The 135,670-nt window shown below is 32.5% G+C and overlaps 12 protein-coding genes across 29 annotated transcripts; 6 read left to right on the forward strand and 6 right to left on the reverse strand.

The window, feature by feature from the left end:
* The first annotated feature begins 6,986 nt into the window (after positions 1-6,986).
* Positions 6,987-12,713, forward strand: LOC105249462 (tafazzin homolog). Of its 2 annotated transcripts, XM_011254959.2 has the most exons (6): positions 6,987-7,248; positions 8,918-8,926; positions 9,044-9,172; positions 11,058-11,301; positions 11,686-11,940; positions 12,038-12,713. In XM_011254959.2, the coding sequence occupies exons 1-6, from the start codon at positions 7,134-7,136 to the stop codon at positions 12,075-12,077; spliced, it is 792 nt and encodes a 263-aa protein (XP_011253261.1). In that variant the 5' UTR covers positions 6,987-7,133; the 3' UTR covers positions 12,078-12,713. The 2 variants fall into 2 exon arrangements, with proteins under 2 accessions (XP_011253261.1, XP_011253271.1); XM_011254969.2 differs by lacking the exon at positions 8,918-8,926.
* Positions 12,714-13,981: 1,268 nt separating this feature from the next.
* Positions 13,982-19,502, reverse strand: LOC105249470 (PX domain-containing protein kinase-like protein). 2 transcript variants are annotated; one of them, XM_011254987.3, is made up of 10 exons: positions 19,316-19,502; positions 18,781-19,191; positions 18,320-18,508; positions 18,130-18,226; positions 17,492-17,916; positions 17,228-17,404; positions 16,560-16,970; positions 16,314-16,470; positions 16,192-16,236; positions 15,665-15,844 (listed from the first exon to the last, which is right to left on the reverse strand). In XM_011254987.3, the coding sequence occupies exons 2-9, from the start codon at positions 18,880-18,882 to the stop codon at positions 16,220-16,222; spliced, it is 1,575 nt and encodes a 524-aa protein (XP_011253289.1). In that variant the 5' UTR covers positions 18,883-19,191; positions 19,316-19,502; the 3' UTR covers positions 15,665-15,844; positions 16,192-16,219. The 2 variants fall into 2 exon arrangements, with proteins under 2 accessions (XP_011253283.1, XP_011253289.1); XM_011254981.3 differs by lacking the exon at positions 16,192-16,236 and having other exon boundaries at positions 13,982-15,844; positions 19,316-19,501.
* Positions 19,503-20,123: 621 nt separating this feature from the next.
* Positions 20,124-21,908, forward strand: LOC105249484 (nuclear transcription factor Y subunit B-4). Its single transcript, XM_011254997.2, has 2 exons — positions 20,124-20,448; positions 21,065-21,908. The coding sequence occupies exons 1-2, from the start codon at positions 20,343-20,345 to the stop codon at positions 21,607-21,609; spliced, it is 651 nt and encodes a 216-aa protein (XP_011253299.1). The 5' UTR covers positions 20,124-20,342; the 3' UTR covers positions 21,610-21,908.
* A 49-nt stretch (positions 21,909-21,957) lies between these two features.
* Positions 21,958-26,427, reverse strand: LOC105249614 (voltage-dependent T-type calcium channel subunit alpha-1H). The gene is made up of 3 exons (XM_011255205.2): positions 25,339-26,427; positions 23,207-23,359; positions 21,958-22,655 (listed from the first exon to the last, which is right to left on the reverse strand). Exons 1-3 carry the CDS (start codon positions 25,888-25,890, stop codon positions 22,173-22,175), a joined length of 1,188 nt encoding a protein of 395 aa, XP_011253507.1. The 5' UTR covers positions 25,891-26,427; the 3' UTR covers positions 21,958-22,172.
* Positions 26,428-28,654: 2,227 nt separating this feature from the next.
* Positions 28,655-34,365, reverse strand: LOC105249600 (RCC1 and BTB domain-containing protein 1-like). Of its 3 annotated transcripts, none has more exons than XM_020027008.2 (9): positions 33,595-33,795; positions 33,012-33,161; positions 32,672-32,936; positions 32,308-32,435; positions 31,937-32,215; positions 31,582-31,703; positions 31,387-31,502; positions 31,185-31,315; positions 28,655-28,907 (listed from the first exon to the last, which is right to left on the reverse strand). In XM_020027008.2, the coding sequence occupies exons 4-9, from the start codon at positions 32,308-32,310 to the stop codon at positions 28,857-28,859; spliced, it is 702 nt and encodes a 233-aa protein (XP_019882567.1). In that variant the 5' UTR covers positions 32,311-32,435; positions 32,672-32,936; positions 33,012-33,161; positions 33,595-33,795; the 3' UTR covers positions 28,655-28,856. The 3 variants fall into 3 exon arrangements, with proteins under 3 accessions (XP_019882567.1, XP_011253497.1, XP_011253489.1); XM_011255195.3 differs by lacking the exons at positions 28,655-28,907; positions 33,595-33,795 and adding exons at positions 30,844-31,083; positions 33,820-34,365; XM_011255187.3 differs by lacking the exon at positions 28,655-28,907 and adding an exon at positions 30,844-31,083 and having other exon boundaries at positions 33,595-33,794.
* A 576-nt stretch (positions 34,366-34,941) lies between these two features.
* Positions 34,942-38,009, forward strand: LOC105249592 (negative elongation factor B). Its single transcript, XM_011255174.3, has 8 exons — positions 34,942-35,370; positions 35,550-36,029; positions 36,098-36,265; positions 36,376-36,501; positions 36,575-36,844; positions 36,959-37,243; positions 37,386-37,586; positions 37,700-38,009. Exons 1-8 carry the CDS (start codon positions 35,242-35,244, stop codon positions 37,868-37,870), a joined length of 1,830 nt encoding a protein of 609 aa, XP_011253476.1. The 5' UTR covers positions 34,942-35,241; the 3' UTR covers positions 37,871-38,009.
* Positions 37,914-41,066, reverse strand: LOC105249579 (putative RNA polymerase II subunit B1 CTD phosphatase RPAP2). 2 transcript variants are annotated; one of them, XM_011255162.2, is made up of 7 exons: positions 40,669-41,066; positions 40,477-40,587; positions 39,029-40,399; positions 38,803-38,960; positions 38,489-38,671; positions 38,238-38,425; positions 37,914-38,025 (listed from the first exon to the last, which is right to left on the reverse strand). In XM_011255162.2, exons 2-6 carry the CDS (start codon positions 40,579-40,581, stop codon positions 38,272-38,274), a joined length of 1,971 nt encoding a protein of 656 aa, XP_011253464.1. In that variant the 5' UTR covers positions 40,582-40,587; positions 40,669-41,066; the 3' UTR covers positions 37,914-38,025; positions 38,238-38,271. The 2 variants fall into 2 exon arrangements, with proteins under 2 accessions (XP_011253464.1, XP_011253448.1); XM_011255146.2 differs by having other exon boundaries at positions 40,477-40,591.
* Positions 41,067-44,487: 3,421 nt separating this feature from the next.
* On the reverse strand, positions 44,488-69,954 carry LOC105249558 (patched domain-containing protein 3). Of its 3 annotated transcripts, none has more exons than XM_011255129.3 (10): positions 69,597-69,954; positions 56,464-56,585; positions 54,543-54,816; positions 53,892-54,102; positions 53,574-53,759; positions 52,309-52,652; positions 50,389-50,589; positions 49,973-50,104; positions 49,092-49,405; positions 44,488-46,373 (listed from the first exon to the last, which is right to left on the reverse strand). In XM_011255129.3, the coding sequence occupies exons 3-10, from the start codon at positions 54,814-54,816 to the stop codon at positions 44,883-44,885; spliced, it is 3,153 nt and encodes a 1,050-aa protein (XP_011253431.1). In that variant the 5' UTR covers positions 56,464-56,585; positions 69,597-69,954; the 3' UTR covers positions 44,488-44,882. The 3 variants fall into 3 exon arrangements, with proteins under 3 accessions (XP_011253431.1, XP_011253440.1, XP_011253422.1); XM_011255138.3 differs by lacking the exon at positions 56,464-56,585 and adding an exon at positions 69,119-69,182; XM_011255120.3 differs by lacking the exon at positions 56,464-56,585 and having other exon boundaries at positions 69,597-69,953.
* A 6,657-nt stretch (positions 69,955-76,611) lies between these two features.
* On the forward strand, positions 76,612-82,909 carry LOC105249549 (2-phosphoxylose phosphatase 1). Its single transcript, XM_011255110.3, has 4 exons — positions 76,612-77,034; positions 78,190-78,357; positions 78,687-79,258; positions 81,090-82,909. Exons 1-4 carry the CDS (start codon positions 76,944-76,946, stop codon positions 81,840-81,842), a joined length of 1,584 nt encoding a protein of 527 aa, XP_011253412.1. The 5' UTR covers positions 76,612-76,943; the 3' UTR covers positions 81,843-82,909.
* A 1,284-nt stretch (positions 82,910-84,193) lies between these two features.
* On the reverse strand, positions 84,194-100,732 carry LOC105249828 (pericentrin). Of its 7 annotated transcripts, none has more exons than XM_025411136.1 (19): positions 100,387-100,732; positions 100,013-100,129; positions 99,183-99,440; positions 98,933-99,094; positions 98,508-98,843; positions 96,742-98,406; positions 96,123-96,614; positions 95,209-95,343; positions 94,703-94,980; positions 93,816-94,477; positions 93,426-93,553; positions 92,525-92,578; positions 91,622-91,789; positions 90,233-90,298; positions 89,369-89,683; positions 86,379-89,224; positions 85,418-86,219; positions 84,797-85,173; positions 84,194-84,429 (listed from the first exon to the last, which is right to left on the reverse strand). In XM_025411136.1, exons 1-19 carry the CDS (start codon positions 100,447-100,449, stop codon positions 84,315-84,317), a joined length of 9,039 nt encoding a protein of 3,012 aa, XP_025266921.1. In that variant the 5' UTR covers positions 100,450-100,732; the 3' UTR covers positions 84,194-84,314. The 7 variants fall into 7 exon arrangements, with proteins under 7 accessions (XP_025266921.1, XP_025266920.1, XP_025266919.1 ...); XM_025411135.1 differs by having other exon boundaries at positions 90,233-90,295; positions 92,525-92,581; XM_025411134.1 differs by having other exon boundaries at positions 92,525-92,581.
* Positions 100,733-104,347: 3,615 nt separating this feature from the next.
* LOC105249534 (chondroitin sulfate synthase 1) lies at positions 104,348-121,042 on the forward strand. Of its 5 annotated transcripts, XM_025411177.1 has the most exons (9): positions 104,348-104,413; positions 104,512-105,183; positions 105,637-105,833; positions 110,476-110,568; positions 111,354-112,329; positions 115,825-115,965; positions 116,308-116,488; positions 118,716-119,072; positions 119,570-121,042. In XM_025411177.1, exons 5-9 carry the CDS (start codon positions 111,517-111,519, stop codon positions 120,526-120,528), a joined length of 2,451 nt encoding a protein of 816 aa, XP_025266962.1. In that variant the 5' UTR covers positions 104,348-104,413; positions 104,512-105,183; positions 105,637-105,833; positions 110,476-110,568; positions 111,354-111,516; the 3' UTR covers positions 120,529-121,042. The 5 variants fall into 5 exon arrangements, with proteins under 5 accessions (XP_025266962.1, XP_019882609.2, XP_019882615.2 ...); XM_020027050.2 differs by lacking the exon at positions 105,637-105,833; XM_020027056.2 differs by lacking the exons at positions 105,637-105,833; positions 110,476-110,568.
* A 2,422-nt stretch (positions 121,043-123,464) lies between these two features.
* Positions 123,465-125,098, forward strand: LOC105249528 (lysozyme). The gene is made up of 2 exons (XM_020027077.2): positions 123,465-124,494; positions 124,588-125,098. Exon 1 carries the CDS (start codon positions 123,942-123,944, stop codon positions 124,428-124,430), a length of 489 nt encoding a protein of 162 aa, XP_019882636.2. The 5' UTR covers positions 123,465-123,941; the 3' UTR covers positions 124,431-124,494; positions 124,588-125,098.
* The last annotated feature ends 10,572 nt before the right edge of the window (positions 125,099-135,670 follow it).

Raw genomic sequence — 135,670 nt, forward strand, 5'->3', positions numbered from 1 at the left:
AATTTTGAGCAACATGAAAAAACGAAGAAAGGGAAGGGAGATTATATAAATTAATGCTTTTTAATTTTGTAAAAAATCTAATGCTGAATCACACGTTGCCTGGATATGAATAAAGATAGTTTAAATGTAAATGCGTTTCTATTTTTCAAGCAGCAACATATGCAATCTGTTTGATAAGAGTATAAGAGAAATAAAAAATATCGACCTACTGAAATGTGGCTCTACACGAAAACAACGAAAAAAAAGAAGATAAATTGATCATATGGTTCGCGAACAACACTCGTGGCGAGATGGACAAGCGATATTGTGTGCTAAAAAAATACAAATATATCACGTGACACGATAAAAAAACATCTATCTGTCCATAATGTGAAATATCGAAGCACAATGAAGAAACTATTGCCCGAAAAGAAATAGCTTGGCCGCAAGAAAATAAGAACCGCGATTGGAACAGTAATTTTTTCTGACGAAACTTTCGAGCAAATAATCCATCACTCGAACCTAATGTAATTAGTTTGACAAACTCGATTAATCTGGAAATGTTTATCTGAAGAATATGCTATAAAATTCATGAAAAATGTGCCTCGGAAATGCCAGAAGATGATTGATAACGAAGGCGACTGGACTTTATTAATTAATAATATAGCAGTTTTAGTATTTTTTTCCAATTTATTACAATAAATTGTTTTATTAGTTATGCCAGACACGCTCTTATCAAACGGAATGTATATACAACTCGAAAAAAATTTTCGTCAAGAAAATAAATGTTCTCTTGCCGAGAGAGAGATAAAATATTTTATAATATTAAATTTTAATATTAAACTTTAATAATTTGAAAAATGTTAAAAACTTTATTAATAATCATTTACATTTCTACTAGGCTAAAGTGATTAAAAATATTTATGAAAATTGGTACCAACTGAAGACTATAAAAATTTACCCGAAAACAAGTTAAAAATAATGTCATATTGAGAAGATAAAGAATGTGTTTTAGAGTTCATAAATAAAATGAGAAACTGTCGGCGCAATTTTACTATAATTTACTATTCATAAAAGAAATAAAATATACATATACAAATACATCTAAAAGATATATTTTCAATCCAAAGAATTTCAATAGCGACGCGTTTCAATCGTATATAAATAAAAAATGAAAAATCCAGACGGCGGACAATAAAGTTGTTTGTTGCGGGATACACTGTCAAGTTTAGAGTTAAAGATCCCTGACAGGGGGCCATTAAAATCCCCGGCTCGGCCTCGCATGACTCGCATCGGCGTCCCCAGCGTTCCCCAGGAGTCGGCAAACTATGACTCGCGCCTTTTCCCGGCACAAAGACTCCGTTCCGCGAGAGAACCGCATCCCATCTCGTCCCATCGCATTCGCCTACAAAACGCTCGGCTCGCCGATCGCGACGCGAGATGCGTCCGTCTTATCTCCCCTGCGCCGGGTCTCTTCCGCGAGGAAAGAGGCGAGCGCGCCGTCGACGCCGCCACCGAGCCAAGTCGAGTCAAGCCTCGCGCGATATCTGCGATCGAGAGCATGCGCGCGCGAGCGCGCAGCTTCGAGGAATCTCACGCGGAACTACGTGCATGCATATGTGTACGTATTACCTGTTGCTTTCCCGATGCGGCGGCGCGACGCCGGGCGTCGCGTGGTCCAAGAACGTGGTCCGAGATCACCGGCGAAGTCGGTCCCGCGACGTGCTCCGATTCAAGCACGACGGACGGGAACCGGACTCGCTCTCGTATCCGCTCTCCGAAAGGGCAGGGAGAGCGGTGAGCGACGTGGATTCCCGCCGGGAATCTGGAGAGGCCGAGCACCTGCACTTGCACTTGCCGCTGCACCACCGTAATCTTCGCGCCGCGAATTCACCACCGGCCACAACCGTAGCGTCGCGCGATACCGTGGGATAGGCGAGCGCATCGTCGCCGCATCGCCGTAAACACACGTCGAACGCGAATCGAGCCAACGTCCCGGCTGGCCGGCTCTCGCCACCTTTTTCCTTGTAACTATCTTCGCGTTGGTTACGCGGCGCGCTCGTAATCGCCGACAACTTCACGACGCGGCGCGCTCGTAATCGCCGACAACTTCGCGGCGCGACGCGAGCCGGCGAATCCGACCGGAGGATTTCGACTCCGAAACGATCTCGACTCCGACGAGCGCGCTTCGTCGCGCTAATTGAAACGAAAAAGGAGGAGCTTAAGCCTCGTACATTCGATCGCGAATTTTTTTTCGACGAAACAAACCGCGCGAGCGGAAGCCAGAGAAAGAGAGAGAGAGAGAGAGAGAGAGAGAGACAGACAGGTAATGCACTTGGCGATCGGTCGGACGATCGCCACCGATGCGCGCACACGCAGTGTGCGTTCGCCGACGTGATCGCGCACCGACTTGTGTACTTGCCAAGGGTGCCTTGTTCGACGGCGCGCCAACACGCAGAGACCGACCGACCCGAGATGAGGCCCAACTCCCCACTCCGTCAAGCGCGCCTCGACTGGTTGCCGCTTCTCTCCTCGCGTCGATCTCCTCTCCGCTCCGCTCCCCCTTCCCTTCACCCCCTCCCGCTCCTCCTAACGTCCCGAATGCCACTGGACGTTCTCCTTCTCCCCCCTCCTCCCCCTCCCCCTTCCCCCAGTCTCTCTTTCCGACTCACGCTCTCGCATCATTGTGCGTCTTCTCTCGCGCGCGCGAGAAGCCCTTCTTTCTTTCTTTTTTTCTTTCTTTCTTTCTTTCTTTCTTTCCTTCCTTGCTTCCCCTCTCTATCCTACGCGCGCGCGTAGATTTTCACTCGCGATCGTAAATGACCGTGCGATCGAACCGAGTCGATATAGCTCGCGTGTCGATTCCACGCGCGGTTAACTGCCCTCTTGCCTCTGCCGCGCGTTTCGCGGAAAGTTATCGAGAGATGGGGGAGAAAGAGAGAAAGAGCGCCTTTGAGGACCGACTCTCGGATGACTCGATTCCGAGAACGTCGATTAATCCTCTCGTCGAGGAAGAAAGAGTGGAGTCTCCGTTTCTAGATCGATGACGGACAATCAACGATGCGATCAATTGCGATTGATAATTAATAATAATGAATTTATCTCTAAAATTTAGCTCTAATAAATCTCAATTATCCGCGCGATTCTTTGTATTTTTATTCCTATTCTTTTTTTATTTCTTATTGTATTTTTTTATTTCTTATTGTATTTTTTTATTTCTTATTGTATTATCCTTATTCTTACGCGATTGAGTGTTAAACAAATAGAGTTTTTCTATTGCAAATTTTTCCACATTTGACAGCTAATTATATGTTTATGTGTATTTTTTGTTAAAAAGGCTTCATTGACTATACATCTACACATCACCTTTAATCGTGTTTAATAGCATGTCTAGTTTTAAAATTGGCTAATTATAGTTATTTTTTTGAAGAATAGAATAAATGTAATTGGCCAATTTTTAAAACTACTACATGTTATTAAATCCGAAAAGGGTGATGCGTAAACGTAATCATTATTAGGCACATTACGTGAAAATAGTATGTAAATAGTCACTGTTTACAAAACGCGTACGGAGATCTTTGAAGAGTTCCATTCACTTGTGTGTGTTAAGAGGTTTCGAAGAATCACTAACGTTTTATATTATTCAGAGAGACTGCGAAAAAGCTCTATACTCTTTTTCTCTGCACAGAGAAAAATGTATACTGTATTCAAGTAAATATTATTTATTTTAAGTATATCATAAGTTTGTATATCCGCAAATATATCATAAATTTACCACAAGCATTGAATTTAATTGAATATATTCTGAATTTTAGTAAGTGCAGTATTTTAGTCAAGAATATTAAATTAAAACAAAAATTTGATTTGTTTACTACAAGAGTTGACGTTTGATTTTTCTTTGATACAACTTTACAATATTCTTGAAGAGAAAATAAATTCTTCTTTTGAGTACATGATAATGAGATTTTCTAACACTTGTGATGAGTATATTTTAAGATTATTATCAACAATATATTCTTTGTTGAAAATTATTACTTGAAAAAAGAAATATAAACTGAGTAATCGCTTTTCTTGGCAGTAGAATGATATTTTTCTCTGTGTGGAATGTGAATGAAAATATAAAGTGAACGTACTTTTATATCCACATTTTTCCTTCGCCTAGTTCCCCTTTAATACAAAACATTTGATACACAGAAAAAAGGACATTCTTGTTTTGAAAATATATTTAGTTTTAACATGAAAATCTTGAAATGAGATTATATCGCGTTAATTAAAGAAAAATATAATTGCTTGAATAATTGCTTACTTAAATGAAGCCATTTTATAAAGTTCCATCAAGAAAAATATATTCTTATGATTTAAGATTTAATTTTCTTGAATGGAAAAGAAACAATGTTGGATAGAAAATAACATTTTTAAATCAAAGATTATAATTTTCTTAAAGTAGAATTAAATAATTATATATTCTTGAGATGATAATTACAATATTAAAATAAGACTATAATATTGTTGAAATTTAAAATTATTAAATTCTTCTAAGAAGATTATAAATTGTTGCCTATATACAAAACAGTGAACGCGTTAGTTTAAATATAAAAATTTTGATTTGACATTTTTTTCTGTATACACATTTTTTTCTTTTTTTCTTTTCCTCGCACCTTCCAGTCTTTTTGCCTTCCCCTCGTTTCTTCTTTCCTGCTCCCATTTTATTTTTTCTCCCACGTTTAATATTCCGCATTTGTCTTTCCCTTTTCTCCGCCTCGTTTCCACTTTCTGGTATTTCGTTTTTACCCGTGTATATTTGCTTCGTTGCACATCGCCATCTCTCGTTACGCGCGATTCAATCTCTTCTAGAATGTAATTAAACATTAAATGAAACTAGGACAATAGAGCCGCCGCGATGTCGATTTAATTAAATCATTCAAATAATTACCGTGACTAGTAGCATCACTAAACAATGCAAATTTATGAGTAATAATTCCGTCGTTAAAGTTATTTCAACGGAAAGATTAAAAGATAGAGAATAAGCTGCTTGCGTATCGATTCTTAAAACCTTTTCAAAAGTTCTCTTTAATCTCGTTTATCAAGCTAACAAATTTAAATAACATTGGGTCTACTTTATAAGAGAATACTTTTTACTCTTTCGCAATTATATTACTGCAATCAAAGACACGTGCAATCAAAGAATTAAAGATGATTTGTATGTACAATCCCAGCAAAAAGTAGCTGAAAATCAATATTGACGAATATATCCACTTTTGGTGTATTTTGATTATGAGAAATTGCGTGGAATATTACAATTTGATCTTGGTTACAGTGCAGAGACGTATTTTTTAATATTTATTGCGTTTTTACTGAAATATTCCGAATTTTGTGAATCGAAATGATTAACTTTTGGCAAAGAATTTCACCTTGTGACAGATACATGGCTGACTTCATTAAATTATACTTAATATCTTTTTAATCAGTTAATACTTGTATAATATTATTTGACCAAATATTTCCTCTGTATCTAAACTTTTGCAAATTTTAAACAAATTCTGAATATTATTTCCATGTGTTTTTATTATTTGAATCGACGTGATTATATGTTTCCCATAAGAACACATGTTAATTCGGTGCAAATTAAAATCCTTATAACTTGTGAACGCTTTAAGTGAATCGATTTAAAAATTGTACTGAAAATTCTAAACATATATAAGGACATTCTGTACAATTTTCATTAAATTCTCAATGTTTTGAAAATAGGTACAAAACATCCTTAAGATAAAACGGCGTATCTCTTTTCGAATCGATTTGAAATATATTCTTCGAATTCTCGTCAAGCAAATTTCTTTCCTCAATGTTTTAATAATACTGATAACTGATGAAACCCAGCTGATTAAAGTGGATAAGCATTCAAAGGCGAATTTGCAGAAATCCAAGGACGCAATGAAACATGACTAAGCACGTCGCGTCAAAAACTGCGCATTAAATATACATTACCCAGGTGATAAGAGACATGCCGGTGAGAAGAAGGGAGGGGGAGAAGTAGGAGCCCTAAATTCTAAATTTAATTATTTAATTCTTTAATTAACGCGATATAATCTCATTTCAAGATTTCCATGTTAAAACTAAATATATTTTCAAAACAAGAATGTCCTTTTTTTTCTGTGTATCAAATGTTTTGTATTAAATGGGAACTAGGCGAAGGAAAAATGTGGATATAAAAGTACGTTCACTTTATATTTTCATTCACACAGAGAAAAATATCATTCTACTACTAAGAAAAGCGATTACTCAGTTTATTTTTCTTTTTTCAAGTAATAACTTTCTTCAACAAAGAATATATTCCTCTGATAATAATCTTAAAATATACTCATCACAAGTGTTAGAAAATCTCACTATCATGTACTTAAAAGAAGAATTTATTTTCTCTTCAAGAATATTGTAAAGTTGTATCAAAGAAAAATCAAACGTCAAACTCTTGTAGTAAGCAAATCAAATTTTTATTTTAATTTAATATTCTTGACTAAAATACTGCACTTACTAAAATTCAGAATATATTCAATTAAATTCGGTACTTGTGGTAAATTTAATATATATTCGCGGATATACAAACTTATGATATACTTAAAATAAATAATATTTACTTGAATACAGTATACATTTTTCTCTGTGTACTGATATCGATATTTAATGATTTCGTAATACTAAGATACTAAGATATACTACTCGAATACTAAGATATTTTCAATTCAATCGAGCTTGTCAAATCAATATTTGTATATTTTGTACTCAAAATAACTCGACTCGAATCAAGGACTCGATTCTTTTCTAAAATGAGTTACTCGATTCTTTCGCAAAATAACATACTCGTTATCTAAATCTCGCATCGTTCTAAATCGAAATTCGATTTCGCGCGGATCAGGTGGTGACGTTCGGCCGGGATCGGCCGAGATTGGCGACGCTCGGCGACGCTCGGGGACGCTCGGGGACGCTCGGCCACGTGACCGCGTCGCGAAACATGGCGCTGACTCGCGCACGAAGATGGCTGCCGCGCGTTACGAAAGACCGGACGATCTCTCGCGGGGAAGCCGTTTCCCGTTGCTTCAGACAAGCGTCGTACCGCCGTTCGCTCTAGATAGTCACGCACGGTGGTGGCCGTCGACGCGATGCCATACAACATCGAGTGGATCATCCCGCGGCTACGGAACCCGTCCCGACTGTGGAACATCGCGAGCAGCATAACCTTCGCGGCGGTGGGCATCGTCTCGAAAATCATCATAGGTAAGGGCCGTCCGCGCGCCGGTTGTCGCGCGGAATTCGACTCGCGAGTCTCGCGACAGTCGCGATGACAGGTGCCATGTGATCGAGCGGTGACGATGGTGCGCGCGAGCGAACGATCGTTTCCCGTGCATTCGTTTATAGAGTGGCGTAGGTTCGCGTAGGGCAACGTAGGTGACGAAGGTTAAATGAAAATATATAGCACGAGCTATGGCATGTCGTTAGATTGGCTGGCATTGACGGTGGCAGTTTCCTCCGCGCGAAAATGCACGGGCGCGAACGTTCAGCGACAGGTACCATCGTCGAGGCTCGAAAACGTAATGTGTTGTTTGTAAAAAATAATGAAATTAGAAAACACATCCTAGAGCGTGACACACGAGTTATGATTGAAGCAAGTCTTATCTGTCAACATCAATCGCTAGAGAAAGATCATAGTCATTGTGTCGTCATCGATCATTATGCTTAATTGAGGTACAGACTCGCCGCTCGTCCAAGATCAGGTTTTGCACGTATGTGTCTCTACCAGCAATATTATTCTCTTTCACGCGTAATATTAGTATTAGTAATACATGTGGTCGATGTGTTATGTACGTAATATATCGTAAACATAGACATTATGCACTCTTGATAATCTTTGTATATAAAATCTATTATATAATGTGATCTAAATGTATTTCGCAGAGTTTTAGCAGAATGCAGAATGTTTCTTTATCTCCTTTTTTTTAAATTTATTTATTGAAATATTCGTTACAAAGTCAGAAAGAGTTTGTATATTTTTCAATAAATTAACATGTCATTTTAATACAATTTGTAATAAATAAAAGTACATGTAGAATTTAATAAAAGTAAGCGCATTAAATATAAACAAAATAATTTTTGCACGTAAACATCAATTGCGCTAAACGTGATCGACTGAACTTTTTTTAAACATAAGTATAAACCATTTTATATTTAATAATATTTTTTTGCACATTTTGCATTTTTTCAGGTATCAATATTTGCATAATAACATAACATTTATTAACGCATTTCACCGTGAAATATAATAACATTGACTATAAAATTTATGTTTATTGCTTTTTTTCTGCGTGACACTCATTCGCGTTATAACACATAATTTGAAGTGAATGCAAAATTATGTTAATTCATGCGAAAAAAAATTGTTAATTCATGCGAAAAAAATTTGTTAATTCATCGTACGCAGAGATACAAAGGTCAGATACAAAGTTCGTATGTTTTCTGATTTACGACGATTTTAAAGAACTGTCATGCTAACTCGGTATGTAATTTAATAATGCGATATCGATTTCCAACCATTATTACATTATGCTTTTCAGAGTATCTTGCGCGTCACTTATTATTTACTAACAAAATATTCATTAACAGGGCTATTATTAACTTGAATCTGTAATAAAGCATTAATTTATCGTTATATAATTACGTTCGCTCTCCCGTAAACGTATAATTATAGATAATTGACCTAAAGCAACGTAAAGCAAACGTTTTTAAAGGAAGTTTGCGATTATCATTCTCGCGTGAAGGGTGTTCGATTAACGTGCGTGTAGAAGAGAGGCAATCTCTCGAATTAACATATCGAAGCTCTCGATTTTGAAGATTAAAACGCGACGATCCGACCCTGATTTTTTGACGAATCTCTGATTTTTTGTGTCAGGAAACTCAGGTCGAGAGCCAAGGCGAGTCCGTTTCGCGGACTCTGGGCCGTAAATGACTACGACTACGTGTGTGAGTATCCTCCGTGGTGTGTAATCTAACAAAGAATTTATCTTGTGCATTTAAGAATGGCTGAACAAAACGACGGTGTACAACAAGCACATTATCGTGCGCGCCTTAGACCTCCGGCCGAAAAACGTTCCGCTCATTACCGTGTCGAATCATCACAGTTGTTTCGACGATCCGGGCCTATGGGGTAAGCTTTTTCCTCTTCACGTCGTTCGTTTAAATGCCTTTCGGCATCCGCGTAATAACGTATCATCAGTCCCTCTCTCGGTCAGCCGGACTCGCGTTGCGCGCGGTTGATTTATTGTCTCGAGAAGAGAGAGAAAAAAATGTAAATAAAATATGCGCTCGCGTACGAATCGTTCGAGGTGTAAAACGACGCGACGACGGGACCCTACATTTTAATAAAACAGCATGCTTTCCGCAGACGCAGTTAAGCGCCGAGAAACGAAATAACGATATCTCAATGTGTGAAATTCGTTAACTACAGAGCCAGCCTAGTTCTTGAGGAAAAAAATTAAAAATCGAATTGTCTGTCATTCGCGTACACACACAGAGAAAAATATATACTGTATTCAAGTAAATATTATTTATTTTAAGTATATCATAAGTTTGTATATCCGCAAATATATCATAAATTTACCACAAGCATTAAATTTAATTGAATATATTCTGAATTTTAGTAAGTGCAGTATTTATTTTAGTCAAGAATATTAAATTAAAACAAAAATTTGATTTGCTTACTACAAGAGTTGACGTTTGATTTTTCTTTGATACAACTTTACAATGTTCTCCGTGCAGAGAAAAATATCATTCTACTGCCAAGAAAAGCGATTACTCAGTTTATTTTTCTTTTTTTAAGTTATAATTTTCTTCAACAAAGAATATATTCTTGATAAGTCTTAAACTATACTCATCACAAGTATTAGAAAATCTCATTATCATGTATTCGAAAGAAGAATTAATTTTCTCTTGAAAAATATGATAAAGTTGTATCAAAGAAAAATCAAACTTACTTTACGTCAATTCTATGTAGTAAGCAAACCAAATTTTTGTTTTAATATTCTTGACTAAAATATTGCACTTACTAAAATTCAGAATATATTAAATTAAATTTAATGCTTGTGGTGAACTTGTGATATATTTGCGGATATATAAACTTATAATATACTTAAACTAAATAATATTTACTTGAATAGAATACATTTTTCTCTGTGTACAGAACCAGCTAGTTCTTGGAAAAAAATTAAAAATCGAATTGTCTGTCCGAGTACACAGCGAAAAATATCTATAATCATTCTACTGTCAAGAAAAGAGATTACTCAGTTTATTTTTCTTTTTTTAAATAATAATTTTCTTCAACAAAGAATATATTCTTGATAATAATCTTAAAATATACTCATCACAAGTGTTAGAAAATCTCATGTATCATGTAAACATTATCATGTCAAAAGAAGAATTTATTTTCTTTTCAAGAATATTGTAAAGTTGTATCAAAGAAAAATCAAACTTACTTCACGTCAATTGTATGTAGTAAGCAAACCAAATTTTTGTTTTAATTTATAATATTCTTGACTAAAATACTGCACTTACTAAAATTCAGCATATATTCAATTAAATTTAATGCTTGTAGTAAATTTAATATATATTTGCGGATATATAAACTTATGTTATATTTAAAATAAATAATTTACTTAAATACAGTGTACATTTTTCTCTGTGTATTTTTCGTATTCGAATTAGTTTAATGACTTGTAAATGCGAAATTACTAATGATAAGATAATAGCTAGTCATATTAGTAGTTACACGTGAAAACAAGACAAGGGTATTTTTATCGTTAGTTCCGTGTGTCTCCGGCGCTTAATTGTTCTCGTAATTAATATAATACGTTTCCTTGGACTTTTCCGCTCGTGTTTTTTTTCTCTTTCTTTAAAAACGAGTAACACAGTGTCTCGACATCTTTAAATGTTCGCTCATGTCCCCTCTTTTGAGACGTATTTTTCTTTCTCAGAACGACGCCGATACGCGATCGAATGAAAGAATTTAAGACAGAAAAATCTCTGAACTCATTTAGCGACCCTGGACATCCGGCACGGGTTTAATCGACGTAAGATACGATGGTCGCTCGCCGCCCAGGACATTTGTTTCACGAATGTCTGGCATTCCTACTTTTTCATGCTCGGCAAGTGCATACCCATCGTCAGAGGTAACGGCGTGTATCAGGAAGCCATGGACTTCTGCATCGAAAGGTTGGCTTGTGGCGAGTGGGTGCATGTCTTCCCCGAAGGAAAAGTCAATATGTATAAGGAAGATATAAGGTTCGTACTCGAGTTACTTTCGTAATCTTTCGCTCTGAAACCTGAGAGCGCAAATCTGCATACGCTACTACGAATTAATGCTATCGTATTATGATGCAAGTGAAAAAAAAAATACAAAAAAATGTTTACAATTTGCAATTAAAATTTTTGAAACGTTTATCGCATGCTAGAGATAAAGATCGATTCAATTGAAATAAGCCTAATGTACAATGATTGGATTATTAAAATATTAAAAATTTAAATGTATATATTTGCTTAATTCTTGAAAAATATCTTTGACTCTACAAAAACTATTTCTTAAAACTCTATACATATAAAATAAGAAGATTGTAGATGAGCATATCGCATTCAACGTGAGTTAAATTAATCGATAATATTCTTTAGGTTGAAATGGGGCGTGGGTAGATTAATATTAGAATCGCCCATTACGCCTATCGTAATTCCTATTTACCATTTCGGTATGGATGATGTACTTCCCAACGAGCCGCCCTACATATTTAGAACAGGAAAGAAAGTTACTATGAATTACGGTGAGCCCATAGACTTTAGTGGATTGCTGGCCGATTTGCGGGCGTCAAAAACGGGTGAGATGGAAGCACGAAAGGCGATAACCGATCGCATTCAAGAGGAACTTTCAAGGTAAAGCTATGCTAAAATCTTCATATTTCGCGAGCATTATGAAGTAAAGAAGAAACAATAGTAAAGAACGCAAAAAAAAATATTTAAACACTTTCAGATTGAAGGCAGCAACGGAAAAGCTCCACGCAAAGTTATGACGAAGACGATTTTTTTTCCGTCATCCCACTATCTAGCCTTCATTTGCCAAAAATATAAAGAGATGATTGTTTGCGTGATCAAAAGAAGTGAGATTTGTATGTGCACGATCTATACGGAATCGGTTTCCTTTTTTTTAAAGCATTGTATTCATATTGTAAGTAGTATTTTTTTGACAATATTGATTATCAGTTAACGTAAGCATCGATTGTATGTAATTGTAATGAGTCATTCTGCGACGTTTTCGTCGTTATTCTTCTCGTAACTCTCCGAAAGCCTACTTGAGATACATGTAGAGAATGTATCAAAAATTATATACTTGCTTCCAATTGTATACATCTCATAAATATAGAATTAACTATTCTTTAATAGAAAAGTTTGTAAAATTTAGCTTCTCTTCTTTAAGGACACTTATTAATAAGGATGAATTTTATTTATAATTTTTATTGATTTCGCGGACGACACGTTCAATTTTAAAATCACATATGATAGAGAGATAATTAAATAAGTATTAGTAGCAAACTGACTGCAACTTTGTCAGAAGTTTATAACTAAGAAAATGTGCACAAATGATACATGCTGCACATATAATTCTTTGGAGAGTTGCATATTCTCGAACAATGTATCGTCTTTTATGATACATATAAATTATTATAAAATTAAATATATAATTATGTATATATATGTATATTGTATTATACGTATAAATATATTACATATATATATTTATATATATATATACTTATACATATAAAATATATGTACATAGTACGAATAATCGTAATATTATCACGATTTTACGATAATTCTCAATAAAAGTTTTGATAGTACAAGCAAAGATTGCGTAATATAACCAATTTAATAACATAACTGCAAAAACCGTGCCAGTACCTCATTCATTATTGTATTTTCAAAGACGGTTTAAGGTATCACTATTAGTGGGAAATAAAACGCATATCTGGCCATTATTGATTATATGCTTCTCGCTCTCAAGCACCGTGCCAATTAATCGATTTATATTTGTTTTATTAGAAATGCGTATTAATGCTCGCATTCGCAGTTAAGAAAAACAAACATTATAATATATGGCGTATCTTGTACATTAGAAGAGGTTCATACCACTTTTGTTATGGTAAATCTGCATAAAGCCTAATTATACAGATGCAATATAGACGGGAAATGATTTTATATTATGTCGTTTAATAATTCGTGAAAAAGACAATGTATTCGTTGATGGATGGTTGTTTTTTTCTTTTTTTAGATATTTATTGTGATATATTTAAGTCGTTACAATAGCTCTGTTATCATGACAATCGCATATCTATACCACGTTCCCGTGGGGGTGTGTGTGTGTGTGTGTATGTATGTGTATATATATATATATATATATATATATATATATATATATATATATATACACACAAAGTTATACACATACTTTTATACTATACACATGGACTGCTATCAAAATTTTGGGATTATTTAAACATAATAAATTTACACATGTATATATACTTGTTGAATATATATATATATATATATATATATATATATATATATATATATATGTTACCAATTATTAAAATACTTGCCTCTTTCGTCTGAAATAAAATTGTCTTGTTTGTTTCATCATTTGACTCGACATTTCTCTTATTTTAGTAAAATTAAAATTTTGTTCCCTTCCCTAGGTAAGGTTTCTATATAGTTTCTCTGCTATGTACATTACCTGTTTACAAATGTAAGGCATATAACAATTCTGCAAAGGGAAGTCTAAAGTAACGCTTAAAATGCTCATGCCTTTTACAAGAAACTCTTAAAGAGCCTTTGTTATTCACTAGTTTTGTAGATTTTATAGATTTTTAGTGCTATATATATATATGTATATATGTATAAATAAAATGTATTATCATAAAAGAATATTTCTTTTTTGTCTATCATCCATTGTTTTAATATATCTGTTTTTGAAAGATACAGTCAAATAACAGACTGATAACAGACTGGTCATAATATTTTGTTGAATGTAAAATTTCATGGACAAAAGTTTATCCTTTTATACTCTCGAATATATAAGCAACCTTTCTCTCTCAGAACTAGATATAATATAATAAATTTTAAAGAGCAAATATAAATATTTCATTATACGTTCTTATTATTATAATCATCTGTACTAGAGATCATATTTGATCATAATTACACAGTTGCCATATACATCTAAAACAGTGATAAGTGTATTAAAAGATGTGATTATATATGTTACAATTTTTTGTTATATCCACAGATATATGGATTTATACGAGATACATACTTGTTCACAACATACAGAAATAGATTACATTCTATATAGTCTACTATTGATATCGCATTATTCGCATCAAAAATACGAAGATCATATATCCCTTGGCACGTTTTTAATTCGTAAAACTAGACGTTCCAATTTCACGAGCGATACAAAAGCGGCGTATGATCCTCGCATTTTACCGTGTAAACACAAACGAAAAGTATGTGTATATATGTATTTATATATATTATATATATCATAAACTCTCTTTGAATAGTTAAAACAGTAGATGAGTATAACCAGAGGAAATTTATTTAATATATGCATGTATTATCACACCCCATTGTATCACTATCTTTTCTTATTTGCATTTAAACAAATTTGATATATACATCCGAAAAGAGAAAGACGAGCCATAATAAAATGTAAATCGATCGCGAAACTTGGCCCACAATGATAAATAATATGTATTCAAAGTTCTATGATGTTATTAATTGTTATATAAATGGAAGAGAGAAAGAGAGAGAGAAAGAAGAGAGAGAGATGTTGGACTAGAAAGTGCAATTTCTCATATGGTCATATTCTTCTTAATTCAAGTATAAACATAATATTATCAATCAAAATAATTTTAAAAATGTTTCAAATTGCTCCCAGCATAATTACTATACATTCTGTACTAACTAGATAATATATAATTACATGTTCCTGTTATTATATTCTATTAATATTTCTAAGAAGAGAAAGCTTGAGTAGCTCTTATACAAATTTGGGAGGAATATAAGATTCGTATAGATGGCAATTTTTCAAAGCATTTGTTATTTTGATTAGTTGTTCTGTATATGTTTAGGCTCGTTCTTGGACGGCAAGTCTATAGACGAAGCAAGCGTTGTATCAGATTTCATAAAAAAACATAGGCCAAATATCGATTATATCACAAATTTAATACGTTTTACTCTTTAATATAACACTGCTTTAAGCTAGAGTCTTATTATATATCAAGAGCACACTAAAATAATATTAAAAAATTTATAAAATACAAGTATCGCGATCGAAACAAAACAATTATTCCAATTTTATTAAGAGTCACGAGGAGCATGACACAGCTATATCATTCAGGCAATTTTTGAATTCAATGTAATAATATAATCTACAGGTGCATTGTCTGTTCTAATCAAGCACAAGCAAAGTTTTTTATCTGACGTTGCATGGCAGTCATACTAGATTTGAAATAAATTTGCCTTTTCTCTCTTCGTTTATTTAATCTTAATCTAATTACCTTTTGTCTATTTATCTAACGATGACCATTTGCGATCCTCCGCAGCCTATTCTTGTCGAAATTGCAAATACTACCGAGTAAAGCAGCACGGTTGTTTGATGATTTTGGTACATTATTTGATACACCACTAGACGCTTCAGACGGCGGCGGTAACGAAGGTGGTGGCGGAACGCTTTTGCCAGGAACTGCATCCCCTTGCGGAATATCTACAGAGCCTTGAGTAAAAAAAATGAAAAACGATATAGTAGATTTCACAGCATAAACATACATTTTGTTCTAGGAAATTCAAGAAAGATTTGTCTAATTCATCTCTTCAAGAAAATGGAGATATGCAACTAACCATACATATGTATATGACAATTATACATTACAAACAACATTGAAAAATCTGAAAATAACACACAAGATAAGCTACGAGTAATTCTCAAATTGCAAGAATACATCTTAGATCGGAGAAAACCTGCAAAGCAACAATGAGGAAAAATTCTACAAAATAAAGATGAGAGAATAATTATGAAAAGTTGTTAGACATTAAGGAGACCTGAATGCTCGAATGACCTACGTGAAAGGAATGACCTCAGTACGCGCCATCAACTTTTGTGCCCAGCTAATCAAGAGATGTAGAAACGTAAATGTCAATTAGCATCAATGACGGTAGCAATGAGAAGCGTTATAAAGACTTACGAAGCGATGGAGGAGTCAACGTTCCAACGCTGGTAGCTGTAGATGTACTTGTCGGACTGTCCGAGCGTTCTGGACTCTTACCATTTATTTGTTTTGTCCCATTTGTTCCCAGCTGTGATGCAGAGCGTTGTTCCTGCGCCAATTTCTGTTCTTTCTTCTGCAATATATAGTAATCGAAATGAGATGCTATCTCGATCGTTATTTTTTATTCTATAAACTTCCTTTTTTCCTTTATTATATACTCACCAATTTGTGCTTTCGTTTTTTCATCTCTTCTTCAGAGCTCATCATTTCTTGAACTTTGACGAGCCTCTTCTGGTGCCGGGCGACTTTCTGTTCATCACGCAATCGCTGTTCAGCTTTGTTTACAGCTTCTTGCAAGGCTTCCTTCAAATGGTTGCTCAATTTGAAATATGGTTTTTCCACAGCGCCAATAGCCAAAGTAGCGCGTCTTGTCGATTCGAAAAATGGATGTTCCAATAATCGAGTCACTGTTGGCAAATCTTGTTTTAGAGCTTCTGGTGATAATATAACTTCTAACAAATTTTTCAGGTTTGCTTCGCAATGTGGCAGTTCAGAACATGTCGCTTCCAAAAGCGGTCGTCCAAATGCCATCTCATACAAAACATGTCCAAATGAGTATACATCAACCTGAGTCTGTTAAGAAAATATATCAAAACATGTAAATTTTCTAAATGCGAGAAAACGTTTATATAGAAAATATAACCTTGTATAGAAGAAGGGCTAATAATTTTGGGTGACAAACTTAAGATGATTTAAACAAAATTTTTTTATCCATAACTTTTTGAGATATAAATGACTTTAAAAATTAAAAAATTATATCTTTATTTTTTTTAACTTAGTTGTACCATCAATTACAAAATATTTTATATATTGATCACTATTAATATTACCGTAGCATGTAATTTACGCCTTTGCACTACATAAGGCCGGTAAAATGCTGGTAATCCTAAAAGTCCATTTTCTATATCTAATAATTTAGCACATCTTGGGGTTAAAAGGACATTGCCGGTATGTAAATGTCCATAAGGTAATCCCTTCTCATGAAGAAATCCTAGAGCCTCCAATATCTACAAATTCAATATTATTATGCAAAGAATGATCGTTTTAAATGTCATATTACAATGTGATTCTTACGTAATAATTTTTAACCATACCTGATAACCATACGTCGCGACTTCTTGAGTAGTCAATGATTTTATTTGTTTTGGATTTCCATATTTCTTTATAAATGGCTGTTTAGGTTTAGTGACACACAGAATATCACGTAATGTGCCCATTGGATAGAAATTTCTTATCGTTAGTGCCCCATTGTCTGTAACATGTTGATGTACCATTGGTTCGATGTAAGTGTGTCGTAGAGAGCCCAAAGTCTTGAAAACTCCTTGTATATCTTTATCTTGCAAATGTTTATCAGGACCAAATTCCACCCAAGCTAACAAGAGTTCTTGTTTTGGATTCTGACGATTTTTTACTGTATAATAATGTTTTCTCAATCGCCAACCCATATCAGGGATAGGTTTGCATACTTCAAAATTGGCGTCGCTCCTTAATGCTAATGACACTTGTTGTAACGCGATTTCTGTAAAACATGTAAATATTTTTTACATATAAACATATAAATATTTTGCACATGCAAACATGTATTTAATATATCTCTAGAACTGAATATATATAAAACTGTATAATATTTAGAAAGAAAAAGTTTATAATATAATCATTAAGACATTAATTATTATGTCTAAATATAATGTTTAAAATATTTCATGATCATCTTTATGAGAAATAAGCTTACCATGTAATGGTGCTGTATAATTCTCAGGGTCTAAAAACTTTTTCATAGGAAGTGAAGATGCCAGTATAGGATTCATTAGTACTATGTTTAGATAATTCTAGAAAAAAAGAGATAAGAAATAAATCTTTTATTTATTGCATTGCACAAGTATAGTATATTAAAAAGTGTATGTTATATTATGATGATAAACCTGCAGTGCTATTTGTCTCTGAGCTATAAAGTCTGGCTCCATATTACCAATAATTCTTTTTGGTGGTAGTGGCAAATCGAAGCCAGATATAGATAAAGTTGCATTGAGCTGTACAAAGTCATTGTAACGTCTGCTCACTCTCCAAGATCTTTCAGGAAGCGGACCTCTCTGTGTTTTGATTACGTATTCCTAAATATGCATCAGAATTTTCATTATACATCTCAGGTCAATAATAAATATGGTTATATCCAAAAACAAAGTCAGAAGATATATGATTGTGACAGATAGAGTATTTCAACTTGATTTGCGCATACAAAACGAATGCAACGTTAAAATGACAAAGTACGACCACTATAAGGAAAAAGTAATAACAAGGATTCTTATATCCGTATCACGTTGATTAAATAAAACTTTCTGTAATCAGACTTGATTACAGAGGAGAGAGAGAGGAGATCTAGTACCGTATGCCCGTCGATGGTCCTCGCATTTTCGATGACGCTAGTCAGCTGCTCCGTATCATCTAACAACACTTTATTCGTGTATCTCTTCTCGAATAAAGCCATTGAGCGTTAGTCTGACGCGAGGCAGGGCCCGTACGGGGCCAATTGCGTTTGTCTCTCGCACAGTTTCCGCGCGTCGCCATACATGACGCGCTTCTGCATCATTGCAACATTGGTGAACGCACGGCGGCACTTATCGCGGAATATTTTCAATGTCAGTTGAACGCGCGAGACACACGACCGGGAGAGAAAGGATTACGCGATAACTCGCTGATGCGTATAATCAAATTCTATACACACAGCAAAACTTGACAACACTCGCCGATCAGGTTGTCATTCTGTGACGTCACGTCGGCGCAGATTGGTGGATTCCTAGAAAAGTCGTATGTACACGTTAGAAATCCGTCTATCCTTTTATTCTGGCTCTCCCTCGATTCTGTCAAACTGCAAAATGAAATTCTTCTCTTATTCACAAAAAAATATGTACACATTATACCTTGTTCGAAAGTGCGATATGATAGTCAGATTCGTTATCATTTTATCTGCGGGAGCCTTTGGACACGAAATCAGAGATAAATCTTACTTGACATTTCAAATAAATCTGTTTGTTTTGTTTGCACTTCCTACACTCAAATTCTGCGCTTCAATTCCAATCTTTAATCTTTACTGCGCAATCTGATACGAGATTATCTAGACAAATTTGCAAGCATAAGCTAATGAGGCATCATGTGTATACCAAGAAAAATGCAGGAAAAATCAATCATTATCTGATAGTAATAGTGTACGGTGTTCCATACAGTAGACACTTGATTGATTAATTTCTTTGCATCTGTGCATATTTATCTGGATAGTTCCAACGCTTCGAATTTGCATTTAAAAGATTTCTTGATTCTAATTGGTCCAATTCCTATCCTTTTTTCCGTCCTACAAGAATGCGTTCGAAAATCTCACCCGTGGAATCAAGTATTTTTTTGACCAATCAGGATAAAGAAAATTTTTATTTCTTTTGTCCTGATTGATTAATTTCTTTATGCATCTGTGCAAATTTATCTGGATAGTTCCAACGCTTCGAATTTGCATTTAATAGATTTCTTGATTCTAATTGGTCCAATTCCTTTTTTCCGTCCTACAAGAATGCATTCGAAAATCTCACCCGTGGGATCAAGTATTTTTTCGACCAATCAGAATAAAGAAAATTTTTATTTCTTTTGTCCTGATTGGTCGATTAAAGTCTCCACAAGCAGGGAATAACGCTAGGGAATAACGCATCGCCATCTCTTCCGGAAATAATGGATACAAAACGGAAGTCTACCATATTATTCGCTTCTTGCTGCATTCGTGTATTCTCTTTTCTCTGACCGTCATATATACATATACATATATTTATATACACGTTAAGTGATTCTTTGCAGCTTACGGCGGCAAGAAAAACAAAGATAAGAAAAGGTTAAAGGAGCAGAAAAATCACGCCAAGTGTTCGAATCAGCTTGAGCACGTATTATCACCGGGAACTGTATCGCGAAATGGAGAATAGTGGTGAGAGCGGAGACGACCCCTTGGGATCAACGGCGTTTCTGGGAGGAGGTACCGTCGCGGCGTCTTACATAGGCGGACAATCGGATATGGAAGGTAGGCTAACGTATCTTGTCGTCGCAATATTTGCAAAATTCTGAAGCACGTTGTCGAGTATTTGAATTCTGCCATTATTTTTTTAACCTGTACGTTGCGTCTTTCCCTCGAAATACACGTCGTTCCTCAGCCTACGCAAGATGTGTTTATATATTTTAATTTAATTTTATTTCATTTTATTATATTTTAATTTTATTTTATTTCATTTTACTATATTTTAATTTAATTTTATTTCATTTTATTATATTTTAATTTAATTTTAATTTTATTTTATTTCATTATATTCTAATTTCAATCACATATGTAATTGTGTTTCGTATCTTTATCTTTCGTTTGCCAAAGTTTTGCGACAATTTCTATTTCGTCTGTTGATAAACTTGTCAATATACTAGCCGTGTTGAACTTTTGTCAATTATATTTGAATTATTAATATTATTGCTATAGAAGTGGGAGAGTAAAAATGTACTAACCATGTATAATTTATTAAAAGTTTGATATTCTTGTAATATTTATACATATATTGTTGCACCTTTGCAAATCATTGCGAGTCAAATTGGAAATTAAATGTTTTGAATTGTAAAATGATGTATGAGTATTAACGAATGCTTTTACACAGATGACCCTGAGAATACGGATGATTCCAACCATGGTACTGGAGATCCCTTGCAAAGTCCTGGGGTTTCCACTGGGGGTGGGCCACTTCGTGAGCAGGATCGCTTCTTGCCGATAGCAAATGTCGCCAAAATTATGAAAAGAGCGATTCCAGAAGCTGGAAAAATAGCTAAAGATGCGCGTGAATGTGTTCAAGAGTGCGTGTCAGAGTTCATCTCATTTATCACGTCGGAAGCGAGTGACAGGTGTCACATGGAAAAACGTAAAACTATAAATGGTGAAGACATTTTATTTGCCATGACTACTCTTGGTTTTGATAATTATGTCGAGCCTTTGAAAATGTATCTGCAAAAATATCGTGAGGCAACAAAAGGTGACAATCCTCCCAATACTGGAGCTACAACTGGCAATGGAAAGTCAGAGCCGCAAGGCATGTATGAAGATCAATTATTTGCCATTACCGCGACAGCATCGAGCGTAACCAGCGCTGACACCTCTGTCATTTATAGTTACTCGTCCAATGAGCAGATGCAATTTCAACTTTCCTGATCATTGGGAATTAAAGTGATTTCGATATAATGTATTTGTTCTAAGACACACTGTGTGATTTGTGAAACAGATCGTAAAAACGAATGCGCACAGATTAATTTTGTGGGAAAAACAAACGTTCTTTGCCTAGCGATATGTAGGCAACAAAGTATATTTTAAGTTTTAACGTTAAGTATGATTATAAGATTCGGTCGAGAAACCGAAATTAGTAATCGCGAATTAAAATAACTTTATGTACCTTTGTAAAAAAGCAACTTGTAAGTATGAGCGTAAATAAACCAGGAGACTGAAGAAAGATATCCGGGCGACAGTGATGGCTTCTTTACTTACTCGACAATACGACAAGGATAGAAAAACGTAGCCGATTTCTTTATTTAGCTATTGTTTAAGATCTAAAGACGCATGTTTAGACTACTCGTATGTTTAGGCTGCGAGAATTTGCGGTTCAAGCCGCAACGGAAACTAGAGTCGAATAATTGGGCAAGAACCGGCAGTAAATCGGCGTATATAGTATATAGAATTCATTCGTAAAAAACGTTCGTGGCGCGCGTTGCGTTGTCCTTTCACTCTGGCAATTGGGCAGGTGAGAGGAGGAGCTCGTGTCCCTTCGTCGCCGGTGACACGGAGCGGCTGGTGGGCGCGATCGGTCGTTCCTGCTGCGTCGGCGGCAACAGCGAAGCGGTCGATAACGTTCCCGGTCTCATGTCCGCTTTCCTCGCCTTCTCCTTCTTGTGCGAGGCGACCTGGCAGAACTGCCAGCGGCACTGGCCGCAGCGACACAGGCAGAGGCACAGCAGCACGCGAAATAGGCAGCACAGCAATCCGGCGCACAAGAGCGACGGGCCGACCAGTCTCAGCTGTGGGCTTAGGAAACCCTTCTCACCGGTGCCGACGAACGAGATAACTAAACCGAGCGCAGTGGTCCCTAAACCCACGTAGAGCACGGTGTTGACCGCCGCGCTGACCTCTCCCCTCTGTCGTATGGCGTTACTGCTGTCATCTTCCTCGTCGTCGCTGCTCCCATAACAATAACTGGCGTCTCTTATCTAAAGCACACGCGATCCCGCGATAGACTTAATTTTCTATTAGCAGATGTATTATTATGTATTTCGTTTAAAATGACATATGTATTGATTATGATTTTGCAAAATCCTACATCTTGAAGAATATTTTATTTTTGTTTCTTAATTAATGTTTAATATTATGTAATATTTAACAAATACTAAAAAATATTAAAAAGTATGATGAAATTATAATTTTATTTTAAAAAGAAATGAAGAAATACATATGTGATATTTTCTTTAAATAATCAAAGAAATTACAATTTATCAATTTCATTGATATTTTGTGTACAAAAAATACCAATATGCATAATTATAATATTAGAATAAAACACATACAAGTATAAATATATTAATATATGTTTTTTTTTTTTTACTAAATAAAAATAATTCTCTCTTTGTTTTAGAATCTGAAGACCCTTTAGAACCTGAAGACCTTTTAGAACCTGAAGACCCTTTAGAACCTACTGCTCTAATGTACCTAATATAGAAAGATGCTATAAACTGCATAATCTAGAAACCATTGACGAAATTACCCTGTTTCTTTTCATCCATCGCCGATGTGCTTCGCATTGCTTTGTTTTGTTGTAACCATCTCGATATTCGGGTGACGTAGGAGATAAGGGAAGAGGCGAAGGTCTGTTGCATCCCTGCCATGCTGCCTTACCGCCAGGTCCTTGACCGCCGCACTGAAATATGTAATTCTCAGGCATATCGTTACACGTTACAAACCAATTTATTAAGACCAATGTGAATGGCATGATCTTGATGCTTAATGTGATTAATCAATGAAATCGAATTGCTACATATTTTTTTATAACAGTTCAATTTATTATGTACCATAAGTAATTTTAAATTGGACGATAAAAAAAATTCCATTTAAATTCTTTTTAAAAAAATTGAATATTCGATATTCTAGATTTGACAATCGATATTTAAAATCCTTTATCATTTATAGTTTCTTTGAAAATTGACAATATACCTTGAGATATTGTATGAATACAAAATGAACATGTAATAAATAATATGAATAAATATTAAATTATTTCAGTTAGAAATGATAGTCTGATAGAAATGATAGAATGTTTTCTAAGATCGATTGATAATGCATATTCATTGGATCCTCGAAATCGCTCGATTGATTTCACCGTTTATCGGCAGAAAGAAATATTGATCGATGAAATATGTATGCATATATACGATCGATAGAATTCGTAGGATTCATAGCGACAGATTCTAATCTATAACTGGTTCCGTTGTAGATGCTGATCCACGGAAGGAATGCGTGACTATTAATTTACAACGTGACTGTTAATTTACGCTCACGCGAAGGGATCACGATTGCTTTTCGACGCGGCCGTGACTCTTGATACTTACCCCATACACGTAAGATCGTGGGGGATATCGTGGTAGCGGCGGAATGAGTCTGGTGGCGAAGTTGGAAGGTAATTCTCTAAAATTCACCACCTTACCACCCCGTATTCGGTGTTTCTCTCGCTGTGTTCGTCTAATCAATAGAGCAGCCTGCATTCCGCTTATTCAGTTGTACCGAAATTTTGTCAACCCCCTTAATAATTGCCGATTTTTTTTTCTCTTTCTCTCTTTTTCTCTCTCTCTCTCTTTTATCCTCGATACAGGATAAGGAGAAGCTATCTTTTTGGAGTCCACCTCAGAGATTATCCATCATCGATCCCGGACGGTATCGAACGCAACGATATACATCTAACGTCGTGCTACCCGACGTCGGCATCGATCGTTGCTCATGCTCGCCCAAGACGATAATTACGAGGGGCATGTTTCACGCTATACTGAAATTACATTGCGGAGCCTTTAGCCGACCTAGGACCCTGAAGAGATATTTGGACTTGTAGAATCTGTCATGCCTTTCTTACACCATTCGACAGATTTACTCGCGTGTTGTACGCCACCAGACAGCCGATCGATGCTATTTGCTATATACGTTGCAAGAGGTGGCAAGAGAGATGTGTGGTGCAACCAGAAGAAATATACGCTTCGAGCGAGGTGTGAATCGCGCTAAAGCGATAGAATGAGTTCATAATCTTCGTTTATCTAATTCGTCAATGCGATCGTGCACTTGGCAGAGATAACGGCTGCCAGGTTTCTAATCGAATTTTCAATCAATGTACATGTATAAAACTGAAGGGAAGATTAAAATGGACTTTTCTATTGAAATTTTGGATGATAAAAAAAAGACACTGTTTAAAAAAGTAAATCTTTATTAAATAAATTTCAGCCAATTTCAGGAACTGATATAATATATGCTAGAGACTTTGCAAGTTTAACAAAAACAATGAAATTTGATATGAAAAACGAGGTTCGCCGACTGCGCACAATAAAAACAATTAACACAAATAACGTAAGTATTTAAAGAAATTATAAAGATTCTTTAAATATATCATAATTTTGTATACTTGCTGAACTTAAGTCATGTTACAAATTCAACAGTTTTCTCTACCTAATGCGCGCACTGTGTGGCGTTTACTTCACTTTGCGTGATTCCTAGGCGCGTATGTAAATACGCGTAAACTATATGTAAGATATGAAAGGTGATAAAGAATCGGGCGATAGAGAGCGACTAAGAGAAACAGCGTGAGCTGGCCGGAAGAGGCTGAGATTATGAGGAGAGAGTGCTCAACGATATACCCACCTGTAGCTCCGAAGTAGGAGGCGATACTCGGAGATCGAGGACCGAGGACGGCGGAAAGGGAAACTTGCTGGACTTGTTGTTGGCCGGATAGGTGGTGGCGGACGTCGAGGACTCGAGGGAAAGCGGGGGTGGCGAGATCGGGAACTGGATCGGCGAGACCGGCGGGACCTGCTGCTGCTGGCGGGACTTGTGGTGATCGGTGGCGTGACGACGTCGATCATCGATGCCCGGGTGAAACGCGGCGGACGACGAAGACGTCGACGTCAGCGCTTGTTGCGTTCGCGGGACTTGCTGACGGGTGGCGGCGAGCTTGCTCGGGGGGTGGTGATGGTGATGGTGATGATGATGATGGTACGGATGGTGGTGCTGGTGCTGGTGCTGATGCTGATGCTGGTGGTGCTGATAATGCTGCTGCTGTTGGTGATGACGCGAGCCAGGGGGTACGCTCTTCAGTCTTGGCGGAACGACATGGGCCGGCGTTTGCTTGTTAAGCTGCAGCTTCTTCTGCTTCCTCCGGTTGGCGATGCTGGCACCTCCTGCCGCGGCATACATCGCTCCGCGAGTTGCCCAGTCGCTTCTTCTCTTCCCGTCTCAAAACAGCCCCGTTCCTGTTACGAGTTACATTCGCATGGTCGCATGATGCGCCGACGATGGGTCCGTGTCATGTCAGGCATGCCCACACGCTCCTTATTCCCGGGAGAATTTCTCTTTGCCACCTTCTTTCTCCTTTTTTTCTCCCTCTCTCTTTCTCTGTCTCTCTTTCTCTCACTTTTTCCTTTGCCTCTCTGGAAAGGCAAGAAACGTGACGGAGCTCCGCCCGTTCTGGCGCCCGTCGTTAACGGTCTACGTCTCTAAATCGCTATGCGACAAGCACATTAAAAGCGATTCATTTTACGTTGAATAGAATCGCCGCTAATCAGCGAACGCGTAACGCATTATTTTCTCGGCTACTCGCCACAGACAGTAAGTTGTCACGTTTGTCTTCAATATACATAGCTCGTTCCGATATACGATAATTTTCAAAGAATCCGAATCACGCAAACTACGTGTCAATTTTTTACAATATATCAATTTCCATTCTTTTTTTTTCAAATATATTTATTTATGCGCATTTTGCATTTAAAACGCAATAAACGTATATTTAAATATTGGAAAAATGGAGAAAGAAAAATTGGGAAAAAGAAAATATTTACTTGAAAAGCAATATTTACGTGAATTGAAATATTAACGAGTTATAAAATTCAAACATTCTATATTATACAGTAGATATATTGCAATGATTTCCAATCACTGTTTATCATGTAAATTTTGAAGATTCTCTGGGAATAGATTTTAATGCCATTTAATTCAATCTCAAAATGTGATTAAAAATTTTTAATCTACATAATTTTTGTTATATAAACACTTCGCTTATGCGTTCGCTGTTATTGATATTAAAAAAGTAAGTATACATATGAATACTATGATGCATGTAGCAAGCAATTGCATGTTGCCAGAGAAAACATATTTAAAAATGAAGATCCTAGCAAGATATATATCAATAAAGTATGTTTCAATAATAAATGAAAAATAGCAACAAGTTCAGAATAATGATTTTTCCTTAACATAATTTCTTTATATAGAATATATAGAATAGTCACGAATATGTATTGCTCTGGCTTTTTATTTGTTTTGAATTCCTTAAAGCAAAGCAAGGAAAGTTGCATTTAATTTACATCTAATTTGCTATATTTATAATTCTAACATAAGAAAATTCTCTACGCGCGTATAATTGATATATGTCTGTGTGTATAGAAAAGAATTTTTCATAAAATTATGAATTTCTTTTAATGTTGTATAAAATAATAATCCTTTCATTTAATTAAATTTAAGAAAATAATTATAAATATTTCATAAAATTGATTTGAAATATTTTAAAATTTCATTTGGAATGGTAATGATTTAATAAGATTCACTGCAGTATCACATTATCGAGAGAAAGCGATCTTGAGATAACTTAATGCATCAATAATATCATATATGTCTATTGATAAAATCTCATAACGCGAAGCAACTGCAGTTTTTTTAAACAAAGATTATAATAATTGAATTATTATACATATGCAATATTATTAATGTTCATAACATCTTGAAAAAGCGGAAAGCAATTTCTGTTTGTTCATATTTATACATTTATGTTAAAAGTGCTCGACTACACACTGCAAGCTTCCATTGCATTGAAAAAAGGCATCGAGAACAGAATCACGGGAAAATGAAGTTTGTATATATAGTGTCCGTGCAAAATATGATTTTTCTTCACGATTACTTGAATCCAGAAATTATTTACATTATTTACATTGAAAGTCAGTTGTCAGACGAGAATTGAAAGAGAATTTGAAAATATTCAGAAAAAGGGACTACGATATACGGTGATTAAAAATGTATGACAGATGAGTCGGATGATAAGCATTAATCGTGTCTAAGCGAATAAGCATAGACATGCATAGACGTGCGTGCATCAAGATATATAGACAGGAGCGCATTTAACGCGATAGTCTGCGATGCGGACATTCGTGGGACCAAGAAAGTCCGGTACAACACGCAAGAGATATCAGAAGACGAGTGACCTACTCTGATATATCATCTACTCGTGATAAAAAACAAAGTTACAAAGGCTGACTGGTGGCCCCCGAGAGATGTAATTTTTTTTTCTTTCTCGCATCATTCTCTTACGACAGAGATGAAAATTTCTTTTCTTTTTTTTTTTACAGGGTGGCGGAGTCTAAGGGCAACGAAAATCAAACAACGACGAGACAATGAAAAGGCTTCAACGTATATCTTTTCTCTCTTTTTTTTTTTTTAATTCGCTAGCGACCGCTGCAGCAGCAGACGGCGGCTTCAACGGCGGCAGCAACAGCAATATATATAGCAAACAAAAAAAAGAAACAGGCATCAAGCCAGCCAACAACATCAAAAAACGACTGCGCGTACCGACAACTCGAGAAAAAGAGAGAGGTACCGCCACTGTGTTCAACCCCCTTTTTCTCTCTCTTCCTCCTTCCTCCTCTCTCTCTCTCTCTCTCTCCCTTGTTTCCTCGATTCGTTCACAATAAACAGTGGTATGTCATTTCTCGAGTCCCTCTTTCTCGTGCTGCTCTCTGTTTCGTCCGTGTCACTCTCACGAGGGACGATACGGAGCAACGTTGGGATTCATCGAATGGCGTGTCTCACTCGATCGCCAAGGAGGCGCACGAAGCCTCCATTGCCCTCCTCGCGTATATAGACGCACCTGTCACCCCCGAACGAACGTGCGATCACCGACTGACGGCTGCTGAGCTAGCCGTAGACAGCCGCTCCGCACGCGCGTCTCTGCTCACCCCGTCTCCTTTTCACCCTTTCTCTCCGTCTCTTTCTCCTTCATCCTTCCTACCGTCGGTGGAGGCGCGCGCACCCCTACGCGCAGGGCCGAGTCTAGGAATCGAGATGCGAACACAATAGCAGCTGACCCGTCACTTTCACCGCACTCTTTAAGGTATCGTCTATGCATTCGCCGAAACGTGTCGCATCAACGGAAAGGAGATATTTGTGGGCTGCAGAAAAAAATAAACATATATATTAGAAAAAGAATTATTTATACATATTGTTAACGAATATTATTATATCAATATTTTATCATTTTGTTTGAAATATGTATGTATATATATATATATATATATATATATATATATATATATATACATATTTCAAACAAAATGATAAAATATTAATATAATAATATTTGTTAACAATATGTATAAATAATTTTTTTTCTAATATATATATATATATATATATATATATATATATATATATATAAAATGCACATTTATAACAACTTGTGTGATAATTTCATTTTTTTACACAATTTTTTCACATAATACAAATATTTGAAAGATGTCATGAAGGAATTTAAAAAAAAGGGCATTTTTCAAAGATATGTTTGAAATTTACATAGTATTTCTATTATCGTTTCTCTTTCATCATATTTTCTTTCAAGATTCTGTTAATTTGTATTCGGACCTATCGTGAAAACTCGCTTATTATATTATTATACTGGCAAATGCATATATGCGATTATATCTATCGATATGCATATTTATCAGACTATTATACAATGTCTATATATTCTTAATAATTCCAGGTACTTAGGGCGAATTTAGGATCGACGGAAACCGCCTCTTGAGAAACGAGGTGGGGGAAAGGGTTCGGCTTGTTTAGGCAGAGTCCTTTTAGGGGTGAGTGTTTTGTTAAACAGCGCGCGTGTGCGGAAACGCCAAAGTCGAATTCTAGGACAACCTGCTTTCGCGCCTATTCGCTACCCCGACTGTAACCGGGTTACCTCGCCTTCTCGATCTCACCCGGGTCGATATCCGCGCTAGCCCGTTGCCTTTGACCTTTCACCTTTATTACCTTAGCCTGATTTCACGACGCAGGTAACGACCTGTCTCATTACGATTCTTGAATGCATTGGACGAAGTCCAAACATTTTTTGCTTGGTTTTATATTATACGTAAATGCCACATGAATAAATAAGTTGTTATAAATGTCACATAAATATATAATAATAATATTAAATATACATATATTTTTTTTTAATAAAAAAATATGTATTTATTCTATAAAAATTATTCTTTATTTTTTCCTGTTGTAGAATTAAATTTCGTGTAATATTAATTTGATTGAATTATTATTACATAACATTAAAATAGTTGAATTATTATATATCATGTAATAAAACATATATAAAAGAAATGTACATTTCTCTATGTTTATGCTCACACAAACATATTTTATATTATGTAATGAATGTCAAAAATAATTCTGTGAATGAAATAAGCTGTCATATAGATAATTCTGTCTTGAGACATGTGAGAAATGCACGACCACTTATACAAAACATTTATATATATATATATATATATATATATATATATATATATATATGTCACAAATGCATCTAACCTCACCTGACTCAGGTGTGTATGAAAACATAAATAATTTAGAGGGCGTTACATGTACTTAAGGTGAATTTACATTGCAAACAATGATTCTTCTCCATAGATGCAATGTCTAATAAAAGAATTTGTTTCCTAGAAACTGTAATAGTAATATATTTCTCGCTATAAAACATAGCTTGCTATTGGATAGCGATAATTTTTAATTATAAAAAAATACCGATAATAACTTGTATAACATATGACACCGGTCTGAAATGATATAAACTGCCAGACTGGCTCCGGAAACATGACAATTGATGTAAACATTTTTCTGTTTCCTTGTTAAGTAAGAAAACGAAGATTTTTAATGTGATTCTTTCTCATGATAATATTAAAACGATATCTTTTGATAATATCAATATTTATTATTTAAGAGTTGAATGAATTATATAAATATCTCCATTGATAAATAAAATTATTAGATAAAATTACTATTTAAAATACTGTTTAAAATTAATATTTATATATTATGTAATATTACACTATAGAATGATAACTGGAACAAGGTTTACTTTATTATTGGATGCAATCGGTGATTTAATTCAAAATTTATATCAAAAGAATTACGCCTTTTAAAGTTTAAGCTTTGAAAGCATTTTCTGCTGTGCGCATAAAATTATCCTTCGTATTTATATCTAACTTAATATGATCTTCTGAATATAATATTAATATAACCTTCTGGTACTACTCTGTGACGCAAAGCGAATTGGAAACAAAATTCCTCAAGTTCCTAAAAGTCACATTATATATTCGACATGATATACATATAATAAGATAAATACATTGTAATTAATGAATTCCAATATTAATACCGATTAATCTCAAACTTACCTTAGCATTGCATTCGATCGCTTTATTGTAGAAGAAAGTTACATTTGACACAGTGATAGCTTTTTTTATTATTTGACTGCAATCTTTTATAAGATTTGTTTCACAATACATGTTGGCTAATTCCAGAAGTTCTGTAAAAAAAGTGTCATTGCAGTATTTGAATTGTAAATTCGTAATAGTTTACGTTTACAGCTTCAATTACCTAATACGATTTCCGAAGGTAAATCGATTGTGCCGGTATATAAATATTGTAAGAAGGCTTTATAAACGATGTAAGAAAATTTATCCGGTACAGTGAACATTGATGAAGCAGATTTACTGTCAAGAAACAATGTGACATTATGTAATAACTAAAATTGAAAAATTCTCAAGTACCAGTTTTTTTTTCTAAATTTACCTTTGAATATTTTCAGACCAATCATGAAACATCTTTTTGAAATATTTGCAACGAATCCTAAGTATAAACTTGTGAACATAAATAGATTGTCCTTTAACTTGTATGATAAAATCGCTCGTTAACTGAAAAATAAAAATTATTAAATAATAGTTTAATAATATCAGATTAATATAAAAATTATCATATAAAATACGTAATTTTTCACTTTTTAAATTTTTTTTTTACAAAATCTACAAATCTCTTATATAAATCTCTATATTCTTTTATACCAACCAAATATAAGAAAATATTATATATATTTAGTTTTTCTATATAATGCAAAAAAGTACATGTAGAACAATAATAGGAAACGTACCGGATCATTAAATGCTATTCCTACAGACTCCAATATATTCAATACTTCTTCAATATTCGTAAACACAATCAATGGCTTGTGCATGATTTTCAAGTCACTGTACGCAAACACGTCGTGAATTGTCGAAAACTTCGTAGGAAACGGGATATTAATTTGATTGAAAACACGCTCGAAGTAAAAGTTACCCCATATATAAATAATCCTATCATAGCCAACGGCAACGCTCAAATCACCAAAAGCAGCGATATCCAAAACCTTTCCCATCTCGGGCACGTTCACCTGTCGATCGTATCTTTCCTTATTATTTTGTTTCTCATCCCACTCATCATGGCAATTATTAAAAAGTTTTTCATCAATAATTCATAAGTTACCATAATCGGACCAGAACGTTTCAATTTTTTATTAACGCCGATTTGTCCGTAAATGTTATCGCCCCAGGCATAGATCTCTCCTTTATTTGTCAGCGCTAACGTATGATCATATCCGCAGGTCACCTTAACTGAAACATCGATTTCCATCTCATCCTGAGGACGTTTGATAATGCAATAATCTTAGGCCCGGTTGCACCAACATTTTAGTTTTAAGTTAAACTTAAATATAATTTAATATATATGTCTGTTTTTATTTATTTAGAGAGAAAGATAAAAGTAGACATATATTTAAGTCTCGCTGAAAGTTAAAATAACGTTGATACAACCGGGCAGTAGAGATAAAATCTTAGACAAAAAAAATTACCTATTTTATCTGATATTGTGATAATTTCTTGCGGGTAAGCGTAATATTTTTCAGACTGTACGATTGAAATCTGGCCCTTATCATTCTTGCCCCAACCATATATTTTGTTTTCGTCAGTTATAACCACGTTGAATTTTGAACCACACGCGATATGGACAACATTCTTCTTTTCCAATTCATGATGCACCTGCCTTGGCACGCTATCAAAAGTATCTATGTTTCCGTCCTCAATCTGCCCACAATAATTTTCTCCCCAAGTATACACCTAAATTACAAACAATTATTTAGTTTATAAGAATGCCTGTTATGTGTCGTTGTAGTAGTTTAATCTTTTACTTACCTTTCCATCACTAGTTAGAGCGAGACAATGACAATGTCCGCATGCGATGTCCAGGATATATTTTTTCTCTAAGCTGGGAACTTTAGTAAACGTGGATTCTTTAGGTATATGCAGTCCATGAGGCCAATCGCCCACTTTGCAGGAATAAACCTTTCAAATATAGCATAGCAGTAATAAATTTCTTTTTCTGATTTTTTAAATCTTATTTAGAATATTAATGATTAATAATAAAAGAGAATAATTAATGATGAAGATTGATACTTTTGCATCTTAAGTGCTTTTTTCAATTCGATAAATTTATATAAATTCACTATCTATGTAATGATAAATTTATCTATGTATGATAAATTTATATAAATTCACTATCTATGTTGATCTAGATGTAAAAGAACATGGACATTTTCTCATATTTTTAAAATATTACGAAACTAAGCATGTATGTGTATAATGTTTTAATTTTTACAAATCCATATGGAATGTACAATGAATTAAAAATGATACAATCTCTGTTTTTCCTTATTTATCAGGGATATTTTCAAAAATTTTTTTATATTTTTCCTCTAATTAAGAAAATAAAAATTACCTCATTGCAGTTTGTCACATCCTATATAGTCTTAATTTTAAAAATATTTGCATGATGAAATAAATATTATGGTCAAATATCCGTACTTCTACTAATCAAAACAATTTATTTATTTAATATATATATTCTTAATTTGATTGAAAACACGACACATAGACGATACAGATCTGTTTCATTAATTTATCTACTCATATTTTATTATAATTTCACATAATACACATATACTCAGTAAGCAAAATGTCAGCAGATTCCATCAGAATCTCACACCAGAACCATAGCCATCTGTTCGCTTGTGTTCTGGCGATAGAGTCTGTAAAACATAATGGGTGCTTTCCAGCTATGGTAACACAGTGATACACTGTGTGACACAGTGTTACACAGTGTCGACTTGTAGCTGGAACGCTTTTTAGCTTTCTTATTTTGCCACTAGAGTGCAGGGCAGTCACTTTTAATAGTTGTCACTAGGTCTAAATTTTCAGAACGTTCCCACACAACATTATGTCGTCTTAAAGACGTCTAGATGTCTTTAAGTCGTCTTTTTAGCGAATATAAAAGTTTGGTTATCTTCTATCACGCAATACCATTCTTAAAAAAATTAATGATACCAAATATGAAATGTTATGTTGGCACTCACTGGGGTGCTACAAAACGACGACACAGGCGAACACAGCATTTTTGCTGTGTACGATTGTGTCGACTTGTGTCGTAGTTGGAAAGCACTTGTATCGACACTGTAGCGACACAGTGTCGCCTGTGTTGCTTGCTGGAAAGCACCCAAAATCTGACAACAGATTGTCGGTAGAAACCGAACAGGATCTGCGCAATGCAATTCGATGTCAGATTGTCGACATCGGACAATCCTGATCGGTTTCTGCTAGTGTCCTGCTATCAAATTATGTCAGCACATTTGGCCAATTGGCCAATTCAAAATAGGACTCTCTGATTGGTTAATCGTTGCTGATTACCCTAGGCACAGGTCGATATAATTGGCTGTGGTCAATCGCAACGTGGTCAAACGGGACGCTCTAGAGAACCTCTAGGAGAGAGAATGGACAACTGATCAAGCTTTTTCATGATTGGCTGGCAGAAAATGTATCAATTTTAGCTATTGCGACGCCAATGCAAAATATGATGCACACAAATAGGTTAATATATGTGTGTCCTATTTGTGTGTCATCATATTTTGCATTGGCATCGCAATAGCTAAAATTGATACATTTTCTGCCAGCCAATCATGAAAAAGCTTGATCACATGTCACATGATCAGTTGTCCATTCTCTCTCCTAGAGGTTCTCTAGGACGCTCCCTTTGCTACGGCCATTGTAGAATGGCCTTTAAAATCTCATTGTAAATGCCGCTTTACAAGTGTATCAGCTGTTGTATAATTGATATTGCCAAGTAAATGCATAAACAGGACTATAACTTACAAATAATTAACATCGTATAATTTACAAATAATTAATTTTGATTTAATGATGAAAGTATCAAGTAATTTGTGTAAATATGTCGTCGACACGTAGATCATGAAATTTGCATCGTGTGTACACGTGCGTGTAAAGAGTCAATTTATAATACAATATAAACAACTGGAGGCAAATATAAATATGTCGTATTTTGCATAGTGTAATAAAAAAATAAAATAAAACGATGAATTCGATGAAGAGTAACGGTGAAAGTGGCAATGGACTGGAGGATCTTGGTATACCAGGACCAGTGTTTTTAAGAGATGCTTTAACAAGTTGTACAGATCCATTGAAAGCCATCGAGGAATTTCAAGTAAATAATCAAAAATTTTCTAATCTAATATAGTACAATATAAATTTTATAAAAATTGTATAATCTAATATAATACAATATAAATTTGATAAAAATTTTATAATCAAATATAGTACAATATAAATTATTTCAAATATAATAAATATGCATATAGTGGTAACAACTATATCATATTTCAGTTAGAAAATGGCATATTATTACCATCTTTGAGACCTATGTTACCTCTACTTGATCTACATGGAGTTAGAAGATTAGATTTTCATGCTTCGGTTCTCGAAGAATTACGGGAAAAATTGATTAAACAAATTAATGAAATCGGAGTTGAAAGAGCCGATAAAGGTTCTTCTGGCGATAGAAGACTGAAGGAATTACTATCTAAAAGTTTTCCTGCTGTGAAAGTCACTGGCTTACGACCTGTTGTTATGTGTATCTTAAGAAATACCCCACTCATTGAAGAAAAATATCTGCGTGTGTTAATTGGAGAAAAGGAGCTATATAATGATGCCGATACAGAAGTAAAACGCCAAATATGGAAAGATAATCAGAGTCTTTTTGGAGACGAAGTATCTCCATTATTTAGTCGTTATATCATTGAAAAAGAACAGATTTTATTTGATCATCGTAACTTGAATAGTCTATTTTTTACACCATCTCCCAAGGTAAGTCATAATTAATTATAAATTTACAATTAGTACATTTATCAACGATTTTTTCTTGTTTTATATAGGTGAGGAGGCAGGGTGAAGTGGTACAAAAGTTAGCTCATATGATTGGGCATAGTGTGAAATTGTATGATATGGTACTGCAATTTTTAAGGACTTTGTTCCTACGTACAAAAAATATTCATTATTGTACTTTAAGAGCAGAATTGCTCATGGCATTACATGATTTAGAGGTAAATATATGTAGTATAAATTATTGTTAATTAATTCTCTTATTGTCAGTAAACTAGTGATATATGACAAATTTACTGTATCTTTAATTTTGTTGAACATTATTTGTTAGGTGCAAGATATTATTTCTGTAGATCCTTGTCACAAGTTTACTTGGTGTTTGGATGCATGTATAAGAGAAAAGAATGTGGATGTTAAAAGATCTCGTGAGTTGCAAGGCTTTTTAGATAGTATTAAGGTAAAAAATTAAAATATAAACTTGTTTTAATATCATTTGTTAGATTAAGAAAATGATCTATAGGTTTTTATAGAGAGGACAAGAGCAGGTGTTGGGGGATCTAAGTATGACTTTATGTGATCCTTATGCAGTAAACTTTCTCGCTAGCAGTGCAATCAAAATAGCTCTTCATTTGATAAATAGCGAAGCGTTACCCAGGGAAAATGCAGTGCTTGTATTATTATTGAGAATGCTTGCATTGGGATTGTCTGCTTGGCAGATGATTGATTCACAAGACTTTAAAGAACCAAAATTGGACATTCAAGTTGTTACAAAGTTCTTGCCAGCACTTATGTCACTTATGGTAATTCTATGATGTATTTAATTTAAAAATTTCTATAAAGGATTAATTTTCAAACTTTTATAATATAAAGAAAAAGAAAGAAGTATTGATACATTTTATATAAATTATTTTTAGGTTGATGATCAAATAAGACAATTGAATTGTAAACTTCCACCTGACGAGAGAGAAAGTGCAATTGCTATTATCGAACATTCTGGACCACCTCCTGATGCGTGCCAAGCATATGCTCAGCTGTCTGGAGTAGCAGCAGTTTTATCAATGTACTATGCGTTACATGTCGGAGGTGGTGGTGGAGTTGGAAGAGGCAGAGGGGATGCTAGAGGTTTAATGAGAGTGCTGGCAACACTTCCAAATTGTCAAGCACAACGAGCTTTTGAAGATCCATTTTTACATACATTGGTAACGTATTCATTTTAATATACCTACATTTTATGGAAATTATTATGGAAACAAAGCATTTTTTATCACAGTTTATCATTTGAATCCAAAATGACAAATTTTATTTGCAAGCTGTTATATCAAATTTAATTTTTAATTGTAGGTTTCATTATTAATACTAAACATGGCTGATGAGTTCTCAAATGAGTCATTCTGTACAGTAATTTTCGACGAATTTTTTCTGGCTGGTTTAGGTAGAGATAATGTTACACGACACTTGTTGAAGTTACTTTGGTATATACATCCGAAATTGCCATCTGCACGGTTACATTCATTATTGAAAGCTTTGCAACCAACAAGTCAGGTAATGTATTGGAATATTTAAAAATAATTTATGTTAATTGTTATATGCACATATATACAATAATATATAATGGATCTTCTATAACATTAATTAAATATCTCATATTTTTATAGCATAACGAAGCAGTTCATAGTCTTTATGAATCTTTACGTGATAAAGTTGGAAGTCATTCTACAGAAGATCAATTAGCATCTACAGTTCAAATGGACACATTAGGTCTTGATTGTTCTTCTCCTGCTCTTACTGGAATACCAACACCAACATCAAGTACATGTCCACTTTAGGAATGTCTAATTAAAAAATAAAAATATAAAAAAAGGAAAATTGAGCTACCTTGATTTATGAATACAAAGTATACATCGCTGTGAAATGTGCTATCACATTTGTATATACATATATCTTTTGTCTTTAATCTTTTATTTTGTAAGTATATCAGATTCTGGAAAAATTTTTTATTTTTATTAGTAATTTTATAATGATAAGAAACTTACTCCATATCATTATAATTATTCTAATATTGTAATAAGCAATATATTATTACATACAATAACTAATTGAACTTTTTGAAATGTATTTTATATCAGTTTAAAAATGTAAGGAGATAGATAACAAAATTAAAATATTATAAAACTGATTTATAAGAATTTATACCTTGCATAGTTTTTAATTAACACTGTTTATTATTTTATTTGGATGTATTTACAGTGTTCGTCACTTCCATTATAAATCTGTCCAAATAGCTGGAATCCAGTTTGTATGTTGTAAGAATCATTGATATATACATTGAAGTTTGTTTAGATTGGAGCAATGATTGCAATTGTACATCAATTAGACTTAACCTGAAATTATATGCATTTTTTTAAATTTTGCAATCTAGTTAAGCTTTGTAATTAAATTCTTACATTTTAATCATGATAAGTCCTACAAGTGTCCATTCGGCAGTTTTAAAAATAATGTTTGTAGCAGATAAATTAAAAGTGCTACTCAAGATTTTGATTAACAAATATCTCTCGTGATCATAAGTACATTGTGCCATTGAAGAACTGTCCACGTTGAGAGTTAAAGCACGCATCAAATCTGGCAATCTGTAATCAATACAAAATTATGTATAAATACAAAATTATTCGCTAAATAACGCTAATATAGATAAAGCACAGATATTAAACTTTTTTAACATATGGACAATTTCTAATTATATTGAAATGGAAGCTATTACATTTTATTAAGCTTATCCAAGAAAATTCGGCGACGAAGTGCATTAGGAGCGTGAGCATCCGTTAATGGTAATACAGAATCATTACTGTCTTTATTTTTTGATTCCTTATCATCATCTTCAGGCGATATTGTTATTTGTCCTTTGTAAAATGCACGCACCTATGTATATATTAAAATCAATTATTTATGGTACATTCTGTTCAATTGAAATTAAGAAAATTGATTACCTTCAAGTCGATCTTTTTTCCCTCTTCTTCAAGTACAGAGAAGTGAGGCAGAGGTTTGAGCTCATCTCTTTCTAAATTGGCACGCTCTTCCTTTTCATCTTCTAGCTGCAATCGGTTTAATTTTTTGCACAACTGTTGATACCTATCCTGCTGCGTAAGATTTTGTAACAATTGGTGTTTCTCATCCATTTCACCCATTAGAAGACAAAGTGTATTTTCTGTAATCCATTCTTTAACACTTTGTTCAACATGTATTACAAGTTTATGGTAAATATTAGTTTGTACTTCTGTATTGTCAGATTCTTTCTGCTTATACTTTTTATTTTTATTAATTCTATCTGTATTTCCCTTTTTTCTATGTTCATTGTAAGATTTCGATGAAATTGTAGTATTAGTATTACATATTTCATCCAATTGAGGATGTATAGTTTTTCTATTATCATTATTACTATTATTTGTTTTATCTGATTGAGGTTGTAGCTTTTCATTATTTTCATTACTTTTTTTATTTACATCTTTCGTGTCATTACTTATTTCATTCAAAGGTAACATTTTATTACAATTGTTTTCGTTAATTATTTCATCTAATTCAGACTGTAATGTTTTGCTATCATTATTAGCGCATGTAACATGTACATTTTTATTTTGTGCATCTCTGCTATTATATTCATGCAAGTGTAGAATATTTGCAGATTGCTCAGCAACTTTTATTTCTAAATTCTCTGAATCTAAATTTATTTTATGAACATTAGTATAGCTGCTCTTACAATCTATAGATTCTTCAGAATGATTATCATCTCTCTTCTCTTGATTCATATATAAGTGTGATAAAGTTTCAAACTTTTGTGAATTAATATTTACAGGAATCTCTTCTAGTTTATTGTCATCATTAATTATATTATTTGATAAATAAGAACTATATATATTTTTTTCCTCGAGACTTAATAATACATCTTTTGCTTGCTGGCCAGTGTTATGTTCTGTAGATTCTTTATTATCACTATTGTCGGTATTTATATTTTGTGATTTCAGATTAATCTCACTAATATTGATTTCATCTCCAGGAGTACATTGTTTAGACTTAGGATCAATAGGCAATATTTGAAATATTGGTATATCATCTATTTCTCTCAACCATAGTGGACTCTCCAGCATTTGTTCAAGAAGATAATTGGCAGCACCATAGCATGATGAACTACAAAAATTTTTCCGTCTGCTAATATCATATACTTTGTTTCTATGCATCGATATATGATACTGTTGTCGGATAACAACAGTCAAAGGTTTTGAACATAAAACATATCCGCATAACTTTACTATCGCTCTCTCTTCTATAACATCTTCCATGTGACTTTTACTTATAAATCTTAACTGAAATTAAAATTAATAAATAATATTATTGTTATTAAATATCCAAATACAGGGACAATATTTGTTAACGCACTTACATTTTGAAGTAGCCACTCGGAATTTACATTTGGTTCCAAAAGTTGCTCGACTATTGCAAGAGCTTTTGCGTCGCATTGCTTCTTTTTTATTATAGCTAGCTGCATCTGCGCCTTACTTAAACAAAAATTCAATCCAATTAGTTAAAGAGATTTAAAGGAAGAGATTTTTCGATAAAGAAAGAAGATTTTTACCTCATCTTCTTAATTTTCTGTCTTTCTTCTTTAAATTTTAGCTTTTTAGTCGCTGACATCGTTATAGTGTTACCCCAGAGATATTATGTATTAAATTTTATTCACTATTATATATAATATTCCTTAGAAGATTACAAACTAATTCTCGATTTATTTATTTATTTTTTTTTTATAAAAGTTTAATGTGTCTTCAACCAGTTTAGTCCTATTGTGATTATTTAGGCACTCATATCTCTTTCTTTTTTCTCTTTTCCTTCCTCTTCTCTTTCTCTTCTTATTCCTTATTCCTTATTAGACTACTCTCTCTTTGTTAAATAATTCTCGAATTATGATCAATAGAGGTTAATGTACACTTTTGTATTAAAGTGATATTACACTGGGTCTGTTCTTTTCAGCTGTATTGCTGCACTAGTGCAATAAGTTAGAAAGAGACAAACATACTTTCTTTCACTCTAACTAATTGCACTAGTGCAGCAGTGCAGCTGAAAAGAACAGACCCACTGTTGTATGACGATAGATATTTTGTTTGTTAGATAGGGAGTTGCTTAGACGAATTGATTGGCTATTAGATAGGGAATTCCTAAAATTCCCAAATTTTTTTTGGCACAGGAGCCAATCAGTTTGTCTGACAAAGCTTGTCATTCGATAAACGAAATATTACCTTCACATCGTAGGAGGTCCAATAGGAAGAGTCCTTTGTTCTGATTGGTCGAACGACGCGTCACCGCCAAATACAGCGCACTCTACATCGAATATGAATAAACTAACGAGTATCAATTTTAATTCGCGCCAATCGTGTCATCAATTGTGTGGTGCGTGTTTATTTAATAAACGTATCAAAATATCGAAAATTCGAATCTAAAAATTTGGGAATTAATACGTTCAGTTTCTTTTACCGAATTATATTCTCTCCTTTTACGTAATTTGCACTTTGCGTAATTAGAACTCGCTCGTTTATCCCTTTCAAATTGTTTAACGTGAAACCAAATTCTCACAATATGGAGAGAAGCTTTGAAAGGTCCTGAAATTGGAATCTGCACTTTATTTTATACAGGTATGTGTTTTCTTCTGAATTATATATATTTCCTTGGACAATTCAAAACTTGAAAAACAAAATTTTAATTCTTGTCACAAGGCAATATTCCATCTCTGAAAGAAATAGCGGAAGATTGCTTATAATTATTGCTATTATTATTTCAATTAATTAAACAATTGAACAAATAATGTAATATTTTTTGTACATCTGCGCGATAAGCTTAATTTTCTTAAAAGAGGAAGAGAAAATTTCGAAATAAGTAAAAGACGCCGGAAATAAGAAACAAATTTAAAAGATCGTTGCTCGAATATATTTTCTATATTAATTACTTTTTCTAATGACAACAAATTGTCATATTTGTCATTAGTTACAGTATCGCTCGACTCATATATACTATCTCTCTTTCTCGCATTCATAAATATGAAAACGCACGCACGCTGTAAATTGAAAAGTGAGGAAGATATTCGTCATGTCTGTACATCGCGAGATTGCTTCTTTAGATACATGTATTCGCCCGCACTTGTACATTATTATTGTCGTTACTTCCATTTGTAAGATATATATTGTCATATTTTTAAACTACTTTTGTGATATGATAAGTGAGAACCTCGTTCGACAAATGAGGCCTTATTTCTCGTAAAAAGGAGTTCTCTCGAATCCTTCAGGTTTTCGCAAACGTTACAATTTATGGTACGATAAGATATGCATCTACTGCCAGTCTTTTTTACACATCGCAATTATATATAAATTTCTAGATAAAGATAAAATTATTTTAGAAATATTCTGAAAATTATTTTAAAGTGCGAAGTTTTGACGTGCAAAATGTATAGACATTTTTAAAAGTTTAGAGAAATAATAGGAAGAGAAAGTTTTCATCCGAAAAATTTTTAAATTATTTTTGATTTTGTCACGATAATTATATTTTTAGATTTGTATTGTGAAATATTTTTAGATTTATTTTTAGATTTATTTTTAGATTTTTAGATTTGTATTGTATATACAAAATTTCTAATGGTTTCGCAAAGACATGATAATTTGCATTTTATCGTCGATTATGCAAATTTATTAAAAGAAATTATTAAGAGAAACGGAAATACAATAAATTCTTACGAGCCCCATTAAATTATTTATTCACATTTATATGGATATATACGAGTATTATGCGAATCACGAAGCGTAACGTTTGTTCTTGGCTTGCATTCTTGATTAATTCTACCTTTGTTTAGCACTTCTTTTGTAGATTATTTTGGCTATAATACATTCTAATTAGAAAACCATTCGAGCGCAAATTAAAAATTAAAACTTTGAAACTTTGGAAACTTTGAAATTAAATATTTATTTTAATGTAACTTTTTTTATCAAATATACATATAAAAGAGGAAACGAAACAAATCAACTTTCAAGTTTCTTCTTCCTTTCTAAAAGAAACTTTAAGAAAACTTAGAAAACTTTAGAAAAAACATTATCACTTTACGTATAATATTTCTTTTTTAGCTACTGTACAAATTACTTATGAAATTGAATTAATTCGATTTATCGTACAATAAACTGTTACGTTTGTGGATTAGTTTAAGGCCACGTATTGTTTGATATGAACAATTGATATGTTAATTAAATCTTTGTAACTCATACATTGCGGGGCAGTTTGGTTTTGATTGATATATTGAGCATACATGTTTATGTATACATATATGTATATACACATATATACATATATATATATATACACACACACGTTTAGATATTATCGCATTCGATTTGAGCTATCCTTACAGACTAACATAAACCCAAATGAGGCGTTGCCATCCCGGCATTATCCTCTTGAATATGTGCATTGTTCTTACGCAAAGAACATTGCACAATGTAAATATTACGAGATTAACCCTTTGGCTGCGAAGAGCGCAATATGCCAAAATTGTGGAATGATAGAGCGGAGAGGAAAAAGGGTGGAGGCAAATTATTGATGTAGAATCCAGCGAATTAAAATTTTGTGATTAAATGATTTACGAATCTAAAGATATCAGAGATTCGTAGATAGGATTTAAAATTTGTATAGCTCTTAAACTTGTATATTTTTTACCGTACATTTAAAATTGAATGCGATTGTAATCCTCATTTTTTACTTACGTCAAAAATATTAGATGAACAGAACACAATTTATTAAATAATTATAGATATCTGAACATCGATGAATTTCTAAAAATTTGAGGATCGATAAAAACGATGTTTTTTTTAATTATATTTAATTTCAACTAAATGCAACATTCACATATGTCTATTACTTATTCACATCTTTCTTAGGGCACTTTGTGATAGCTCGTTTCGCAAGTTATGTTCTTAAGTATTGATATACCCAAAATACTTACGAATATATTGACACATAATTTTAACGCTTCATCATTTATTCACACTTCATAGTAAGCATTATTATATAAAAATATCTCTCCAAGATCACATTAATTCTTATTCAGTACTTAGGTTTTTTCGAACAGATGTAATATATAAAATTAATTTTTTTTTTATAAAACTTTTTGTATAAATTATATTAGAGAAAAAAGGAATAATGTTCTTACATTTTAAAAAATATTTTCTCATTTTGTTCTTTTTTTTTCTTTACAATTTAAAAAATTCTATCAATTATTATTATTTATTTATTTTTACTTACACTTTCATTTACGTTTATTATTTATTTATTTTTTATGTGTATTTTTGTCATGGATAATTTAGGAAGAAAAATATTTAGGTATATATAAATATTTAGGTATAATAAAATTTGCAATAAAATCAAACTTTAACAACAAAAATTTTATTCGAGATAAAAAATATATTTTATTGTAGATCCGAATGTACTCGGGTGCTACTATTTGTGCGATTGTGTCGCTGTTTGAGAGTTAAATTTTGACTCTCGAAATTCAGCCCCTTGAAAGTAATATAAATCGTAATTCGAGCATTCTAATCTTGCAAAAAAGATTCTTCCTTCGTTCTTCTTTCTCTCGCATTGTCATGGTTTCGTAACGTCGGTCAATCTTTTCGGCAAAATTGCAAAAAACAGTTTGCCTTAATCAATTATCGCTATCATTCCGCTCGCGAAGAAGCCTAAATTCAATCGAATGATTTGTTCGTCTCGCTTATCACGCTGACAATATCTTTCTTTCGCGCTATTCATCTCAACTCTCTACTACGGATATCGGGGATCCGTTACATGTCGCGTCGACTGCAGATTGTGATAGGATCTGCTGCGTCTGTAGTCCCGCGAAAACTGATTCGGAAGACGATGTATGTACGGCGACGCGGTGTATGGTCCTAGATAAGGCATCGTTCGTGAACCGTTTTCCTCGCCGGTTTCTCGCACCTGGGCTCCAGGATAGTCCGGCGTCGGATACGCGGGTTCGGTCATGGATTGAAACTGCGACAGGCCATACAGGACGCCGATGGATCTTCTCCACATGTCGTGGCGAACCTGATTTTGTTGATCCGGCTGCTGGTCCTGCTGCTTGCATTGACGTCTTCTGCTCTGCGAGGAGCCACTCTCGGTCGAGTTGCTATCCTCGCTGGTACCCAAGCCAGGATCCCTCTCCTCGAATGCCGCCATGCTGGTCGCAGGACTGTCCTGGAGCGGTTTGACAGCGCTCGTGTAATAGACTAGATGAGGATGTGGAATCACATAGGGTTGCTGAAGCTTGCTTGCTAGTTCTTTTTCCTGCGTGCTGTTCTTCGCGTTCTCGTCCTCTCCGGGCTCGTTCTCCTGTCCGCTGCTGCAGGTGCCAGGTCCGAAGAGGGATAGCAACACAGGCAGCAGGAACATACCGTGCAAGGCGCCGATAAAGATCACTAGGAAGACCATCTTGAAGAAGACGAGGAAAAGATAGGTGCCAGCCAGCAGAAGCGCTATCAAACCGAGTATCGTCGACGCGGCGCCCTGAACGATTGGCAGACCTAGACTGTATAAGCTTTCCTTCACCCGATCCTCTGGCCGCCTTTGCTTTGAGCTCATGTAAGCGTAGCAGATGTGCGCGGTGAAGTCGACGCTGAAACCGAGGCACATGATCAGATTGATCATGGAGATGCTATCGAGATTAACATCCCACAGCGCCATGTAGCCAGTCACCCCGAGCTCGATGGACACGATGCAGAAGGCTACCCATAGGCAACAGAGAACATTGGGGATGAAGATGAAACTGACGAGCATCATAATGAGGGCGCCGAACGTCATGCACTGGATAGTGGTCGGCCGGACCAGCTCGTATTGATCAAAGTACACGAAATACGGATGAAACACGCTGGCGTTTAACGGCGACATATCACAAATGTGACGCAGCTCCTTCACCATATCCTTCTCCTGATTCGTGCCGCTCACATTCACCGCCTGTATCAGAAATCGGCTGGCCACAATGTTTTCGTCCGTCTCGTCAAACTTGACATCTAGGGAGAAGGAACTGGACGGGAACAACCAGAGCTCTTTGAGGGTTTTAGTAAAGTTATGTTTGTCCTTGATAGTCACGTTCAAATAATCATCGTTGCGTAATATGTAACCGAGGAAGCTTCGAAGCCAACTCTCCGTGTAAATCGGCGCGCTGATGTATTTGCTCGCCTCGAGGTTTCTAGTTAAATTCTCCATTTGTTCCTGAATTATTGGATCGCTGTAGTCATATTCGCCGGATATCACCACCTAAAAGATGATAAGAATACGATATATATATATATATATATATATATATATATATATAAAACAATATCCCTGGCATATTTCATATATATATATATGAAATATGCCAGGAATATTGTTTTTTTTTATTTTTTAATTGAAAATTGGAATAAAAGTAAACAAGTGCAAGAATGCAAGCGAGAATGAAAAGCCTTCGTAAAATCTAAAAATTTATGACATTTTTTTAAATTATTCAAATTATAAATCTTGAAAACGACAAAACATATTTTAATAAAAGAAGCGTCATGTTTCTGTAACTACACATATATACATATTTTGATTTTTCGAAACAAATTTGTTTGTGGCAAACATTTTAGCTGCTAATTTTATTAATTTTATTTAAATTTTTCATGCATTTTTAAATTAAATTAATTAATTATTCACGGTGATATTTAGCAAAATATTAAATAGCAAAATATTTATTTATCAAGAAAGAGTTGCATTATATGTAATGTGTTTCTAATTGTTTAATAATAGTAATCATATAATACAATTTTGTAAATATAATACATAATTACATTTATACAACTGCATTTATATTGCATTATGTGAAATTATCATATTACTCACTTTATATCTTGTTTACTGTTTATATAATTATATTATGTGTATCGTGTGTTATAGAAAACTGCATCTATTTAATAATGATATACAAATAATTATATAATAAAATTATATAAATTTATGATATACATATTTATATATAATTATATTATAATTCTATTATTGAGCAGTTTATAAATTTTGACAATTTAATTGTCTTACTAAATGTTTCTTGTAGAAGATTATAGAGTAATTGCTTATTATCTACTATAATACGCACATATTTCAATCTATTGAAATAATTTGAAAACTTTGTCAAGAATCGATTTGGACATTTGTTTTGCTTTACTTTCTTTTTTCTTTCCTTTCCTTTCATAAAATTCACAAATATAATGATCGCTACAGCGGCTAGAGAGATTGTAATATTGGAATACGAGTATCTTTTCGGGAATTCCAGCAATATCTTCGTGAAAGTAATTTCGAGAAAGCGCGCCTCTCGCGAGATGTAATGTCACGCCTTTCGGATCTTATAGAGCCGCAACTTCATATTTTGTCATGATTATGTAATTTGTTTTATGTTTTCGGCATGAGTGACGCACGTTTCAACATAAATTCATTTCACGAGTGAACCTAATTACGCCGTACGTCGTTAAGAATTCATCGTGACAGTAGTTTCTCGGTGAATGACGTTTCCGCAAAGTCACCCGACTCGGCGCCGCGATTCTCGTGGCATTATTAATATTGCGAGGAAACGCGATAGTGCCGGACCATCTTTGAGAAGCGTACTTTCACTACAATATATCGGGACTAACGCAACGGGGAAAAGGGTCCCAGTGAAATTCATAATTCGACCATATCTCTCGGCGAGTTTATAATTTTATTTCATCGAAGCGAGACTTTAACGCCACGTAAAGAAACACGCAGCGTTGAAATTGCCTTCGACACGCTGCATTATGAGATACGTAATTATCTAATTGAAACGGAAGTTGTAGGAGATCTTTTTGTCACAAATTAATTTATAAGTTGCATTTTTTCTGAAATTTATTTAACTACAAATTTCACGTAATTTCTTCGTATATCGAAGATTTGTCAATTTAGAAGGATTTTAGGCAATATTTAATTTATGTTCACGAAGATTGTAGATTAAAGACTAAGATACAGTTAATATTATTCCGAATACGAGTGAAAAAGTTTCGAAATTATTTCATTATTACAATTTATAAAAAAGTATCTTATAATTTCTTGAAACTGTATTATTATTTAAAAAAATGTTGTAATTATTATGTCAAAAATAAAAGAAAAATGTTTTCGCAAATATAAATCTCCGGAATGAAATTGAATATGAATTGCTTGCCGAGCAATTGAAACGCGGAATCTCTGTTTAGTTGGTCTTTCTTGTTGGTCGATCGAGTCGGAGGAACGTGATGTAACGGACATTGCTTTTCTTGAAGTCCAAGTTAGCCGACCGGAGAAAGTTGTTTGCACGATATCGCGTTGTATCGAGGAGAACACGTGACATAATTGCGTATACCGGATTATGCATGGCGGTTCCAGGCGTAACGCACTACGTTCCTCCGATATTAATGTTTCTTTTTTTTTTGCGCCACTTATTGTGAGGAAATATGTATTTTCCCGAGTTTGCACGAAACGGAATTCTCTAAATATTGACCAACGCGGATGGGTTTTTTTTCTGACTAAAGAATAACCGAGCTATCGCGATCATAAAAATGTATAGATCTTGCATGCGTCAATAAAGAATGGTGCTGAAAAAATACTTTCGACTATTGACAAGAAGAGTTAGAGTAGAAATTAAGATTCATCTCTTACATGTGCTTACGTAATAATATTTAAATAATATTTAAAATAAATGAATAATATTTAAAATATTAATAAATAAATTAAAAAATATTAATAAGTAATAATATTTAAATAATAATATTTAAAATAAATGAAAGCGATATATATACTATTTTCCTCGGCATTTTTCATAATATTTTCTTTTGATATTAAAGTAAATAAAATTTGCGAGTTCTGATAATTAAATATAACAGAAAAAGAGATTAGAAAAATATATATCGCCAAAGCAAATGAAAAATTCTTATCGACTGTTTTGTGATTTTTGCAATTTTTTTAACTTACTTGTATCCTATAAGGAAATTCCCGGAAATAAAAGTCCTCGCGATCATAGAAAGTGATCGAGTAGGAATCTTCTTTGGAGAGCTTGCGTCGATCGAGGCCCTCTTTAAGAGTCGTGAGTCCGTAAATGCCACCAAGAAGGTAGCACCCGAAAATGAGGATGATAATCACTTTCACGGGGCGACAGTTTAACGCGGCAGCTAAATAATCACGAAACCAAGTCATGCATCCATGTTCAGGATTGTCGATTGGATTCTGAGGGTCGTCAGGATCAATTCCGCCGGAACATAACATTCTGTACAACCACGATCGATGAGCTGAAATGTCGTATTTAAAAGTTGCACCATTAAATGCCATCAATGTTTTTCATTCAGGCTATTGCAAAATATTTTATTAATAAGTCCTTTACTTATAATTATTAATAAAATTAATGACGTAACACACACATATCTTTCTCGAGGTTTCGCAATCATCAATATGACAATATATAAAAAATGAAACAAGGAGAAAGCAAGCTCTCTTTTCTCGTTACATAATATTGTGTGATCTAATGAATTAACGGTATTCAAACGTAACGCGTGCATTTGCACGACGTAACTTCAATACGTCATGCAGACGTAACGATATTTCAAATGGCAGTCACTGAATAATGATGATTGACATAATAATAGATATAACGAGAACATACTAGTAATTTATGGAGATTAAAATTAATTAAAATTCGAAATTAATAAATTGTTAATTATTCGCTCCAGCGAAAAAGATACAAGTGTCAGTTTTGTAAAAAAATTTGAATATAAGAGAAAAGAAATGGAGATAGAGAAAGAGAGAAAAAAAGATAAATTATATTTTGCTATTATAAATAAAATAATTATAATGCTTACTCGATTTGGATAAAGGTTGCACTTTGTAGCAGAAAACACTGTGTAAATTTTTTTGTTCGCAATAACCGCTAATCGCGACGCATCCGCTGAAGAACGTTAGATGAAATAGGAAAGTGAAGACTACCGCAAAACCTGTGATTTAATGCATGCTCGATATTAAAAATATGAATTATATCATTCTAGTATGGATATTTCAAAAATTGTTGTAGAAAGAATATCTCAGAACTACTTTCTTATTATCGTTTTTTACTATTTTGCATACTCTTATGTCAAGATTTTTTCAATTTTTTTTATCTTTTTCATGTACTTTTAAACAAAAAATATCGAAATATTATCAAAACAAAATATAAGTAAAATATTTTACGTATGTGAAGAATAATAAATGAAAATCTATTTATTTGAAATGGTCTTGGTACCTGAGTAAATGCAGAAAATTTGAACCGAAGGAAAAGGCGATAAAATGCCAATAAAAAAGGATATCATATCCGTTAAAGATGTAATCGTGATGGAAACGGCAGCTTCGCTCAATGTTGCCGCCATCCTTTCTGGCACCGGTTTACTAATGCTCGTCCTTCTCCAGGCCGCTAGCATAACAAAGGTATCGTCGATTCCTATTCCTGTAACGAAAAAATACATACGTAAAAAATCTGGTATTTTACGCATTTTTTATTGTAATTCAACAATTATTCCTTGCTTATATTTATAAAATAGCAAATTATACATTTAATTATATATTTGAGTCATATAAAGAGAAAATTCTAAATTAGTCCAAATTATCTTTAAAAATATATTTATTTTTTTTATTAAATTTTTCTTTTGTTTATTTTTTAAGGGAAATATATATAGCAAATCTACCTTAATTTTTAATAAATTTTATTAAATAACTTTGTGGAAATTAAAATTTTTATAAATTTGAAGGGATTGTTAGCGGTAAATAAATTTAAAAAAAAATAATGTTGTTTGAAAGAATCCACGCGTTTCTAAACGTGCAATTGTTCCTTGAAAATTTATCACCGCCAATTCTCCGGATGTCACGTTTGTCTATACCAGTTGCGTCTGATTTTTCAAAGTATAAATGAGAAGAAAACTTGTTTTCTTCGCAATAAGTCAAAACTGAAAGAGTGCATGTCGCATATGTATTAGGTTTCTTATCGAAACAATACATAATGCGTGACTAATAAGAATGCATCATAAAGAGAAAAACGCTTTTCTTCAGATGTATAATATTATTTTATAATTTTTATTTAAAATTATAATAATATTATCAGGCTACTGTACATATAATCATTTAGTTATATTTTTATTAAAATTTTTTAATTTTGTGATAGAAATAAATGAATGTGTCTTCTGAAAAATTTAGAAATTATCTACTTCTATTCAATACAATTAAATTAAATAATATAACTGAAAAGATATCTATTAATTTGCTAATCAATTATATATTTTTGAATAAAATTTCTGAGTAAATATAATGGTTATTTTGAATTGCGACCGGTCGATTGGATCGTGAATGAAGCCGTTATTATCGATAAGAACCGATTTTACTCGGCGTTGAGTGCAGGCGAGCGCGACGTCGAAAGGGAAAAGAAGACTTCCGCTTTTCACATAAATCACAGTATATTTATTTCGCTTATACGCACCTGACGAAGCGAACTAACATATTTATCGTCGAAAATGTACGTTTCTACAGACGTGACAGGGAATTACGGCATCGTATTGCAAAAACGGCAAAGTTCTATCGTTATTTTCGTATTGCTCAATTTACACAAAGTATCAATCTGAACATTGATTGACAAACCTTCTTTTATTTCGATATAATAAAGATTGCAAAAAAAGTTATGTGCATGTGTGATGACGGGAAGAAGCGAATAAAGTATTTCAAAACTGCATAAATTACTGATGATTTTGAAATTATCAGTGAAATTAATTTAGATACAATGTATAACCTTTGCTGTCAAATAATATATTATTAATATTAATTTTAAAATTGCAAAAAATACTTGATAATTTCAAAATTATCCGTGAAATTAATATTGATAGAAACAATATGCAACTTTTGTTGTCAAATAATGTATTATTAATATTTTTCATTTTAAATAGCTTCAAATACTTGTTAAAAATTAAATTAAATATATGCTGTTAAAAAATAACTGTAAAATTAGTATTACTAAAATTAATAATATAATTTGTACGTAAAATAACGCAAATAACTAATGTATATTTATTTTGCTGTTTGCAAAATTTTATGCCTTTATTTTAATTGTTATCGGATAATTGGATAATCGGAGAATAAATTCACAGACATTCAAATTCTGACAGTTTCAGCAGTAACTTACCTATCATGAGAAACGGTGCGGCGAGATTCAGGCCGATAAAATCGACCCCCAGATACATGCATAATCCGAATGCAGCGACCGTCGCCATAGCGGCCGAGAGATTGCCCAGAAGACCGAGCCAAGGCTTGCTACGTACCCAATCGGTCATCATGCATGTCACGATCGAGAATAGGGCCATTATGATGAACGTGCTGCTGAAATACGGCACGACTGTCTTGGTGTTGGCCTCTAGTTCCAATTCGAGGGTCCTCGAAGCGAATCTTGCGATGCTAATGTGCTTAAACGCGCCTCCGTCCTCGGCCTTGCCGACGACTTCTAGGAAAGCTTCCTCCCAAGCGGCACCGCTAATTTGGGAATCAAAATCACGTAGTATTAAATTGGGATACTGAAGAGAAAATCGTGCACTTAAAATATTATTTTTAATAAAAAAAAGTTTTCATGGAGAATCATTTACACAAAACAGAAACGTACAATAAAAAAAACTTATGCAAGAAAATGTAAAATATAACATGCTCGTACATTCGTCCTTTTATATCCTGATGAAATATTGGATAGTAATATTTTGATAAAAATGATAAAATAAAATTAGAATGAAGATAGAATGAAATTGAATTTTTTTTTTATATACATCCGAATGAAGATAGAAATTAAATTTTTTTCGGTATATATCCGAAACGAATATGGCGAGAAATCTATTAATGTGCAATATTCTAATGACAACAATAGGTAATCAATACGAATAGTCACGAGTGAATCAGGCATCTATTATTTGCATGAGCATTACTGATAGCAATAGATGATTCAATTGATCGTATTCAATTGGCGATCATATGATATATTAACGAGACATTATACTTTTTCACAGATAATAATTATCCTTATATTCAAAATTTAAAGCAATTTTCTACATTAATATAGATTATATTTCTTTGCATAAATAATTTATAAAGTACAGAAATTAGAGACCATTTAAAGATCATCCATTATGTGAATTTTTAAGTTTTAATAGCCATCTCAATTATATCTAATAAAAAATTTAGTTTGACACACATTTCTTGAGAGCTTACGAAAAATTAAAACCATGGAATAAAAAATTACTACCGATTTTACTGCACGAATGCGGAAATATTCTATGAGTATCGTTCTGCAGTATTAATATATATTTTTCTTTTTATGGAACTTTAATCGTTCGTATAAATGAATTTTTTCCACGACAAGCTAAGCGAATGCTTTCGCAAACTCGATAAGCCAAAGAGTAGACTCACATCGCATTTTGCTGTGGATTATCGACTTTGATGAAGTAGCCGAGCTGTATCGAAGGCACCGATTCTACAGTGAGATCGTCATTGAGAACACTTCCACCGAAGAACACCGGCAACAAATGAGCGTCCCAGGTGGCCGGATTGATCGTTATCGGAAATGTCAGATTTAGCTTCCGCCTTTCCACTTCGCTGGAAAAGTCGAAAACTCGGTCAAAATTCGACGCAATTAATAAATTGCTTTAAACAAGCAAAAGAGCTCTATTATTTTTTTTAATACGCGATTCTTCAATTCTTTTCGTATATTTATTGCGGTATAATTACTCTATCACTTGATGTAGATTTAGAATATCGTTGGTGAAACACTCCTCGAGCCATCGTGCGCAAATCTGATTGTATGTGAATTCCTCGTCCTCATATTTTGCTTTGATATTTTTAATTATCCGATCGAGTTCCATTAGTTCCTTCCAAATCGAGCTCTTCAACATGTTATGCCCGCCATCCTTAGGAATCACGATTACATGACCAAATCGGCCTGCAACAAGCAATAAACTTAATTAATCTCTAACCAAGAAACGTCATTTTTAAATATAGCAAGAGAAAATTGAATTGTGAATTACTTTTCTACAAACATGGCGAGGAAATCTAATTATGAAAGTATTTAATAATAGGAATTGAAGAAAATGAACTTAAATTAAATTTTATTTTATGAAATTAAGAAGAGAAATTCAGATTATAAATCCAATAATTTGAATATTAAAGAAATTTTGCAATTAAAATATTGCGATATTTAATTTGTTCACTTCTCGCATACTATATCTTTTCAGGAACATTTTATACAAGGAATCTTTTTTATTTTATATATCCTATGTATCAGCTGTCGATTTAAGGGATTCTGGATTTATTAGATTTATGAAATTTTTCGTGAGAGAAGAAATCGTCAGAATAACGCAGAATGATCGATGAAAATCTCACCTGGTCGAGTAATACGACCGACGTTGAATTGATGGCTGTAATTGACTTTGAAGTATTGCTCGACTATCGCTCGTTCGGTCTTACTGGGGCCGTTGACGGGCGAGAAGAGATATTCCGGATCGATTTCGTAGTTTATCCTTTGATAGCCGGTGAAGCATATGCAAGCCATCAGTATTGGCACGATTACGAAGTAGCCGGGATGTCGACCGACAGTGAGGCCAAGTTTGTAAAACGCGCGGTTCAAGAAGTCATCGACACACGTCAAGTGCCACATCTGAAAGCGAAAGTTACGAATCCACCTGTTAATTATATATTACTTCATTTATAGTATGCCAAAGAAATTAATAAAAGAGCTATGTTATTAATGTACTGTGGAATTGAAAGCTATCTCGATTTTCGTCACTAAAAGTGAAAACTAAAAGTACGTGTGTGTAAAATGAAGAAATTGAAACATTGGTCATTTTCTGCAAACAATTCCTTGGTCAAGGATAAATGTTTGTGTAGAAAACTTTATACAGACGCAAGAAGTGTTTTGAGCTATGTAATTAGTATTTTTCGCACTTAATAATGTTTTACGCGTATGTCTACACGGTAATGCTCGGTAAATGCAAAGTAAGTTGCAGTGGTCGAATTACTATGTATAGAATGGAATCTCTTGTACGGTTCGTTAAATCCACAATGTGAAAAATGTGCTACTCGTAATCTTTTCTTCCCTCCTCTGTCTCTCTTTTCCTCTCTATTCGTCTTTGTTGTTACGTAAAATTGTTATAAAGTCGTCGACTGTTCTCGACATAACATACAACACGGCTCGTTTATTTAATGTCTTGAAGTGGAATATGCGAAAAAATCCGTCATTTGTAAGGAATCAAGTTAAAACTTTATAGAACTGAAATTTTACAAGAGCAAGCAGTGAAGTGAAACTTATGATAATCTCAATAATTAAGATGTTATAGACGTAAAATTGGATATTATGGGTCAGAATTATGAAAAATTTATAAAATTAAGAATGTATGTATGTCAAAGATGTAAGATCGAAAGAGCTTTATATCAACGATTATAGAATTTGCATTATTTATGTCTGAAATATCGAGAAGTCCATATTGTATTTCGTGATTGGTTTCAAGATAAAATATCAATTTCAATTTGAATTATTGAAAAACGACTACAACGTAAAGAATGTGTTCGAGGGAAGCATTTAGGATCATTGTCATTGAAATCATGTAGAAAAGTGTCGTCAGACTCGACCTACATCCAGAATACGTGCTTAATATATTAAAATCACTATAAAGGTATTATCAACTTTTAGAAATACATTTTATAGAAATGAATTCTATACATATATCTCAACGATATATTAAAATATCGTTCAAATTTCACACATATACATGTATACATATATGTATTAGAAATGAGTAATTTAATTTTTTTTCAAATCTTAAAAAAATAAAATTGACATACAATTTTAAATTAATTTAAAACAGAATTTTTAATTTAATTTAATTTAATTTAATAGTTTTAGGTTACAAAACTACACATACACGTGCAAGTGTGACGTAATATCGTGGTATAACCGAGAATCGATTAAACTTACTTAAACTCATTATTCATATAATACAATGTCTCATTAATAATTCAATGAAATTTCAACTGTGTGTTTTTGTGCATTATTATCACATACACATCAATGACAAGAAATGATTGGAATAATTGTCGTACAATCTATTTGTAAAATTATACGTATATAATAATCGAATCTAAATAATATAACAATAAAACAGTAGCAATATTTTGCGTCATGTTTTTTATTATCATTGAACTATCATGCAAATCTGATCGAAAAGATTTATCTTTCAATTAGCGAAGGAATATTCGCTTGAATAATTCTTTATCAAAAAAGGGCTCATCGATCGAAATTTTATACCTTTTGTTCTGACACAAAGCTTTATTTCATGGGACGATGGTACCCCCATAAGGGATTACATGACACACAGAAGGAGGATGAATCATCCCTCGTCAGATTTTCACGCACGTTCCTCTTCTCACCTTGAAGTGTTTCAAGAAAGTTTTTTAATTCATTTTGCGTATAGACAGTTCAGAGATATATGACAACTATATAGCTGATTTTAATCATTGTATCAATTGAATTAAAAGAAGACGTAAATCTCCTGTCTTACAAGAATAAATAGATCTATCGGACGGAATGTGTGAAATATGTATTGATTAAAATACACATTTTTCTTTTAATTTCGCCTACATTTTATTCAAGTCTAAAGCCCGCGGTTGTAAAATTCTGAATTCGCGCAACAAAGTTCCGTAATTTCGCCGAACTGTTGCCCATCAATATCGCAAACTTCTCCATAAATTTCCACACAAGCATAATGTGTATTTCTGGCGAAATAAAAACTTCCATAACTCTCAGTAAAGCTTGTTACCGGTACGGAGTTTTGTGACACGAAACGGCATTAAATATAGATGCAAATATAGATTCACGCAGGGGACTTCGGTGGCGAGCGACTTTCTAAAATTGTTTGCGCGATCCTGGGGTTATGGATTTTCCGCGCACATCGCGTACTTATCATTACCAAGAGACGCGGTATCGCGACGAAGTTCAAAGGCCAGTACCCCTCGGTACGCGTGTGGTGCCTCTTGGAGAAAGTCACTTGGTCGAAGCTACTTGTTGGGTAATCCCGAGTCGCCGCACACTTGCCGTTTCTGTACGTTTAGACACGATTGAATAACAATCGCATAACAATAATCGACGCTTTTGCCACACCGTTTTAGAGTCACTGGTTGCACTAGCGTTGCTAATCTTATCGGGGTCTTGATTTCCATGGTCGTGTTTGGAATGCTTGACGAGGATTTTCCCAAATCGATGACAAAGAAAAGCTTTATGCATTATTTGCACGCATCTTTTTCAGCGAAGCTATTATTTCGGGACTTTAGGAGACTTCGGCCTGATCTAAATAAGTAGCTTTGATAATCAATGATCAGATGTATTTGCGTTATATAAATTAATGTCTTTAAAATAGTGGGTGGAGATCATATAATAAAATCATATGGAATAGTTTTCACTGGATAGTTCCAGTTGTTAAAATCATATGGAGTAGTTTTCACTGGATAGTTCCAGTTGTTAGATAAGTAAAAATGAAAAAAAAAATTAAAAATGATAATATGTGACATGCATATATATATATCTTGGCCTTAATCCTAGTCAGTGGACTTGAATCATTATTTGATAACAATATTTAAAAGTATCTCTCTCTTTCTTTTTTTCTTTTCGCAAAATTATATATATCACATCATATTAATTTGATTGATCAAAGCAATAACAAGATAACAGACTTTACATAACAACAACAATAATAATAATAATAATAATAATAATAATAATAATAATAATAATAATAATAATAATGAATCATTAAGCCGTTATATGACTTTCTTGTAATTGTCATCTTGATTTTATTTATTAGCCTTACTGATTATAATTGCATCGGCCTGAAATAATGTGAAAGTCTTATCTACAGTGGCATTGGCATTATCTTATGTTCTTATAAAGAGCACTGGAGTATGGAGCGGAGGATCGAAGTGCATGCTGTTATGACAGATTATTATCGTTACTTAGGTCACTAGGACATTCCCCGCTATCTTCTTAATGCTGTGCCAATAATTATAAAGCAAGAAAAACCACATGCTTCAGTGATCAATATATTATCAAGAATAAATGCATTAAATAATTATTTTACTTGAGAAATTGTACACAGAAAAAAAATAAGCGTCCAATCACTTATATACTTAAACTAACGCATTCATTGTTTCGTATACGCAACAATTTATAATCTTCTTAGAAGAATTTAATAATTTTAAATTTCAACAATATTATCGTGAATATTATTTTAATATTGTAATTGTCACCTCAAGAATATATAATTATTTAATTCTACTTTAAGAAAATTGTAATCTTTGATTTAAAAATGTTATTTCCTATCCAACATTGTTTTTTTTTCCATTCAAGAAAATTAAATCTTAAATCATAAGAATATATTTTTCTCGATTGAACTATATAAAATGGCTTCATTCAAGTAAGCAATTATTCAAGCAATTATATTTTTCTTTAATTAACGCAATATAATCTCATTTCAAGATTTCCATGTTAAAACTAAATATATTTTCAAAACAAGAATGTCTTTTTTTCTGTGTAGAGTTGAAAATATGCGGACTTCAAGTATCAGATCTTAAAATCTGTGAATGAAAAAAGGAACAAGAAGGCGGTCTGAATAATCCAAATAGAAAGTTAAAATCGCACTTTCTTCGCATATTTGAAATTTCAAATAAGAAGATAAGTTCCATAATTCATCTAAGAAATACTTGTGATTGCTAGGGATTTATAAAATAATATAGTACCGAAAATGTACGAAGATCTATCGTGCCAAAAGAGAGTGTAGACTAGAATAAAGATAGTATCTAGATATCAGAAATCTGCGTGGTCTATTATCAAGGCATCGAGCATCTGTGAAAAGAAATTTTTGAAGATCGTAATATCATAATGTCATGAATAGAGTTAAAATTTATGTGTAATATATCTTTTGTATAGAACGGTACTTCTCTCTCTATACGGTAGAAGTCTCGTAATAAACTCTGACTCGTTAAAAATGATGATGGTTAATGATACTGAAGTTCCAAACGGCAGTTGAAAATGCAAGACACACGTCTTAACGACTCGCTCGCAGAATTTTAATTGTTCAATTTCACCGAGCAAACGTCCTCGCGGTTCGCGAAATTCGCACGTAAGAGCTTCTGCCGAGAAACAAACCGAGCAGACATTGACGTTTATAACTTCCCGCGATGACGTTAAACGCCACGTGCATCGGGAGAAAATTGTCAAAGTATGAACACGAATAAGAATGATGCGAAAATGTAAATCACGTATATTATTTTATACCAGTCTTTGAATTGAAAACGATAACAGTATTATTTATTCTCATTTTTGATTGATCATCTTCGGGCGATAAATAAAAAAATCGCTTTTCTCGTGCTTCCCTTACTATAATATTAGTCGATGAATTCAATGGGAACGAAATTATACAGATAAAAACCCGCGGCAGAGGGAAAGTATATTCAAGCGTAAGAGTGATTACTTCCTAGAGACCAGGAGAGTTAGTAGAGTATGTTCAAATGGTTGAAAGCAGTTTCAATTGAGCGACTTTTTAATTTTAGATACAATTTATTATATATTTCTATTTACTCATTGTTATTTATTCTTCTATTAAATTTTATCATTTCTTTATCTTGAATAATAAAATATATAATATTTAATAAAATAAAGATATGTGCATTTTTCCTTTTTTTCAAATATTATTATTATTAATGGAATGTGAAAAATATGGTATAGGAAGAAAGAAATGAAATATCGATTAAAATGTCACAAAACTTGCATGAACACACGTGCACAGAGGTGATTCATAAATTAATTTTATTACCATATCATTATTTATTACTATTTAATGCAATTATTTTACTTTGGCATTTATATATTTCATTATATTTATCAGCGAGAAATAACCAGTCATAACATTCATATTTGAAAGCAATACCTTAGAGTTTGCGCAAACGCGATGCAATTAACAACGTACTGCATGTACGAGACTTGTACATATTCAATACACGTCATTGATTATTGTGTCGCAATTTTTGCACTTAATTTCAATATATTATTTTACTCGCAATATATATATATATATATATATATATATATATATATATATATATACAGTAGCATAAAATATTCGTCAGTTATCGTTAAGTCTAGTCTCGCGCAAATGTTGACATGAATGTATTAGGAATTTGCTTTGAACTTCCTCTCTATTTTTTTTTACACACACACACACACACACATATACATGTGCACACATATACACGTATACTCATTATACATTTAATTTATATAAATTAATATATATATATACATTTAATTTATATAAATTAATATATAATATATATATTATATATATTAATTTATATAAATTTAAAAAGAAACATATTTTTTAATTTAATGTATATTAAGTCTACATCAAACTTTTCACAACTTTTTGCTTTCTCTTTTTTCTCTCTCTATTAAATATACATATTTTTTATTAAATATGTTTCTATTAAATATTTGTAAATATCACCATTATTTCTATTTTCTTTACCTCTTTGATATTGGAATTCATTATTTCAACAATCACATTCACATATATACTTATTAAGCGTCGCAATTATAAGTCAACAGCATTCTCGTTTGTCGCAATCAGGATTGCGATTAGCAATCTTGGTCTCCCTTGTCCTTTCGTTAAATACCTTTCACGTATGCGCGTGGCACACGCAGGTGCGTAAATGCGCGCGCGCACGTGCCCAAGCGGACGTACAATCGCGCGCGATTCCTCTACCTTAACGATAAGCAAGTGCAGCGTGTCGATGTGAAAGTATGCCGTGACTAAGGAGAGAATTTTCCATTTCGTTATTTACAAGCGCGGCACTTTCGTTCTTCTTGCTCGCCGCAACTTCGATATATGCGACCCTCTCCAAACGTCCTTAACCCTCGCGAAAACTCTCTTGCGAACCCCACGAACAGAGAAAGCGCAATAAAGGATTTTATTTCCTTTGTGCAACGATGGATTTCATTGTTACCATAGATTGTTTCGTAAACAATTTTTACTGCTCTCCGCGGTTCGATAATTCCATAGAAATCGAATCAAAGTTTATTCAATATTAATAGATATTAGATTTTCAACATTCGAATTTTTCGAAAATCGTGTGGACCATCGAGTCTTTGGAACTTTAAAAACTTTTTATGTAAAAAGGTTTATTAAGGATGTTTTGTATGTACAATCCCAGCAAAAAGTAGCTGAAAATCAATATTGACGAATATATCCACTTTTGGTGTATTTTGAGTAAGAAATTGTGTGGAATATTATAATTTAATCTTAACTTAGTGCAGCGTATTTTTAATATTGATTGCGTTTTACTGAAATATTCCGAATTTTGCGAAATGATTAACTTTTGACAGAGAATTTCGCCTTATGACAGATACATGACTAACTTCATTAAATTATATTTAATATCTTTTTAACCAGTTAGTACTTGTATAATATTATTTGACCAAATATTTCCTCTGTATCTAAACTTTTGCAAATTTTAAACAAATTCTAAATATTATTTCCATGTGTTTTTGTCATTTGAATCGACGTGATTTCCCATAAGAATACATGTTAATTCGGTACAAATTAAAATCCTTATAATTTGTGACCGCTTTAGTGAATCGATTAAAAAATTGTACTGAAGATTCTAAACTTATGTAAGGACATTCTGTACAATTTTCATTAAATTCTCAATATTTTGAAAATAGGTACAAAATATCCTTAATACGTTGACTGCCATGAGCATCATCAATGATGCTCAAAAATAGTTCACTTAGGTGCTATGAGCATGACCCGTGTTGCATAATAGTTGCACTCTATTCAATAGAAGGAGACTATGAGCATCACCCGTGACCCCACTAATTTTTTGCTAAAAAATATTTATTTACGCACCTTTTTATGTTCAAAGAATAATAAAAGTTTAGTTTCGTTACACTTGTTTGTTTATCGTTTATTTGTTTGTTTCTATCGAGGAACGCCTTGTTGAATCTTATGGTTGCAGCCAACGTGTTAAAACTTTACGTCTTCAAGAAATTCTTCTTGATATATACGCTTTGAGAACGTTAGTTGCACGTGCAAGAAGGACGTTATGAATCTTGAATGTTTCCAAATCATAAACTTTTGATCGCTCACGGCGTTTGATATATATTTTATGAAAAGATTATGTAGTTTTTTCCTTTCCAGTGGTCGGAGCAAACTCTCCAATATTTCTTCGCAGGAAACGACTTCATCTCGATCGATATTCCGGCTACATCTTACGCAAAACGAAAGTGAGAGTGACATACGCTGATCCGTATGCGAGGAAAAATTACACAGCCTGCAGCTGTGGCGTTTGACCGAGATGTAACTTCGGTTAATAAAATTACGAAGGCAACATATACGAGAGAGATACACTTCTCAGAGTAAGAAAAAACGTTAACCAGTGCGTTAACCAGTTTACGCGATCAATGTGCTTTCGAAGGCAAGCCGGTGGCTGTACCGCAATAGCAAAGCGACAATAATGCAATTTTTTTCTGATGTGTTCATAGAAAAAAAAAACATTCTTGTTTTGCAAGTATATATTTAGTTTTAACATGGAAATCTTGAAATGAGATGATTATATTAATTAAAGAAAAATTAAATTTATTTTTAATTTTTTATAATGAAATTGAGATTATATTAATTATAGAAAAATTAAATTTAATTAAAGAAAAATATAGTTGCTTGAATAATTGCTTACTTGAATAAAATCATTTTATATAGTTCAGTCAAGAAAAATATATTTTTATAATTTAAGATTTAATTTTCTTAAATGAAAAAAAACAATGTTAGATAGAAAATAACATTTTTAAATTAAAGATTATAATTTTCTTAAAGTAGAATTAAATATTTATATATTCCTGAAGTGACAATTACTATATTAAAATAAGACTATAATATTGTTGAAATTTAAAATTATTAAATTCTTCTAAGAAGATTATAAATTGTTGCATATGTACGAAACAATGAATGAATGCGTTAGTTTAAGTATATAAGTTTTGATTTGACACTTACTTTTTTTCTGTGTACTATCTCGTATATGAGTCGGCAATTTATGACAAATGCCTCTCAGGGTGGGTTGATTTTAATTTTAAATGAGACAAAGAACTTCTGCAAATGTTAAGTTCGTATGAAATGCCGTTGATCAAGGTTATATACATACGTAGGGTATGTTTTTGCGATCTTAATTTCAATGACTCAGTTTCTGATGAGAGTTGGAGTCGATGCTTCCTTAGCGAAAATGTAGAATATTGAATATTAAAGTGATATATTCATTTTGATGATGCTCAATAAAAATATTGAAGCCTCGTTTGGAGATCATTTTTATGTATTTATGCGAAAATTCGTAAAAGGAATAGCATGATTTTATAATTCAATCTTTAATGAAGCTTGAAGCGATTCTTCTTGTAGACAAAAGACATTTTTCCAAGGCAATATACATTTCGCATCATAAAATTTGTTTTTTCTAAGAAATCTTTTTTTCTTTCTTATCATTATCTTTTAGAGTCTAATCTGGATTCTTTCTCAGCATGCCTACGTATCTTCTTACAGGTAGCAGTTTAATACAGATAGGCAGGTTTCTTTGAAGCAAGAAATCATAAAAAATACACCCAAAGCTATAATTCTTTCACTATGATGTTTTTCTTAAGTATTTTTAAGAGAAATCTATTTATGTTGTTTCATATTTTTGTGAAAGTTTTTAAATGAAATTTAACTACACAAAATAGATGAAAAAGGTGTGTGTTATTTTCATTTGAGGAAAAATACGATTATTTTAAGTTTCGCGATTGTATTTTTATAAAATGCAGAATATTTATGACTACGTGAATAGTTATAAGATGCATATATTCTGCACCTTATAAAAATACAATCGCGAAATTTAAAATAATCATAATTAAACTTTTTTCTAAACCTAGATGTCAAAAAATATACACCTTTCTTGCACTTCGGAACTAGTACAAAGTTAACGTAACACCATCTTCGGATATCCACGTAATATCCGTGCTCGTTTGGACTCTTCCTTTCTTTCTCTCTCTCTCTCTCTCTCTCTCTCCCTCTCTCTCGGTTTGCAGTCCTGAGTCCTGACAGCTAAAGAGTTAATAGTTGAGTAATGTTATACGTATCGGTTCTTATTTTTTTCTTTTTTTTTTTCAAAGCCGTGAACTATTGCAAAACCGCGTAGCTCGTCTGTCTCGTTGCGAGCAATCGCTACGGAAAGGGAATCGGGACAAGGTTGGGTTACGTTCCTTAAAATGACGTACGTAAATCGAGCTTTTATAGCTCGCGTGTGTCGTGCATATTTATAAGCGCGTTGCACGGATATGCGCGAATATCGTTGCGCAGCTTCGTATCTCTTTGACATTATTTTGGCAAACATTATTTGGCAAAAAGTGCAAAATGACGTACATGCCAAATACGCGCGATTTCAAATTAAGCGAAAATATACAGATGTTAAGAACGAAAAGAGAGGAAAGAGCGCTGTGCCTCACACTTTAATGTTGACTATGTCTCAAGAGAATTTGAAGTTTACATTTTATTTCGCGAATATGTAAGTTTAATCGATGACGATATTTATAAGCGAACTTAATAAAGAGCCCAACACAATACAAATCTCTGCTTATTTCGTCGACCGTTTTCATTATTTTTATCAGTATTGCTGATTTAATTATGAAAATAATATTTAACGAGCGTAAATTCGGATTATAATACTTTTCTACCGTCTCAAGATTACAAAATATATTTTTAATTGATGAAAATTCTTTAAAAGCCACTTAAATCTCGAAAAAAGTTTATTTTTCTTTGTTTTATTTACGAGCGTAAGTTTCCCATTGCTCTCTACAGCAGAAATGAACTTTATTATTGCGACGTAAATCTATTAGCAGCGTGTAATCAACTATGATGTTGATCTACGCTTTTTTTATTGGGGAAGTTGAGAAATATTTTCCTTGCTTATATTTATAAAATGGGAAATTATACAATTATATATTTATAGTAAAAACTCTAAATTAGTCTAAGCACAAATATCTTAAAAAAACATGTATATATTTTTTTATTAAATTTTTTTTTGTTTATTTTTTAGGGGAAATATATATAGCAAATCTATCTTAATTTGTAATAAATGTTATTAAATAATTTTGTGGAAATTAAAATTTTTATATATTTAAAGGGATTGTTAGCAGTAGATAAATTAAAAAAATAATAATATTGTTTGAAAAACTCCACGCATTTTCTACACTTGCAATTGTTTATCGAAAATTTATCAATTCTTCGGATGCTACGTTTGTCTACTACCAATTGCGTCTGATTTTTCAAAGTATAAGTGGGAATACGATTGCGAAATTGTAATGTAAATTTATTAGCAGCGTATAATCAATTGTGTAAAATTAAATAGATTCTAAGTCATATTTTAAAATAAATGTTTTATTAAAGACGCGTGTTTTGAAGTAAACATCGTCGTTAATTAAAATTCTGCGGAAATGATTTTTAAAGAATTAAATATTTGCAAATTTAAATATAAATAAAAGCTTGATAATTTCCTGGGGAAGTAAATATTCTGTAGAAATAAATACATTTGCAAAACCAAGCGTAAATATGAATTATAAGTCTAGATTGAATATCCGGATTATAGAATTAATTTAAATATTTAAAATTATATACCCAACTTTAAGATATGTAAACAAATAAATAAATTTTTTATTCTATAATTCACATGTATTTACATATTAAAAATGGAGACCATTAAACAGAGCATTACTATAAATAAAGTATATATACCACAAAAATACCATACAATTAATAAGTTATTATTTACTTTCTGTTTACTATACTTAATTAATAAATTATTATATAGGGCATAAGAGTTGACAGAAAAACACTAGCATTTTGGTAGAAAAAATTCAATGGATTATAAAAGCTTCGCAGAAGAGAATGAGGTATGAAATCACACCTAGCGTTTACGACTTGACTCATCGATTTGAATCATTTATTATCAAATATAGAGCAACGGGAGGCATTTTTATTCGTCGCGGATCGAAAGAGACGACGACGAAACGGTCTCTTGGATCGTTCCCTCGATTCCGTCTGATGAAACGACCGGCTACCGTCGTGCGGCCCGCTCGCGTGCTTTCAAACCGGAAGAGATATCCGAGTGTTTAATTTATCGATTGCGGAGAATCGGCGCGGCCGGCGACGTCGGCGAGCGCGATGGGCCCGAAGGAACGGACAACCGGACGGGGGGACCTCTCTCTTTCTGCGCGTGTACAGTTACTTTTCTCTAATTTAAATAGATTGCATAAGTGTTTCGCGGTCCATTCGACCCGTCTCTCTTCACACAAATATTATCCGGTCAATTCAGCTTCTTCCCCCCCCCCCCAATCCTCCTCCTCTTCTCCCTCGAAGAGATAGAAGAGATCGCGCTTTATATGCGCATAAAATCACGCGTAAATCGTCCAAGTATAGGAATTATCGCCATGATTGATATGTATATATGCCGCAATACTCAATAATAAGTTATCTTGGTTTGAATGATATTGCGAAAGGGAGTGTGTAAGTGCAGTAAAGTGAGTAAATCATAGCGTAACGAATTCTCGGAGCAAACTGGTAATATATTGAAAGATGCACGCACAACTGCGTCTCTAGCGTATCACTACGATGTAGTAGGACGTTGAAATTGTTGACTGACATCTTGATTTATTATTGTACCGTTTTACAGATAATATTCTAATATTTTCTTAGAGATTGGAATCTACGATAAGGGTCTACATTTCTTATTAATATTTCTTTTATTTTCATATATATTTTTTATATCTCTAAGCAAAATAAATTAATAGTTTGAAAAATCGAAGATTAAATTAGATTCCTTTTTCATATAATAAAATTTATTAGACTAAATTCTTAGGTAAATTCATTAGATTAGATTTCTTTTTCATATAAGAGAATTTATTTTCAATCATTTTGAGATACTTTGCAACCGAAAATCAACACGCAAAAATTGTCTTTACGATAATTTGTCGATAAAATTCTTATTTTTAACCAAAAGCTTGACCCTATCTCAAGGATAATTCAAAGATAACTTTTGACCGAATTAAATAAAAAGCCACGAATACCTCGCAGCATCTCGAACATTCTCTCCCGTGATTTTCTCGATGCGACGAAATTGATCGATGGAGGCTCTTGCGAATATCAGCAGCGTCCCCTCGCTACAGATTTACCGATGCGTCAGTAATATGCAATTCCCCACCGACCCTCCGAGGTCAACAATTTGTTACGGGGACGGGGACGTTCAAGGAACATATCAACAGCGCAGTTGATTGACCTGTTGTTGTTGTATGATACATTTTGCTACTAATCCATATCTTTGCTCTATCATAAAACGTGTACTATGATCGGAATAAAAGAGTCAACTTGTAACGCAAATATTATTAAATATTCAAATAACAAACATTGTTTCTATTCTTTGGATTTTATGTTCGAATAAATATGTTTGCTTATTACGTGTTGACAATTGATATCAGTGATAAGAACCATAATTACGTATTAAACTCAAAAACATTATAATGTGATAAAATTGTGAATGAAAAGACATATCGCGAGAAAGAAAGAGAGAGAGAGATTTTACAACTTTGCAAATTTTACTGAAATATTATATTGTTTAAGAATAGCAATAAAATATTTTTATCAAATAACAAGAGTAAATTTAAAAATTTGTAGCAGATATTTAAATGTCTGTCTCAATAATCTAACTTTTGTGAGAATATTTTACTTTGTCAGTATAGTCCTTTTTATATTTTACATATCCTCGAGTCTGAGATTTTAATTTCGCGTATCCTGTTTGGTATATATTATCGTTTTCACAAAAATCTGTCCTTAATCCTCAAAGCGACAAATTCTCCCACCGTACATAATCATCATTACTTTATTATTTAGAGAAACGGTACAATGGCCTTTAATAAGATAATAAGTGGTTGTGAAGCAATGAGTTAACACGAAAGTGAGTCCGCAACAGGGCGTTATGGTACAAACGTTCGTAAATGATGACTAAGGCTTGCACCAAACTGCGTGGGCATAACATAATTGCAATAACTAAAGTGTTTCCTGTTTATAGAAAAAATGCACTTCCGTAAATACTTTTAATAAGAAAATGCAATATGCACTCGTCTATTAATTTCAATCTAATAAAATAAATGCGTTCTATAGATATAGTTTTGCTTTTTCCTTTTTTCTCCCTTTGTCTAGATTTTTTTTCTTTAAAATTCAATTAGCTTTTTGTAAATTTTAAAGTAAATTTTAAAGTAAAAGATTAATTATGATTAATTCAATATATGTATTATAATTAAATTACAATATTAATAATTCAAATATATGTATTATAATTAAATTACAATACGTAATAAATCTAAATAATTTTTTTATAAAGTATATCACATATTGTTTGTGTAATATATATTAATAAAATTTCATAAAAGGCTTAAAGGACCAGCGCAAAAGATGCGAAAATAAAAACGGTTATATTAATATAATAAACCTAATAAAACGTTTATTTGAATTAAGTGACAAACATTGCGTTTCGATCCAATTTGGATCCTTTTCAATGTCAAATCACGAAATACAATAAAAAACATGAAAATAAAATAAAAATAAGATCAAATTAACAGTCATTGGTAATAAGTAACGGAAAGACGCAAAGCAAAATAAATAATAATAAAAGAGTCAGAACTGTTAAAGTAAATTACGCTAAATAACGAGCGAATTCAAACTAACAAAGAATAATATATATTAAATGTTAGGACAGATTTAATAGTTATAGTTTTTTTTAAGCGTTATTATTTTAAAACAAGGAACAATACGAATTGTGAAATTAATTCAGGTTTTTTTAATTACCTTATAATAAATCCGTTTTCCTTGTCTTCACTTTCTACACTTATTTACATTCTGTGCTTTCTCTCTTCAAAAAGAGTATATATTTATTCTAAATTTCAACGAGTTAATATAAAAGTATTAAATTAAAAAGAGGAACGTGTAATGTAATTGAATCGATATTCAATAGAGATTTAATTGTATAAATATTTGGATCAATTAGTTTTTGCTCAAGCTCTTCCTCTTTCGATTCTTTTTATTTATTTAATGATGACATTGCCAAAAAAATAAAAAATACATAAACGTGTAAAAATATAAAACTATTTTTACAAAAAATATCTCTTACGATGTTTCTCTCTAATAAAACTAAAATATTTTAATGAATAAAGAATTCCAACACACAAGAAATTAGTAAATCATGAAAATATAAAAATCATCAAGATCTATCCCTATTCGCGATTATTAATAAATCAATTAATCGTGAACAGTAACAATAAATTACCTTGATTGAGCAGGAAACGCGCTTTAAACCTTCCACAAAATCTCTGCACAAAACTTTATCACCACCAATTAAATCCCTCGGCAAGCTCTAGGCCAATATATCGATGATTTCTCTTCCCTTTTCACGGTGGCACTTTGTCGCGCGTTTCTTCTCTGCTGGACAGTCAGGCGGGAAGCGCGGCACGTTTCACCTGCACGTCTTCGTCCGTCCGCGTGTCATGATCGGGGATCGAAATTCGAGCGTGAAGGAGCGCGCATGAAATCGAACGTCGTCGCGGGAAGCGGGATTCGAACTGCTCGACGTGCCGCTCGAGATTCCGCTCGAGACCCGCTCGCAACTCGCTCCGCTGGTCCGCTCCTCCACTCACCACGAAGCGTACGCGCGCGAGAGATCAATCAGCACCCACGAGAGAAACGTTGCAAATGTTGCAAACGGCGCAAATTTGCGAAAAGTCTTTGATAGGCTATCATTCTCTTATCTGAGTCGAAAGAAATCTCGAAGGAATCTTTCATTCATCGCAAAAGTCGTGGAGAAATTATGAAAGTTTTGTGGACTGCTGAGAACTTTTCTTTATGCTTTTTAGATTGATCTTTATAAATTTGTCGACAAACAATGTTCCATTTTTGGATAATCAAAATTTTATCAAGAACGAAATTAGCATTTTTCTTTTCAATATTTAATTTTTCTACATGCTGAAATATTTATAATTATTTACTTAAATATTAATATAATATTTTATTTATATAATTATTTATATATTTTATATAATTATTTATATATTTTATTTATATAGTTATTTATTTAAATATTAATTAATTAGCGACGTTTTAATTTCTGTACAGATTAAAATATCAATGATTCAATTATTCAGCTTTAATATCAATCCAAGATCTTTAAAAATGATTAATGATAGTGGACAACTTGATCTAGTCGCGCTTAAAAATGTGAGAATGGCGGATGATGGTCTGTATGAACCACCCTGTATAATCTCGGAGAGCTGATCTTCTCTCGGGCGATGCAACTCAAATGCATAGAGCGTGGCGCATCTGTGGTAGACGGAAGTAATGAATGTGACCGCGCGCTTATCTAGTTTGACACTTCCTTGCTAGTCGATCGCATGTGCTCGTGTATCCATATGAATCGGTCGTCGTTTTCAGAAACGTCATAAAAGCACCGCGATTAAATCCCGCTTCATTCGTCGATTAATTCATCGATTTACGTAATAGATCGTAATCAAATTCGGTCTTTGTTATGCTGGTCGCGTTGCCCGCGCTGGCAGCGCGTTCCCATTGCCTCATATCTTGGAGAATAATATCCGGTCGTAGAACCGCATCGAGATTTTTGCATTTGAATTCCATTCGAAAGAACGGAGTTACACAGGCAACTTTAATCTATCAAAGATATGGTTGTGAAAAATATATTATATCAGAGGAATTTAGCCCATATGAATTAAGCACTTGTAAAAAAGAAACATCTTTTCTCATTACATTTTCATTATTACATTTAAATTTTCGATTAATGTTTTATAATATACTTAATAATGTACATTTAATAATATAAATATATATTTATTTATAAATGTATAATAAATAATTATAAATTTCTTCCTTTCTCTAAAATGTAAGATATTCTTCTGAAAAATAAGATGCACTTTTTGTACCAATCAATAAAGATACAGCATTCAAGAGATTTGATTAGAGTATGAATTCTTTTTTATTAATATAACAGAGATTATTGTAAAATGTTTTTTTTTATTTTTAATTAATTAACATTATCACATCTATAAATCTCTAATAATCTCTAATAATATCTCTATATAACGTTATCCATAATATTATTCATAATTAAATTATTAAAATTATTATATTATTAAATTCAACTCGAAATTAAATGAAAATTAATTAAAATTAAATTATTATTAAAATCATTATTATTCATATTCTTTAATTTGTTAATTTTTTTTTCTTTAATCTTTAATTGTTAATTTGTATTCTTTTCTTCGTTAATTTGTTTTTTTTATTGACAATATCATTAATGAAATGTTTAAATCAAAACCTTATATAATACGCAGTTTTTGAACCATGAATCACCACTAGTGGTTATCGCGAATTTGCGTGCTCAGCGATGATAGTGAATGTATTAAGAGGGACAAAGAAAAGTTGACAGTAGCAAATACATTATCTTTGGAAGAGAGACATCAAAGACACTTCAGTTGACCTTCCAACCTTTGCAGATCGCAGAGGGAATGATAAAACTATCGAAGAACCAGCCATCACAGCGTTTACTGCACTCTGCGACCTGCGTTTCCTTTTACGTCACGTTCTCGCGTTCGATCGACTCGAACGATTCTCTGCAATAACGATATCTGCGGATTTTCTACTTCCGAGAAAGTTTCTCGAAATTTTATTTATTTAGCATTTGAATGTATTTTATTTAGCAAATTATACAACATGTATTTCATTTATTGAAAATTTACACAATTAATTTCGTTGAGAATTTTTTATTTGTTACAGAACTTAATAAAACTTTTTTGATAATTTTTTTATTGCACGATATATTGTAAAACTGAAATGTTTACTATTTTATTCAATTAAGATTATAACTTGTAATATAATGGAATTAAGTTTTTATATTATTTTATTAAATCTTAAAATTAAAGAAAAAGGTATTTCTTCGTAAATGGCTTTATTCTAAATAAGTCAATCAGTGATGCATTTTTAAAATTCTGTTGCTTTGAAAAGAATGAATATTTGGAGGATTAACACGATAACGACGCTATTGTGAAATGTGCATTCTACGAAAAGGGATCCATGTCTAGTTTGAGGACAATGCAAGCAAATACCTGTGTAGTATTTTATTCTTCCTGACTGATCCTCGAGCCGGTTACCTGCGCAGGTAGGTTTCTGAAAAAATCAGGTTCTCGTGAATTTTTTCGTTTTACATCGTAAAAAATCGATGATTAATAAGTAGTTTCCAAAATCTAACGTACTTGTGTCTCTACGTATTGTGTATGCGTGTATGTTATTATACCAAACTTTCTCTTCGACTTTTAAAAATACATTCTATAAAAAATTAATTATATTGTTGGAAAAAAATATTTTATATGTGAATATGCTGGTGGGATATTAGACAATATTTTTATTATAAGTTATTCAAATAAATGCGCGCAAAATTAAACATGTATTTCCTGAATAGGAAACATTTTTTAATTAATTGATAGTTAAAACTATAAAAAAACATATCTAGCAAATAAAATAAATTACATTATAGTAATATAAATAATAAGTTTAATAAATGTTAATTATTATTTAAATATTACGAAATGCGTAAAGTGCGGATATTTTCGTGATTATATATTGGGGGAAGAATAATTTGATATTTTACAATCTAATTTATGTGGTTTTTGAATATTCGTCTCTCTGCTTGAATTTTACTAATCCCAGTAAAGCATAGAAATATTTGACTACGATCAAAATTGTCGCGACCTCGAATTCAATATATTTTAATCGAGAATATCAAATAAAATATTTGAACAAGCAGTCTCAAAAATTTATATTAAATCGAAAGCGATTTTTGATGAATTAATCTATGTTTTTTTAAAAAATACACGTAGATATATTTTATATGTATATTTTTTATATAATTTTTCACTATCAAAAGAAAAGCAAGTTATAATTAAAAACAAAATACATATTTGATTCGTAAATAGTAAATTTAAAATTTCTAAAAAAGACACATCTTAAATTTTTGTAAGATCTTTACATTTCAAAATACTTAAGAATTGAATTTTTGGATTTTCTATGACATATGTTTCTTGTGTGACGTTTTCTAAAAATAATTGAAATTAAATATATCGAATCAAAAATAAATTTCTATTTCATGTGCACAATTTTCTCATGCGTAAGATTTGTCGAGTGAAACATCTTTCAGTTTCAATTACTCACCGCATTGTGGAAACGAAGCAAATGATCTGCCAAGTGCATGAGAGAGTTGTCGAGACTCTTTTCTCTATGGATTCTTTGAGTGGCTTACAAAGGATCTCTTTTCTTTGATAAAATTCTCCGTTCAAGATCGATTTTGGATAATTGATAAATATAAAGAATGTATTTAAATATATATCAAAACAATTCAATATTTTAATATATTTTATATAGTTTACATAGTTTTATATAATTTTTTAATTTGTTTTAAAATAATAAAATGTTATTCATGATTAATATTCAACAACTATAATGTTTATAGTAATGAAAATTTTTTCTTTAAAACTTGTCCATTGTAATGTAATCCAATTAGATTGAATGTCCAATTGATACTCGAGATATTATAATACTATACATTGAAGGAAATCAATTTGTTACGAGTATATTATAGATTCAAAGATCTCGATCGGTTATATATTTCATAACTCGTGGAGGTGTTCATTATTATACCGCTATTATTATCACTGTCGTGACGGTGGCAATGATCTTGCCAAGGCTAGAGATCAAGGCACGCGGTGATGATAATGATAACGAGAGGAATTACCATTCGCTTATGTGTGCAATCAGCACATCCTTGAAAATTACACCTTGAAGATTGCAGTAAAAATCTTGGAAAGATTTTAATATTAATTGAATCAAATATATAATTATTTTTATTCTATTTTTTAAATCTTTTCGAATTTCGAGAATAATGAACGATATCACGATGCGACGCACAATAATAATGATGATGATATATTTAAAAACTGGTTGGGTTGCAGACTTGTTACAATTTTTTCTTCGTGGTAATGCAGATGTACACATTACATCACCGGATGTTCCCTCAGTCGTTGACGTTAGACATTAAGGGACTTAAACTAAGAGAAATGGGAGTCGCTCGGCAACATGCTTGCTAAAGGCAGTAAAAAAGAGAGACAACAAGAGAGAACTATGGAATGATTTAATAGATAACTAAAGAATTTTAACAAATTGTACAACAAATAATATTTATAATTGTTTCTATAAATTACATTTTTGTTATATTTTATTAAAGCTTATTTTAATCAATATTAAATATAAATTATACAAAGGATTAAAAAGCTCTTTGATACCTTGAATTTATGAATATATCTACGCGATTCGAATGGAATTTTATACATCAATCTATGAATTAAATATTTTTGTAATTAATTTGTAATTAATTTGTTTTTTTATTTATATGTAATTAAATAAATTTTAATTTAAAATATGACTACCATTGTCTGTCAAACTGTTTGTCCTTCCAAGCATTATATGAACTAATTTATTTAATTTTTGAATGTTATTACATTATGTCGCGCAAATCTTTACTTTATCTTTCTGATTTAATGTTCACCGAAAGAGAGGGACTGGCCATAGCTACTTTGAAAATTAAAAGTAATACGGTTTTAAAGTAACACTGTATTCTCTTTTTTAATTATTATGTAACAGAATTACTCAATTATCGCTAAAACATCGTTATTTCTACACTATTACTCTTTTTGCATACAAAATCAATAAACAAAAACTCATCTTTAGCAGAGAGTCTAAATTACGTGACAATGTTTCTTAATCGGTTCATTGACGCGCTTTATTTTACTTTGAAATATCTCTTTACCCTGCAGCAAGGCTTCGCTTTCACCGGGAATCTTATTAATAAAGAATATCGCTCGTCTGTAGACCGTTTAAGTTTGCAGCGCCGCGGGGGCGTTCAATGACAGTTGCGTGCCCGGCGACGTAGACGGGCGCGATTACTCGCGTGTAACCGCGCGTCGAGATGTAACACGCGTCAACTGCCCTGATATGACAACTCGAGACTAACCATCAACTACGGGACAATCTAGCCATCAGTCTTAAATGGAATATATTTACGGTCGGGTCGAGTGAACGCGGCGATGCCCAACACACATGACATCAGCATCCGCTTTCCTTCGTCGGCATCAGCTCTTTGCTTTTCGTGGTCATTTACTCATCTGGGGGGAGCCTTCTTCTCGTCGAATTAAAGTCTTCAATTTGCGACTGAGACCGCGTTGCAATCGCGATGACTTTGATCGTCGGTGTAGAACGGATGTCGAGGATTCGAAATTCGATTATGCAATGAACGGCGATTGTAAGCTGATTGATTTCGAAGATTGATCATAATTGATCGCCTTGACTTATTGTATTTGATGGGCCTTGATTTATCGTATTTGACCTAACGCTTGATATGTAATAATTCTAGACTGCAATCGCTATTGCATTGTATGCAAAATACGATTTTATCGTTAAAAATACACGAGATAATCTTTTTTACAAAATGTCTCAGAATTTCAATAAGTTTCTGCTACGAATATGATTTATAATTTTGTAGAAAAAGTTGCGGCTCGAAATAAACTTTCTTATTTATTTTATTATTGTGATAAAATAACATTATGTGTATTAATATTGTTAATTATTTATGATATAATTGTATATAATATAATTGTATTGTGATATGTTAATTGATTATAATATAATTGTAGCAATTGTGTCGAAGGAAAAATTTACATTTTCTTTTCTATTAACTATATTAATTATATATTTTCTATTAATTATTCTTACATTTCTTACGTATTAAAAAGAAAAATATATACGAAATATATCTTCCTATATAAGAGATAATTATATCTAATATAAAAGTCGGGGTCAGGTGGATGCTGAATATTTTACCAATCCTGACTTTTCTCGCTTTAAATCGATCTATAATTGTCAGAGAGAGCTTATTAATATACACATATTATGTGTGTGTGTTTTTAGTATTTTGCGACGTGACGAGAAAATCCAGTTCTCGACAGAGAATGCATAACCGACTGGCTTTTGCTGATCGGGCTCTTCGTTTGATAACTGCACCAGATAAAGAAAGGTCGATAAACGTTATACGAGATGGCCACCCTGTAGAGCGACCAGGCCATCGTTGGGAAAACTAGTCGGCTTTTCAGGGTGGAAGGTAATCGGTGGTGGAGCGCTTGCGCCTGAAACGCACCCCCTCCGTGAAAATTTACCCCTCGTTGTTATCGCCATGTCAGGAACCGGCAGTTCCATCTCGGGCGGACAGTCAGCAGGGTTGGTGGATTTTTCGCGCTTTTTCTCGTCGATTGCTCGCGTCGCGATCGCCCGCGTCGATCGGACGATCGGCTGATACGTCGCAGGATCGTCGCACGACAAGACATGCGGAAAGAGCGAAGGTCGAAGGGCGTTTGAAGATGCAGTTTCGATCGACCCCTACGAGCGGAACGAAAATCCAGTCGCGTCCTCGTCGCGTCGCTCCGCGTCGTCGTCATCGTGACGGGACGTCGTTACCGCTCGTCGTTGCCCCGCGAATCGGTCCCACGGGGCCCGTAAACGTCGAGGGATGCTCGCGGAGATGGTCCGGCTGTCCTACCAACACAGGGCGTTCTACTGCTACGTGATTCTGAGCGTGTGGATCTTCCTGCTGGTCGCTGGTAAACGCAACCTCGTGATCGTTGATTTTGTGTGCACTGCGGTGGACGCGGGTCTCTTCGATATCGTAATCGAAATCAAATCACATTCCTAGGAATCGATGTAATTTTCAACGAGTTCAATTGCCGTAAATTTGCGAGAATAATTACGTATATTTATTTGCGACATTGTAAATCAATAAGATATATTTCGTCGTGCCTAAAATTGAACTCGTCTCGATTCAACATAGATATCGGATATTAAACATCATCAAATATATTTGCGTCATTTTATAAAGCTTCTAAAGCGCTTTCGTAGATTTTTAGTTTCATATTTGATTGTCGGACGCTAAGAAGCTTAAATATTTAAACTCTTTTAGCACGATTTCAGCGAACTTTTTATCTTTAAATATAGGGTAACATGTAGATATTGTTGCAGTTATACACTTGAGCGCTTCTGTTCGTTATCACTTAAGTTTTAATAATAGAGCTATAATGCAGCAGAGAACTTCAGTTTTTCAATAATGGATTATATATAGCTGAATATTGTCACGTGTTTATCGAGACAATGCGACGATTCTATTTTCTTTTTATCATCAAGTAAAGGAAATGTGCAATCATAGTTGTTGACACAAATGTCAACTGACTGTAGGAAAAATAAATCTATTGAAATCAGTCCTGAAAGAATCTCTTTCTTCATGTTAATATCAGATCTTCCATTTAAAGGATAATCGGGAAGATGATTTTTAATACAAATTTATTAAAAGTTTAATTTTTTAAATATTTATTTAGTTTTTTTAATATTAATAATTTAGTTAGTTAGATTTTTAATATTAATAATTAATTTTTTAATTTTAACATTAATAATAATAATTTACACACACGCACGTATATAATTTCATATTTAATATTAATATATTTTATAATGTGTTTAACGTTAATATTAAACAATTAAATATTAATATATTTTATAATTAATTATAATGTGTTTAATATTAATATTAAACAATTTAATATATTTTATAATTTTGTAATGTGTTTTTTATACGTGATATACATAAATATACGATACGTGATATACATAAATATTCTATTATTGTATTCATTGAATACAAATACTAGATTATAAAAGTGTAATGATATAAATCTAAGATTATAAACAGATTTTTCATCGCGCAGGCATGTATAAATATATCGGCGTGGATGAGAAAACTTCGGTGCAAACGAGAATCTTAAATAACGATTTGTCGCTCCGAGAATTCCCGAGAAATTTAAAATCGGACGCGAAGACAAAGAAGATCTTTCGTTTTTGCAATTTACCGCACGAGATAGCTGCAGAGACCGAAGGTACGTTCTACACACCTTCTATTTTAGATCTTAGATTATTCTATTTTTGCATAAAACGTGACCAATAAATCAGAGTAAATATATTCCAGTTATTATATAAGATTAATAATTCATAAGGTCAATAAATTAATAAGATCAATAAAGTCGTATTAAAAAAGATCTGCGAATAAATTAAGAGAAATGGTTGAAGGTTGAAGTACATTCTCTTTGCGCGGTAAAATCGCAATAAATAAATAAAATCGATATCTTTTATTATCTCGAGTCGCGGAAAACTACTTTCAGCACGTAATTATACGAGCGAATGTGCATTAGAAATTTATTTCAAATAGGAAAACTCGACGGCAACTTGACGTTAGGCGGCATTCTGATTTTCATTCGTCACGGTGACAGAGGTCCTTTGACGCACATACGAAATATAAGCAGCATAAATTGCGGCGGCGAGACCGGCGCCGGTGGCGTAACGGAATTGGAAACGATTTACGAGAATTATGTAAATTTCGTGCAAAATGTGTCGAGCTATTCCAAGACCGCCTGGGCCCAATTCCTGGGGCCGTTTCACGGGCTGCCCGTGTTGCCGGCGAATGCACGCGACTGCAGGATCGGTCAGCTGACCACCCTTGGCATTCTGCAGTTGCTGAAGACCGGAATCCTGTTGAGAAACGCGTACTATCACAGGCTCAATCTCGGCAACGGCACCACCTTCGGCAGGGACGTCATCGTCTACAGCACTTCCTATCGTAGGACTGTGCAAAGCGCCGTCGCGTTGCTCTACGCGCTCTTCGAAAATGACGGTTTCCAGAATCTGGCGAGGATCAACCTGCAGGAAAGCCAGAGCTATGCGTTTTGCAACAATGAATGCGCCTGTCCTGCCGCTGAGAAATTTCTGAAGCAGCATTTAAAGGTAATTGCATGAAAATAAACATAAATAAATCACATTTAGAATCTAATTTTTCGATCTAATAAAAAAAGTACTTCATCTTGTGATTCTAGTTATTATTTTATATTATTTGTAAAATTACTGTAATTTTATATATTTTATAATAATTTATAAATTCATATTTTTAAATGCATGCTCTATAAATCCGTTTAAAAAATAAGATCATGTGACATTGTTTTTTTTCTGCAAGATTCGAATGAATAGAAATCTATGAATAATTATAATGAATTTAAAGAAATATTTATAGACTCTTACACATTTTATTGAAACTTGTGATTCTAGTTATTATTTTATATTATTTATAAAATTACTGTAATTTTATAAATTTCATAATAATAATAATTTATAAATTCAGGTTTCATATTTTTAAATGTATGCTTTATAAATTCGTTTAAAAAGTAAGATTGTGTAACATTCTTTTTTTTTCCAAAATTCAAATGAATAGAAATCTATGAATAATTATAAAGAATGTAAAGAAATATTTATAGACTCTTACACATTTTATTGAAACCTGTGATTCTAGTTATTATTTTATATTATTTGTAAAATTACTGTAATTTTATAAATTTCATAATAATAATAATTTATAAATTCACATTTTTAAATGCATGCTCTATAAATCCGTTTAAAAAGTAAGATTGTGTAACATTCTTTTTTTTCCTACAAGATTCGAATGAATAGAAATCTATGGAAATTTTATGAATAATTATAATGAATTTAAAGAAATATTTACAGACTCTTACACATTTTATTGAAACTTGTGATTCTAGTTATTATTTTATATTATTTATAAAATTACTGTAATTTTATCAATTTCATAATAATAATAATAATAATAATTTATAAATTCATATTTTTAAATGCATGCTCTATAAATCCGTTTAAAAAGTAAGATTGTGTAACATTCTTTTTTTTCTACAAGATTCGAATGAATAGAAATCTATGGAAATTTTATGAATAATTATAATGAATTTAAAGAAATATATACAGATTCTTACACATTTTATTGAAACTTTCTTTGCGCGTTTCACCTTTCTAGAAATAGATATAAATCTGATATTACGCTCTTCCTTTTCATTTTTAAAAAATAAAATCTTTAATAAGACATTAATAAAGTATTACACATCTGCACTATCTTATCGAAATAAGTTTTAATGACCTGAAGTCTCATTTTATGATCTATTTTCCTGTTTTCGAAAAAGTTAAATAATCTGCAATAATCGCACTCTTCTCCCACTTCCTCAGGAAATCCGATTAACTAGGTCATTCAAGGCTGCCAGATTGCTGATTCTTCAACGTTATCTGAATAAAAAATATTTGCACGCGATAATATTTTTTCCTACAGAAATAATCTTGCGTTAACGCGTTCGCTGTCCATGCACTGCGCGTGACATGTGGAAATATATCACATGTGATGCATGTGTGATGATGTCAATTTTTTCTAAATTAAAATTTCACGAGTGAAACCACATGGTTCGTTCCAACGTGTAGTGTTAAATATTAAATACTTTGATGATTGAGTTTCATGAAGCCTCGTGTGAAAAAAAAAAAGATCCTTCTAATATAATTTAAACGATCCTTTTAATATAATTTAAACGAATGCGACAAGAAGCAGAAAAATTCAGAATCTAATTAATTCTATTAAGAAAGCGGTGTTACCTTTTTTATATATTTAGAAAAATACTTTTGCTGAAAATTAATTGAGCGCTCTTGAGAAAATAATCCCGAAGATCTCCGGGATCGCGACGAGACAATATCGCGCGAGATTCTCCGCACGTTGCTCTACTTTCCCCAGGAGACTTCCAACCATCTAAGATCTCATCCGGCGGTCGGCGAGCTGATCAAACAGGCGGCAAGTGCCGTGTTCGAGCTTCCGGATCAAGCGCAGACCTGCGACCCGAATACGCTGAGGGACGCTTTATTAACGTACGTGTGCCACGGGGCCTCCCTGCCGTGCGCCGACCTCGCGGAGGACGCGTTAAAGACGACGACGCAGAGGACGTGCGTCAAGACCGACCACGTTACCGGGTTGTTCGCCTACACGGACTGGGAGTCCAAGCAGGTCGCCAAGAGCAGCAGCCGCAACAAGTACGGGCTCCTCAAGGCGTACGGGATGCTGCGTGGCATCGTCACCTTCATGCTCCGCATCATCTCCGAGGCCAGGCCCAAGATCGTCCTCTACTCCGGCCACGACAAGACTTTGGAGTACCTTGCCACCGCTCTTGGCGTGGTCTCCGACGTGGCGACTCATTACGCCTCGAGGCTCGTCATCGAGATCTACAAGATCAATCCGAGGAACGACAATCGTCTCGCCAGCGATTTTTACTTTCGCGTCGTCGCCAACGGTCGGGATCTCACGCCGAAGATCCCGTTCTGCCGAAACGCGAACACTTATGTCAGCGACGACGGGGATCAAGGAGCGGGCAAGAAGGGCGTCGTCAAGCTGTGTCCGATAGAGAACATCGTCCGACAATTGCACGATGATTATTTCGTGCCGTTCAACGCGACGAACTTTAAGGATGCTTGTTCGAGTCACAAGATTCGCTAAAATTAATTGAACGTGATGGTCGAACGAAAAGATCCTCCATAAAAGAGTAGGCGAGTTAAAAGGAATTGAGGGAAAATTATTTGATAAAAATTAAATAATAATACAAATTATCCTTAAAATTATAGTACTCTAAGATTTTTAACACTTTTATGGGTTCTCCATTTGGTCTCTCTTTTATTCTCAATATATGGGACTTTGTAGTTACTCTATTAGTAACCACTCAGACAGCACACATGTCCAAAAGACATCTAAAAGACACTTTAAAGACGTCTTAAAGTCCTCTAGATGTCTTTTAGTGCTGTCAAGTACCAAGTATATGTGAGAAATAAAAGAAAAGTCTATTTGATATATATCTCAATTTGTAAAATAAAAAATTTATGTCTTCTCTTGTAATCCAAATAGATTAGCATCTTGAAGAATAAAAATGAATGATAAAAATTAATCGATAGAAATAAAAAAAGAGAAGAATGAAGAAACATTGGAGATGTATAAAATGCCAGTCTCCCGTTATAGAGATTAGAAGTTTGACTTTACAAAGGGAATTCTTATCAATTCTTTTTAATTCATTTACTTCTTGCATGGAGATTAGATTGGGTCGAATGAGTTTTTGATTAGCGCTATGTGTCGTAGAACATAAGCCAACGTGAAAGTAATTACCAATATTAATATTCGAAAAAGTTTAAAGAGATAATCCTTAAATTTTTCCAGTAAATTCTCATATGTGCGATGAGATATAAGTCACACTTAGAATTCAGTCTTTCCACTTGACAAGAAAGTAATCCATCTTGATTCTATTGTGAAATAGTCGTATAGAAATACTCAAAGTTCAGTTTAAATTTCTTTTACATCTCTTGATACATCAACGCATATACATTTAAGAAAATTTCAGATTGTCAAAAATTATAAGAAAACCGAAAAAACAAAAGAGTACATAAATTGTCATCTTAGCAAGGAACAGGAGCCTTATCTTCATATAGATCATTCATCTAAAACTTTAAAGTATCTTTAGATAAATCAAAGAACGATAGCACTAATGAATCGATTAGTCGATTATCACATATATTTTATCATACTCTAATGTATATATGTATATATATATATATATATATTTAGCCCTAGAAATATATATGTATACTAAAAAACACAGTCGTATTTTTTCTTCAATTAATAATATGTAATAATATATTAAACATTTATGATAAAATGAATATAATATAAAAGATACAAGATTTGTTTTAAAGAAAATATTTATATGATAAAGATTTTTCTACGACTGTGTATTCATCTAATTAATGGTACTATTTTACGCCAAAAAATTTATACATTTTAACAAAAAAAAAACACAACTACATGTATATTAAAAGATCGATTTTTATTACAAGTTTCGGGAAAAGTATTACATGCAACTCGCGATATATAAAAGGCTTAGTACAATTTGTCGATAAATAAATAATGAATGCGCTTACAGCGTAGAAGGCACACACAGGTTTACATACTTATATATTACCTACAATATATTACATAATTTCATGGAATAATAATATCATAAATACAAGCACAATGTGTTCAGCTTAACATCAACTTTCGCAGAACACGCTTTTATTTATTAACAATCAATAAAAGCCTCTCATGTGTCTTACAATGCTAAGATCTACGCTATAACATGTCCTTCTTATTAATGATGTCTTATAATTCACATTTCATACAATTCATCAGGTGACATTTAGAAATTACGTCACTGTAATCAATACGTGAAAGATACCGCGAAAATAAAAAACCTCACATGAGATAGTAATGCGAGTGAAAAATATATAAAGCCGCAGTCTCTTTCTACATTACAAAGTCCATATAAATGCCCAGTTCCGATTATTTCCGGTCAAGCTGACGAAATTTACATTTCTCTCATCAGTTGAGTTTATGATCAATTATGATCAAGTTTATTATCAATTAATGCGATGTAAATCGTGCAGTCGAACGGAAATAGAAATCCCATGCAGATCGGCCATTGACGATTGCAATTTAGTACAAAATACAGGACGTGTTTAGCAAACAAAAGAAAAAAGTATTACAATAAATGATGAAATAGGAAAAAATCAGACTTAAAAAAAAAGTGAATATATATCAACCGTAAACAATGTCTGCATAAAAATTTAAATTCTCATTGATAAAAAAATTTCAAGATTTTTTTACTCTAGTAGAGAAACAGTTAACATTTAAATTCGCGAGTCAAAATTGACAAATTGACAAATTGATATTTAAATCTAGAGATTCAAAATTGATCAAGTCTAAGAAAATTTGAGTCCAAAATTAAGAAAAAAAAACTCGAAAATTAACAAATTGTGTGAACAAATTTTAAGAAACACGACCTATATGATGCAACATTGTTTTAAATGATTACATAATATTCTTAATGCTAACTATATCTAAATTTCTCCCTTCTCTTTCCTCTCTCCTACAAGTTTTAAAAATATGTTATTCTGAGATAATATGACTAGTTCCTGTCTCTGCCCAAGCTGCGTCAAGTATCCCCTGGAAATTTTTTACTTCTTGATAATACTGTTTGATGGTATTCAATCCGCTTAATTTACTGAAACATACAATATATATATATATATATAATGTGTATAAAATAATCGTTATAATAAAAAAAATACAAATTATACGCTTTAAATTTCTCAATAATCAAATGTGAGCCAAATGCTGTTATACAATGATAAATAGAAAAATATATAGAGATGGTAAGATTTTGAGTTCAATGATAAAATTGATAATTTGATTTCAACAAGATTGCGATATTTTTTTAAAGACAGAGTCATACAGAATACACAACAAATCTATCAGTTAGAGATGTTTCTTTGCTAGATAATTGTCTTGCCATTTTAGAAAGATTTTAGATGATCATCTCTGTAAATTTAATAGAAAAATATATAATACTTTTGTCACTTTTTACTTACTTTGTCGTCCTTTCTCTCACTGGTGGAGAATAATTCGACGCAATTTTTATGGTAGGCGGCGCATCAATTACTAATTGATCTACACTACCTATAATAGCATTAGCACCCACGCGTTTTCCTATTCGCCAACGTTGAGTCAACCATTTCATCCTGTATATACTGACTATTGTTAACACGGCGATCCTGAACCGCACTTTTTTCTTATGCGACAATCGCGTGTAAATGCGTTGAGATTGAGTCAATTGCGCGAGCACACTTAATGTGTTCTCCTCGCAATATTGGTAACTGCCAACGATGCACAGCAAATATTTCTTCTGGTATGCCAATGCCTTTCGTCTACTGTCTACTCGTAAGTATGAGCCGTAAAGTTTTTGCAACTGGACATATAAAAAATAAGATTATGTTATATTTATTGCTATTTATACTCTGAAATGTATAATTGATTAATCTCTGCGTATATAAATTGTTATAAAAAAATTTTTTAAAAAAATGTAAAAATAATGCGTCATTAATCAAATCAACTGTTATCTTTTAATCTTGCAAGACGGAAAAATTGAATTCACAATATATATTTTAATTATTATAATTTTAATTATTAAAAAAATATAAAATTGGGGATACCCTTTCAATAGGAACTGTTGTTGAATTGTTGGATGTAGGAGCCTGTGCGCTTTTCAGTTTCTTTATCTCTCCTTCGAGTACCTTCGCACGATTCATCAACATTTCCTTATCTACCATCATCTTGTCGAGTTCTTGTTCAAGATTGTTCTTCTCGACAGAGTATCTCTCGACTAATTCATTTAAGTCTTTAATCCTCTGTACAGAGCTTGCAGGTGTATCTGTGTTGAAATTCACCAGCTTCCTTATATTTTCTTCTTTTTCGGCAATGACTTTTAAGTTTGGTTGCAAATTCTCGATCCAATCCTTTAGGCTCTTTTCCTTCTCTTTTGCAATCATTAGTTTCGTATTAAAATCTGTTTCTCGTTCTTTCAAGGATTCCACCATATGTGTAAGCTTCAGCTCTCGATCTGCGGATTCCTTCAGTTTTTGTCTTGCAAGATTTATGTCAGCCTCTAGATTTATCTTAGTTTCACGAGCGATGCTAATTTCTCTGCGCAATATTTTGATTTCGTCCAGTTCAGTGTCTCGTTTGTTATTTTCAGCTTCTGTCATCATTTTTAGCTGCTTCTGCAGATAATCAAGCTCTTCTTCCCGTTCTTTCAATTCTTTCATAGTTCTATTCAGATTCGCTTCCATAATTTCCTTCATTCCATTAGCTAATGTTAGGCTGCTGATCAATTTTTCTTGTTCTTCTGTTGCGATTTCCAATCGCTTTTCATATGTACTCACCTCAGTTTCTAATCTCTTTATATTTTCCCGCAACTCTGTATTGTTATCACGACTTTCCTTGGGATCGCTTGTCCTTAAATAGAAGAAATAAAAGAAAAATATTAGTGTATCATACAATAGTATATTATATAACACAAAACGTCAAAGAACATTAGACATAAAAACAATAAATATACATAATACATAAAAACAATAAAAAAAAATTAAATAAGTTAAAAATTAACGTGTATACCTCTCTGGTTTATTCTGTGCAGCTGTAGCAAAGTTTGACAGATTAATGTTTTCAGTTTCTATCAATTTCTTCATGGACGTAAATTGTGATTCTAGATTAATCTGCTGTTGCCTCATCGATGCTAGATCATTACGAAGCTTTCCCTCGTTCTCCAGAGAGATTACCAGTTTTTTCTGCAAAAATTCGATTAAATTGGTATCTTGAACTCGTCCCATTTCTGTCTTTCGACGATGTTCTTCTATCTGCATCCTTAAGAACTTTATTGTGTTTCTCTCGGACATAAGTTCCTGATCTAGTCTGACTACTTTCTTTGTCTCTTCTGTTAAATCAGTCTTCAATTGCAGAATACGATTCTCATATTGGGCGATCCGATGTTTCATTATATCACAATCGATTTCAAGATCCTCTTTCAGTTTCTTCAGCTCCATATTGTCTAAATTGATCTCGTTCAACTTCTGCTGACATTCTTTCGTCGCTCCTTCTATCTCTTCGTTGCCATCGTTTTTAATGACCTGCATAATTTGCTTATCCAATCGCGCGGAGAGATTCAGTTCCCGTTGGACCATATCTTCAATATCGCTATCATCCTGCGAGCATTGTGCAGATGCATCTTTTAATTCTAACTCCTTCTGTAATTGTTGCACTATATTTTTCAAATCCTCGTTCACCTTGCGTTCATCCTTCAATTTTCTTCTTAGTTCCACAACATTACCAGATTCCTTCATCTTGTTCTGAATAGTTTCCAACGCTTGCTGCAAGCTCTTACTATCGTCGCTCATCTGCCTAATTACTTTGTCCTTTTCTTTCAAAAACTCCTGTAGATGATGGATTTCTTGGTCTTTATTACTTATAGAAGATGAGGGTGATGATGCACCTGAGTGAACGTCGCTTGTTCGTTTTGCTATCTCCTCTAATTTACGGATAACCTGATCTCGATTATTTAAACCGTCTGTCAATCGCAAGATCTCGTCTTGCAATTCGGCAATTTCTTGTTCATGCGCATGAAACTTTGTCTTGAACTCGTACAACTGTTTGTTCTCGTTCTCGATTTCAACATTGCGTGTTTGAAGAGTCTCCAATGCGATATCTTTCTCCAGAATAAGTTCCTTGAATCTTTGTAGTTCCTGTGTCTTATCTTGCAGTAACAAGTTATTTTTTACTTGATCCGTCTCTCTAATTGTTATCTCTTTCTTCAGCTTTGAGTTCTTCATATTCAATTCCGTGATGATCCTTTCATTTACTTGCATTTTGTTCTTGTGATCTTCGAGCTCATCTGTCTTCAATTTTAAAATATTCTCAACTTCTTCCAGATCTTTCTTTATTTTACTCTCTGACGCTTGACTCAATTCATATTGACTTTTATAAAAATTTTTATCTCGTACCAAGTTTTCAACAATTTCTTTATACTCATCCTCCATCTCTTGATACTGTTTCTGCATGGAATCCAACTCGATTTCATGTTTATTTAAAGCATCAGACTTCAGTTCCAGTTCCTGCTGCAGAATTTGCAGTTGACTTGACAAGTTCTCAATTTCTTTCATCTTTTCATTAAGTAATTCATCGGTTCGTCGAGAATCTTCGCTGATATCATTGTTCTTGGGAGATGACAATTTTGATTCGCCTTCGGTATGATGCAACTCAATTTCTGAGTGACGGACGTCACTGAAGCTATGTGTGCGTGAATCTAAATCCAACGGTGGAACTTGAGCATCTATTTTATCTACATTGAGTAACGATACCTCTGCAGTATCGAAAGTATTTACAGTTAATGTATTTTTCGATGTAGGAACTTTAATGTTGGAAATATTTTGCGATGTCATGTGCGTTGCACTAATAGCTCGAATAGCTTCAGGGAATTCCTCGCATTCTGAATGTATAGAAAGGATATCGCTCAATGTTCGCGCGCTGTTCTTGGCTTCTGCTTGTTTCGTCAAATCCCTCAGTTGCGTATCGTCCAAAGCAAGCGATGAATAGGCGTTTAATTGTTTCTCCTTTCTAGATAATTGCTCCTTTAAATGATCAATTTCTTCGTTCTTATCTGCCAACATGGTGTCAATCAATTGCGGCAGTTCTGATTGAGCATGTTCTTGGGTTCCAAGCTTTACTTGCAACATTTTCTTTTCCTCCTGAACGAGTTTTAATTGATCTTTCAGTTGATCAATCTTTCGTAATGCGCTATTTTCCGATTGTAAGAAGTTTTCCATTTCTGTTTCCTTCTCCGCCAGCATTTGATTGGTTCTTTCGAGTTGAGTTTTCAATTCTTTCAATTCTATTTCTTTGTTAGTAATAGTTTGCTCCAATGAGTGATACTTTGTAGTAGCTTCGTGCAATTGTAATTCTAAACGAGATGTTGCCTGTTTCTGAGCGAATGGAGCACTTTGCCTGTGTTGTTCTAAGCGACTGCGCATCGCTTCAATCTGGAATAATTGTTCGGATATTGTCTGATGTAAAATCTCCTGCTCCGCTAGTAATTCTTCATTCTGATTCTTCATCGCTGTCAATTGCATATCTAGATCTTTGATTCTTTTAAAAGCTACTTCCTCCGCGCGTGCATGCTTCAGCATTTTATCTTTCAACTTGAGTACTTGATCCAGAGGCAACATTGGCGGTGAGGACGGATCATCTGGTGTTAAACATCTCGTTGCGTCAATTTGTTCTCTAATCGAAACGTCTTCACTCGGCTGACTCAAGCTCAAATTGGAACTGCACATATGCGCGGATTCCAATTCTCGGATCCTTTTGTCTAATTGATTTTGCATCTCGTGAAGTTCTGCTTTTATCTGCTTCAGAACGGACGAATTGACATTAAAGTGTTCTGAGCTTAATTTGTGTTTATTCAATTCCTCCTAAAAATAGAGAAATAATAATAGAGAATATTATTATCCTAATAATAGAGAATATTATTTTTTGTATAATATTATTTTCTCTTTCCTTTCCTCTTTCTCTTTTTATATATATCTGTATAATTTATGTATTTATATGATATTTACCTCTAAAAGATTAATTTGTTCATTTAAATGTTTATTTTCAGTGCCAGATTTGATAGTGTCCAGCTCTTGAACTAAATCCTGCTGATTTTTTGTTTGTGCGGTTATCACGGCTTCCAATTGACTGATTTGTAACTGCAAAGATTCTTCCCTCTCAATTTTAACTTGTAACTGTTGTTCCAAGTCAGCAATAATCTCTCGTAAGACCCATATTTTATCCACTGCAGCTTTCAATTCACTCTCCTTTTCCGACTTCTTTGCCTCCGTGTCGGACATTAACGATGACATTTCTCTCACCTGAGATTCGAGAGCCTCCACCTATAAATTATAAATCATATGTATGTAGTATATACATATATATTAGCTAGTTATTAATACATCGTTTTTTTCAGGATGTCACCTATAATTCCAGTCAAGCATGACCCAACAAGTAAAGCATAGAGATATATATTATCTTTGGTTTTACAATAATTATATGCTAACATACAGTGGGTAAAAAGAAAACTATATATGCATAATTAATTATATAAAAACAATTATATAATTACTAAGTAAAAATTATATAAAAAAAGTTGTAAAAAATAAAAGTGAAATGTATATTTTTGTCAAGTAGTCTGAACTTTTTCATTATATCATTTTTAATATTTTCACTTATTATTTATCGAATGTGTTAGGCATTTAAATACATTAAGGTGTTTAATTTTTCTCAATATATTTTTGGAGTAAAGATAAATAAGTAAACTCTGTACAGTTATGCAATTTGCTAAATAATATGTAATTTTAGCAAACGTGTTAATCTTAGCCACTGTATGTTCATGAGGAAGCAAAAACTGTGTCAAAAATCAAATTAAATACAATATCACTCACAGTTGCATCGGGCGTGGCTTGAAGCTCAGGGATGCCTGAAGTTCTTTCAGATGATAGCTCAGACTGCTTTGTGCGACAAATAGAAAACCCAAACCAGAGTGCAGAAAAATTTGTGTTAATACAATTAGTAGTGATGCGTGACATTAATTGCCAGCGATACAATTAATTTTCAAAATAATAAATCCTCTCATTTGTAGTTAAATTTAAGTTCTGTATTACATTGTATTTTTAATAGAATTGTTTCTCTTGATTGCTATTTAAATCCCTTCTTTATTAATAAAATGTAAGTTTTATATAATATTTTATCTTTAATATGTTTTTAATAAAAAAAGATACATCATGTGATTACATCCAAAATTTATAAAAATAATTAATGCATTATTAGTACATAGAATTGTGTAAAAATATCAGTAAATTTGATTGCTGAACTATAATTATAATTTACATATATATTTGCAATCTATATATTATTATACAGGGTGTTCGGAAAATCGCCCGTAGTACTTTGGGAAGTGATTCGAGACTCAAAAAGAAGGAAAAGAAGTTATGTAAACATAGTTCGAAAATAAGTTGCGAGTTGTAGACACTTTTATGTTAAAAAAAATCGTAATTTATCCACTGGGCACCCCTCTTTAAATTTTTCTCAAATTAAAAATTTTTAAATTTAAAAAAGAGGGATGCCCAGTGGACTATAAATTACGATTTTTTTTAACATAAAAGTGGTTATAACTTGAAAACGACTTATTTTCGGATATGTTTATAACTTTTTTTCCTTCTTTCTGGAATCCCGAAATCCCGAATCACTTCCCGAAGTACTGCGAGTGATTTTCCGAACATCCTGTATATATTATTTAAATAGCAATATTATAATTTAAATAAAGGAATCTTCTCTCTCTATGTTAAATTTATAAACTTGACCTCATTTTCTATAAAGGCATATATTCTATTTTTAACAGCCTTAAATCTATGTTAAATTTTACATTAAAATAACCACAGAGACCTGTAGTTAAGTTTTAGAAATGGCAGTCGTTATGCCAGTTTTTTCTGGTTAGTGCAATAACTGCTAAAGTGAATTTAGAAATATTTGGATTAATTAATCCTTAAATTAGTAATAACCAAATCATTATATTATCATTTACTTAAAATCTCTTCAGATTTCAAAATGTTTGAATTATAATATCTAATTTTGAAATGCGAAGAATAATATCTCTCTCTTTAAAAATTTTCAAACGTCACAATATCGCAATCTTTAACTAATTAAGGATTAATTAAAAAGTCAGTAAACCTTAGCTAGCCAGCGAGTGATCACAAAAGCGTATGTTTTATGTTTGTACTTAACAAAAAAATCATCACATTTAAAGGATTAAATGATTTCAAGAAGAATTTTACCTCACAACTCATTCGTATATCTCTCTCCTTTTTACGCTCGCGTTCCTTGAGCTGTTCTTGCAAGAGTTGAATTTGCTTTGCGGCTTCATCACGCTCCATCTCCCGTTCGCTCGCTTGCTCGTCCAGAAATCGGCGCGTCGCTCGCAATTGCTTGTCCGCTGCCTCAATCTGTATAAAAGTAACTACAGTTAGAAATAATAAATAGTAATCGTAGAAATGTATAGTAATAAATTTTTATCGTAGATGTGTTTTCACTTTAATTATTTTTAGAACACACAACTCATAAATTCGCAAATTTAATTTTTTTAACAACATAAACAATAAAACAGATTGTTAAAAGACTCACAAATATCTAAAAAAATTTTTCGAAATTATACAAATTCTTATTAAATAAAAAAGTTAATAAATAAAGTATGTTAAAAAATTAGAAAAATAGGTTTTAAAAAAGAATTTTGAAAAATAAATTTTTTTCTATAATTTTTACAAATAATGTTAATTGGATTACAATTATTTGATAATAGTTTTTGTCATTGTTAGTTACAATGTGTTTCACTCACAAATAATAAAATAATTAATAGCAAGATATTAGGTAATAAAAGACTCATTCTATTGCATTATAATAAAATGTGCCTACAATATAGCATGCAAAGCGATTATTATATATTGCAACACCATGTGATAAATATTTAAGCAACAGTACATTTTAATAGCACTACCACAAACGTATATATAGTTACAAATGGGCGTTAGAAATGATATAAATGACACATTTAAAAAAAAATTTATTTACACTTTCTAATTTTATGATAGAGCGTTACACGTATATTAATTTATTATAGCCGATATGGGAGAGTAACTTACGCGAAGAGCGTTTAGATTAATATTAGTAATTCTATAATTTACCTTTTTGCAGCAAACCCTGTGAATGTATGGGGTAGGAGTGGGTTCTAAAGGTACCTGCTGGCAAGACAAGAACGCCAATCAATCTCTTAAAACCTACATTGCAGACCTTTACACTTTTAATTTGGAGAATTTTCTCTATTAACTCTATGTGATTAATAAAATATTTATTTATAGAATGATATATATATAATTGCCATACGTGCACACTATTTTAAATTATGGTTGTTTTATAAATTGATGAAATGATTAATGAAAAATACTGTCATTATTTTATATACAGGGTGTACGAGAAAAAATGAATATGTAAGTTTATTCTTGAAGTAAATTGCTGAAATATTCAAAATTTAGTTCAATAAAAATAAGAATTTCAAGGTCTGAACATCATAGAATGCAAGGAAAATAAAAACTTATATATTTAATAAAAGATTACATAGAGACTTAATGATTTGTGATTTCAACTAATAATATGCAAAAGCCAAAAATCTCAAAAGATTGAAGCACTAAAATATTCAGTTTTCATAAGACACTCTGTATAATGTGTGTAATAAAAAATCATTTTTAATTCCTTCTAATATTAACTTAAAAATAAAGAAAAAAAATTAAAATAATTACATACTTTTTCACAATTGCATTGTGTAAAAAACGTGCCATATAAGAGAAAAACATATCTGTGTTAATTGTATGTGTTGCTGTATAATAAAAACAGGTACGATATAAATATAATGTAAATATGAAGCATGTGATATAGAAGTGTTTAGAATTGTAATGAATTACAAAGACAAGTCATTTTTCAATGAACAGTACACCACAATACTCATAACTGTATTGACATACCAATATCGAATAATCAGAAATCATGCAACAATGCATTTTGAAAAATAATAAAAATGAATAATTTTACCTGTTGTTGCAAATCTTCCCTTTCCCTTCTAGCGTCGTCCAATAGTTTGTCATTTTGCCTGCACAACTCTTCTATTAATTGTAATAAATAAGATGTGTCACCTCCGCCATTCGATAACACATGTCTAGCTGCAATTATATATAAAAATATATCGCTTAAACAAAATATTTAAAACATAAAAAATAAGTGTGCTAATAATATAAATATATTTGAAATAAATAAATTACTTAATTAATATAACTTATAAGTTTGATATCAAATGAAATATCCATTTCTTGTAAAACATTAGAATTATAATTGATAATAAAAATTATATAATTATATATATCAATTGATCTTATATGTTTAACAAATAAGCTACTAATTTACAAAAGTTACATAGAAATTTACCTTTTTCTAGCACTTGTGAAAAGTCTTGCAATGCAATATCAACTCCAGAGAGATAGCTTTCGCCGTATCCTTCTGTGATTACTTCTTTTTTGTTCTCCGCACTAATTAACTTTTGTTGTAATTCTAAAATATGCAATTTTAATCGTTCTGCTTCTTCTTGGTAACTTATTATCAAAGCTTCAGCATGATTCAATTTTAAAGAAAGTTCTTCATTAAGATTGTTTGCTAAGAGAGTCTCTTTTGACGACAATCCAATATTGTCTTCGCCGCTTGGTAGTGAAAGGTTGAGTATTTGTGTGCTATCCGATTTCAGACGTCTTAAACAAGCTTTTAGTTCCTTTCTTAATATCTCATCCATGTCTTCCTCAACCATTGTCTTGTTATCGCTGTTAACAATGGAATTTATTTTGCTGGATTGGGGAGCAAAATGGACTCTTTTAATGTTGGTTTGATTGAATCTTTGGTCTTTGCATTGTGTTTCGGATGTAATACTGTCGTCTTTGCTTAAATTTCCCTCATGAGTAAAGACAGATTCTGTTAATTGTCTTTTCAGAACTTCATTGATCAGAGTATTGTTGACTTCTTCTTCACAGATGGCAAAGTAATTAACTAATTCTCCAATCAAATTCTTGAGAGTCACACATGTTTTCTTTAAATTATCCCTAATAAAAATTTTACATTACATATTTAAACATGTTAAAATGTTTGTACAGTTAAATTTTTCATATCTATTGTGACCTCTAGAAATACGAGACTCAAATTACTTTAATTCTCAATTCACAAATCAATTTGAAGATTAAAAATCTTTCAAAAATATATTAAATATTTTCTATGATTCTATATTAAAATTATATTAAAATTATATAAGATAATATTTCATCAATTACCTTTCTTCCATAATATTATTTTCCAGAGATTCAACACAGCCAACTTCTTGATTATTACTTGAATTTTGAGTTTTAAGATTGGCGATTTCTTTTTGGTATTGCTCGCACATTCGTGCTACACTGCAAGCGTGTTCATCTCTCAGACGAATTAATTCAGCATTATGCATCTTTTTTATTTCCTCAATTTCTTTCTTAGCGTTGCATGTGAATTTATCTCGCAGTTCTAACAATTCGGTCGGCCAATTATCTTCTTTATCTGCTTCCACTGATAATAATGCCTGTACACAATCATAATTGCAACTTTCAATAAACATCTCCTAAATAGGTCTCTTAATAAGTCATCGAACAAATACATGAAGGCAAATCCTATAAGCAGAAGCTTATATGGCAACATACAAAGTAACACACAGAAATTATAAACTTTTGATTTAAAAAATTTGCAGCTAATTTTCATTTCGCTTATATCTCATTCTCAATCTGTCCAGTTTCATACGATCCACATCTACCTGAAATTGTTCTTGAAGAGCGTTGACAATGTCCTGTCTAGCTAGCGCGATCTGTTCTTCCAACTGATGATTATAAGCGTCACGCAGACTCGATAATTCATCATTTTCCAATGTCTCCCATTCTGTCTGACAATACTGCATGCAAACATGAAGTCGCATAGCGGCATGTTAGTCACAAATAAATTTGTATTTTGATATAAATTCATAGTGGAAAAAGATAATTTATTTTTCATTTGTACATTTTAAAAGGAAAAAATGCATTAATTACAATAAAAGAGATTGAAAAACAAGAAATTAAAGAAATTTCAAGATGAAAAATGTACTAATAATAATTAGTGCACGCTGATCATGCCATGCATCTACATTTTAACACATTTCCTGAATTTTATAATAAAAATTTTGCCATAACTTCTATAATAAATATAAATAAATAAATAAATAAGTTCTTCCTAATTATATATATATATATATATATATATATATATATATATATAAAATTTTATTTTTAATAGATAAAATATAATAAATTTTAATTGAAATCTTTCAATTAATTGTTGATATATATTTGATGAAGAAATAAGATTTATATAATATATAATATATATTTTAACAAGCTGAACTATTAGAATTCTATTTCATGAATTTATAGAGTTTTTGGAGAATTGTATGTAGAATATAAAAAAAACATTGTAGTTTAATTAAAATTCACATATATGAGAATTATATTCCATTTTCAAAAATATATATTGATACATTCAAAGTATGAACTGTTTTATAATAGAATGTTTGAATATTATTATTGTAAGCAAACGATCTTTACATACAACACACATGGCACAAAAAAAATTGCTATTATCAACAAATGTATCATTAATAAAGCAAAATCTCATAATAATTAGAAAATTTTTTCTCACCTGGTGCACGATAGATACTGCCAAGGAACGTTCTAGCTTTGCTTCAAGATCGCGAATTTGAAATTCGTACAATTCTTTTTGATCTTTGATTGCTTTCTCATAATCAGCCTTGATAATTTGAATTTTCTTTACTTTATGCTCCAATTCTTGTCGCAATGCTTGGATGCTATTTTCATATTCTGTTTCAAGACGCGCTTGGTTTTCAGCATCTAGGATCTTATCCTTCAAAGATTCCTCGTTGGCGTCAGACGTTACTGCACGAGAATTGGATGCGTTTAAACAATCGCCTGCACCACCATAATATAGATCATCCGTTAGCTCTTCAGTTTCACTATCATCAGAAATTCGTTTTGATTGCTGGCTGAAGATCTCTTCGGAATATTGTTTCTCCATCTGCAAGCATTTTTGTTCGAAGTATGTCCGAAGTTCCTCCATCTCCTTAGCATGGCGTGCATTAAGTTCAGCTTTTATATCATTAATGTCATTCCCATCCTTGAGACGAAAAAAAATACAATTAAAAAAGGAATAGTTGTAAAAACTATATAATAGCAAAAATACGGACATTACAAGAAATTCGTCAAATATAAACAAGAAAAATATTAAAGATGAAAAGACTTGCCTGAAATGACTTGAAATTCTGCACCAACAACTGCAATCTGTTGATCTCTTTGGCAGAATCCGCTTTAACAGATTCTAATTCTTCTTTATATCGGTTCATCATGTCCTGGATTTCTTGACTTAGCATTTCCTTCTCCATTTGTAAAGCGGCGTTTTCCGTCGAGGGCTGTGCTTTTTCCGCGGCTGTGATCATTTTCTCGCATAATGTATAATAACGAGATAATTTAAACTTAATCTCATCTATGCTTAATTCGCCTTCCAGAATTTGTTGTACTTCTTTTTCGCTGTTTTTCACGTTAATATTATCCATTAATGTGCTGGTATTAGTAATGTTCGATTCTGGAGTTTTTGTCTCATCTATTACATTTTGATTTGATGTACTATCATCTAAACTTTGATTTGTCTTAAAGTTCTTGGAGGCCGTACTATTCAAGGACATGTTGAGTTTACTGCTATCACTCATTGCAGTTTGATTCAATTTTTCTTCAAACTCGGCACATTGAGCCCATGCATGGACTAAGCCCTCTCTTAATTGCTCGCATTGTGCTTCCAGTTTTTCCGCTCTCTCTGTTGTTTCAGTAAAATTTTTTTTATATTTCTCATTTTCTGTTTCTTTCTGCTCCATAAGTAGTTTTAGGCTCTCGATTTCTTGCTGCTGAACCTCTACACGTCGCACCAAATCATCATTCGTCAGAATATCGTTTTCAAAATATTCCTGAACAGAATCATCATGAGATGTCACACGATTGATCTCTTTCAAGGAATTAACTTCCCGTTGCAGCTTGTCACATGTATTTTTCATATCTTTTAGTTGTTTTTCGTAGGTCTTCTTCTCGAGATCGGTCTGTTTTAGCTTGTCATTCGCTTTGTGCAAATCTTCTTCGAGAATATGAATTTTTTCGACCAATTTCGCTTCCATCTCCATTTTATCCTCAAACTTTCGTTTTATCATTTGATGCTGAAGAACCTCATCATCAAAAGTTTTGTACATGGTTTCACCTAGTTCGCTAACTGTGCTGACGCTTGTAGCGTCAAACCGCGATAAAGATCTCTCCAGTTCATATATCCTACCACTCAAATTTCTTTCATGCATCTGACTGTTCTCGATCATTGACTGCGCCGCGGAATATCTGCATGACAAATCATCCAGCTTGTATTTCAGCGAGTCATTCTCCTCCTTTAGCGTAGCGGCGTTTGATAAAGCCTGTTCTAGCGATCGCTCAATACTTTCCTTGGATTCTAGAATGCTCAGTGTTGCAATGTGCTTCGACGTAATTTCCTCCAGTTGAATTTTGTGTAGTTTAATTTGCTCGTTTAACAAATCTTTTTCTTTTTGAAACTGTAAACTTTGCATGCGTCGTTCGTTCTCTGCTTCTAATCTCAATTCATCTAGCTTTGATTTATACAACTGGGCTTCTGATTGAGCAATTTTTTGTGATTCGGAGTGATTCACCAATTCGAGCTTTAACGCTTCGACAGTTTTCTTATAATGGGCCAGCTGCGTTTGGAAGACGGATAATTCCTTGGCGTGCCTGCTTTCCAAGTTCAGCAATTCTTTGTTTAAACGATCAGTTACTATTTTATTTTCATCCTTCAATACTTTGATGTTTTCTTCATATTTGGCTTTTGTATTAACAATTTCAGCTTCATTTTTTAGAGTTAATTCCTATATAAATATATTTAAATGAAAATGTCACAATGTTATTTATGTAATTAAAATATTTAAACAAAGTTATATATATAAAAAAAATATAATAAAGTGCCTACTTTTAACTCTTGCTGGTGGCGCGTTGCATTGGCATTTGTTACAGTGGTAAATTTGTTCAAAATATGCTGCATATCCTGTTTGATTTTGTCAATACGTGCTTCATATTGTTTCTGTTGTGCCAAGGTCTCATCAATGTTTAAATTTTTCTCTGTGGCACTCAGACGAACTTGTTCAGTTAGATTATTTATCTGTATTTTGTAATCATTGATTTCGGCATTTCGCGTTTCTCTTTCCATTTCCAACGTTTGTACATGTTTACGAATGTCTGTCAAATGCGCGTTCAATCGACAAATTAACGTTTCTTTATCGTCCATTGTTGTTTCCAGCGCTTCAATCTAAAACATTTATAATTATGCATCATTTTATAAAATTATCATCATATATTAGTAATTATAAAATGCAGCATGAATTGTATGGCATTTACCTTTTGCTGCAAGTTCATGTTAGGATTGTCTAACTGCAGGGTGTTTAAGGCATTAAGTTGTCCTGTGAGAGCACTTCTGGCAGATAACGCTTGTTCTAAAGATACTGTTAACTGTTCTATTAAAGTATCACGTTCACATAGTGCATTTTCAAACTCTTGCAACTGTTTGACAAAAAAAATATTATACAGTGGCAATTATTTTCTAACAAGATATATTTATATATGTAAGTCATTTATAAAAATGACTTACTTTTATATGATACAAAGGTATAATATCTTTTCCATGTACACTGCTGCTCTGGCTTTGTGATGAATTTGGAGAGGATGTTTCAGCTCGTAGATGATCAATTTCCGCATTTAAAGCTCCAACTATAGCTTCTTTCCCTTGCAACAGTTCTTCCAATTCTGCAACACGACCTGCTAATCCTTCCAAATCAGCATCTGGTTCTCCCTCGCTTATACTAACACTGCTGTGTGTTATATCCCTCGAGGATATATCTTCATTTACCTTAACATAAGAAGAAAAATACATATTAGCATCGAACAAGCAATACTAATTATGCAAAAATATATAAATCAAATTCTCAATGTTAAAAACTCGCTAGTAAATTAATTCAAGGTATAAATAATAATATGTAGAAACGACTCAACTAGCGCAAATTAATTCTTTATTATTCAAACATATAACGTTTCGACCATTTGATTGTGGTTCTTTTCAAGTATAAATTTCAATAAAGATGGTCAATATTGTAGATAAAGAATGCAAGAAACATGTCAAAATTATTAGTTAAATTTGAAAGAGAGATACGAGAGAGAACTGAAAACATTGTACCAGAGTCAAAATATAATGTAACAAATTTTGACTCTGATACAATGTTTTCAGTTCTCTCTCGTTTCTCTCTTTCAAATTTAACTAATAATTTTGACATGTTGCTAGTTTCTTGCATTCTTTATGTACAATACTGATCATCTTTATTGAAATTTATACTTGAAAAGGACCACAACCAAATGGTCGAAACGTCGTATGTTTAAATAATCAAAAATATATATTTATGCAAAACTATTGTTTCTTATTCTTACTCCAGATTCTTTAACCAATGTAGATTTTTCGTTGTGTAATAATTCGTCGTCAGATTGTTCCATGCATTGTGTATTTGTACTTGTGTCTTTAGATCGCCTTGCCTTGTATTTTTCCAACTGTAACAAAATCGACATTATTATTAAACGTATCAAATATTAATAAATATTAATAATATATTTTTATAAGAATATTTCTTCAAGATATAGTTGATGAAACAGACAGCAAATTAACAATAAAATTAATAATGTAAGTAAACGATGGGAGAAACGAAGAAACGAGATATTGGAGTAAACAAGAAGAATTGAAGTAAACAACAAGACTGTAAAAAGGAGTGAACATCTCGATAACTAGAGGAGGAATAGAGGAGGCTTGCCATTTCTCTGCCGGCTTCCAGCGAGCGTTTTTTACGCTCGTTTTTATCTTGTACTGTGCTCATTCCGATAAATTTCGAAACGTCTCGACCCGCATAAAGGACGTTTGAACACAAAGAATGTACTCGTTCACCTGCCCATTCACTTCATCGTACGCTACATTTCAAATTTTACGCCTCGACGTCAGCTGATATACAGCTTAGTTAATCACCACGCGATCTTAACTCGTCGCAATCACGTTGCTTATCGTACGGTAAAATAATAAAAATACTGAAAAACACAAATTTCGAAAGCGGTTAATTAATAAAACGCTCAACGAAAGCGGTTGGAAACGGTTGGTCATTGGTCTAAAACGGTCGCGCGTTAGAATGCGTTCAAAAATCCTATCCGTGGAAGCGGAGCAGCATTTTTAATTGACCACTCAGGTCAAAAGGAGCAAAGAATTCTTTATTCTGATTGGTCAAGAAAGTCCTACTCTATCCCACGAGTAGGATTTTCGAACGCATTCTTAATCGTGCCAATATGACGAATGAAAACTCGAAAATTCAATTAATGTTGCCAGCTTGAGTCGATAACGTCATGTTGAAGCTCTCGTTCTTGTGCACGATTTTCGTCAGAGATACTAGAAAAAATTGTAAGTACAATAGACTTTCTTTCGTTGATGATAAAATATTAATTTATTAAGAATGTAAAATGTTTGTTTTATCTTTATATTGTATAAAAATGTATAAATATAGTATATATATATATTTCTTACACATGCGCGAAATATCTCGTTTTATCTTCTAATGTTACACGTACTTTTTTTAATTTCCATTTCGAAATATCTTTTATTTTATTCTATAATAATTATATTTAATGTATAAAGAGAAACAAGTTTCTTGCAAATAAATTGTTGTAATACATTTGCATTACATTATAAATTTTTTACATTTGCGCGCGCAATTTTTTTATTTAAATTTTTATATAATTAATCAAAATTATATATTTTTTTCACGTATAAATTCTTTATCAAAATATAACAATCGAAAAGCAAAGGTGTTAGATTACTTTTCAATTTTTAATATACATCTTGTTTTTTCTTAATTCTAATGTATTTTATTTTAAAATGTACAAGTGACATATATAAAAAATTTCTTATTAATTTCTGATCTACGAGTATTATATTTGTCAATTTACAATTTAATTAATTTGATTTTATATATTATCGAGATTTTTATTATCGAGCAAATTTTTTATTCGTTGAATTTCGTTTATCAATCCACAAATATGCAGGACATGTTTGTAAAGTCGATTTTCTCTTTGCAATATGATATATTTTATAACTGTACGCACACTTACTAAACTAGCAGTATAAAGGAGATTTAAAATATTTGTATATTTTCATAATATTTTCCTTTTCTATTTATACATCAGACTATTTTCATATCGACGTTTCGTTATATTTGACGTTACGTTTGAGCTTGACTCCAAATAATTTCTTTTCGTACACACACACACATACACACATTCATGCTTTCCGTTATAAAATATTTGCTCGTCAGATTTATTCCGATTTGTCATCATTGGCGGAACACGTGAAGATCCGGATAATAAATTTATTAAACTACATCGTCCTTTCCCATACTCGTGTACTGTTTACGCGCATTTCACGCGTGCGCTCCTACGCATCGTTCCTTCGTGTCTTAATCCGATCGTTCCGGTCTATCAAGAATCGAGCGCGGCGAATGAGAGATAATGCGAAATTCACGAAGCGTAAAGGTATATAGTTCAATTCGCCTCTATTCTATTTCGACGGAACTTCCTGCTTTACAGACACGCAGCTATAGCGGACTCATATAACGGCGGCTCCTCTAGAAGCGTTCTTGCTATACTGGGTGGGAGCGCTTAACGATGCGAGCACTCGCAATGTGATGTCACGCACATGTGCGTCCGATACAAAATTGAGCTTCGTATTTGTTCGTCATGTAGTGAATTTGTTGCTCGTTACGCGATCTTTCAAGGGAGGCTTGAAAATTGCGAAAAGATTTCGCGATTATTATCCCATTTCTTGTCAAAGCAGACGCGGATATTCTTCTTTTAAAAATGTATTTAGTTTTAACATGGAAATCTTGAAATGAGATTATATTAATTAAAGAAAAATTAAATTTATTTTTAATTTTTTATAATAAAATGAGATTATATTAATTAAAGAAAAATTTAATTTAATTGAAGAAAAATATAATTGAATGGAGCCATTTTATATAGTTCAATCAAGGAAAATATATTCTTGTGATTTAAGATTTCATTTTCTTGAATGAAAAAGAAACAATGTTAGATAGAAAATAACATTTTTAAATCAAAGATTATAATTTTCTTAACGTAGAATTAAATAATTATATATTCTTGAGGTAATAATTACAATATTAAAATAAGATTATAATATTGTTGGAATTTAATTATTAAATTTATTTAATTATTAAATTCTCCTAAGAAGATTATAAATTATTGCGTATATATGAAACAATGAACGCGGTAGTTTAAGTATATAAGTTTTAATTTAGTTTTAACATGAAAATCTTGAAATGAGATTATATTAATTAAGGAAAAATTAAATTTATTTTAAATTTTTTATAATGAAATGAGATTATATTAAAGAAAAATTAAATTTAATTAAAGAAAAATATAATTGCTTGAATGAAGCTAGTTTATATAATAAATTTGAATCAAGAAAAATATATTCTTATGATTTAATTTTCTTGAATGGAAAGAAACAATGTTGGATAAAAAATAACATTTTTAAATCAAAGATTATAATTTTCTTAAAGTAGAATTAAATAATTATATATTCTTGAGGTAATAATTACAATATTAAAATAAGACTAGAATATTGTTAAAATTTAAAATTATTATATTCTTCTAAGAAGATTATAAATTGTTGCGTATATACGAAACAATGAACGCGTTAGTTTAAGTATATAAGTTTTGATTTGATGCTTTTTTTTTTGTGTGATAAGTCAAAGTATTGTATTATCGCTTTATGACTAATGTAACAATTTTACAATTATATCTATAATTAATATCGTCAATTCAAGTACAATTAATAATCCAAAGAGACATGACATTGAGAAAATAGTTGATAAATTAGTTACACGCTCGATCGAAATTAACTTAATCGAATTATCGAATTGTTGTAGTCAATTTGTAAGGTGTCAAGGAACATCGTTATCACGCTGTTGCGATGTCAAACATGGAAGATGTCAAAGCTATTTAGAAACGTTTGGTCGATCTTTCAATTCACTATTTTCCGGTTCATTAAAGATTCAGATGCGATCGTTGCAAGATGAATCGATAGACTACTGTCGATAGAAGATTGTACGGTGATCATAGACGAGGACAGAGAGAGAATCGAATGATTGAATATTTATATAAATATTCCATGTGTTGTCGCGTGCACTTCCGTGAGGGATGGGATTAATGAATCTCTCTAATGATCCAATCAACTTGTAAACATGCCGTGTCATTCGAAAAGCGGAATGCGCTTCGTAAACTTACGATTAATGAAAATGACTCATCATACGTGTACGGTGGTCGATGACTGCTGGGTGTTTTGCAAACTGTCATTGTGTATGTAATCGTTATTGTATTAACCCCGTAGGACATCTTGCACAATCCGAGAATAAATCCAATAAGAAGGATTTTAAATAATAATTCAGCAAATACAAATTAAACCTAATGCGATGATCGTTTTTGCTACAATCATCAGCAGAGATTCAAGAAATCTGATTTGTGTCTGTTTTCAATTGTACTTATCTCGATGTTTTAATATTTTGTTCTTTTTTTTGAAGTTGAATATAATCGTAAAATTATGCAACTTTGCATAACTGAATATATAATATGATTTGAGGAAATTTCTTCAGTTAAATTTGTTTGTCAGTATCCTTTTTAATTCTTTGTACAATTCTTCCAGTTTTACATGAAATATGAATATGATGCGATTAAAATCGATTGACCAATTCTATAGGATGTCAGCAAAGACACAGAAGGCACGTAAGTATCACTTGTTTTTGTGAAATTTGAAGTTAATTTAAAATATACTTTACTAGAATCTTAACTTGAGACTTAATTGTCAAAATTACCGGATGCAGGAATTGGAAAATAAGTGAAGAATGACGATCTTCCTTTCGACAATTTGCTGAAGAAAAATAAACTCCAAATACGCGAGGATATTCTGATCTTGGGCATGAACTTTAAAGAATCGCATTCGCTCGTTCAATCATCATCTGCGAAATCTGACGTCCGGATCGCTCCATCTGTTACTCCGAAACGTACCCTGGGTGCATGATGTATCTCAAAAGCGGAATTCCGGCAATGCTCGGGTACAACCGGAAAAAGAGCCGGAGGGAGGAGATTCGACCGGCCTGTCGAAGATTGTCGAGGTCAGGTCAGGAGCGGCTCTCGCGGCGGGTTGCGAGCAATGTGTTACCATCAGGCCGACGTACAAAGTGGTCTGGAGAGGAGGGAGTCGCTTGAAGTCCCGTCGGTCGAAAAGCTCCTCGGCTTTGCCGCGTTCGACTCATCGAATCGGTTCACCCGGTCTGGGGCTCCACGCTCGCTCCGTCCGTCCGCCTTCCCGTGGCTGCCGGTTCTGGGTTCTGGTCCCTCTCAGTCGCGGCGGTGGCATCCTGCTGCTCGCAACACAAGCCTCGGCCCGATTTTAAAAGCGGTCGCCGCCACCGCCGCTCGCTTCCGCGCCGGTTTTTAATCGGATCGCGTATTTCCAGAGTGGGCGAGGGTATTTTTCGACCCACCACATCTCCGTAAGTTTCTTCAGATTGATTGAATCTACTCCAATATTGCGATCGCGTCGCATTTGTCAAGCCACGCAGGCTTCTGGAAATTTAATAATTAGGAGAAACAATGCGATGATATTATACGATGCACAGTTATTGTTTTTTTTGTAACATGTGAATAAAATGTGTTTCTTTTAGTGGCTTTTAATTTATTGGAAATTTTCATCATGCGCGGATTTTGATATAGAAAATTATTTTTCTAAAAATTATTTTTCTATTTTTCTTTATTTTTTTAAAATGAGAAAGTTGTTCTTTTTTTTTGTAAGATGGTGCAACATTTTCTTGTCTTTTCTCTTACATAATTAAAAGTTTCTTTTTCTTTTTCTTTAAATGTTTATTTACATTTTAAAGTCGCGTCGATTAAAATTAAATTATCGAATTATAAAAAAAAAAATAATCGACAGTAAATCGATTATTTAGAGGAGCTGTCGAAACTCGCGCTTACAAAGTGTCGTCTGTGAATGAATTCATGGATTCGATTTTGTGATTCGTGATGGTTTATGCTTGCTGGAGCAGACTATAATGCGCGCGCGACATTTTTTCGTCGTGAAAGCACCACGTGCGTGGACGGAAACAGTGTGGGTGGGTGGATTTAAAAAAAACATTTGTTCTAAAAAGTAAGTTTCTACAGAGAAAGATTTATTTTTGCCTCTACATATTTCACGAAAACGCGGAGATGACGTAACGAAAGAAAATATATGAACTTATTATACTCTTTTAAGAAAATTGAATTTACATAGTCGATGTATATTTGGTTTTCAATTACTTTTATAATACCAATTCTTTGTAATATAACGATTTTTCCGTTTTTATTGCTGTTAATCTATTACATTCATTTAATCGATGAATTGAATAATATATCAGATGCAGTAAATCAGAATTAATGTACCTTTTCAAGATGTAATTCTAATATTGAATTTTTTTCCAATTTTTATATACTTTCTCATTTATTATTTTTTATATAGTTTCTTAACAGGAAGAAGAAATCCAAAAATATTTATTTAATTGTGGTTGTAAATTAAAAATTTTGGAGAAAACTTTGGAGATCAGTTTTTGCATCATTTTTCGTTATTATTGAATAAATTGTTCATAAAAGTAAGATGATTTATGAATATTATTATATATATGTGATACTAAAAATATTAAATATTATTAAACTTTATATTCAATTATTGTACGATTTTTTCAATGACTGCAAGATAATATTCCATTTGCTTAAAATATCCTTCACTTAAAAATTGGAGTAGAATTAAAATTACATAAGAGAGATTACATAAAATTTCAAGTTCGAGTTAAACTCACGTATCGCACAACTCAAGTCACCGGTGGAAATATGTTCCCGATAAAACCCGGCGTCTCGAACGAGTTATTCGAGAGAACCCACTTAAACTTACACGCGTAAGATAAGATTAAATTCGGTGAGAGTATTCGGGATATTCCCACGAGGATCTGGTAGAGCATAAGAAATAAAGTTATTTGACGAATGGCGAGAGGAGAGAGATATCGTCCGTCGTGTCTCGAGCCGCGAAAGAGTCGATGACTTTCAGCTCATCAAGATCGAATCTTTCCCCTCTTCGATTCCGTGCCATGACCGCGACAATCTGGTCGTAGCCGTCATCTGCGGTCGACCGACGAACAATTCTCGCCGTCTGTGGGAACAATTAGCGAAGAAGGCTCTTCTCTTCTCTCGAACGACTGCGGCTCGAGCTGAAGGGCGTGTAATCATCACCGTCGTTAATGTAAACCGACGATTTCCGCGGCTGACTAACCGCGATGCGTCTCCAGACACTCGGTCGTTTTGTTATAAGACGCTACCAACCGTATTCGCGAGAGCTCCACATGCGTGGAACATAATCTTCCAGTAATATCACTTGACGTGCGGATTACGAACTCTTATGGATTTTTAGAAATTTTCACAAGAAGGATGATGAAAGGCAAAATTTTTTTCAAAGCCTACAGTTATTTTTTTTATGAGATATATGTATTTAAAATTAATACGATTGGAAATTTGACAGACGATGTTAATTTTATTTAATTTTTTGAAATTAATTAATATCAAGATTTTTATAAGTATTTAGATGAGTTTATAATTATATGTATATATAAAAGTAGAGCTCTAAGATATATAAATAAGAAGATTTGATATAAGGAAAGATTAATTTGTACTGTAGACTGAAAAAAAAAAATTTATTTCATCACTTTTACCAAGCAATCGACATCTATGAAAGTTGCCAATGTATCTATGATATATGACATATGATGTATGATGACCCATCTTTACATAATCACAAAAGAAATAGACGCAACTTAACAAACAGACTCACTTGAAAGAAGTTTTCACGAATACAAAGTACACAAGGATTATTCATGAGAATTACTCAATTGTTAATGGAAAATAAATTTTGATTTTTTTCTCTCATGCTTAAGATTATAATATTTTAATATAAAATATTAATTTTCTTGCAATGAAATATTAAAGTGAATTTAATTCGATCAATGTGAATTTCGGAGCAATTCTCGATCAACGGTTTCAGCGATTTCGCTTTATCCTTTCTTTATCCGCTTTCTCGTCTCTATCTCTCATCGTGGCATTTAGTATGTTTGCCATTTCCATTTTAAAGGTCCACCTTGACCTAAAATGCATACGATATACCCTCGCTTCCTCGTTTTGTAATCAGCTAGACGCCGCGCGTTCCGAACGCACGATCTAGCGGCGCTCTTCGGCTCTGACTTTTGGCTTAAACCGGTTCTCCCGCCTTTCTTACGTTCTTCTACTCGAGTTCGTTCGCGCACGTCATTCCGGAACGTATCCTTTAACGGGAAGAACACCGGGATTGTCGTCGATTTGAGGAGTCGAGCGTGTAAATCGCGATTACCGCGTCCGCGGCTACTCCGCAGCTTCTCTTCGGCGTCGACTTGAGGAGTCGACAGAGCGCGATTTTTGATCATAACGGTTCTTGCATCTGACCGATTGTTGTTTTTCTCCTTCTAATATACCGGAAGAAGCGCAGAAAGGGTAACGAGTTGTTGCAATTGATATTCTACATTTCTTCTTCCATAAATTACTTATCGATTATTTCTACCTTTGTGTATCACCTGGTGATTTTACGCGCGCAAGATTGTCGATGATATTTCTGTGCAAATTTTTTATTTTTTCTCTTGTGAAAAATATGTGATTTGTGCGATTATTATAATTTTTATAATCATAATTTTAATTATAATTTTTTATATTTATTATGACGTTATAAGACATATGAATGTGAGGATAGAGTATGAAATCTATTTTATTCTGAGCGAAATAATAATATATAATAATGTTAATGAGAAAAAAATATTTTGCGTACTTGTTTAATGAGAAATAATTGGAATATGACTTTAAATATACATATTATTCGTGAATAATGTAATAAATTATGCGAGAAAAATGAACTAATTGAGCATTAAATTAGAGCAAATTTGAATTGCGTTGTGCATAAGTTAACTGATCTTTGAAAGAATTTTTAAGAGCAAATTACGCATCTCTTTCTTTCTGTCTCTCTCTCTCTCTCTCTCTAATTATTCTTGCATAATATGTGTGAACGGAAGTAAGCGTGCGAAAGCAACGCTCATCTTAGAAACAATCGACGATAATAGTCGGACAAGATCTTATAAATAATTAATTAGCGAAGAGTACGTATTATTATATAAGTTCAATTATCCATCGGGGGGGTCCATCAGAAGAATCAATCTTGATTTTTTCGATCATTATTTTGCCTTCTTCAAGAATCGAATCTTGAAGAACCTTGGTATTTAAAATATCATCGAGAAATCAATAGTATCACGTCAGACAAATTTCCGCACGTGTTATATTAAATATTATACAAATGGACGTGACATTATGTTAATTTGACATTTTCTCTCGAGACATTTGAAAAAATTTTTCAAATTATTCTTTCGCGGTGACACGAGTGTTGAAAACATATCGATACATTTGCGTGCGACCTTTGTGGCTCGACAGAATTGCAAAAAGTCATCGAGGAGCAGTTCATTATTCACAGTTACATTGTCGATATGTATACGTACATACGTATGTATTAGTTGACCTGAAACCGGTTTCGCCAAGAATCGAGTCTTTGTCTACGCCGATTTGGAAGGAAATAAATTTGGGATAACGAGGCGAATGTGCAATTTATGATTCTAAATCAGACAGAAAATGAATGCATCGTCTCTTTTAAACTTTGCGGTAAAAATCGTTTCGAGTCTCATTACTTCTTAAATGAAACGTTCGCAAAAATGTCTACTGTGAGAAATTGCTTGCTGAAAAAATATTTTATCAGCAAATATTTGTTTTTCCACTGCAAACATTGGTACGATTATAACTAAAGCGACAGAGAGAAGGAAAGACGCATTTAAGTCTAATATTTAAATCTAATAAAAATATTTGGTAAACAAAATTTACTTCGATTACAGATATAATGCAAAATGCTTATTTTATATATATATATATATATATATATATATATATATATAAAATCTGCGGATTCGCAAACGGAATGTCGTATTCTTGGCTCGGGAAAATAACAGAACCGACGCGATTAATTCGCTGAAGAAAGTCTTGTAACGGCTTCGGGTTCTCATTTCTGGACACACCGTTTTATCCGCTGCACATTTTACGACTTTCCAGATATATGTATATGTATACAGAGCCTGCTTTGTTCTCATTTTCGTTATCGCAGGTCACGGTTAGTGCTGGGCATTAAAAATCTAATTATGCAAAAATATTTTTTTCTTCAATCTGCATCGATTTCGCGCGACACGCAGATAATTGCAGCATCCCATTAAGACTTAGAATTTTTGTTTAACTTAAGAAAATTATTATTCTATAGATAATCAGTTAATAATAAGTATTACACATGATAATTGCAATCGTCTAAAATATAGCACTTATAATAAGTGCGTTACATATATTAATATAATTGAAAACACATATGGAATCTTATCTTAAATACTAATTGGCCTTGCTTTATTAAGATCAAGCAACTATAAAAAAATAATATACTCTTCTATTGATGTCGTGATTAGCGTTATAATGAAGCGCAAACAATGCTTGATGGTGAAAAATGACTGGGTATTAATTGCTGACGTCGGTTTGAGTCTTTGTTGCTTAATATGTTTGCAATTTCGTTCTTCAAAATTACACGTAGCTGTACATATTGGATTCTTCGTAAATATTAATTTTCGATGACTCGTTTTAAGATTTATAATTTCTTGTGTTTTTAGATTATCACACGCAGATGCATTTCGATCGCACAATCTCTTCGAGATCGATTTAGCATGATATGGCGATTCTTCACGTTGAAGCAAAGATTTGATGTGAGTTTAGCTTATATATTTAACAAATATAATTATTAAAGTTACTGAATATTGATGCAACGAAAATAGATTTTGCGGTTCTTGAGTAAAAGGGGAATAACTAACCGACTAAAAGGCAGTTTCGTGAAAAGAAACGTCAAACAGTCAAAGTTTACTTTACGAATCACACGAAACGTAAATCAAGGCCTTTATTCACGGAATTCGTTGAAGGCTTTAAACACATTGCTTCTCTCTTTTCTAAGACAAAATTCCATTTATTCTGCCGAAAAATATTTTTTATTTTATTTAAAATCTGTAATGTGTATTAACATATTAATATATTTATTATAAAATATAATAAAATATTTAAATAATGTACCTTGTATATAATAATTATCATACACACGTATAATTTATAGTAATTATGCTATCTTCGATATAAAGAGTAATTTACGATAAAAAGCTTATAACATATTTTAATATTTACTTACATTGATCAATTGGTAAAAGAGTTCTAAAAATAAAATTGAAATATTTAGCAAAAAATAATAGAAACTGTATAACGATAAAAATGTAATTAAAAATGTAATCTTTGAAAGAGAGAGGGAGAAAGAGAAAGAAAATAATAGAAACTATATAACGATAAAAATGTAATTAAAAATGTAATCTTTGAAAGAGAGAGAGAGAGAAAGAGAAAGAGCGAGAGAAAATAGATCAACAAGCTAATATAAAAAATTAAGAAGAAAAAATATTTCGTTTTAAAAAATTTACTATCTAAAATAACGCAGAACGGATTTTATTCACAGATGTTCCACATCTTGAAGGCAGTCCTTCCGTTTTAGCAGCGATGGGAACGATGGGATTGCCCAAGGGATATTTTCTGGCAGGGTTAATTATTGAAACGGCAATGGCGGGTGCCATGACGAGGATGAATCCGACCGAGGATCCAGGGACTCCTGAAGAACGCAAATGGGAGAGGTGACGTACCACCCAGTGATGCGGAAACGGCGTGGAGTGGGCAGCGCCTTTCTGGGCCTCTTTGTAGGCCTGATTCTAGGTTTTCTGATCCTCAGCTACCGTTTGACTGTCTCCAATCAACAACAGCTCACCATCTGGACCTCCATGCCCGGTTTACGGTCACCGCCAAAAGCGTCGGTCCGAAACATACCAAGGTTAAAGGACGACGAACGAATCAACAGCTCCACCTCGAATCTGTTGTTCGTGGGTGTAATGACGGCTCAAAAGTACCTGGACACGCGAGCCAAGGCTGTCTACGAAACCTGGGGCAAGGAGTTACCCGGCAAGATAGCCTTCTTCTCGTCGGAATCGTCAACGGTACCTGAAAACTGCCCTGATTTGCCGTTGGTGCCTCTTCCGCGAGTGGACGATACCTATCCGCCGCAAAAGAAATCCTTCATGATGTTGGAGTACATGTGGAGCAACTTCGGCGATCGCTTCGAGTGGTTCTTGAGGGCAGACGACGATGTGTACGTAAGGACAGATCGGTTGGAGAAGCTGTTGAGATCCGTCGATTCCAGAAGGGCGATGTACATCGGACAAGCCGGTAGAGGCAATTCGGAAGAATTTGGCCTGCTATCCTTGGAATATGATGAGAATTTCTGTATGGGTGGTCCCGGAGTGGTGCTATCCAGAGAGACGCTCGCAAGGATCGTACCGCACATCAAATACTGCCTGCGCCATTTGTACACCACGCATGAGGACGTCGAGCTAGGTAGATGCGTGAAAAAATATGCCGGGATTCCCTGCACTTGGAGTTACGAGGTAATCGTTTCTCGATTCTGATGCATATAGAAAAGTAACATTGGTGTGATTGTATGCAGATAAAACGTAACTGATAAGAGAATATTTATTTACAAAGTAACGAGTACGATAAAGTGCAGCGAAGAGATAGTTTCTCATAAGAGTAATCTATCTTTTTCAAATTTTATCTTTCGAAGAGAAGATATTTTTAGAGAATATTTTCAAACCCTATGATAAAATCTATTGATAGCAAATAATGCATCTTTCAAAAATATTGTGAATCAAGAAAAATAAATAATAATATATTTATAAATAAAAATTAAATTAAATTAAAGAACATATGTATCGCAGTCTATCGATTCGTTCGTTTTATTGCTAAAAATACGATGCATTATACGATAATTATTTGAATATTTTTTATCTTATCGTAAAGTACTTACTAAATGTTATCTCGTTGATTATCATTATTGCACTTTGATTTCACACATACTCAACTGATTCACGTCGTTTATTTTTTAAGATCGACATGATAACATGAACTTCAATGAAATTTCGATTTCGGCAACTGATATATATTTAACATCCTGATAAATCGATTAGTATAGAATTTAATCTTCATATAATTAGCATAGAATTTAATCTTTGTATAATTAATTTATATTATTTTTTTATTATTATATTTATTCACTATTTTTTACAATTTCTTATATTAATTTAATTCTGCTATTATATTTATAAAAAAAGTAGAGTATATATATACTACATAAAGCATAGGTTTTTTCCACTCTTAAAATTCTACAAACCATGTGATTATTTTATCTTTTGTATTGTCCCGCGATATCGAAATTATTTTGGTCTGATTCTTTTTTCCTCGTCTCAAAGATTCTCTTGCGTGCACGAACCCGCAGAAACGCCTAACGATTTGTTGATTAATACGGATTAGACATGTGTTACAATTAGCGATCAAATCATTTTTTTAAATTTTCTGATACACGTTTCGCAATCGTTAATTGAGATCTCTTCGCGCGTTTCTTCGCGTGTAATCTTAGAATATTTATATCACATAATTAATTTTCTTTTTCACCGTTAAACTACGGATTTCGCGTAATGTGTTATATAATCAGGAATCAGAGCGCAATGTTCACATAACGGGTGTACGCCTAGTGTGTCGTATATTTACAGGTTTAAATACTCTACGCATGCATGTTGCATTATGTAGCCCGGGTATTCGCCATTAGACGAATTAGGTGCGGAAAGTACGATGCACACAAAGATGAGGATGTTTGTCGTTAAGTAAAAGTGAATCGTACCCTGCTAACCTAGTGGCCAGATGGAGACCATTCTTCTCCATCTTGATACTCGGTTGTACCGCTTAAGTAACAATTTACGCCACGAAGTGCTTGAACCTTCGACGCATGTCGCGATAATCAAATAGAATTGATGCGCGAATCTTTAAAGAGAGATCTGCAGAAAAAAAAAACATATTTCGAGATGAAACAGGAGCTTCGTGAAATTAATAAAAAAATGCGAAATTTTACAATAATATTTATAATAATTATTTATAATAATTTATTTTACAATAATAATAATTTATAATAATAATATATTTATAATAATTATTTATAATAAATTATTTTATAATAATTTATTCAATGCTCTATGGATATGTCTTAATTAAAATCGCATACAAATTGACATCGAAAGATTCGAAGGAATCTGTGCAAACACACACATATATACTTAATAATTTATTATTAATGATAATTTATTAATATGACATCCTTTATATTCAAAGGAAATACATAAAGATAGTATTGTTTTGTTACGAATGCGAGCATGGATTGTGATTGCCTATGCACTTGCGTGGGTGCATCTCGATGTGACACGCATTGTGGTGATATTACTATGCCGTACGATGCACGAATGAAAGGTAAAGTGCACGGAGATGAGGATGTTACTCGTTAAGATCCGAACAAATCGTAGCCTGCTAACCCAGTGCCTGGAGAGCTATTCGTTGCTGTCTTGACACTCGACGTAAGGTCGAAACACTTAACAATCAGTGCGTGTGTGCGACACGCGAGCTACGCCTACACTCTGCTGTGTTTGCACGCTGGCAATTTTTACGCGTTTAATGCACGCCGCGATTGATTAATCGAGGCCTGCGCGAGATTCGATAAGGGATTTACGAGCTCGGCAATGCCTTTGTTACTGCTTTTTAATTATGCGCGTCGGAAAGATCAACAACGCGCTATGACGTTAATTCCGCGAAATTAGGGGGGTCTTTAGCGGCGATAGCGAAAGTTGAATGAAATATTAAATCAGTGATCTTATCAAATCTCTTTCACGATGTTCCATGAAATGAATGAATAAAACATGGGTATTTTAAAGGGAAAACATTATTCTGGAATCACGATTCCTCAGAAATGTATACAGAAGGTTATACAACTTCAGAATAAATCTAATCTCGAGATTTGCATTTGTAATCTTTAGAATTATATTTACTGTTGAAATATATTTCAATATAAACTGTGAACTGTGAACTGTTGAAATATATTATAATATATTATAATATAAATGTGTGTAAATAAATGAAAAATATAGATACATGATTAAATTAAATAGAACTAAATTTTTGCAGAATCAAAAAAATATGAAAACATTTCAGAAATTTTCAACCATTATTTCGCGTTTTTTCAATGATTTTTTAATTTGAAGATTTAGAATTTGACGAAATTCACATTTTATTAAAAGAGGAACTAAAAAGCATAGGAATTTTTTTTTACATTGTGATAACTATTGGAGCAAGCGACGTGCTTGTCATTAACTGAAAAACCGCCGACGTAACTCTGTGAAACAAGAAGCCACCACACCCAGTATCGGGCTTAACACGCTTCGCGGGTTCGACATTTCGGGCGAGACATAGCGCACACAATAACGAACGTTCTTAACAGTAATTATAGTAGGTCGTAGTGCAATACACAGGCAGGAAATTCGTACTTTAACTCCGCTTCTGTCGGTGCTAATTGCCATTTGTCGAGGCTCGCTTGTGCGTGCATTTTAGACATTCGGAGCTCGAATACAGCTGTCTCGCGCGAAATCGACAGACGCGATACCATTGTCACGATGATTAAGCGAGAGCGCTATTCAATCGAGTAATTTGTCGTTCTTAAAGTTTCGGCCACGCGTCGATCGAGGATTATCGAATAAGAGAGACCCTGCAAGTTTCGACACGAAAGATTTCGTCTGCACTATTTTAATTATCTACTTAAGAAATTTTTTACAATTTATTTATTTAATTTCTCTGAATTTTAAAGATAGAAGAATATGATTTGCGAAGTTAAAGAATAAAATCGGAGATGATAATTTTTTTTTTAATATATTGATTCTAATCTTATCATAAAAAATAATGAAAATAATTATTCTGCATCAAAATAAATAGGTACGATCATATCTTTATCTGTTTGCTCTCGAAACTCATCATTCACGCATATATTTGTAATCTATCTATTGCCGTAGATGCAGTCCATTCTTTATCACAATAGCAGCGGGGTTCAAGCATTTACCGGAAATCTCAAGAAAAAGGAAGTTCATCGTGCCATTACTTTGCATCCTGTAAAAAGCGCGCCTCACATGTACAGGCTGCACAATTATATGAGGGTTAGTGTCAAGTATTATAATTACAATAATTACAGGAAAAGCTGGTTACATTTTATCTATAACTGTAGAATAACCTGTTGATAACCGTTATACGTGTAACCAGTAACGTTGCATGAACGATGCGAAGGAGAATCGCTTTTTTTTTTTTTTTTTTTTCAAATTGTATATTTACTGTCAGATTATTGCTATTATAAAGTTTTATTAAAATTTTATATTAAATTATCCGTTATATTAAAATTATCCGTTATATTAAATTATCCGTTATATTAAAATTATCATTACGTATACATAATATTTTCTATAATTCTCTGTTGATTGGTTTTAAATTCTAAAATTTTACAGGGACTGCGAATACAAGATCTGCAGCAAGAGAGGATTCACCTGCACAGAGACATTCATACGATGGCTCAGGAATTGGGAGTCAATCTTGAAACCTTAAGAAATTATAAAATAGCGGATGGTGTACGTCTTTTTCCGGTTGATCCTAATTCCGAAGATTACCCCGGCGACACGGACATACTAGGTGATTTCTCGCTTCCGCTATCCGACTCTACATGCATCTATATGTATATTACACAGCTTATAAAAAGAGAAAGAGGATAGAGCCTATGTTATGAGTCATTAAACAGTTAAAAATTTATTACTTTTTAGATTATAAAAATATCCACGAATTTTTTGTATCTATCTTAAATCAATATTATACAGTTTTGCAATACAACAAGCAAAGCTTTGTAACTCAACAAACACTTTCTTCTAGATACGTTTACTAATTATTTTCAAATTGTAAATAGTCAACAAGAAAAATATAAATATTAACAGACTTATAAACATATGACTAAAAAATAACAACGGTTTATTTTTTAAATTTTCTGTGTTACAATGTTTTATTTTACATAATTTTCCACACTGGTTTGCATCATTGTTTTCTGTCTATCAACATTCCTGCGATCTCTGGAAGCATGAAATATCTTCAGAATGATAATAACCCGCACTTTTTCATCGCGTATATAACTTTTACTGCATATCGCTATTAAATTAACGCTTCCGCATTTAACGTATGCATGGATAACTATACGCGACATACCATCGGGACACCGCATCAAAGAGAGAGGGAGGAAGGGATTATAAACCTATTTGAAACCGGATATGCAATCTTGCGGAGAGTCGAGAGAGAATCGCGATGCATAACTTTGTATTTATCATCACGTTGGATCTTCTTGGTGTTACATTTCACCGTGTCTCGTTCTTGGTTTTACCACAGAATCCCTACAACAAATGCATAGATTATAAATCTTAGATTGAATTTATGCGTATCTTATTATGATGTATCTTGAGAATTTCTTATCTTTGAAATCAAGAAACATGCTTAACAATCATTGAATTCCTTTTTCTACATTGTTTGTAGTTTAATTAGTAATAGATTATACATGTATTTATGCACATGCATATCTCCGTTTTCAATTTTTGCGAAAAACAATTGGAGCTTTCTAAGAAAAAAAAAGGAATGTTAAAATAACTTTTTATAATTTAATATTAAAGAAGAATTACATTGTTAATGATAATATGTTGGTAAGAGAAAGTGATAGAAGTAAAGAAATATTCAAAGATTTGAAAGATTTTAGAAAAGTAATTATTGATTTATTCATAAAAAAATTTACTTATAAAAAATTCACAAAATCAAATATTGTTTAATCTATCTTTGAAATATTTGCAAATGCGATTAAGTCAATGATCGTGAAGTAGACAATCTTTATTGATAAATCTACTCAGTTGAATTGGCTTATGCAAATTGATGACTGATGTAGTATAAAGATATGAAATGAGCATAATTTCGATTCGATTTCGACGTAAAATGATTGAAAAAGATTCATCATTATTATTTCAATCACTTTTATTTCCTATATCTTCCGCAGATTTATGCGATTACTGTATTAGAGCATTGATCTACATAATTCTGATCTATATAAGAATCTGCTATAAATCTAAATTAACCGACTGAAAATGGAGGTGAGCATAGCGATGCAATTGCATTTGAATTCTCGGTTCAAGGAACATTGAGATCTTAAAGGAAATTACCACATTTGCTTGCTTCTCCTAATTAATTCGTTGTGATTTTTTAATATTATTATATTATATTTTTAATATTATTATGTTATATTTTTAATATTATTATGTTCGTAATTTTTGATGCAAAGTAAGCTTTTAATAGCATGTAATTTAAAATAATCGATTGTTGTAAGAATAAAATTGTATGTCATCTTCTATCTTCAAAACGAAATCTTTCTTGATTAATTGGTTTATAAATTATTTTGAATTTAAATAACAGATTATAAATATATTACAAGTATATTTTTGTAAAAAATGTTAAAAGAAATTGATTATGTGAAATTAAATTTATATACTTTGAAAATTACTTTAATCTAATTTTATACTTTTAAATGAAAAAATAAGAATTCTTTAAATAATTTATTTTAAGAATTCTTTAAATAATTTACCTTAGATAACAAAATATTGTGATATATAATTAAATATCAAATATGGAGTTAAAGGGAAATTATCGTAATAAATTTTAAATAATTTTCATTAAAATATTTTTTACAAGAATTTTTTCAATTACTGACCAACTTTAAACTTCATTTTGCCATATCACGCATTTTTTTTAAAAGACGCAGTTTTTTGATAATTGATGCTAATTAAGAAAACCAGTCGTATTCATTGATTCGTTAAATAAAAAAATCTTGTTTGCACAGGTGTGCCAGCGAGTTTACGCTCATTCAAACCGACGACGAGCGACGAAGTGATTCCGTGGGACTTCCTTTCAAGGCTGGAATATAGTTTGACCGATTCTAATCCAAGGCGACGTATTCATAGCGACATCAAGGAGGGTTTGGAAGATATCACAAGAGAGGTCATGGCTTCCATTAATTCCTATTCGCGGCAGCGCGGTCGCGTTGTCGAGGAACGATCGGCTCTTTATGGATATAGAAGGGTAAACTCTTATGGAGCCGACACTATATTAGATCTTCTATTAGTTTATCGGAAGTACCGGGGCAGGAAAGTCACTCTTCCCGTCAGACGACACATTTATCTCCATCAACATTTCACTGGTATTTTCATCAATATTTTTATATTCCTCTGATTCTTTCTTGCTTCTTATTACAATTATATACATATTAGAATTTTACAATCATGAGTAAAAATATTCTTATAAAGTTTCTAATACATTTTAGAAAATTAATCAATCTATTTTATATTCACATGAGATTTTTTGCATTTCATATTAAATAAGAAAATTGTATAATATATTTAAAGATAGTAGCCAAAAAGAAACACTGTTTAAACGACTAAAAAACTTGAATTAAAATTTATATAATAAAATAAAGGATTTAAATTTTTATACTTTATGTAATCAAAAGTAATAGTAATTGAAAAGATAATAATAATTTATAATTATAAATAAATAAATTATTTTGTTTAAAATTTAGTTACACAGTCTAATACTTATGTACTGATACTTACTGTACTGATTAAATTCATGATAAATATTTTAAATAACATATTAAAATAGTAACTATTTAAGCACTTACCGTAAATATTTTTGCAGGATTAGAGATACGCGAGACAGTAAATGGCGTTGAGGTCCAATCTCGTCAGAAATCAGATGATAAGTCTATTCACAGTTTATTTCATCGTGGCTTTCTAAACCTGAATTTTAACTCGGAAGAAGAAGAAGATTCGATACGAAGCAAGACTATCAATTTTATCGTACCTCTGTCAGGTCGCTACGAAATCTTCCAAAGGTTTCTTCAGAATTACGAAGACATCTGTTTGACTAGCGGTGAAAAGACGGCTCTGCTCGTCGTACTTTATCCGCACAAAAGCGAAAACTCTTTCAACAAGACGATAGATCTGATCGAGCGGCTCAAGTACAAATATCGCACTGCCAACATAGAGATTCTGCCAATTTCCGGAGATTTTTCCAGAGCCAAAGCCTTAGATTTGGGTGTGTCGAAACTACAGGCCGATGATCTGATGTTGTTCATCGACGTGGACATAGTATTCACGAGTTCGGCATTGAATAGGATACGATTGAACACACTACCAGGTCGGAGAATGTACTTTCCGATCGTTTTCAGCCAATATGATCCCAAGGTAATTTATGGTAAGACCGCAAAGCAAGACAAGTTTATCATAAATGAGATCTCTGGACACTGGAGGCAATATGGATTCGGAATCGTCTCTCTATATAAGAGAGATTATCAAATCGTGGGCGGTCTGGATCTCTCGATTCAGGGATGGGGCAAGGAGGACGTGGAATTTTTCGAGAAGGCGGTAAAATCGGATGTCGATGTCTTCAGGGCAGCGGACAGACATCTTGTGCACGTGTATCATGAAATAGAATGCAGCAGGGAGCTTGCTAACCTGCAATTGTCCATGTGCATTGGATCCAAGACTGACACATATGCCGGGGTCGAGACTTTAGCTGGTATGATTTACGCTAATCCGAACATATTGCGCTTTGCCAAAGAGAGGAGACAAAAGAGGACTAATCCTGCTGGTTAATCTTCGAGTCTGTGAAATAAAAGTGATAAAATCTGTGAAATGGGCTATCGAAAATAATATTGTTCTGAGAAACAATTTACTTTAATTTTATTATAAATTATATAAGGGATCTGTAAATAATATGTATCCCATCAAGATAAAAAATATTTTTCTTGTTACATTTTGGTTTTAGTCGTGGGGTTCATCTTATAATGTGTCGATGAACTATCGGACGTTCTGAACTTCGGTGCCAGAATATTTCGTCATTATTTAAGTATTGTAAATATAGAGTGCGAGATTGTGTGAGACGAACAAATAAAGATTAATGCACTCTAATGATTCACTGCGTGGCAAAATGTATATAACGTATCAAAGCTTTGATTGAGAGCGCAAAGTTTTGATTATGAAGATATTATGTGTAATGATATTCGGAAAGAATAGATCTGGAAGAGTCAATGAAAATCACCAAAGTCACAAGTTACATATTAGTAGAATTTTATGAAAAATAATTTCCATTTTTCGTTGCTAATTTATATAAAACGATATTATTCTTTATAGTTAAACGATATTATTCTTTATTGTCAAACGATCTTTTTTATCGAACGGAAAAATTGTTGAAAATAAATTGACATACTTTTTCATATGTATTGATGTATTTTTACAGTTACAATTGCCAATATTTTTAGGAATTAAATGTAATCACATATACATTTTATAAAATCATCAGCTTAGAAAGTAAGTTTGAATATTATAAATAAATGTGATATTATCGTGCCTTTTATAAATTTTTTTCGTAAATTTATGTATTATTAATCTGGAAATGTAGATACTTTTAAATTATCATTCTACAGTCAGAATATAATATACGCTTTATTGAACAAAATTCTTATGTGTTAAGTAATAACATCATAAAATTAATAATATTTTCTCCTCTTTGTCACTCTTCAAAAATAAAATATGATATGTAAATATTATTGACGATATTTTCTTACATATTATTATTTGAAAAACAAAAATTTAATTATTTAAACTGTTTATATAAGTGTAATGAAATATAGATATTAATAAATTTTATTTTAAATAAATTAATATCACATATAATTAATTGTTAAAAGTTTATCGTATGTATAGTTCGAGAAGAAATACTAAGAGATTTGCTAGTATATTATCGGAATAATAACTACGATGGACTGCTGAAGTTGCATTTTTTCGCGTTCTCCATTTTTTCTTGTAATAGTATAAATATCATAAAAGCATCCAACTAATTAATATTTCAAAGGATATTCTATGATTATATTTTAAATGTCCTTTGGAGTTTTATCTCTTAACTTTTGTTTCTGAAAATTAAAATATAAAAAATTGGTATGCATATTTATTTATTAAATTGTAAAACTGTTTATCTCAAAATATCTACTAAAGATCTTTGATGTTGTAAAAGCTTTATACAACATTCTTTTAAATAAGTTAAAATCATATAGAAAAGTTCAGCTTCTGTAAATTATAGCAATTTTTTATCGTCGTTCCAAATTTGATATTAAGAAATTAATCAATCATTTATCAATCTCATTTCTGAAAAAATGTCTAGAGATTATAATTTCTAGAAAACTCTGTAATCGGAAGGAAGTCAAACTTCATTTGAAAAATGAATAATCGCAAGGAAACGAAGCTAGAAAAAAATTGATCTCGCGTTAGCTCGAAGAAGCGATAACTTATCGAGTAAACAGTTTGAGAAAACAGAGTAAAAGCAAATAGCTAGAAACACAGTAAATAGTGTAATTGGTAATATATGATTTATTTGTGACAATAGAGATAGTAACGAAATATAATTTTTCATGATGCAACGTATCACATGAAGAAAAATTGATTATTTTTCTTCGTGTGGTACGTTGCACCATGAGAATTGAAAACAGGCGGTTTGGAGCATATTTATGAATCATCAATTATCATTATAACGTCTGTGAAGGTATTGTTATATGTCTTGTCGCATAGATTGTATTGTAAGTGATAACTTACGAAGCTTTCGCGAATAGCATTTAAGGAAATAGAAAATGAATAATGAACAGTTAGAATCGCAATAGATAATAGTAACTTATGAAACATGACTTGTGAAAAATACGACTTTTTTACATTGCATATATTCAAAATTGACATTGTGATTTAGAATACGTGAGAATATAAATATTATATAATAGTGTTTTTGTATTACACACAATGTTTATATATCACAGCGCGACTAAAGCATATTGAATAATGCATATCTGATAATTCAGCGAGTAATGAATATGATTACCGGTATAGTGATGGCTCAAAATGTTTTCTCAAAGGTTCTAAAAGCTAATAAAAAAATAATCTTTCTTTTTCAATTAACAATATTAATAAAATTACAAAATTTCTTTTTTCCAAAAAATGGAGATGCAGCAGCACATCGAGATGTTTGCTTTATGTGGTTTCTATAACACTCATAAATATCTTCATCAATTTATCTTTGTTATTATTATTATCATCAGGATATTATCAAGATCCCGAAAATTTTACGTATAAAGAATTTCATATTCGATCAAATTTTCGAAAGAGATTGATAACACATCTTATGTTAATCAATGTCTCGTGTTATAAATTTGTCTTAAAAAAAAAAGACTTCGTTGGGGTGAGAATGTTTTTATTATGTATTTACCTAGAAAGGCAATAATAACTGATTTGTTTAATTTTAATATTTTCGAGTGTTTTTTTGATATTTTTGATAATTTTATATAATTTTTAATAATTTTCTATAAAGTTTTCCATGAGCGAAACTCATGGAATGTACAAAATACACGCTACACGAGACCAGATTATAAAACCAAGCGCGAAGGAAAAACAAGCTCGATCCGACATTTATTACGGCATTGGTAGATAACGGTATAAAAACGTGTCACTTAAGCTCAAGGTCATTTGCGCTAGACGACGCATTTATAAGACAATATTTCCGCGCGAATTCTCAGTGCGGTCGTCAGCTCAATCACGCGTTACACTTTGCAAAATACGCGAGGTCATCAACTTCGAACAAAGAGACGCGTCTCGAACTAACGAAATTGGAAAAATTCAGCGAAGAATTGAAAACAATCCAAATAATCACTTGCTTATTTAAGTGTATATATTATTAGTGCTCATATTCACAACAAACAAACTTCGATTCCAGAATTATTAGTGTTGCATCAGCTCAGGACAGCGAAGAATATTTTTATTTTGCTGTGCAATATTTTCCGGAGGGAAAACCACTGCCTAGAATGGAACATCAACTTTAAGTTTCTAAATTTGTGAAGAATAAAATCAAGCATAAAATTTTAGTTCCTTTCTATAAAATCGAGCAATTGTTTCATCAGTGATCTCAAAAGTCGCAGTTTGCACTAATTGCTTCGACGCAACTTTGGCTGTAAATAATCAATCGTTGAACGATGAGGAAATTTTGGATGATCCTATCCATTTTGACGGTCCTAGCTATCCGCTCGCCGGTAGAGGGAAAGAAACTCACAGAATGCGAGGTCGTAAAAGAGTTGGAGCGAGCCAAAATCAGCAAGAGCCTGTTCAGCAATTGGGTTTGTCTGATGAAAAGCGAAAGTGGGATGGATACGGCGCTAATGACTGGTCCAAAGACAGCATCCAGCTATTCCTTCGGCATCCTCCAGATCAGCAGCTCCAAATGGTGCACGAGAGGACGTAAAGGTGGCATCTGTAACAAACGCTGCGAGGATTTTCTGGACGACGATATAAAGGACGACATTGCGTGCGGGAAGAAGATTTTCGATCAGGACGGATTCAAAGCATGGAGCGGATGGATGAAAAAGTGCAAAAATAAGCCGCTCCCCAATGTGCCTTCCCCACCTTGCAAACGAAGGAGAAGAATGGTGCCTCCAATCGAAGAAATTGACGCTGCGCTTGTATGATTGGAACAATTCGTTTGATGCACTGATTGCCGATACACGAAACTCAATTTTATTTCAACGCACTGTATCCTTTGCTAAAATGTTGCATGTGTGTAGAAAATTCCATTAGATTTCAACATTATTTTCCATTAACCGATTTCTTATTTGGTCTCACCAGTAACGACACGTCTTCGTCTAATGCATTGCGCGAACAAAATACGCCGGTACGCTTTATAAATATGAATCTAATTCGATTGGAACGGTTTCAATTATGACGCAAAAGTTCGTGGTCGTTTTGAAGTCACTTTTGAACGCGACTTGGCAGAGAGTGACACGAGAAATACGAAATAGTTACGAAATTCTAGCTACTAGAATGACAAAAATATACGTGATGAGACTTTGTCAGTGTCTTCCCGATTTCATATCTTTTTATTCGTGTACGACATTTCAGAAAATTATCTCACAAGCCCGCACGTCGTAAAATTTAAAGATAAAAAAGGGCGAATTTTGTTTGAAAATCGAAATTACGTCTTTATATTTACAGAAATAAACTCTTAAGAATCTCTCTATAGAAAAGAATATTACAAACAGCAAGTAATTCTTTAACCATAAAAATGTTTTAAGTTGAATAATGTCAAGCTAGATCAAATCTTAAATGCGACGTAACATCAAATGTTTAAAAAATATTATAAAGATGTTTAAAGAAAAAGCATTTTAATTTTTAGATTTTTAGATTTTTTTGGATACTTTATATAATTATTTTTTATATATTATATTTCTGTTTTTCTGTTATTTGAGAATCTAAATTTTGATATTTTATAATATTTAACTTGTGTTAATAAAACATTTGATTAATATTATATGAAGTTAATTATATTTTAATGTACCTATAATGAAATAAGTGATAACTATTGTTGATCATTCGTTGATTGTTAACCTGTAAGCTGTTACAATAACACACAGATAAATTGCATCTTATACATATAAATATTTCGGAGATTTCAAAATTTTTTAAAAACATCTTGATGCAATGTACTATATTTTAATTAAAAATTAACTTAAAAGAAATAAATAAAGTGCTTAATTTTTTTCAAAAAAAACATTTTATTTGTTGTATAAATTTGTCCCAAATACAATTGAGCAAACATAAAACATGGTTCTGATAATTCTGATACCAATTTCGTATGACGCAATTCTCGAGCCATTAATCATTCAATTCAACAATTGTATCAATAAACGAATTCTATTGGAATACAATTGAATACAATTGGAATATAATCATGACACAGCTGCTTACAGATTTGCATTAAGGAGAAACGATATCAATTTCCAAGGCTAAGAGATTGAAAAATGTTTATATAGTTATATAATGCATTCCTCATCTGTTCCTTTAATTGATGTACTCTTTCGAATTTGATATCATAGTCAATAGCAGATTTTAATTTCTCAAAATCAATATCATACGTCCATGTTTTAGTTCATTTCAATCTGTGCGAAATAAATTCAATATTATTTATGATAATCACACATAACTACATCAATAAAAATATTTTTCTTCATAAAATAGTGAGATAAATAAAATAATGATGAAATAAATATTATAGTTGTAGCAAATAATAATTTTGATAAAAACTTGAATCATGACGCCAATAATAATTCTACCAAAAAGCACATCTAAATAAAATATATTTACTAACGCGAGAAAAATTGCGATTATTCTCAAAAGAGAATAAATTACCTATAACCAGAATCTCTCCGCGTTTCTCTTTCTGTCTTGAAAATCGATTGAATCAGCTGCCTAGATTCGTACTTATGATGCATAGGAAGCGCGAGATGGCAAGCACGTGATTAACTGCATAACGGAGTGTTTGTGCTCCGAGTGAAAGATTCCAAACTGATATCTACCATCTTAGATGCTCTATTGAATTTCAACGATTCGTAAGATTATTTTAACGCGTCGAGGATTTTTCAAAAATCCTTTCTTTCGCAATAATCGTATTGATGTCTTCTCGTCGCAGTTTTTGACGTGCTATTTACACCCGACAAGATTTCAATCGGAATGAATTTACGAGAGTCAACCGGAGTCTATCTCTCTCCAGGCTAGATCGCTGGCAGTTCGCTAACGGAACATCGGTGTACTTGGCTGGCTCGAGCGATGCGAGGATGCACGTAAGCGCACTTTATCATAGCCCCCGGCTCGAGTGCAAGCACCTTTCACTAGCGGAAGTGAACACAGCTGAGAGAGGCAGACGCGTGAGAGCAACCCAGGTCATCACTCGTTCGTTACGGACGATCGTGCTCCGTGCGAGCTAAGGCATCGCGAAACGTACGTTTAAATTGTCGATATATCACTAATTGGCGAACGATCGGCAATTGATTCATTGTCGAATCTTTCGTAACTTGTTCTAATGAAACGACGCAAGAAGGAGAATAATCTTACCGTATCATGATTTATGGTTTTAATTTTCTTAATTTGAATATTTATCGAGAGATTTGTGTTCTTCCTTTCGATGAAACAATCGATGAAATTGGCCATTATCATCTTATTAGCAATATTGTAGGTGTGATGAGGATGATGGTTATTTCTCCTTCGCTAAAAAATTCGTCAACACAGAGTGATTGAGGAAGATGCTTGCGCGAGTTTCGAATAAACGCAAACTTTCTGGTATCATCACGCAGCAATTAATCATGTCGCGTCAGCGGGATGTGTGAAGTAAACGAATAACGTATGAAGACGCATTTGCGCTTTCTCAGCGACTTATGATTGCGCAATTGCGCGAAGATGGATGCACGCATACACACGCGCATACGTACAATGTGACGAGTCTCTCAGCGGTTTCGGTGTTGGATCGATGTCCCGTCTTTGCGAAAGAAAGGCAGTTAATAGCGAAAAAAAAAAAAGACATTTACCATCGCCGATTTATACAGGGGAATAAAATTATACGGGAAGTAAATCTATAAACTCTTATCCGAAGCCAAGCCGCGCGTAACTTTGCCACGCAACCTTTTCCCCACTTTGTTATTATCTCCGACTTTCTTTCGATATCGATCTTATTAATGATTATTAACGATCTCTTTGCCATCCTTTTCATTACTTCGTGAAATTTTGATTAGATCGCTCGATAAGTTCGATTAGTTCAAATTTTGCGATCAAATGTTGCAGACACAAGAGGATGATGATAATAATCGAAGAATTAAAGATAGAAGTAATGAATCTACTTTTCAGAAAGACGATTTCAACAACTTCAATTTTCTTTATTTTAGCAATTCTGTTTAAAAGAAATTATTGCAACATTTTAATCGAGAAAGATAAATTGTTCGATTCTTTTATATTCAAGTTTATAATTTTATAGCATCTGAATTTTAAAAATTAAAATATGTCTGAGCTAGATAATGTTCAGACCTATTTTAATTTTTAAAATTCTTTATCAGAGAATTTTGAAAATAATAAGCCGCCTTTAGCAACATTGATAATGGCAAAAATAATTAAAAATTTCGCAATTCAATTGTAATAAAATTCGTGGAAATTTCCGGCAACTCGGAATCACGCAATTCGAAGTGACATGTTTACGATGATCGGATTTGTATGGTGAATGTGACCGAGACGGTGAAAGGTTCAATCTTTCATATATTCGAGGTGTAATGATATTCAAAGATGGAAATTAAGCTTCATCTACTCGCCTAATGTTCTTATCTGCGGCCAGCATCATCAAGACTCGTGATTATCCGGCGCTCGGGGATATCTAGGCAGGAATCTTTATACACGCGATATGTGTGTGAGTACATCTACTATCTTTATACACGCGATATGTGTGTGAGTACTCACACACATATCACGTGTATAAAGATCGAGATCCGCGAAGAGAACCTAGACCCGCGTTAGGATGTGATCTCCTTCTCCCGGAGGTAAAGCTACGCTTACACCGCTCATTTTAATGGCCAACATAGCTTACACGTTTACGTTGTAGCTAAATAATGCATCGCTTGCATAACGGCAAGCTACGGAGTCGATAATATGCAGAACAATGCGGATCTCTCGCGAATAAATCATCTTGTTCAATTAAGTCAAATCTACGCTTACAATCTCGCAAACACAGGGATTTACATAAATGTTAATCTTGCAAATAATTGGCAATTTAAATATATTTCATATATCCATGTTTTTCAAAATTAATAAAAAAAATATAGCAGATAGATTATTATAGATACATTTTTATATTCACATTCTTTTATTATTACATTCTTTTATTATTACATTATTTTTTATTATTATTACATTATTATTACATTCTTTTATTATTACATTATTATCACATTCTTTTATTATATTCATATTCTTTTATTCAATTTAGATAGAACTATGAATTCCAAATAAAACTTAAATGTGCAATTAAAATTTTCAGAAAATAATATTATATAATAATATAATAATAATATTATAATAATATATAAATATATTATTGTAATATTATTATAATATAATATATTATAATAATGTATATATATATATATATATATAATATATTTATAATATTATTATAACATAATATATTATAAATATATTATGTTATAATAATATTATAAATATATTATAATAATATTATTATATTAATTAAATTTTTTCAGATAATAATATCGTAATAATATAATATATAATAATTGCAAAATAATATTCTATATACTAATCATCAGGAAATCGAATTACACAGTATATCCTTCGATCAATGATATGCATTTTATACTCATCCGACGCGAACGCTGCTTAAAACGTTAATCCAGTCACAATGCGGAAAGGAGGAAGTAACAGGTTGATCGTTCGACACTGTAGAACGAGAGAATCGTCGATCGCATCTCGGTGAAACTCGAACGTGGCTCAGTCGACCTCTGCAAGGGTCGCTGTGCCTTCCATCGAGGAAAGCGAGACCCGATAAAGCGAAACAAGCGCGGAAGCGAGGACGGTCGTAATTGTGCGATCGCGCTTAGATGCAGGAATAGCTCGTCGGATGACTCGGGATGGAAGTCACGAGCGCAAGAGTCACGCAAGGGAAAATGAAGAGGGTATTTAACGGGGCCTCCTTGCGAAGAAAAATTCGACACGCGACGGATTCGCGGCTGGCAACACGATTCTGGGTCATCTCGCATAGCGTGTTTTCAATCGAAAGTAACTGGAACCGTTTGATCAGGGATCAAGGTGATCTCGCGTGAACGTATGTCGAAAGTTTCGGCTGTGGAATCTTTGGAGAAACCAGGCGCGATCCGACCTCCTCTCTCGGGTCGATTAATTTAGAAATACGCAGACGACACGACGTTGTTTCGCTATCAAGCAATTGCTCAATCGTTAAGTAAACGCGCAACTAGAATCTACAAGTTGACGTAACGAAAATCACCGGTCAGCTGATTCGATTTCACGTCGTTAAACGACGATTACGGAAAATCTCACAACACGTCCTGTTTCCACGCATAAAATGCGTGTCGCGTGAATAAAAATTTGTAAAATTTCGCATACACGAGATTCTACCTTCCGTGACTGTCTTTTCCTGTAGAAAATCAAAAATATTATGATACAAATTAATTGGCAGACAAGGATAGTAAATCTTACATGAGCGATAAAATGAATGTAAAAAGACGATAAACGCGACTAACACTCAACGTAATAAATCAAACGAATAATTAAGTGACTCGATAAGGAATTTTGAAAATATATCTTTTTTTTCCTCTTATGTAAATAAAAAATAAAATTTCACTGGAAATCAATATCCTTATATTTCATAACAAAACATTAAGGTATAATGATCGATTACGATCATCCGGTATACAACTTGCTCATCAAGTAAGACCCACGCTTATTATTATTACGACGACGATATAAGCAAACCGGAAGCGTTTCACCGCTTTTCATATACCACAGTGATAATTACTCTAATTACCTATGAAAGATATTCACGACGCTCTTCTAGAACCTATATCCTGACTGTAATATCACCAAGCATCCGCAATCGTTTGTATAGTCTGACTTGCGAATGAACGATTCATCGCGTTGAATACTCGAAGCATTCGCGCATTACGTTGCTATTTTGGATAGAATCTCCATGTTACGACGAAAGGATTCCCACATCACGTTGATTATTACTTCTTAAAGACGCTAATCGCGCGCACTTTCTCCAACGTTAGTATTAGAAGACAAGTTAAAAAGAATAAAGATGGTTTCATCAGAGAAGAATAAAGATGGTTTCATCAGAGAAGAATCATCGATAGCTCTTTTTTGGAGATTCAGAGAGAATAAATACAAAACTTCTATCAGATTAAAATTGATATTTTTTTATAGAGAACGAAATTCAAAAAATGTTTATATTTAATTCAAATAAAAATTATAATTATTTAATTCAAATATAAATATTTTATAATTATTTTTATATTAAATTTAAATTATTGTTAATAAATTCAACTTAGAGAAATTTGGAATAAATTCGAATTTTAAAATTTCAAGCATCATTATTAAGCATCATTATAAAAAAATTTCGTCAATAACAAATACATCAACTTCAAGTTTATAAGAAAGATTCTTTATTATTAGTCGAGGTAGCTCAAATATAATACAATACTTGAATGCTAACTGTTCTTTCAAAGTTTAGCTCGAACCTCTCCATGTCTACTTGTTTTTTTTTATATATTTAATGTGCCTTCAACCAGTTTTAATCCCATTATGATTATTTAGGCACTCCATGTCTACTTGTATACGTATTTATAAGACGCTTCGAATGTAAATTGTGACACAATTTTAGGAGCCTATTTCGGAAATAGAACACGTCGGCACCAAGTATAAGATACGTTGAAATTCGAAAAGTTTCACTGAATATTTATCAGTCTCAACAAGACAAGATGTTCGCGATTAAGTTGTGTCGCTATTTTTCTTGTTCACGCTGAGTTTCATGATAAATACCTCTTATGTCACCCAGCCGATTCGGCGAGTTTCTATTGAGAATCGACTACCGTATGCATTAATCTTCTCACGCGATAACCGGCTCTTTATACACCCAGGACGAGAAAATACCAAACTCTTGTTATGTATAATTTCAGATTTTATACGCAATGTTATGTTGGACGAGTTATTTAAAAAAAATTTGCGAGTAAAAGATCGCATAAAAAAAAATTCACGTTTTTAAATTGAATTTTCATTGTGCATGTAAATGATGCACTTTGCCGAGATCAAAAGAGATTTTTCGCGAACGTTAAAAAAAGAAACGGTAGGAACATGGCATGCATAATAAAGTGTCCATTGCGCATTGCTGGGTTTTGTAACGTCGCGTTGGACATTGTAATTCCTGCAATCTAGATTATCGTTACACGGAGAGGGAGCATCTTCGCTTGTGCAAGAGAGTCCAGTTAAACGCTCCAAGACCTGCTCCGTTTCCCGTGAGCAATTTTGCGTAATCACGGTGAGCCTACCTGCCGACTCGAACGCCGCTAACGACTGCTGCACTTTAACAAACGGGGTCTTGCCACAGATTCGTATTATCTCAGAGAAAGAGTATTATTCTGTAGAAATACGTTGGAGGAAATAAATTGTAAAACCTGTAGAAAGCCTGAAAACAAAAAACTTAAAAATAACGATTTAACAAAATATCGAAAGAAAAAAACGTAAAATCGTGAGACATTTAATTGGCGTCGATTTATAATAAATTATAATATTAAAATTACATTAACATTATAATAATAATCATATGCAATTAATATAAAAAATAACATAACTTTTTGAAGATTATTTTTACAAATTACGAAAGTTAGAAGAGTCTCAAAAATCGAGAAAAAAAATTCACAAGTTAACGCAATAAAGAACATGTCGGAAGAGCCATCAGTTACGTAAAATTACGTCAGAATAATTCAAAGTGGACGGTAGTTAATTTTACTAGCGACACTAATTGTCACGAAGAAAGAAGAAAAAAGAAATATTAGGCCAGGAAATTCGCTCGCGCATCTCGCGGCTGTTCAACTGAAGAAAGGGAGAAAGGTGGATGATTATCCACGGAGCTCGCGCACAAATATTTGCCTAGAGTAAACACATTCGCGTCAGAACGCTAACGTGACAAGTGTCGCGACGCCTCGTACAATCTTAATTCTAAACCTAACATTTTCAATCGTTTTAGTACTTCTCTTTATTTAATTATAATTACAAGATTCGCAATTTTAGATTTACAAACAAGAGAGCGCAATATTATAAATTAAATATGACATATTTATTAATAATTTATTAATATTTATTTATATAATAGTATAATTTAATTAATAAAATTGTATGGACTTCCTATATTACTTTTAATACAATCACACATTGCGCACATCAATATATACTCTCTTCAACAAATAAAAATGTAATAAATAAATATATATTTCTTTCTTAATCAATAAAATACACACACATGCGGAAAATTGCTCTATTATGACAGTCCGTGTTAATTTTTTTAGATATATAAGTAGCATTAAATGATAGATACATATACATATATAAAAGCTCATGTGCTGATGCAATATCTAGCACCTAATTGAAAAATTCAGATTTGCTCTTCGCGCGATTCTTATTTTATAAAATTGTTTTATGTTACATTCAAAAACACAAGATATATAATTGTACATTAAAAAATTAGAATTCTTCTGTTAAGCTAAAAGTTATTTAAATTAGAATTAAATTGCTACAATTATATGGGCTGATGCAGTACAGTTTTTTGTAGCTTATTTTGATATTTGTATCATATTGTTATTAAAAAAACTTGAACTCTGAATTTTAATTACTCAATAAACTGTATTTAATTACTCAATAAATACAAACAAAGTTAAATTTAAGCAATTTATAAAGTCAGAAACAACTTGTAATAATCAGGATTACAAAATTTTTCATTAATGTGTAACATTTTGATTTATATAAATCAAAATTATCATGTATAAAGATGTTTACCTTTGTGTATAAATATAAATATTAATACAAATTTACTTAACGTCTTTTAACTTTTACAGTTGCTAATCCAGACAATAATCATAGACAATAATCTCATCTATTAAAGAATGACAATTATAAAAATAATTACATAATTACAAATATATGTTAGAATAGCACCTTAACAACTTTCTAATTTCTGAAGATTATTTTTTTTTGCATTAGCAAAGATTAATTCATTAATGCATCAATCATCGGATCGATAAAAATGATTTAATCGAATATTATAATAAACCTTTAAGTTGTAATAATTATAAATTAAAACATAACAATATTATACTTATGTAAATATGACATTTTGTTTATGAAATTGTATCAATTTTACATTATTTTCATTACAATTAATGCATGTTAATAAATTAAATATAAAAAAAAACCTCGTTAAAATATCGTTTTAATATATTTGTCCATATAATACGTTTAAAATTCTTTTTATTTTTGCAAAATCAATATTAGATCATGCCATATAATATATAATGTTATACGTGTAATAAATTATAGATAATAAATTATAAATATAAATATAAAAAGTATATAAGCTTCAATTTTTTTGTCAATGAATTTGATGAGTAGACGATTAACAAACTCTGTTCCTAAAAAAAAAACCGATATAATTATAAATTTGTGTCATATTGATCCAGGCTTGCGGTACTTTTCAATTGATTTTATCTACTTCCTTCCTCATCTTTTTTGTTTCATAATTTCTCTAGGCTTTTCGCGGAGACGTAAGACGCTCAAGTTCAAAAATATTAGTTGTAGATCTTTTGGCACATATTTCCTTGCACTTTTCATTCTTTCTAAAGTTATTATTATAATTATTATCATATTTATAATTATTACAATTATTATAATTATTATAAAATTAAAAGTAACAATGGAACATATATTAATTGTATGTGTCTATATATGTATGGGGCAAAGCGTGGCACAGTAGACAGCGCAGACAGTCTACAAAGCCAAAGGCTCCGATTTCGATTCCCGGTAAAATATTCAATATGGAGCCTTTGAGAGATGGTTCATCACAGATTTTATTGCTTCAGATCTTAGTTTAATTACCATATTTTCATTATAAAGAGTAAGGCCCGTTAGTGGCCTTTCCAACAGTGGCCAGTTAGCTTAACTAGTAGTTAAGTAGTAATGCCAATCACTGGAACAAAATTCGGTAAGCTAGATTTTGACAAGTTGCATTTTCACAAAATATACATAAGTGAAATATTGAAAATTTATAAATTTTGTAAATAAATGTATATATATTTTCAAAAGTAAAAAAAAATTTTTTTACATATTTTTTTATATTTTTTAAATATTTTTAACTTTTTAACTGTTTTTAACTTTTTAATTTTGATTTTATTTTTGTATTTATCAATTTTAATTTTGATTTTATTTTTGTATTTATCAATTTTTTAATTTTGATTTTATTTTTGATATTATCAAAGGCTAATGAAATATATTTTATATCTTAATACATTTTGCTTTAATAAAGTGAAAGTATAATTTAAAAATTATGTTTTCTAGCCTTAGCTTTTGCAAATATTTCTATAACATCCTTATAATCGAGGTCATTGGCCACTTCTTTTTCAATCGATATCATTGCTAAATTGGATAATCATTTGCGTCATTGTACTTTTCAGATAATTTTGGATTAATTTTAATTTTGAAAAAGTTATTTTACACCCAATAGCACCGTAGTCTACCAGTTTAAACCTTGTATCATCACTTCGTCCTTGCACCCTCCAAATCTTATGCCCATTTGATCAACGAACGAAACTGAATGCAACGACATCGATGCATATCCTGCGAAGAGAGCATTCACACATTTTTCAGTCAACGAATAATTGATAGAAAACAATATTCGTGGAGAGAAAAATATGTGAAGTGCAAATGGCTGGATGGAATAGTTTACGCGTCGTATAGCTTCGACTGCGTAAACAGTTAGAACTCAAACAGGGACAAGACAGGTGTCCATCGCGATGAGACAGGTGTAGCCGCATCTCGTCTGCTCGAGACGTTATTATAGTCGAGTCCATTAGCGTTTATTTTGCGGATGATTCACGCTAATACCGCGAAGAGCAATTATTTATTCGAGCTTTGTGGATGCAAGCGTGGATTTATTTTTCCTTTCACCTTTCACTGATGCGAACCTCAACCTTTCGTCTCGCGAGAATGCGCTATGGGACTTGAATGCGTTCGTTTGGTCGAGATACGTATCCTGTAAGTTAGACATTAGAATATTCAAATACGGAATTTACGTTGGGGCTCCAACGGATTATAT

Source organism: Camponotus floridanus, unplaced genomic scaffold (assembly GCF_003227725.1).
Source record: "Camponotus floridanus strain SB8 unplaced genomic scaffold, Cflo_v7.5 scaffold38, whole genome shotgun sequence".
Taxonomy (NCBI): Eukaryota; Metazoa; Arthropoda; class Insecta; order Hymenoptera; family Formicidae; genus Camponotus; species Camponotus floridanus.

Bases quoted from the DNA above. Each gene is read 5' to 3' on its own strand.
- LOC105249462 (XM_011254959.2), top strand. From the start codon at position 7,134: ATGCCATACAACATCGAGTGGATCATCCCGCGGCTACGGAACCCGTCC. The intron at 9,173-11,057 runs GTAAGCTTTTTC...GAACTCATTTAG, and splicing joins CGACGATCCGGGCCTATGGG to CGACCCTGGACATCCGGCAC. The intron at 11,302-11,685 runs GTTCGTACTCGA...AATATTCTTTAG, and splicing joins ATGTATAAGGAAGATATAAG to GTTGAAATGGGGCGTGGGTA.
- LOC105249470 (XM_011254981.3), bottom strand. From the start codon at position 18,882: ATGGCTTTATTCGAGAAGAGATACACGAATAAAGTGTTGTTAGATGAT. The intron at 18,509-18,780 runs GTACTAGATCTC...ATGCATATTTAG, and splicing joins GGACCATCGACGGGCATACG to GAATACGTAATCAAAACACA. The intron at 17,405-17,491 runs GTATGGTTAAAA...TTGAATTTGTAG, and splicing joins TCGCGACGTATGGTTATCAG to ATATTGGAGGCTCTAGGATT.
- LOC105249484 (XM_011254997.2), top strand. From the start codon at position 20,343: ATGGAGAATAGTGGTGAGAGCGGAGACGACCCCTTGGGATCAACGGCG. The intron at 20,449-21,064 runs GTAGGCTAACGT...GCTTTTACACAG, and splicing joins CGGACAATCGGATATGGAAG to ATGACCCTGAGAATACGGAT.
- LOC105249614 (XM_011255205.2), bottom strand. From the start codon at position 25,890: ATGTATGCCGCGGCAGGAGGTGCCAGCATCGCCAACCGGAGGAAGCAG. The intron at 23,360-25,338 runs GTGGGTATATCG...TACATATTTCAG, and splicing joins CTCCTACTTCGGAGCTACAG to TGCGGCGGTCAAGGACCTGG. The intron at 22,656-23,206 runs GTAATTTCGTCA...CGTGTGCTTTAG, and splicing joins GATGGATGAAAAGAAACAGG to ATAAGAGACGCCAGTTATTG.
- LOC105249600 (XM_011255195.3), bottom strand. The intron at 31,503-31,581 runs GTAAATTTAGAA...GTTTCTTGACAG, and splicing joins TGGTCTGAAAATATTCAAAG to TAAATCTGCTTCATCAATGT. The intron at 31,316-31,386 runs GTAATTGAAGCT...CTTTTTTTACAG, and splicing joins ACCTTCGGAAATCGTATTAG to AACTTCTGGAATTAGCCAAC.
- LOC105249592 (XM_011255174.3), top strand. From the start codon at position 35,242: ATGAATTCGATGAAGAGTAACGGTGAAAGTGGCAATGGACTGGAGGAT. The intron at 35,371-35,549 runs GTAAATAATCAA...ATCATATTTCAG, and splicing joins AAGCCATCGAGGAATTTCAA to TTAGAAAATGGCATATTATT. The intron at 36,502-36,574 runs GTAAAAAATTAA...AGGTTTTTATAG, and splicing joins GCTTTTTAGATAGTATTAAG to AGAGGACAAGAGCAGGTGTT.
- LOC105249579 (XM_011255146.2), bottom strand. From the start codon at position 40,727: ATGTCAGCGACTAAAAAGCTAAAATTTAAAGAAGAAAGACAGAAAATT. The intron at 40,592-40,668 runs GTAAAAATCTTC...TTTTTGTTTAAG, and splicing joins CAGAAAATTAAGAAGATGAG to TAAGGCGCAGATGCAGCTAG. The intron at 38,672-38,802 runs GTAATAGCTTCC...TATTGATTACAG, and splicing joins TTGGATAAGCTTAATAAAAT to ATTGCCAGATTTGATGCGTG.
- LOC105249558 (XM_011255129.3), bottom strand. From the start codon at position 54,816: ATGTGGCACTTGACGTGTGTCGATGACTTCTTGAACCGCGCGTTTTAC. The intron at 52,653-53,573 runs GTGAGTCTACTC...TTCCCAAATTAG, and splicing joins AATCCACAGCAAAATGCGAT to CGGTGCCGCTTGGGAGGAAG. The intron at 50,590-52,308 runs GTAAGTTACTGC...TTTTCGTTACAG, and splicing joins CGCACCGTTTCTCATGATAG to GAATAGGAATCGACGATACC.
- LOC105249549 (XM_011255110.3), top strand. From the start codon at position 76,944: ATGCTCGCGGAGATGGTCCGGCTGTCCTACCAACACAGGGCGTTCTAC. The intron at 78,358-78,686 runs GTACGTTCTACA...TATTTCAAATAG, and splicing joins GATAGCTGCAGAGACCGAAG to GAAAACTCGACGGCAACTTG. The intron at 79,259-81,089 runs GTAATTGCATGA...TACTTTCCCCAG, and splicing joins TTCTGAAGCAGCATTTAAAG to GAGACTTCCAACCATCTAAG.
- LOC105249828 (XM_025411134.1), bottom strand. From the start codon at position 100,449: ATGAGCACAGTACAAGATAAAAACGAGCGTAAAAAACGCTCGCTGGAA. The intron at 92,582-93,425 runs GTAAAATTATTC...TTGTCTTGCCAG, and splicing joins GGGAAGATTTGCAACAACAG to CAGGTACCTTTAGAACCCAC. The intron at 89,225-89,368 runs GTAAATATCATA...CTCTATTTTTAG, and splicing joins AACAAATTAATCTTTTAGAG to GAGGAATTGAATAAACACAA.
- LOC105249534 (XM_025411177.1), top strand. From the start codon at position 111,517: ATGGGAGAGGTGACGTACCACCCAGTGATGCGGAAACGGCGTGGAGTG. The intron at 116,489-118,715 runs GTGATTTCTCGC...TTGTTTGCACAG, and splicing joins CGGCGACACGGACATACTAG to GTGTGCCAGCGAGTTTACGC. The intron at 119,073-119,569 runs GTATTTTCATCA...ATATTTTTGCAG, and splicing joins TCTCCATCAACATTTCACTG to GATTAGAGATACGCGAGACA.
- LOC105249528 (XM_020027077.2), top strand. From the start codon at position 123,942: ATGAGGAAATTTTGGATGATCCTATCCATTTTGACGGTCCTAGCTATC.